The sequence below is a fragment of the Rhinoraja longicauda genome, chromosome 9 (assembly GCF_053455715.1).
Source record: "Rhinoraja longicauda isolate Sanriku21f chromosome 9, sRhiLon1.1, whole genome shotgun sequence".
NCBI classification, from domain to species: domain Eukaryota; kingdom Metazoa; phylum Chordata; class Chondrichthyes; order Rajiformes; family Arhynchobatidae; genus Rhinoraja; species Rhinoraja longicauda.
The window spans coordinates 59,190,703-59,334,881 of record NC_135961.1 but is presented as its reverse complement, the minus strand read 5'-3'; the positions used below and the strand labels follow the sequence as shown (position 1 = coordinate 59,334,881).

Genomic DNA, 144,179 nt, shown 5'->3' with positions numbered 1-144,179 from the left:
TAAAACATGTCACTAGCCCACACAGGTTTTAATAGTTTGCCAGAGGTTCCTGTTCTCATCTAGCAAACAGTTAACAATAGCCTGTTTCCTTTATCGTCGTTACTTTTTGGTACCTTTTTCATTCATTTGTGTCTATATCTCGACGTCATTTTCTATACCTCTTGTTTCCTTTTCCCCTGACTAGTGTGAAGAAAGGTCTCGACCCGAAACATCACTCATTCCTTCTCTCCAGAAATGCTGCCTGTCCCGCTGAGTTACTGCAGCAGTTTGTGTCTATCTATTGCCAGAGGTGAAGTTTATTGTGTTAAATAAAAGTGTTTAATACCTGAAAGGTGAGTAAAAAAACTCTTCATGCAGAAAGCATTTAGAATGCAGAATAGATGAGGCCTCTTCGAAAGGTGTTTTATAACCACATTCTCTAATAATAGTCCAATCAATTTTTAATTTAGATATCCATAATGCAAAGCTGGAAAACTGTAACACTTCCATCTTATCCTAAGGCAGCTACCCAGAGTTTTAGTAAAAACCCAGGGAGTGGGTCACCAAAGACACTACGTTTAAAAAAAATGTTTTCTTTTGATTTGTTCCAGATTTGGGGATAGTGGGTGAGGGGGGTGGAAGGGGAAAGGGGCCTTGAGGGGGGATGGAGTGGGTGAGTGGGGTGAGTGGAGGGGGGGATGGGAAGGGGGGAGTGGGGGAGGGGCTACACCAATGCAGGAGAGCTTTGGGCCCAACGGATGGCCATCGGATCCGCACGTGCACGGTTCGGGGAGGGTTGCCATTTTGTGTTCCGCTCCGACCACACGCTTGACGCCCGATTGCTCCAGGTCCAACGTGGCCGCTGGCGTTCCCCGCTCCGATTGGTCACCAGCACGTCCTGATTTGCCCCTGCTGCTCAACCCCACTTGGGGTCCATTGATTGGCTACAACCTCCCGCTCGATGCCCGATTGGCCCAGGCCTCCACGTGGAGGGAGCGCCAATGTTCCGCACTATGATTGGTCACCGGCGCGTCCTCATTTGCCCCTCCCACGTGGGGTCCATTGATTAGCTCCGACCTCCCGCTCGACGCCCGATTGGTCCGGATACCCAAGTGAGGGGAGCACCAACACTACCAGCTCTGATTGGTCGCTGGCAAGTCCTGATTTGCTCCTGCTGATCACCCCCAAATGGGGTCCATTGATTGGCTACGACCTCCCGCTCGACGCCCGATTGGTTCGGGTCCCACGTAGGGGGTGCGGTTTCTTCCCGGTCAAAGCTGACGTGCTGCTGAATGAGGGCACAGTCTTGAGGATCTCCAAGAGAGGATTTTAACCATAAAAAGCCAAAATATTCCAAATAATATTTATTTTATGTTTAAGAAAAAAATGCCATTTATTTTAAAGAACAAACGCGATTTTCCCACGTCACGATGGGAACCCAATGAGGAATGGGCCCAATGGGTCCACTTGATGTAGTATACCTTAAAACCTATATTCCATGCCTGAGGTGCATGGGTTGAGGGTCGGGGAAGAGAAGGGGTGGGGTGAAATTTCCAATCATCCATTAATCCCAAAAAATTCTATCCATCAACACATGATGTTGATATTGTAGTAATATTACAATATAATTGAGTCTGAAGAAGGGTTTCAACCCAAAACGCCACCCATTCCTTCTCTCCAGAGATGCGGCCTGTCTCGCTGCCTTACTCCAGCGCTTTGTGTCTATCTTCAATGTAAAGCAGCTTTTGCAGTTTCTTCCTACACAATATAATTACTGGTGGAATCAAGTTATAAAGCAAAGTGACTATAAGGATTGTCGAAACAAGGACTGCAGATGCTGGTTTGTACAAAAGGACACAAGTGCTGGAGTAACTCTGCAGATCAGGCAGCATCTCTGGAGAACATGGTGATGCTTCAGGTCTGGACCCTGCTTCAACCCCGAAGAAGGGTCCACACTCGTAAAGTCTCCTGTCCATGTTCTCCAGATATGCCGCCTGGCTTGCTGAGTTGCTCCAGTGGCAGCCAGTCTAGTCTCCCCTGTCAATTAAGCCTGGTTCACATTGCTTCCAAACTCTCTGACTCATTTTATACACGAGGAACCTGAGGGACAACTTTTTTATACAAAGGGTGTAGGCAGATGGAACAAGCTGCTGGAGGAGGTAGTTGAGGCAACTACTCTCACAACATTTCCAAAAACATTTGGACAGGTACATGGATAGCATTCGTTACGAGGGATATGGGCCAGATGCACGCAGGTGGGACCAGTGTAGATATGGCATATTTGTCGGCATAGGAAGTTGGGCCATGACTCGATGACTCTTTGACTCTTAGTGCATCCTGACCAAGGCAAATACCTGCCTTTATTATAATTATAAAGTTATTGTAGTGTCTATTATTTAGTAGTTTTCCTGCATTCTGCAAGCGCGGTCTGGTTTCTGCATAAACTGAGCTTAAATGTTATTACAGTCAACTTTACACCGTGAGGCTAAACGTATTTCCCACCTGACTCCAATCATTGTTGGAAACAGTGGTGCAAATGAATATCAGCTTGCAAGGTTGGGGAAGGAGGAGATGGGGAGGAGATGGGTGGGACAGTGCGATGCGAGACAGGGTATTGGTGGGGAATAGGATAGAGACAATGGATCTGGAAAGCAATGAAGTGAGCATGGATACCTCAATACCTTTGCCAATCACCGTATATTAATTAGCAACAGTTGCCAAAGGTAGCCAAAAATAAGAGGCCTCAAATCTATAAAATGGCTGCCAGGGATACCTAAAACATAGCCCAATGTAATGTCAGATAAGACATCTTTCAGGCACATGCTGGGCAATGGGTATCTTGTACCTTTCCCTTCTCCACGCCATTCAGATAGGATTTGAAAGGAACTCTAATTTTATACCCCTGGTTTGTGCAATAATCTGCTTCGTTATCAGATAAGGTTAATGGAGATGTTCAGGGCAAGTAGTGGGTGTCTGAAACATGCTGCCAGGGGTGGTAGTGGAGGCAGACACAACAGTGACATCTAAGAGGCTTTTGGGCAACCCACATGGATATACAGAGAATGAAGGGATATGGATCACGTGCAACAAAAGGAGACTGGTATATCTTGACATCATGTTCAGCACAAACATTGTGGGCAAAGGGCCTGTTCTTGTGCTGTACTGTTCTATGTTCTATCTTCTATCATACAAGAATATAAGACGTGCAAAACCGTTTTTCAGATACTGCTACAGAAAGTACTCAGAAGAAACATCTTAGGACTACAGTGGTACTGCCACAAATCCAGACTGTTTTTTCCATCATACTTTGACAACATATTAGATCTTATCATTCATGTATTTTGTTGCACTTTCGTTGCTGAGTTTAAGTGATATGCACCGCTAATGTAGGTCCATTTTGAATTTTTGACACAGACTCTTTAGCCTTAATCATCCATACAATATAGAGCAACATCACAATTTAGTTAAGACTGACACAAAAAGCTGGGGTAACTCAGCGGGTCAGACAGCATCTCTGGAGAAAAGGAATAGGTGGCGTTTTGGGTCAATAGTCAATAGTCAATAGTCAATAGTCAATAGTCAATAGTCAATTTATTTATCACATACACATAAATGTGCAGTGAAATGAAAAATTACCCGCAGTTCAACAATAAGACCAATAAAAATAAGCAATAAAAATATGCAATAACACATACAATCATAAACCAACACCAAACAAAAGAAACATCCACCACAGTGAGTCTCCTCCAGTCACCTCCTCACTGTGATGGAAGGCCAGAATGTCTTTTTTCTTCCCTTGCCGTCTTCGCCCGCGAGACCCTTCCTCAGACTTCATGCGCAATGGATATCACTAACACAGAGAACAAAGAGGAACCCGGCGGGGGGGGGGGGCACTGAGAACAAAGAGGAACCTTTGCGGGGCCTTCCATCGCCCGGTACGGCTCGGCCGCGGGACTTAACAACGCCCGGTGCGGCTCGGCCGCGGGGCCTTCCATCGCCCGGCGCGGCTCGGCCACGGGGCCTTCCATCGCCCGGTACGGCCGTAGGACTTTCCAGCGCAACGCGGCTCGGCCGTGGGGCCTTCCATCGCCCGGTGCGGCTCGGCCGCGAGACTTACCATCGCCCTGTACGGCTCGGCCACGGGGCCTTCCATCGCCCGGTACGGCTCGGCCACGGGGCCTTCCATTGCCCGGTACGGCTCAGCCGCGGGGCCTTCCATCGCCCGGTACGGCCGCGGGACTTAACAGCGCCGGTGCGGCTCGGCCGCGGGACTTTCCATCTCCTTGCGGGGGCTGCGCGGGTCGGTCGCCTCGGTAGGGGTCGAGCTGTCTGTCCGTGGGAGGGGCATGGGGGAAGAGAGAGGAAGTTTTTTTGCCTCCATCACAGTGAGGGGGTGTTTGGAGTCACTATGATGGATGTTTGTGTTGGGGTTGTGTGTCTTGTGTTTTTTGATTTTTTGCTCTGTGACTGCTGGCAAATTAATTTCGTTCGGTAAAACGAATGACAATAAAGCTATTCTGTATTCTGGTGTGGCGGGCTCATCGAGAACTAAGAGGGACCATTGGGGACAATAATGTATACGTTGTAACTTTGTCGGCACCCTATACGTGGCGACTCTTTGCATACTTTGTGTATGGTATGCAAAACATGTCATGTGAGATAATAAAGTATCATTCACTCATTCACATTTGCTGCATAGGATAAACCATTGCGAATTGAACCAAATCAAAAATTTCAGCTAAAAATGAAAGTGCCACAGCAGAGATGTATCCGCTCCAGTGTATCCAATGATTTTCCTTTGTCCCTATCTTCAGCCTCATTAGATGCCTTTTCCACCGGGTCTTTTAAGGAGCAGCTACTTTGAATGCTGAAGACTTTCTTTTCACCGCTCTCAACTGCGCCACAATGGAAAATACTGACACGGCATTTTGTTAATGCAAATCCCTTTTCACAAAATGGTATCATTTTCTATCGTAACCGTTCATTGCTGTCTTTATGATATTTCCAATCGTTACACAAGATTTACCGTTTAAACACTGAAGCTGTGAGCAATGGAGGTATAAGCAAAGGAACAAAACAACTTTGAAATTATGCATGATTTATTTGGAAAATGCGATAAAATAGTCATAAAACTGTCATGTATTGATGGAAAATAATGCAGTTACGGCAATTTTAGTGTTCACACTGCAATAAATGAACCAGAAACAAAAATATAACAGAATTATTGTATTACCAGCAACGAAAAAGCAAAGGAAACAAGGCTGGTAATTTTTTTTATTTTTTTTTCGAGTTCCATTTTTCGAGTTCCATTTTTTCACTCCATTTTAAAGTTTGTATCTCAGCTTTTTCAAACTAACAGGAAAAATGCATTTCAGAGCAAATTTTAATCCTATATTTTATAGCATTTGGTTGGCCATCTCGAACGATACAAGGTGCAATGATACAATTACTCATTAATTAACAAAATTAATTCTGAAGGTTTCAGCTTCACCTTACATCCAGGTTTTAATCAAAACAACAAGTGCTGGAGGAACTCAGTAGGGCAGGCAGCATCTGTGGAGGGACAGGCAGCGTCTCTGAGGAGAAAGAGGAGGTGATGTTTCGGGTCGGAAGAAGGGTTCCAACCCGAAACGTCACCTATTCGTTTTCTCCAGAGATGCTGCCTGCCCTACTGAGTTCCTCCAGCACTTGTTGTTTTGATTAAAACCTGGATGTAAGGTGAAGCTGAAACCTTCAGAATTAATTTTGTTAATTAATGAGTAATTGTATCATTGCACCTTGTATCGTTCGAGATGGCCAACCAAATGCTATAAAATATAGGATTAAAATTTGCTCTGAAATGCATTTTTCCTGTTAGTTTGAAAAAGCTGAGATACAAACTTTAAAATGGAGTGAAAAAATGGAACTCGAAAAATGGAACTCGAAAAAAAAATAAAAAAAATTACCAGCCTTGTTTCCTTTGCTTTTTCGTTGCTGGTAATACAATAATTCTGTTATATTTTTGTTTCTGGTTCAGTTACCCCAGCCTTTTGCGCCTATCTTCGGTATAAACCAGAATCTACAGTTCCTTTCCTGTGGAGTGAACGGGACAGACATTTTTTTGGGGTTCGGGACCCTTCTTCAGACTGGTCCACTCAATCCTGACCTGCTGAGATCTTCCAGCACTTTGCATTTTGCTCAAGGTTGCAGCATCTGCAGTTCCTTGTGTAGCCACTTTCTAATGCTATTTATAGTACATTGTTTTAAACCTTATAACTTCTGCAATCATGATCGTGCATTATTTGTAAAATAATAATTTACTAATTTTTTTTTTTAAATGCGAAACAGAATTAATTTGTGCTAAAAATATTTGAAATTACATTTAAATTAGATTTTCAGATTATTCTGAGAAGTTAAATGTGAACCAGAGAGTATAGGTTTAAGGTGAGGGAGGGGAATATCTGAGGGGGAACCTTTTTACACAAAGGGTGGTAGGTATATGGAACAAGCTGCCAGAGGAGGTAGTTGATGTAGGTAGAAACACCATACTTAAAAAACATTTAGACGGGTACATAGATTAGATAGGTTTGGAGAATATGAGCCAACCGCAGATGGGCATGTTGGTTGGCATGGGCAAATTGGGCTGATGTACGACTCTGAATTTACAGCAATGCACGCAACAAGCCAGACTTTATAGAAAAGATGAAGGAATGGATCCTGCATTTCATTAGACTTATCTGTACAATGTGCAACAGTGAGGTAGTGTTCGTGGTGACTGAATGGTACTGCTCCCTCTATAGGCTGTCCAACCCAGTGCTCATCAGTTTAACCTATCAAAGAATTGTCAATCGGTTCACAGGCTCCAAACTAGTACATTTAACATCACATCAGATAAAATAAATCAAAATCAAGTGAAACAAAGATTTAGTCCAAAGCAAAATATACAAAGTGAAGGCTAAGAATGGCAAGTGATAAGGAAGACGCAAAGTACAGGAGTAACTCCCTCCCCCAAAGGGTGGCGCAGCGGTAGAGTTGCTGCCTTACAGCGCTTGCAGTGCCGGATACCTGGGTTCGATCCCGACTAGGGGCGCTATCTGTACGGAGTTTGTACGTTCCCCCCATGACCTGCGTGGGTTTTCCTCGAGATCTTCGGTTTCCTCCCACACTCCAAAGACGTACAGGTCTAGTCAATGAACTTTATTATTCAAGGGAGTATGTGGGACGGTATTGTCCATGCGAGAGGTTGGTGGATGACCTTTGTTTGCCAATGTTGAGGCCCTTCCTCTCATGAATGTCGACAATGATTTGGAAAACACAATAGAGCCTCTGAGAGCAAGCACAAATACAAGCATCTACAGATGCGAGGAGTAAGCTAGTAGGAGAGGTACTGCCTCCAGCACCTTCAAAGTCGGCTGCAGGAGGTTCCCTCCTGGGTCACAGAGGTGACCAGGCAAGGATGAGGGACGTCGGATCGCGGGGCCTGCAGCAGCCTGGGGCTCACCTGGGCTTACCTGGGTTTACCTGGATCGGGGGTGCTCCAGTACTTCCAACATGTGGATCAGACGTAGATTTCGGACTTTTTCTTTGTAAACGGCGTAAAAATATGCCGACTGTGCATTTCACAGCGTTGTGCATATGTGACAATAAATAATAATAATAATAATAATACATTTTATTTATATAGCGCTTTTCATATACTCAAAGACGCTTTACAGAGATTTTGAGAACATAGGGAAATTAATAAATAGATAAATAAGTAAATAAATAAATGAACAGAGAAAGGAGACAGTAGGTGAGGTGACCTTCAGTGGTTGAAGGCAGTACTGAACAGGTGAGACTTCAGCGATGTTTTGAATGTGGTGAGTGTGGGGGAGTCTCTAACGGTTTGGGGTAGTGAGTTCCATAGGGTGGGAGCAGCGATGGAGAAAGCCCTGTCCCCCCAGGATCTGAGTTTAGTCCGGATGTGGGGGGATAGGAGATTGGCAGCGGCAGAGCGGAGGGTGCAGGTGGGAGTGTGCCTGTGGAGGAGGTCGGTCAGGTAGGATGAGATAAAGAACCAATAAAGAACCATTCAACCATCGGTGGTGCAGTGGTAGAGTTTCTGCCTTACAGCGGCAGGTTCTATCCTGACTACGGGTGCTGCCTGTACAGAGTTTGTACTTTCTCGCCGTGACCTGCATGGGTTTTCTCCGGGATCTCCGGTTTTCCTCTCACATTCCAAAGACGTACAGGTTTGTAGGCTAATTGGCTTGGTATAATCGTAATTTGGCCCTAGTGCGTGTAGGATAGTGTAAGTGGGTGGGGATCGCTGGTCGGCGCTGCAGACCCGGTGGGGCCGAAGGGCCTGTTTCCATGCTCTGTCTCTAAACTAATTTAAACATTGAACCGTTGAGCCATAAATCATGGAGCTCAACTGTTGCTGAGAAGTTTGAAGATTAGCTCCACACCTGTGGGAAGCTTGTTGGGCATGAGACACAACATTGTAACAAGTGCACATGCAAGCATCCGTCAGTACAGTGCTTAAGTGCCAGTCTATTATTTTGTGCACATAACTCGAGAGTAAGACTTGAACTCACAACCTCCTGACTCGGATACAAGAGTGCAACCATTGTTACAAAATGGCAGCAGAAATTAGGAAGAATTTAAGCTTGCATTTTGATTTCTTTTCACAAATTCAAAACTAAACGGCGAATCTCATTTGAAATAAGATTCTTAAAAGCCCAAGGCCAAGTGGGAAATTGCGTTGTGAAGACTTGTGAAAGATACAAGGATCTTTAAGTACTAAACAACAAGGACATCTTCTATTGTAAAAGGAATCTTAAAAAGGAAATTAGAAAAGCGAAAAAAAGATATGAGGCTGCTTTGGCAAGTAATGTAAAAGTAAACCCCAAGGGGTTCTACAGATATGTCAATAGCAAAAGGATAGTGAGGGATAAAATTGGTCCATTAGAGAGTCAGAGTGGACAGCTATGTGCTGAGCCGGAAGAAATGGGGGAGATATTAAACAATTTCTTTTCTTCGGTATTTACCGAGGAGAAGGATATTGAATTATGTGAGGTAAGCGAAACAAGTAGAGTAGTGATGGAAATTAGGATGATTAAAGAAGAGGAGGTACGGACACTTTTGAAGAATATAAAAGTGGATAAGTCTCCAGGTCCTGATAGGATATTCCCTAGGACATTGAGGGAAGTTAGTGCAGAAATAGCAGGGGCTATGACGGAAATATTTCAAACGTCATTAGAAACAGGGATGGTGCCGGAAGATTGGCGCATTGCGCATGTTGTGCCTTTGTTTAAAAAAGGTTCTAAAAGTAAACCTAGCAATTATAGACCTATTAGTTTGACGTCTGTGGTGGGAAAATTAATGGAAAAGATACTTAGGGACAATATATATAATTATTTGGATAATCAAGGCCTGATTAGAAACAGTCAACATGGATTTGTGCCTGGAAGGTCATGTTTGACTAATCTTCTTGAATTTTTTGAAGAGGTTACCAGGGAAATTGATAAGGGCAAGGCTGTGGATGTTGTCTATATGGACTTCAGTAAGGCATTTGACAAGGTTCCACATGGAAGGTTGATTAAGAAGGTTAAATCGTTGGGTATTAATAGTGAGGTTGCAAGATGGATTCAACAATGGCTGAATGGGAGATACCAGAGGGTAACGGTTGACAATTGTATGTCAGGTTGGAGGCCAGTGTCTAGTGGAGTGCCCCAAGGATCTGTGTTGGGTCCACTGTTGTTTGTCATTTACATTAATGATCTGGATGATGGTGTGGCAAATTGGATTAGTAAATATGCAGATGATACTAAGATAGGTGGAGTAGTTGATAGTGAGGTAGATTTTCAAAGTCTACAGAGAGACTTGGGCCTTTTGGAAGGGTGGGCTGAAAGATGGCAGATGGAGTTTAATGCTGATAAGTGTGAGGTGCTGCATTTTGGTAGGACAAATCAAAATAGGACGTACAGGGTAAATGGTAGGGAATTGAGGAATGCAGTGGAACAGAGGGATCTGGGAATAACTGTGCATTGTTCCCTGAAGGTGGAATCTCATGTGGATAGGGTGGTGAAGAAGGCGTTTGGTATGCTTGCCTTTATAAATCAGAGCATCGAGTATAGAAGTTGGGATGTAATGTTGAAATTGTACAGGGCATTGGTGAGGCCGAATCTGGAGTATGGTGTGCAGTTCTGGTCGCCAAATTATAGGAAGGATGTCGACAAAATGGAGAGGGTACAGAGGAGATTTACTAGAATGTTGCCTGGGTTTCAGCACTTAGGCTACAGAGAGAGGTTGAACAGGTTGGGTCTTTATTCTTTGGAGCGTAGAAGGTTGAGGGGGGACTTGATAGAGGTTTTTAAAATTATGAGAGGGACGGACAGAGTTGACGTGGGTAGGCTTTTCCCTTTGAGAGTGGGGAAGATTCCAACAAGGGGACATAGCTTCAGAATTGAGGGACAAAGGTTTAGGGGTAACATGAGGGGGAACTTCTTTACTCAGAGGGTTGTGGCTGTATGGAATGGGCTTCCGGTGGAAGTGGTGGAGGCTGGCTCGATTTTATTATTTAAGAGTAAATTGGATAGGTATATGGATGGGAGGGGATTGGAGGGTTATGGTCTGAGTGCAGGTAGATGAGACTAGGTCAGGGAGAATGGTCGGCGTGGACTGGTAGGGCCGGACAGGCCTGTTTCCATGCTGTAGTTGTTATATGTTATATATGTTATTGAAGGACCAGACAATTCTGAAGCCATAACTAGAGTCAAATCAAATAAGCTTTCAAGATGTCAAGCCACAATAGAGCTGAATGAAGCCTTCACTTGATCTAGCCTGGGTTACAGCAGAGAATTCAGATAATTCAGTGAAATAGTCCACATGAAAAGAAATTACTCTTGAGATTAGCAATTGAGCTGTAATTATAAAAGTACAAATTGAAGAACGAACGAGTCGATATGGACAATTTTTTTAAACAGTCAGTAAAGGTTGGGAGAGCAGGATCAAGGACGGCCGTTGGCTGAAAGAAAGTAAGTGTTAATTGCAGTTAAAAGCCCGTTTAAAAAGAGCGCCAAAGGGACGCTAGCAGTCAGTCAGTCAGTCAGTCAGTCAGTGAGTCAGTGAGTGAGTGAGTCAGTCAGTCAGTCAGTGAGTCAGTCAGTCAGTGAAGAGCATACCTCCAAGTTCGTCAGAGGAAGGCGGGATAGGAGTGAGCACGTGGATTGGCTGATCAATTAAATTAGAAGCTTGCTAAATTGGCCAATTAGTCAATTTAGTGACTGATATAAACAAGGCTTGCACAAAGGGTGCGGCCCTGTTATACCAGCAGGTGCGAGTCTATGGCTGCGAATCAAAGTCCCCTGTGAGAAAAGTGCGAGTCTTTGGCTGCGAGTCTTCGGCAAAATTAGAGCACATGGTATTGGGGGTAGGGTACTGACATGGATAGAAAATTGGTTGACAGACAGAAAGCAAAGAGTGGGGATAAATGGGTCCCTTTCAGAATGGCAGGCAGTGACTAGTGGGGTACCGCAAGGCTCGTTGCTGGGACCGCAGCTATTTACAATATACATTAATGACTTGGATGAAGGGATTAAAAGTACCATTAGCAAATTTGCAGATGATACAAAGCTGGGAGGTAGTGTGAACTGTGAGGAAGATGCTATGAGGTTGCAGGGTGACTTGGACAGGTTGTGTGAGTGGGCGGATGCATGGCAGATGCAGTTTAATGTGGATAAGTGTGAGGTTATCCACTTTTGTGGTGAGAATAGGAAGGCAGAGTTTTATCTGAATGGTGTCAAGTTAGGAAAAGGGGACATACAACGGGATCTGGGTGTCCTAATGCATCAGTCACTGAAAGGAAGCATGCAGGTACAGCAGGCAGTGAAGAAAGCCAATGGAATGTTGGCCTTCATAACAAGAGGAGTATAGGAGCAAAGAGGTCCTTCTGCAGTTGTACGGGCCCCTAGTGAAACCGCACCTGGAGTGCAGTTTTGGTCTCCAAATTTGAGGACGGATATTCTTGCTGTTGAGGGCGTGCAGCGTAGGTTTACTAGGTTAATTCCCGGAATGTCGGGACTGTCATATGTTGAAAGGCTGGAGCGGCTAGGCTTGTTTACACTGGAAGGATGAGAGGAGATCTTATCGAAACATATAAGATTATTAAGGGGTTGGACACGTTAGAGGCAGGAAACATGTTCCCAATGTTGGGGGAGTCCAGAACCGGGGGCCACAGTTTAAGAATAAGGAGTAGGCCATTTAGAACGACTTTTTCAGTCAGAGAATTGTAAATCTGTGGAATTATCTGCCTCAAAAGGCAGTGGAGGCCAATTCTCTGAATGCATTCAAGAGAGAGCGAGATAGACTCTTAAGGATAGCGGAGTCAGGGGGTATGGGGAGAAGGCAGGAATGGGATATTGATTGAGAATGATCAGCCATGAACACATTGAATGGTGGTGCTGGCTCGAAGGGCCAAATGGCCTCCTCCTGCCTTTTATAGACAATATTGTCTATTGTCCATAAAAATATTGTGTGAATTCAATAAACACTGATGACAGTATAAGGTCTATATATATTCTCCATCTGAGTACTGCACATTCCTCATTGCACTCCAAACCCTTAAACATTATGCTGAATAAATCAATTTCACATACTTGGCAGACTTCAAGCATTACAGAGACATCCAAAACCCATTGTTAGGCAATGAGCAGTATCTTTAATTAACAATAACAATATTTGCTATTAGCACTGTGCTTCTAAAGTGTTCAGTGTTTATCCTGGTAAGTAGTGCTTTCATTGAATACTTAGACTAACTGTTAAATCTCTGGCACAACTGCTGTCCATTGCTGCCAATTCTGGAATGTGTTGTTACTGAGAAACTGTTTGCCAGGGAATTGGTGAATAGGCCCACTATTCTAACAAAGCGCAGAATGCTGGAAGAACTCAGCAGGTCAAGCAGCGTCTGTGGAGACAAAGGGTGTTTTGGGTCAAGGTCCAGCATTAATTATTCTTGGACAGTCTGAATAAGGGCCTCGACCCGAAATGTCACCCATTCCTTCTATCCAGAGATGCGGCCTGTCCCTTTGAGTTACAGCAGCATTTTATGTCAATCTTCAGTTATTTCTCTTGGCTGAAGAAGAGTCTCGATCTGAAACGTCGCCCATTCCTTCTATCCAGAGATGCTGCCTGCCCCGCTGGGTTACTACAGCATTTTATGTCTATCTTCGGTTGTTTTTTCTTGGCTGAAGAAGAGTCTCGGTCCGAAATGTCACCCATTTTTTCTATCCAGAGATGCTGCCTGTCCCGCTGAGGGCGTGCAGCGTAGGTTTACTAGGTTAATTCCCGAAATGGCGGGACTATCATATGTTGAAAGACTGGAGCGACTAGGCTTGTATACACTGGAATTTAGAAGGATGAGAGGAGATCTTATCGAAACGTATAAGATTATTAAGGGGTTGGACATGTTAGAGGCAGGAAACATGTTCCCAATGTTGGGGGAGTCCAGAACAAGGGGCCACAGTTTAAGAATAAGGGGTAGGCCATTTAGAACTGAGATGAGAAAAAACTTTTTCAGTCAGAGAGTTGTGAATCTGTGGAATTCTCTGCCTCAGAAGGCAGTGGAGGCCAATTCTCTGAATGCATTCAAGAGAGAGCTGGATAGAGCTCTTAATGATAGCAGAGTCAGGGGGTATGGGGAGAAGGCAGGAACGGGGTACTGATTGAGAATGATCAGCCATGATCACATTGAATGGCGTTGCTGGCTCGAAGGGCCGAATGGCCTCCTCCTGCGTCTATTGTCTATTGTCTATTGTTACTCCAGCATTCTGTGTCTATCTTCAGTGTAAACCAGCATCTGCAGTTCCTTCCTACACATTATTTTTTCTTTGTTCCAGATTCCATCATCTACAGTCTCGTAAAACGCTTTGAAATTCTAAATGGCAACTTTTTGTATTACTTATCTGATCAAAGACTTGAATCCATTCTTTGTTTTCCTTTTCTCATTTGATCCATGCTTTGCTAGTACAATGTCTTCAAAGCTGTGCTGAGGAGATATATGCTGTTGATTCACCATCATGAGATAAGCTGTAAAATTAGTTTATGCATGCTCCTGGCATGGAAAATGCAGAAACATTTCAGAATTTCTGCTGTTAAAGATAATTTTGCCTGCTGGTATAACTTAAATGAATTGTTAATCTCTTATCTGAATGCACTCCTAAACAAAAACACCCTTGGGCTATTTTGCCACGTTAGAGCACAATATGAATGTATGATGTTTCATTAATACTAGGATCCGGAAAGTTGTTGGAGTATTACCCAGCACAGAATCAGTTCAATGCTGCAGGCCCATTGTTACACCTGAATTAATTGGTTTAAAGCACTGAGAAGACCCACCCTTGATCCTTCTGAAGGTTGAAACTGACCGAGTGGTTGAGATTGTCTCATATGAGCAATAGGATTAGGCAGGTCTTAATCATGGGAGGAATATGTTATGTATCTTCCCCCAAGAATCACATATTTTTTGTCTTGCTGCCCCATAAAAAAAATTAAAGATGCCAAGAACTACTTTGTTTTGGCAAACGTTATGGATAGGAAGGGTTTGGAGGGATATGAGCTAAATGCAGGCAAATGAAGGCAATGCTGTACAGCTCCATGACTCTATGACGCAAAATCCTGATCTTCCTTCTTATGCCTTTATTAGCTATTCACTTATGTTTAGGTTTGAAGTTGTGAGAATATATGCCAATTCACCTTCAAAATTAGTAGCAGTAAAAAAAGAACTGCAAATGCTAGTTTATACCAGAGATAGACACAAAATGCTGGAGTAATTCAGTGGGTCAGGCAGCATCTCCGGAGAAAATGGAATAAGGTGACATTTCGGGTCGGGATCAGTTTGAAGCTGGGTCCCAACCCGAAACCTCACCTGTCCATTCTCTCCAGAGATGCTGCCTGACCCGCTGAGTTACTCCAGCACTTTGCGTCTATCTTCAGAATTAGTTGGTTCATCTGAAATGACTCACTGCAGTCCAATTGGATTTTGTACACAATAATTGGATAAGCAGTTGATTGCCGAGAATACCCCTTTGTCCACAGAAAGCATGCTACTCCCAGATGATGGCATAAAGATGAATAATTATTCAGGGTAACTTTTTAAAAAAATCTATGTAATGAAGAAATATAAACACTCTTAAATGGGTGTAAAATTATATGTTGAATTTTTAATGCAATTCTTTCATGACTATATTTAACAGTTCCGCTGAGTTACTCCAGGATTTTGTGACTATCTTCGGTGTAAACCAGCATCTGCAGTTCCTTCCTTATTCATGATTTTATTATTTATTACGTTCCGCATGGTAGGCTATCTCTGGAAGGTTAGATGACATGGGCTCCAAGGAGAGATAGCTGGATGGATAGCTCCATGGAAAGAAGCAGAGGGTGATGGTGGAAGGTTGCTTCTTGGACTGGAGGCCTGTGACTAATGGTGTGCCTCAGGGTTCGGTGCTGGGCCCATTACTGTTTATCATCTACATCAATGATTTGGATGAGACACAAACAGGGCAAGATTAGCAAGTTTGGCGATGATACAAAAGTGGGTGGTTTTGCAGATAGTGAAGATGGTTGTGAAAGATTGCAGCAGGATCTGGATCGATTGGCCAGGTGGGCTGAGGAATGGTTGATGGAATTTAATACAGAGAAGTGTGAGGTATTACATTTTGGGACATCTAACAAGGACAGGACCTACACAGCGAATGGTAGGCCTCTGGGGAGTGTTGTAGAGCAGAGGGATCTAGGAGTGCAGGTGCATGGTTCCTTGAAGGTCGAGTCACAGGTAGATAAGGTGGTCAAAAAGGCTTTTGGCATATTGGCCTTCATCAGTCAGAGTACTGAGGTTGGGAGGTCATGTTGCAGTTATATAAGACATTGGTGAGACCGCATTTAGAATATTGTGTTCAGTTCTGGGCACCATGTTATAGGAAAGATATTGTCAAGCTTGAAAGGGTTCAGAGAAGATTTACGAGGATGTTCCCAGGGCAAGAGGGTGTGAGCTCTAGGGAGAGGTTGAGCAGGCTGAGTCTCTATTCCTCGGAGCGCAGGAGAGTAAAGGGTGATCTTATAGAGGTGTATAAAATCATGAGAGGAGTAGATCGGGTAGATGCACAGATCTTGCCCAGAGTTGGGGAATCGAGAACCGGAGGACATAGGTTCAAGGTGAAGAGGAAAAGATTTAATAGGAATCTGAGGGGTAACGTTTTCACACAAAGGGTGGTGGGTGTATGGAACAAGCCAGATGAGGTAGTTGAGGATGGAACTATGCCAACATTTAAGAAACAGTTAGACAGGTACATGGATAGGACAGGTTTGGAGGGATATGGACCAAGCGCAGGCAAGTAGGACTAGTGTAGCTGGGACATGTTGGCCGGTGTGGGCAAGTTGCGCCAAAGGGCCTGTTTGATTAGTACAGGTGTCAGGGGTCATGAGGAGAAGGCGGGAGAATGGGGTCGAGAGGGAAAGATTGATCAGCCATGATTGAATGGTGGAATAGACTTGATGGGCTGAAGGGCCTTATTCTGCTGCTTTAACCTATGAACCTATGAGAAGGCAGGAGAACGGGGCTGAGAGGGAATAATAGATCAGCCATGATAGGCTCAATGAACTGAATGGCCTAATTCTATGGTCTTATTTTCGAAACTAACAGACTGACAGCAGCCACAATCTCAGGTTCTGGTCTTAATATCATTGTTGTTTCAGATCATTCCCTCATCCGATTGCATAATAACTGATCAACATAGCAGGCGTTATATACTTAAATATCTTATTCCTTCTCATGAAAATATCTACAATTTTTTAAAATTTCATATCTCATTAAGCCTCACTAAGAAAACAGCTTATCAAATACAATAGTTCCTTTAGGGACCAGAAAGAAGTAATGGTTCACATTCTCTTAAACAGCTTTTCTTAAAATGAAGCGGGGGTTTTTTTTGCTCTACTGAAAGCTGCCTTTGAACTTCTTATAAGTGGAGTCCAAATTCATATTTTCAACGAGCTCATAGAATCATGGAACAAATAGAGGAAAGCATTCAACCTATCATGCTCTGTTACTGAGAGAGCTAGGCAATTAGTTTCAGTCCCCTGCTCTTTCTCCACTATTCTGTTAATTCTTACCTTTTCAAGTATTTTTATAATTCGCTTTTAATGGTCACAATTGAACCTGCTTCCCCCACTTCAAACAAATGCATTCCTGGTCATAGCATCGCACTCCTCTCTGCTAACTCAACACACTCTTCCCTTGCAATGCAGTAAATATAAAAGGCACTGAATTAAATGTCAAGGCCCGGTGATGATCGGCAATATTTGCTTTGCTCTCTTGATTAATGGCTCCATAAGAACGTTGCCATTAAATTACGGAGGCTTTGAAATTATAATGCGTGAATAACAATGAACTTTTAATGCATTTGTGTGAAGTTCCTTTGGCCAGCATTTTAATGGAGTATAAATTTGTTTCTTTTAAAGAGATTAATGTGTCCCCTAAAATGGAGGGCGCAAGAATTTAACTCTAACATATCAGGCATTAATTGTTTCTTTTTTTTTTCTAATATCGTTGTTGCAGATCATTTGTTTTATTTCACTTACTAAAGTTTCGTGCCTTAAGGAATATTTATAAAATATACATAGCATTTGACTATAATAGACTATAATAGATTCACTTGTTAAAGAAGCATGCAGTTATTTGCAAGGAAGATAGTGTTTCTTGTTAATACCACTCCCTTAAGATTAGTTTAGTTTAGTTTAGTTTGGTTTAGAGAAACAGCATGAAAATAGGCCCTTCGGCCCACCAATTCCACGCTGACAATTGATCACCCATTCACACCTCTTCTTTTGTATGCATTCTTTCGAATTCAATCTCTGAATGCATTCAAGAGAGAGCTAGATAGAGCTCTTAAGGATAGCGGAGTCAGGGGGTAAGGGGAGAAGGCAGGAACGGGGTACCGATTGAGAATGATCAGCCATGATCACATTGAATGGCGGTGCTGGCTCGAAGGGCCGAATGGCCTCCTCCTGCACCTATTGTCTATTGTCTATTGTCTATAACAGTCAAAAAGTGGCAATTGGTGCTTCAGAGTACCATAGTTGACGCCTTGCTGCAAGTTTTGCCAGTTGCGTAGAACTACCCAGAGGATGTAAAGCAGCTGCCCCCCCGCCCATTCACACTAGTTCCACGTTATCCCACATTCTCATCCACTCCCCACCACAAAGGGAGCAATTTAGACACCAATTAACTTACAAACCTGCACGTCTTTGGATGCCAGAAGATAGCAGAGCACCCAAAAAAATCCATCAAAGGGAGAACATGCAGACCTCTACCCCATGGGTGAGTGGAGCGAGAATGAACAGGATGTGAGTGAGTCCTTTATAATGTTGGCTGTTTGCTTGAAGCATCTCAATAGGATGCTGTCTATGCTGCTAGTGTCATTGCTGTGTCAATAGACAATAGGTGCAGGAGGAGGCCATTCGGCCCATTCAATATGATCATGGCTGATCATTCTCAATCAGTACCCCGTTCCTGCCTTCTTCCCATACCCCCTGACTCTGCTATCATTAAGAGCTCTATCCAGCTCTCTCTTGAATGCATTCAGAGAATTGGCCTCCACTGCCTTCTGAGGCAGAGAATTCCACAGATTCACAACTCTCTGACTGAAAAAGTTTTTCCTCATCTCAGTTCTAAATGGCCTACCCCTTATTCTTAAACTGTGGCCTCTTGTTCTGGACTCCCCCAACATTGGGAACATGTTTCCTGCCTCTAACGTGTCCAACCCCTTAATAATCTTATACGTTTCGATAAAATCTCCTCTCATCCTTCTAAATTCCAGTGTAGCACTCTTGGATACATCAGCAATTTCTGGGTAAGTGTCACTTTGCTAAAATTCAATCCCTTTCCCGAGACTTCAGCACAAATTTAAGGCCTGTTCTCCATCAGTGAAGCCATCTGTCAGTTGAGATGGCGAACTGAGGCCCTATCTGCTCCTGCATGGGAGATGTCAACATTCCTGTGACCACATTTGAATAATGACGGAGTTACCCTTGGTGTCACTTCTAAAGGTGATTATCTGGTCAATATTATAGCATTGCTTGTCGGAGATTGCTGCCTGTAAATTTCAAGATTCAAGAGATTCAAGATAGCTTTATTTGTCATCCAATATTGGACGAAATTCAGTCACCCACAGTCCAACAATAAAAGCATTAAATAGGCATTAAAATTACACAACCCCAAAAACACACAAAAAAAGAAACATCCATCAAATAAACATCCATCACAGTGAGTCTCCTCCAGTCCTCTCCTCACTGTGATGGAAGGCCACAATGTCTTTCCCTTCTCCTGCTGTCTTCTCCCGCGGTCAGGTTGTTGTGGTTGCAGGCCGCGCCGGACGGTCCGCAGCGGGCCGAGCCTAAGGCGAGTCGCAGCCGCTCCCGCAGCCTCCGAGGACGGCCGGCTCCGGTGATGGTAAGTCCGATCCGTGGGCTCTGCAAACCAGAGCCCTGGAGGCCGCCAGCTCCAGGAGTTGGGCCGATGGTAGGCCGCAGCAGGAACGGAGACACCACCCAGAAAACAAAGGTCGGGTCGCCGTTCGGAAGGGACACATATTTACAATTTTACAGTTCCCCCCTCCCCCCCACATACACACATAGTACACAAACACAAAAACACCACATCACAACTACAATTAAGACAAAAAAAACAACAAAAACACAAACACAAATGGACCGCAGGTAAGCCGCAGCTGCTAGGGCAGTGCCGCTGACTGTGTGTCTGGCACAATTCAAGAGTGGTGGCACTTCAAAAGTATTTCATTATCTGTAAAACACTTCGAGACCTTCTGAAAGGAATGTGAAAATTGACATTTCCATTTTATTATTTCCATTTTATTATTTCCTTGATTTTTAGGCCATAAGACCATAAGTCATAGGAGCAGAGTTAGGCCATTTGGCCCATCGAGTCTGCTCTGCCATTCAATCACGGCTGATCTATTTTCCCCTCTCAACCCCATTCTCCTGCATTCTCCCCATAACCTTTGACAGACTTACAAATCTAAAAACCTAATGACTTGACTTCCACTGCTGGCTGTGGCAATGAATTCCATAGATTCAGCACCCTCTGTCTAAAGAAATTCCTCCTCATCTCCATTCGAAAGGTACATCCTTTTATTCTGAGGCTGTACCCTTTGGTGCTAGACTCTCCCACTACTGGAAACATCCTCTCCACATCCACTCTATGTAGGCCTTTCATTATTCAGCCGTCCAGTTATCCAACGCATTCTTTTTTCGAGCTTCCACTATGTTGGGTGAATTACTAACAAAAACCATACAGAAAATTTGTTTGTAGAAATCCCTCAATGTTATATAAAAAAATCCAGGCCTCAGTCTGAAGAAGGGTCTCGACCCAAAACATCACCCATTCATCCCGTCCAGAGATGCTGCCTGTCCCACTGAGTTAATCCAGCATTTTGTGTCTATCTTCAGTGTAAACCAGCTTCTGCAGTTCCTTCCTACACATTTTGTCTAGTCCAATGTGAAATCTCCTCAAGGTAGGCCTACTTTGAAGAAGTTCTCCTCCTCTCTCCGACAAGAGTTCTGTAATATCCTCTCTTGCTGCTACATTTTACATTTCCTTATCTCTGTGTCTCTCTCTCCCATGACTCTCAGTCTGAAGAAGGGTCTCGACCTGAAACGTCACCCATTCCTTCTATCCAGAGATGCTGCCTGTCCCATTGAGTAACTCCACCATTTTGTGTCTGTCTCTTCCATTATATTCTCTCTGAGAAAATAAAACCAATATCATTTAAACAATCACTTGTACCACTGCCATGAAGTGGTCTGTCTCTCTTCTTCAATTAAAACTTCAGCAACTAACACTCAGAATGAGTTATGTTCCTTGCATTGTCCCACTGTGCTGATTTACACAGTACTATTAGGGCAGGGAAGTATTCAGATCCTAGACCTAAAACACTCATGTCTAACGCTGCCCTAAGATACTGCAAAATGAATAATAAATCTACACTTTAAAGACTATCTTTATTAACCATGGTTTTTCTTGTTTAACCAAAAACATTGACAGTTCAGTTTTTAATTCCGGAACAATATCACTGATAATACTGAGCAAGCCAACGTCAACAATAAGATAAATGCCACCAGTAGTTCTGCATTGTTCTCACAGCATGGTCACTCGATCCAAACCTGAGGAGATCTGACTGTGTGTCTTGGGTTCACCAGATTGATCCCTGGGATGGCAGGACTTTCATATGAAGAAAGACTGGATAGACTCGGCTTGTACTCGCTGGAATTTAGAAGATTGAGGGGGGATCTTATAGAAACTTACAAAATTCTTAAGGGGTTGGACAGGCTAGATGCAGGAAGATTGTTCCCGATGTTGGGGAAGTCCAGAACAAAGGGTCACAGTTTAAGGATAAGGGGGAAGTCTTTTAGGACCGAGATGAGAACATTTTTTTTCACACAGAGAGTGGTGAATCCGTGGAATTCTCTGCCACAGAAGATAGTTGAGGCCAGTTCATTGGCTATATTTAAGAGGGAGTTAGATGTGGTCCTTGTGGCTAAAGGGATCAGGGGGTATGGAGAGAAGGCAGGTACGGGATACTGAGTTGGATGATCAGCCATGATCATATTGAATGGCAGTGCAGGCTCGAAGGGCCGAATGGTCTACTCCTGCAGCTATTTTCTATGTTTCTATGTTTATGGAGAAAGATTGAACTGCAGATGCTAGTTTACAGAGGAAGGCACAGAGTGCTGGAGTAGCTCAGCGGGTCATGCAGCATCTCAGGTTAGGCCATGTTTTGGATCGGGACCCATGTTCAGACGTTCTCCTTCTGTCTGAAGAATGGTCCCAACCCCAAACGTCGCCTATCCACGTTCTCCTGAGATGCTGCCCGACCTGCCGAGCTGCTGTATCTTATCTTGAGTTTATGTTGGTTGAATATGAGAGTCATAGAATCATAGAACTTTACAGCATGGATACAACAACTGATTCAGCTCAGATCAGGTCCAGCCACGCGGGTCCGCCTTTGTACCTTACACAGGCCCCTTAGTGTGGTTTGGTATTACCACATTACCATTACCACATTACCACATATGTATTATGGTCCTAATCAATAACGACACATTTCCACCCTTCTGCAAATGCCTCCATGTTGCTTTGGTTGTAGCGAAAATCCAAAAAAAATTGTCAGCACTTGTTTCAGATTTGGTTTGGCCATTGTCGGGTGGGGATTAGACATTTGTCAAGTGAGGAGTAAACCAGATTTTAACAATATATCCAATATCATCACAGGCAAACAAACTGTATGTACGTGCACATGGATACTGACCAATTTTCAAATCAGGTGACGAACGTCTTGGTCTTTGCTAACGTTTTAGAGTTATGGACACTCTAAGGATTCCTTTAAAGTTTAAAGAACCATTTTCTTGTCAATATTTTCACACATGATTAGGAAACACAAACTATTATCTCCTCAACGGAGATGCGACCTTTACCGTGTTGTGTCTCCGTTCGTGCTACGGCCTAACACCGTGGAGTTGGCGGCCTCCAGCTGGGATCGACCTTGAAGACTCCGGTCGCAGGCCCTGGACTTACCATCTTGGAGGCTTCGGCCGTGGGCCCTGCAGACCGCAACATCGGGAGCTCGCAGGTCCCTGGCTGGCGACCGGCTTTCGGGAGCTCCAGCCGTAGCAGCTTCGACCACACCGGAGCGCGAGGTTTGATTGACCCGCTCGCAGGCCCATCATCGCCCTGCGTGGCTCGGCTGCGGCACTTTCCATCGCCCGGTGGGGGCTCAGGACCTTCATCGGCCTGCTCGGCTCGGCCCTGGGACTTTCCATCGCCCGGTGGGGGCTTCAAAAGTCGGGAGCCTCGATCGCCTCGTGGCACCACGGGAGAAGAATGAGGTGGAGATAAGACTTTTCTTTGCCTTCCATCACAGTGAGGGTGTGCCTGGAGCAATCACTGTGATGGCTGTTTGTGTTAAAAATTGTAATTGTGTGTCTTGTGTTCTTTATTGTCTACTGCCGGACCCTGACGTGAGAGGACGCTGGCGCTATTTGTTCGCCGCTTCTCCGTCAGGATAGTTTGTCTGTTTGTTTTTATGTCTTGACTGTTTTTGTAAAACGTCTTTGAGCATTTGGAAAAGCGCTATAAAAAATAAATGTTTATTATTATTATTATTATTATTATTATCAGGGCGGCACAGTGGTGCAGCAATAGAATTGCTTCCGTACATCGCCAGAGACCCGGGTTTGATCCTGACAGGGGTGCTGTGTGTACGGTGTTTGAATGTTCTCCCTGTGAACGCATATGTTTTCCCCGGATGCTCCGGTTTCGTCCCACATTCCAAAGACGTACCGGTTTGTAGGTTAATTGGCTTTTGTAAAATTCTCCCTATTATGTTGGGTAGTGCTAATGTAAGGGGTGATTGTTGGTCAGTGTGGACTCGGTGGGCTGAAGGGTCTGTTTCCACACTGCATCTCTAAAGTCTAAGGTCTATTCGAGACACAGGCAACTGCAGATACTGTACTTGACTGTCACCTATCCATGTTGTCCAGAGATGCTACCAGACCTGCTGAGTAACTCCAGCACTTCAACACAAGCTATTAGACCTTTAGCACCATATTTTTTTTAGTCTCGTTTAGAGATACAGTGCGGAAACAGGCCCTTCGGCCCACCGAGTCCGCGCCGACCAGTGATCCCCGCGCACTAACACTATCCTACACACCAGGGACAATTTACAATTTTACAAAGCCAATTAGCTCACAAACCTGTACGTCTTTGGAGTGTGGGAGGAAACTGGAGCACCCGGAAGAAGCACATGTGGAACACGGGGAGAACGTACAAACACCATACAGATTCCACCCATTGTCAGGATTGAACCTGGGCCTCTGGCGCTGTAAGGTAGCAGCACTACTATCAATTATCCTGAGATTTTACACCATCACAACATCAAAGCAATGGTGTCCACTTGCACGATTGTGTCACATAAGATAGCAATAGTTTCATGCTGAACTGTCATACTGTATGATGATGGATCTACCATGTTTTAGAAGGCTGCATCCACTTCCACTTGATTTGCTCTGAGACCGTCGTAAATAAGACTTCAGTACTTTAAGGGCAGTAAGAAGGTGTATGTTGTGCATTAGTGTTGAGGACTATCACAATTGCAACAAATGCCAAAATAAGCTCATTCACAATAAACTCTGTAGTTCACAGTTGCCATGGATTATCCTCTGTTCAAAGAGAAAGCTCTTCGTTCCCTTCAGCCTTCTCAACAATGAAATATAAAAATAATGACAAGGAGGAAAATACCATTATTAGCTGTTTATCGGGTTTCATGTTGATAGATTTTTTTTTTTGCACAGAAATCAATTAGAATGGGTTGGGTATGGGAACCTGATTTAATATGGAATGACTTGCGCGATTATACGCATGTGCAAAGAAGACTTAAGATGGCGCTAACATGAATACAGGGACGTTTGAATACTTGTGTGTGTCCGAGATTTAATCATAGTCCAAATACAGCACAAATACACAACAATTTGGCGACGAGGACGGGGTTCCTCCAACAGGAACAGATTGCGGTCATTTTGAAGCTTTCGCACGACCGAACATGAAGTAAATGGCGCGGTATGTAATTGGAAAATATGGAACGCACGTTCACGAGTGCAAGTCAGCCTATCGATGCAATCTACCGTACAAGCAGTGCTATAGCCGTGTAGCGCAGCAATTAGAGGCAGCCATAGCCAGCAGAACATCAATCGTCTTCGCTTGCCAGTAATAGCTAAACCACCCTACGTAGGTGCCGTGCAGCCCAAGGCCCAAGTTCAGCCGCCGTCATTTTGTCCCCAGCAACCGCCACCGACGGCGAGTATCCGAGAGCAGAGCAGCGACGGTGATAACAGTTCAATAGTGTTGTTGTGAACCGAGTATTAACAGTGTAACCATGGCTAATCCAATTGTTGGGAATGTGCCCCAGTTAGAATCTGGTTGTACTTTTGAGGAATGGACTGAAGTCTTGGAGGCGTGGTTCACTTCAAACGATATCACGTCGGAAGTGAAGAAAAGAGCATTGTTCCTTACAGGTTTAGGAAGCAAGGGTTACCACACCCAACGAGCATTGCTGCAGCCAGCAAAGCCTGTAAGTAAAACGTATCACGGATGTAAGGATGCTTTAATTGCTCATTTCTCGCCAAAACCAACAGAAATAGTGCAAAGGTGTCGATTCTATACCTGCATCCAAGCAAATGAATCAATCCCTCAGTTCATAGCAAAGCTTCGACAGTTAAGTGAGGGGTGTAATTTCAAGGAACTGGAGAATATGTTGAGAGACAGATTGGTGATAGGGTGTGCAGATGTGAACTGTTGGTGGTAGGGTGTGCAGATCCAGCGGAAACTGTTGGGTACACAAAAATTAACCTTTGAGAACGCAGTCAATATGGCGACAGCGATGGAGGTTGCCAAACAAGATGTAGAGCAGATCCAGAAGATCGGAAGGCCTCCAGAGAATACAACCTCCGTCAATCAGCTTCAAAGGACGGCGCCTGAACTACAATAGACAATAGACAATAGGTGCAGGAGTAGGCCATTCAGCCCTTCGAGCCAGCACCACCATTCAATGCGATCATGGCTGATCACTCTCAATCAGTACCCCGTTCCTGCCTTCTCCCCATACCCCCTCACTCCGCTATCCCTAAGAGCTCTATCCAGCTCTCTCTTGAAAGCATCCAACGAACTGGCCTCCACTGCCTTCTGAGGCAGAGAATTCCACACCTTCACCACTCTCTGACTGAAAAAGTTCTTCCTCATCTTCCTCAGAAGACAAGGAGTCAACCAAGGACACCCAAAGATGAGGGTCACTACTCTAAGAAATGCTGGAGATGTGGTGGCAGCCACGAGCCAGCGAGGTTCAAATTTTGAGAGGGTAGATGCTTCAGGTGCTTTGGAATGGGTCACACCAAGAGTCAGTGTGAGGCTGTTAGAGCCGACCAGTGGAGGAGAGGACAATCTCAGAAAAAAGCAAACCACTTGGAGGAGGCAGCTTCGAATTCATCATCAGAGGAAACCATGAGCCACTTGGACGATGAATCAATCAACAAGTTGTCAAACTCTGAACCGTATAAAGCCACTTTGATAGTGAACGGCAGGGAGGTACAACTAGAAGTTGACACGGGAAGTCCATGGACTATCATACCAGAAGAAATCTTCAACAAAGTCGGTAAAGACCCTAGGCTAGATCCCAGTAGCATCAAGCTGAAATCCTACACTGGAGAGAGGGTTGAGATCTACGGACAAGCAGCGGTACAGGTACAGCTCGAACCTCACCGTAAGCCCGAAACGCTGACCCTAGTGGTAGTAAAGAAAGGTGCAAGCCTAAGGGGAAGAGACTGGTTAAGGAAGTACCCTGGATTGTTGTCAAAGCTAGTCAGCCAGAACACGCCAGATTCAAGATTAAGTCCACCGAGTAGTATGCACAGTTTGCAAGATGCCATGGACACAGTAATCAACAGACACGCCAAACTGTTTGATAACAGCAGCCATGGAGTACTGAAGGGATACCAAGCCAAGGTATATCCACAAGACGAAAACAGTGGAGCACAGTTTTACAAGGCAGCTCCTGTTTCATATGCTGCTAGAAAGCAGATTGATGCCGCATTGGATGACTTGGTGCAGGATGGCATTATCAAGCCTGTGAAGACAGCAGATTTTGCATGCCCGATCATAGCTGTTCTGAAACCAGATGGGAGAATGAGAGTCTGCGGCAACTACAAGCTCACAGCAAATAAGGTGCTGAAAGTCGAACAGTATCCCCTTCCAACTTTGGAGGATCTACTGCAGGAACTTGAAGGAGGAGAAAAGTTCTCTAAACTAGACCTCTCCCATGCCTATCATCAGATAGAGTTAGACCCTGGAGCTCGAAAGTTCACCACGATAAACACACACAAAGGTCTCTTTGAGTATACCAGACTGCCCTTTGGGACATCCAGCGCACCAGCCATGTTCCAGAGGACAATGGAGAGTCTGCTAGCCGATATTCCCATGTGCAAGCCATACATTGATGATATCATCATCAGCGGAAAGACTGACGAAGAGCACCTCAGGAACCTGGAAGCGGTCCTGTCATGACTAGAGACCAATAGGTTACGTTTGAAGAAGGAGAAGTGTGCACTGATGCAAGAGTCAGTCGACTATCTCGGACAACGACTGGACAAGAATGGTCTTCGTCCTCTTCAAGACAAAGTTGATGCGGTGCGGGAAGCAAAGCGGCCTGTGAACCAAAGCCAACTCCAGGCATACCTCGGCTTACTGGGGTATTACAGGAAGTTTATACCCAACCTGTCACAGGAGATTGCACCATTGACTCAGATGCTGAAGCCAGAGTACGGATCAGCAGATTCAAAGAGTGGGAGGAGAAGCAGCAAGCCTGATCCCAAGTTCAAATGGGGAAAGGAACAAGAGCAGGCATTCCAGAGATCCAAGCGTCTTCTTCAGTGTGACAGTGTGCTGACGCATTACGATCCAGCCAAACCCATCCTGTTCCAAACGGATGCAAGCCCCTATGGCTTAGGTGCTGTGATAAGCCATGTTGAATCAGATGGACAAGAACGCCCGATAGCTTTCACTTCACGCACTCTCAAGCCCAGCGAAATGAACTACGCACCAATATGAAAAGGAGGGTTCATCGATAATCTTCGGACTGAAGAAGTTCCACAAGCATTTGCATGGCAGGTCTTTCACCATTGTGACTGATCACAAGTCTCTGATGGGACTGTTTGGAGACCACAAGCCTGCCAGCCCGATGGCCTCTGTTCGCGTAGCAAGATGGCATATGATCCTGTCTGCCTTCAGATACCAGATAGTCCATCGAGAAGGCAAGAAACACCAGAATGCAGATGCGTTGTTGCGCTTGCCGATCCATGAAGAGGACTCTTCATGGAATCATCCGGAAGCCGCCGAGCTTGATGAAGCACCAGAGACACGCATCAACATGCTCACCGATCTGGACACACGCCCTGTTGATGCACAGGAAGTGAAGAGAGCCACCAAGAAGACAGAGTTCTCTCCAAGGTAAAGAACCACATCATGGAAGGGTGGCCAGGTGCAAGGAATCTTCCAGAAGAAGTGAAGCCCTTTGCCAGCAAGAAAGCTGTCAGTGGAGGTTGACATAATCCTGTGGGGACCACGAGTGGTCATCCCAGATAATCTGGGGATAAGGACTAGAATCCTTGAAGAACTTTATAGCACGCACCCTGGCATTGTGAAAATGAAGACATTGGCAAGATCATACCTCTGGTGGCCAGGAATCAACAACGAGTTGGAACAACAAGTGAGAAGTTGTCCAAGCTGTCAGCAGTGTCAGCATAGTCCTGTTGCAGCCCCAATCCATCCATGGGAGTTCCCTGAGAGACCGTGGAGTAGAATTCACTGTGACTATGCCAGCCTCGACAATGAGAATGTGCTGATTGTGGTCGATGCTCACAGCAAATGGACTGAAGCCATGCGGGTGAAACACGCAACAGCAACAGCAACAGTGATTGCCCTGAGGCGGTTGTTTGCAACTCATGGGTTACCAGAAACGGTGGTCACAGACAACGGTACAGTTTGTGTCTGAAGAATTTGCCAAGTTCCTCAGCAGCAACAACATCTGCCACATTCAAACATCACCCAAGCACCCGTCCAGCAACAGACTAGCAGAAAGAGGGGTACAGACGGTGAAAGCAGTTGTGAGTAAAGGAAAAGGAACAGACCTGGAACTAATGATCCAGAAGTTATCGTTGACGTACCGAGTCACACCTCAAGGAACGACTGGAAAGTCACCCAGTGAACTGATGTTCAGAAGAAAGATCCGCACTAAACTTGACAGTCAGCGACCCGATCTCAGCAGAACTGTTGGAAGGAAGCAAGCCTCAATGAAACAGGCAGCAGATCGAGGAAGCAAGAAGCCAGTCTTGGATGTGAATGATCATGTCATGGTCAAGAACTTTACATCAGGTCCCACTTGGCTTTACGGAAAGATAGCAGAAGTCATCAGTGAAGTCCTGTACAATGTAAAGTTGAGTAAGGGAAGAGTCGTTCGTCGTCATGTCGGTCAAATGAGAGCGTACTTGCCAAAAGGTGACGAACACACCCACTTCCAACAAAGAGAAGTGGTTCAACCAAACTATCCACTGATAGTTAGGCCAACTACAACCGTAGGTGTAGATCCTGAAAGCACTTCAGAGAGGTACGAACATTTAATCCACAGTGATAACGAAACATCACAACCACAGCTGGATATTGACGAACATTTAATCCATTGTAATAACACAACATCACAACCGGAGCCTGATATGGATGAACATTTAATCCACAAAATGCTGGAGTAACTCAGCAGGTCAGGCAGCATCTCAGGAGAGAAGGAATGGGTAACGTTTCGGGTCGAGACCCTTCTTCAGACCCGACCCGAAACGTCACCCATTCCTTCTCTCCTGAGATTCTGCCTGACCTGCTGAGTTACTCCAGCATTTTGTGAATAAATACCTTCGATTTGTACCAGCATCTACAGTTATTTTCTTACACAACATTTAATCCACCGTGATAACACAACCGGAGCCGGATATTTCGGAACAAATGAAAAATCCAACACAGACAGATAGACGCAGGTCTAATAGAATTACAAGGACACCTAAACGATTTGAGGATTATGTTCTGTATTTGTGAACCTACGTATATACTAACAATGTATTGTGTATTTTGTTTGACACATGTTCGTACGATCTGCAGGTCTGTTGGTTGATATTATGTGACGTTCGAAATGAAATTGTGTTACCTACCTCCATGTTAAAGGGGGAGGAATGTTGGGCATGGGAACCTGATTTAATATGAAATGACTTTTAATATGAAATGACTTGCGCGATTGTTCGCATGCGCAAAGAAGACTTAAGATGGCGCTAAGATGAATACAGGCACGTTTGAATACTTGTGTGTGTCCGAGATTTATTCATAGTCCAATTACAGCACAAATAGACAACAGAATGGCATTGCGTATAAGAAAGATAATGTCAGGGAGTCATAGTTACACTGCACAGAAACAAGCTCATTGGCTCCAAATCGTCCATGCCAGCCAACTTGTCAATCGAAGCTGTTTCCATGTCCCTGCATTTCGCCCATAATGCTTTTTTAGTTTTCGTTTTAGAGACACTGCGCGGAAACAGGCCCTTCGGCCCACCAAGTCTGCACCGACCAGCGATCCCCGCACATTAACACTACCCTTCACACACTAGGGACAATTTACTCTTGTACCAAGCCAATCAAGCTACAAACTTGTATGTCTTTGGAGTGTGAGAGGGACCCGAAGGTCTCGAAGAAAACCCACACAAGTTACGGGGAGAACGTACAAACTCCGTACAGACAGCACCCGTAGTTGAGATCTAACCCGGCTCTCTGGCGCTGCAAGCACTGTAAGGCAGCAACTATTTCACTGCACCACCGTGTCTCATAACCTTTTCTATCCATGTACCCATATGTATGTCTTACAAATGCTGTCAATGCTTATGTATATCTTATAAATGCTTCCTCTGCCAGTTGTTCCATGTACCCACATGGACCTTTTTAAATCTCAGGTCCTTTTTAAATCTTTCCCCTCTCAATTTAAACCTATGCCCTCTAGTTTTAGACAACCTCTAACCTGAGAAAAAAAGACCTGTGCATTCACATAACCTATGCTCTTCCCGACTTTACATAAGATTGCCCCTCCACCTGTTACACATCAAAACAAAGTTCCAGTCCATCCAGCCTCTGCTGTAACTCAAGCCCATCTAACCCGGTAACACCCTAGCAAATCTTTTCAATACAATACAATACAATATATCTTTATTGTCATTGTACAGGGGTACAACGAGATTGGGAATGCGCCTCCCATACGATGCAATAAATTAATTAGCTAGTCAGTATTAATTTAAACAACCCAATGAAACAAATTAGAACAGTTTTAAAACAGTATAAAGTGCAAGTCGATCTGTGCCGGTTCACTGTGCGATGTGACCATCCGGCTCAGCAGGATCGGTTCATAGCAGCTATGGCCCTGGGGATGAAGCTGTTCCTGAGTCTGGAGGTGCGGGCGTAGAAGGCCTTGTATCGTCAGCCCGATGGTAGAAGTTCGAACATACTGTTGCAGGGGTGTGAAGAGTCTTTGTGGATGCTGGTGGCTTTTCTGAGGCATCGTGTGTTGTAGATGCCCTCCAAGGCTGGTAGCAGTGTTCCGATGGTCCTCTGAGCTCTATGGACTACCCGCTGAAGAGCTTTCCTCTCTGCCTCCGTGCAGCTGAGATACCACACAGGGATGCCATGTGTTAGGATGCTCTCTATGGTGCACCTTTTCCCACTTAATGACTTCCTTCCTACAGTCAGGCAACCAGAACTGCACATTACTAGAATCATAGTCATAGGGTCATACAACGAAACTGGCCCTTCAACCCAACCTGCCCACGCCAACTAAAATGATACATCTACACTAGTCCCACCTGCCTGCATTCAGTCCATATCCCTCCAAATCTGTCCTATCCATCTATCTATGTACCTGTCTAAATGCTTCTTAATGTTGCAAGAGTACCTGCCTCAACTACCTCCTTTGGCAACTCATTTCATAAACCCACCACCCTTTGTGTAAAAAAGTTACCCCTCAGACTCCTATTAAATCTTTCCCCCCTCACCTTACACTTATGTCCTCTGGTTCTCAAATACCCTACTCTGGGCAAGAGACTCTGTGCGTCTACCTGATCTATTCCTCTCATGATTTTGTACACTTCTATAGCATCACCCCTCATCCTTCTGCTCTCCAAGGAATGACATCCTAGCCTGCTCAACTTCTCCCACTAGCGCAGGCCCTCGAGTCCTGACAACATCCTCATGAATCTTCTCTGCACCCTTTCCAGCTTGACAACATCTTTCCTATAACATGGTGACCACGACTGAACACAATACTCTAAATGTGGCCTCATCAACGTCTTACATAACTGCAGCATGACCTTACAACGTCTATCCTCAACACTCTGACTGATGATGACCAATGTGCCAAAAGCCTTTTTGACCACCCTAACTACCTGTGAAGCCACTTTCAAGAAAATATAGTACTGATTGCTGTACAGGCTTGAAATTGAGGCGGAACATTTACAAAGGTTAGTGAATATGCATTAAGGACAAAATTTGTGGATGTCACGAATTTTAGGTGTATTTGCAAATGATGACCTAACATCTCCTCTTGAACACTTTAGCCAGTGTGATTACAGATGTTATCTGCATGTACATTGTGGTTATGATATTTCAATTAATGTGAGCAATGTGTTCAAATAATGTGAGCAAAATATCCAGGGAAAATGCCAGGGAGAATTGGGAATCTTTTTGATTAACAAACGTAATTAATTCATAAAGAACCTCAATGAAACTCACCGAATAATGAAAGGCCTGGATAGAGTGGATGCAGAGAGGATGTTTCCACTAGTGAGAGGGTCAAGGACCAGAGGTCGTAGCCTCAGAATAAAAGGACGCACCTTTAGAAAGGAGATGAGGAGGAAGGGTGGTGAATCTGTGGAATTCATTGCCATAGATGGCTGTGGAGGCCAAGTCAATGGGATTTTTTAGGTGGAGATTGATAGGTTGTTGATTTTTATGGGTGTCAGAGGTTATGGGGAGAAGGCAGGAGAATGGGGTTGAGAGGGAAAGATAAATTTGCCAAATCTTCTCTGCCAATGCCAAACAGCTTATTCTGCTGTTGCTATTGACTCTTGTTTTGAGCTTCTGGTACCCCCAGGTGCTGACAATCAGGTCCCTGATTGGCACCTGATTGGCAGCACCTGTGAGCATGGGCCCTGCTACAGTGGTCAGTAGGTGTCTGCTCCACGAATCGGCATGCTATGTTTGACTGATCTGGATAGGGCCCGTGCTATAGGGCAACTTCAAGCTGGTGTTCCGCAAAACCAAGTTGCGGCATTATTTGGAGTGAGCCCTAGTACCATCTCCAAAGTGAAGGCCAAGTTCCATATAACGGGGGATGTCAGAGACAGGCCGCGAAGTGGGCATCCCAAGAAGACGACACCCGAAGAAGACCGTTTCCTCACCCTGTCAGCACTTAGGAACCGTAGGCTGTCTTCTACAGATTTGCAGTCAAGGTTTGCAGGATGATATGGCCAACGGCTCTCTGCCCAGACAATTCGGAACAGACTGCACGCAGCCGATCTCCGGTCTCATAGGGCTGCCAGGAGGCCTGCCATGACTGCCCTTCACCGTCAGGCCCGTTTGCGCTGGTGTCGGCAACACGTGCACTGGAACCTGAACATGTGGAGGAACTTTATGTTCAGCGATGAGTCCAGATTCTGCCTACGGATCATAGGATCAAAGTGTGGAGAAGACGCGGAGAACGCTATGCTGATTGCTGCACCGATAGAGTAACATCTTTTGGTGGAGGCAGTGTGATGGTGTGGGGCGGCATCTCCCTCACTGGAAAAACGAGGCTTGTCATCATTGGAGGCAATCTCAATGCAGAGAGATATCGAGATGAGATTCTGCAACCAGTGGCAATCCCATATCTCCACAGTCTGGGACCGAACTCTATCCTCCAAGATGACAATGCTCGCCCCCACAGAGCAGGGTTTCTCAGAGACTACCTCCAGAATTTGGGAGTGGAGAGGATGGAATGGCCTGCCAGCAGTCCTGACCTCAACCCCATTGAACACTTGTGGGATCAGCTTGGGCGTGCTGTTCGTGCCAGAGTGACCAACACAACCACGTTGGCTGACTTGCGACAAATGCTGGTTGAAGAATGGGATGCCATCCCACAACAGTGTGTGGCCAGGCTGGTGACCAGCATGAGGAGGAGGTGCCAGGCTGTTGTGGCTGTGTATGGTTCTTCCACACGCTACTGAGGCTCCTGTTTATTAAATGAATAAATTGTTAAATTGCCAATATGTCTTGTTTCTTCAGACTTCAATCATCCAATCCACCAAACAACACCGAACAAGAGTCAATGGCAGAATAAGCTGTTTGGCATTGGCAGAGAAGATTTGGCAGATTTTTCATGGGCGCAACCCACATACTCAGCTCTGCTGCTCATCCCACAAATGCATGTTCCTTACAAATGTGGCACCATTTAAAAGGGAAATAAACAGGCTTTCCAACGGTATAAGATTTATTGCCAAGAAGCATTGTTACAACAAAGAAATAATCTACCAAACACAAATTTCCTTACTTTTTGTGCTATGTAGACTTGATGGGCCGAACGGTCTAATCCTGCTCCTATGACTTATGAACTTGTGAACTTATGAAGAGGAAGATATCAGAGATCGTGTCCATCTGTCCTGAGGTCAGAAAGAAACAAGAAGAAGGAAAATCCCAGGTTTCTACATAAAACTCTGCATGGTACAATTCCATACCCACAGTTTAAAAGCAAAGATGCACAGCCTTTCAATTACAAAATTTGTCCAGAAAATAGACAAGGCACTTAAACGAGCTACTCATAGCTCCTTTAACTTTGTTGAAAACTAAATGTATAAGAATTAGCTTAGCTTCCAATTTATTCTCTGTGTTTAATCGGTGTCTATTAAATGAATCAGCTTAACAATATGTACCTGCTTCACCAGGGACTTCATTCCTATATTTAACAACATCAGAGAGTCCATCATGAAGACCGTGAAATCCAGATCTAATTCTGCTGGTATATTTTTGGGTTAAACAATTATGTAGTTATGGATCAGATAGTATGGCGCCATACATAGATAATCAGACCCAATTTACAGTAGCCAGCTCTAATTTCAATTGGATCCAATTTATGGGAGGCATATTAGCGCAGTGGTAGAGTTGCTGCCTTACAGCCCCAGAGACCCGGGTTCAATCCCGACTACGGGTGCTGCCTGTACGAAGTTTGTACATTCCTCCTGTGACCACGTGGTTTATCTCCAGGTGCTCCAGATTCCTCCCACACACCAAAGACATACAGGTTTGTAGGTTAATTGGCTCCAGTAAAAAATGTACGGGGTGATCGCTGGTCGACATGGACTCGGTGGACTGATGGGCCTGTGTCTCTAAAGTCTAAAGTCTAGAATGTTTCATACTATTTACAAGGAAATTACAAGAGTATACGTGGAGGTTAGTGAAAATATATCTCCCATTCAGATTAATTCAACTATTCAAGATGGGTTTTATTTATATTCATCATTTTTTCTTCTCATTTTATAACACCGTTCCAAAATTACTCTGATTTCAGTAGAATTAATATAATTGCATCTAATAAGATGCAAACATAAAGAGGAAGCCTTGCCATCGATATGATTAAAGATAAAAATACCTTGAAAAGCAGCAATTAATTATAACCTTTTTGCTTTACTGCAGGTTTAACAGTCATCGCTGAAAACACTGTTAACAAATCTGGCTGAGCCCCAGAACATTAAAAACCAAAAATTAACAAAAGCAGCTTAAGTGGCATTGTGTGCTAGTTAAGTGAATTCACATTTTAGTTTAATTTAGAGATTCAACATGAAATAGGCCCTTCGGCCCAACGAGTCCACGCTAACCAGCGATCCTCGTATACTAACACTATTCTACACACACTAGGGACAATTTACAATTTTAACAAGCTAATTAACCTACAAACCCGTACATTTTTGGAGTGTGTGAGGAAACCGGAGCACCCAGAGAAAACCCACGCAGGTCATGGGGCGAACATGCAAACTCCATACAGACAGCACCTATAGTTTGAATCGAATTCTGGGCTCTGACTCTGTAAGGCTGCAACTTTACCGCTGCACCACTGTGACACATACTGAAGATAGTTCAGCTTTTCACCCCATTAGACCGAGCAACTCATCCAAGATCATCCATTGATGGGTCATTCCTTCAAGAGTATTAAAAAATATTGAAATAATTTGGGGATTTGATTAGGGTGGTTGAGACCAGAACAAATATGATCTACCGTTCGAAGATCAAATGGTTTGCTCTAAGGTACTTCTGTGAAAATTAACCACCCACAATTATATGGTAAACATTACATGAAGTGATTGTCAAATTGGAACAAATATGAATTTATAATGAAGCTGAGCTAAGGGCAGTAGCTGAGGTATTGGGTAATAGGCACAAAATTGACTACTGTGCTTTCAGACAGAAAGTCAGGCTAACATTAGAACTCAAAAACCAAACTGCTGGAGGAACTCAATTTATCAGACAGCAACTGTGAACGGTAATGGATAGACGATGTTTCAGATTGAAGAAGGGTCCCGACCTAAAATGTTATCAGTCTGAAGAAGGGTCCTGATCGGAAAACATTGTCTGTCCATTTCCCTCCACTGATTCTCTGTCTGGCCCAATGAGTTGCCTGACCCCTCTGAGTTCCATCAGCAGTTTATTTTCAGCTCAGGATTCCATCTTTCATCAGACCGGACTTTGAACTTTTGCAAATGGCGCTAAAATATGGCGACTTATTCATGTGCGAGCTATGCAAAAAGAATTTCAACGTGCAGTGCACACGTGACAACAAAGCACCATTGAACCATTGTCTACAGTCTCTTGCGTCTAACATTGGAATTCAACAGACTTCATGCGATAGGTTACACCTATTCTTGACCTGACCATTAAATGAACCATTGCACATCAGTGGATGCCCATTCCTTGCTTTGGGAAGGTTGAAGAAGTAATCCAGTAAGGTCACGCTGAAATAAAGAGAACATATAATATAATTATTTTTTCATTAGTTCCAGAGTTTTTGGGTATGTTTTTGGTCAGATGGGGAATAACTGAATTAATGTTAGTCATTCTTGACTTAACTACAATTATTTGATTTGTGCCACTTTTAAACCTTACCATATTCCTTGGCCTATATAAAGCACCATGTATCTTCTTGTGTGCATGATAAAACACTCCACCCTTCTTCTGAAGGCAGGGATTGAATAGATTGTTTCCGAAGGAACTGGTGTGAAGATATTGGGCTGAAATGTCCTACTTCTACACTAACAATTTTATGATCCCATGCTTAAGTTGCTAAAATTAAAATTTTCAATTATCTAAAAAGCAAGAGTGTCTTACTTAAATACCATTTTAATGATTGCAAGTCGTTTCTTCAACATTCTGATTGTGAACGATTGCTTGTATTTTCTGCTGGTAAATTTGACCTGATTGAAGGAAGATTGAGTAAAGGAGCAGTCAGTGCACAAGGTCAATACCAGTTCAGTCTTGTATTCTTTGCATGACTTTTGCAACTCCTTTCCTGCAGTATTTAACTTTTATTCAGTTCGACTCCCACTTCTACCTTCCATCCGACACAGACTAACACAGTAGCTGATAAGACAATGAAGTCAACATTGATCATTCTCACAACTAATTTCCATGCTCCATAGCTTCCAGCAGAGGTGAATGGGCAGCAGTTGGAAGTGGGAAGTTTGGGTCATTTTTTTTCCCTCCTCCCTAGTGCATTGATGCTAAAATTAATTGCAACTACCCAGCTGAAATCAAGCAACTCACCCTAGGTTAGGATGCAGTATTTTGGGTAAAGCGTGCAGTTTCTGGTCTTACACGATAAGATATAGACTGCATTCGAGAGATTGCAAAGAAGGTTCATTTGAATATTACCAAGATGGGAAGAGATTGGATAGGCAGGCCTTGTTTTTCCTGGTGTGAAGAAGGTTGAGGGTGAACTGGGAGAAGTACTTATGATTATTAGCAGCATGGTCAAATAGTCAAAATATTTTTCTCATGGTAGAGGTATCAACAAGCAGGCATAGGTCTAAGGCATAGCTCGCAGGAATGAGTAGGTTAACATATGATGAGCATTTGACAGTACTGGGCCTGTAATCACTGGAGTTTAGAAGAATGAGGAGGGACCTCATTGAAACGTACAGAATAGTGAAAGACTTGGATAGAGTGGAAGTCAAGAGGATGTTTCCACTAGTGGGAGAGTCTAGGACTAGAGGTCATAGCCTCAGAATTAAAGGACATTTTTTTAGGAAGGAGATGAGGAGGAATTTCTTTAGTCAGAGGTTGGTGAATCTGTGGAATTCTTTGCCACAGAAGGCTGTGGAGGCCAAGTCAGTGAATATTTTTAAGGCAGAGATAGATAGATTTTTGATTAGTACGGGTATCAGAGGTTGTGGGGAGAAGGCAGGAGAATGGGGTTAGGAGGGAGAGATAGATCAGCCATGATTGAATGGGGGAGTAGACTTGATGGTCCAAATGGCCTAATTCTGCTCCAATCACTTATGATCTTATAAAGGTAAGAGGTAAGTGTTTTAAAGGGGATCCGAGGAGTAAGATTTTTTACACAGAAGCTGTCTTATATTTGGAACATGTAGCCAGAGGAGGTTGTAGAATCAAATGTATTTACTATATTCAGGAGAATATTGTACAAACACATAGAGGCAAGGAATAGGAGGTGAGGATTAGAAGGATACGGCCCTAATGTGGGAACATGGGGTCAGCAAGATGGGCAAACAGTTCGGCGTGGACCTATCGGGCGAATGGCTTGTTTCTACGCTGTACTGTACAACTCCAGAACTCTACAGCACCATGTGGCTTGAAAGAAGAAATGGAGAAGGAATAATGGCTTTACAATTAGACTACAACACCAAACATCTCAGGATCCAGCAGGAGATGTCCCATTGAAGAAATAGAGTGCTGAAAGAACTCGTGCAATTCCTATACCTCATGCTCAAGTGAAGTGAATACCTAACTTGTCTTTTGATTCCTTAAGCTCAATACTCAAGGCCAATAACATAGGCAATTTTGATCATAAATGGTAGTGTGCCCACACTTAAAAATTCAATCTAAACCACATTGTTCAATTCAATAAAGTCAAGAAACGTAAGCACTGAAGGTCATCAATAAACTCTGAAGAGAGTAAATAAGATTTACTAGACACATCACATGTGTCTATTGTTAAAAGCTCCACTTCACCCTTTAAACCTGCTGCATTGACGGTCTGAAGAGGGGTCCGGACCCAAAATGTCACCTCTCCATGTTCTCCAGAGATGCTGCCTGACCCGCTGAGTTACCTCTGCACTTTGTGTCCTTTGGTATTGATAATCTACATCTTTTGATGCTTTTGATTAGACAGGTGAAAAGCAAGAACGTTTTTTGTAGATGGGCTTTAAATATTCTAGGGCACTATTTTGCAGCAGACCTCAGGCGATGTACCCAGTTCACAAGTTCACAAGTTATAGGAGTAGAATTAGGCCATTCAGCCCATCAAGTCTACTCCGCCATTCAATCATATCTGATCTCTGGCTACTAATCCCATTTTCCTGCCTTCTTCCCATAACCCTTGACATCCGTTCTAATCAATAATCTGTCTATCTCTGCCATAAAAATGTCCACTGAACTATCCAGTTCCATGGCTAATATTCATCCCACAATGTTATCACACCAACAATTGTTCACCATTGCCATCTTACTGTTGGTGGAAATTTGCTCTGCACTAATTAACAATAGTTACACTGTAAAAGCATTTCATTGCAATGTCATGAGACACCCTGATAGAGATGGGAAAGATGCTGTGTGAATCTAAGGAGACCAAGGTCTGTGAACCTCATTCTAGAAGAATATTATTGCTTCAGTGATGGAAACTGGGAAAATCCACCAACATTGAACAGCAGGGAATTTTTCCAACCCTGAAATCTTTCTATTGCCATGAGAAAGTGGATGACTCTCCTCATGCTGAAATATAGCCACGGGAGGCAACAGAGGTCCTCTGCTGCATTCATATAGATGTACAGAAAGCTTATTTTTGATGAACCAGGAGGTATGGTAGGAATCGTTTTATGTGGTTAGCTATCTAAGTACAGCAATCAATTCTGAGACTGGTTGCTGAAGTGGCTTTAAACCAAACTAGTCAAAAGCAGCAAAGAGGTATTTGACTTTCATTGTTCAAGGGTACAAAATTAAAAACATTAGTTGGGAATTATATTCTTGGACGAAAAAGTAAGTGGAAAACAGGTATAAACAGGCCCTATACTGGCCAATGTATAGATTTAGTTTTATAAGAAAATAACTGCAGATGCTGGTACAAATCGATTTATTCACAAAATGCTGGAGTAACTTAGCAGGTCGGGCAGCATCTCGGGAGAGAAGGAATGGGTGACGTTTCGGGTCGAGTCCCTTCTTCTGAAGAAGGGTCTCGACCCGAAACGTCACCCATTCCTTCTCTCCCGAGATGCTGCCCGACCTGCTGAGTTACTCCAGCATTTTGTGAATATATAGATTTAGTTTTATTTCGTTTATTGTCACGTGTACTGAGATACAGTGAAAAGCTTGTGTTGTATGCTAACCAGTCAGTGGAAAGACAATACATGTTACAATCAAGCCATCCATGGTGTACGAATACATGATAAAGTGAATAACATGAATAGCGTTCAGTACAAGATAAAGTCCGATCAAAGATAGTCCGAGGGTCTCCAGTGGGATTGACAGTAGCTCAGGGCTGCTCTCCAGTTGTTGGTTGGATGGTTCAGTTGCCTGATAATAGCTGGGAAGAAACTGTCCCTGAATCTGGAGATGTGTGAATCTGGAGGTGTGCGATTTCGGTCTAAGATTAGATCTTAGACTCTTAGAACATAGAACAGTACAGCACAGGATAGGGCTTTCGGCCCACAATATCTGTGCCGAACATGAATGCCAAGTGTACCTGAGGAAAAGTTAAATCCTTCAGGAAAGAAGTTGCAAAAGTTTTGCAAAGAATACAACACTGAATTAGTATTGATCTTGTGCACAGACACCTTCTTTCCTCGTTTTTCCTTCAATCAGGTCAAATTTATCAGCAAAAAATAAGAGCAGTCATGCACAGTCATAATGTTATAGAAATGATTTGCAATCCTTACAATAGTATTTCAATTAGATACACTTGTTTAACGTGATGCCAAAGCCAACTCTTATCTGACTGCACAGAATCCGCTATTCCTTGCATATCCATGTGCCTATCCAAAAGCCTCTTAAATGCCACGTTTGTATCTGCCTCCAGTACCACTCCTGGCAGCAGGTGCCAAACACTCCCCACCCTCTGTGTAAAAAGACTTGCCCCACACATCTCCTTTAAAGTTTACCCCCTCACCTCTATTATTTGACACGTCCCATCCTGGGCAAACAGTTCTGAACGTCTACACTATCAATGCCTCCCATAATTTTATATACTCTTTGTCTGTACTTTGTTAATTGGGGGACGAAAAGTTATATAGTATTTCACAAATATATCAATATATGAGGATGGTTAAATGTGAGGTGGGATACCTGAGAGCAGACAGTGACCAAGTGAATGTTATTAGCAAAGATCAATAATATTTTGCTTTGGTGCAGACTAAAGACAAGGAAGTCGAGGAACGATAAAATCCTGAATTGGATCAAACCACGATCAAACCAATTTTTCATCCAGAGAGTTGTGAATTTGTGGAATTTTCTGCCACAGATGGCAGTGGAGGTCAATTCACTGGATGAATTTAAAAGAGAGTTAGATAGAGCTCTCGGGGCTAGCGGAATCAAGGGATATGGGGAGAAGGCAGGCACTGGTTAGTGATTGTGGATGATCAGCCATGATCACAATGAATGGCGGTGCTGGCTCGAAGGGCCAAATGGCCTCCTCCTGCACCTATTTTCTATGTTTCCATGTAAGATCATAGATATAGTAATAAATAAATGTGATAGAAAGGTTTCAGCTTTGATTTATACTGCATGACTAGCATCGAATAACAAAGCTGAATATTTCAAAAAAGTCATTTAGGTGCTGGGTAACGGAGCCTCCATGAAGTATGAGAATGTGGACTTACTGTAGTGTTTCAACACAAGATACACCAAAAGGCATTTGAAATAATAAACTTTTAGCAAAATTAAAACTAGATGAACTATGATAAAAATCTGTACAAAGTGATCTGTTCATTTGATTAATATGGGTGTTGGGGTTATGGGGAGAAAGCAAGAGAACAGGATTGAGAGCCATGATTGAATGGCGGAGTAGACTTGATGGGCCGAATGGCCTAATTTTGCTCCTATAACTGATGAACTTATGATCAATCGCACTTAGCTTGGCTCATACTCTAATAATGTTTACATCACACTCTTTACACCAGTAGGCTATTAATGCTGAGTTTCATTCTCTTTGCTACTGGGGTGATATTGGCAAATTTTCCAATCTGACGGAGAGCTCCTGACTGGAGAGAGAGTTTGTAAAGATCCTCAAGTGGTTCATATTTACACACTGGGCCACAATACATTGAACCAGGGAAATGTGTCTACATTTACTCTTCGACAAGGAAGATATTAAGGCAATAAAAAAAAGGTACAACTCAGATAGGATACCGTCTGAAGAAAGATTTTAAATGTTGTGGCTGTTTTTATAAGAACATGGTGATTGATGTTAAAATAAATTATACATGGTTTATACATATAATGGAGATGAGTCATTTGCCGCAATAAATTTGTTGGTCTACATTGCAAGTAAGCAGTAATCATTATCTTATGCCCATCTTCTTTTTCTGCGGATTCTGAACTCTTTCTTTAAACCAGCGATTTAAATATATTCATATGCACTGACCTGATGCAATGTGTATGGAAAAACACTGTGGAGTGTTTGGCAGGATCTAGAGTTGGAATAAATTGATGATAGAATAATGACAAGAGATTGTGGGCAGTTGTGAAGATGAGGAACACACCACTCAAGCTGGTGCTCGGGAGAGATATAAATGAACACAGGGTGGAGGGAACATGTGGATTTAGCATTGCAGCCCAAATGGAGAAAAAAAAAACCCTCGTCCTCATCACAGTGTGATTTCTGTGCAATTCTATGCATCTCGTTCGATAAATCGAGATACCAGAATGATCCGTGACAGGTATCAGTAACTATGGGCCAGGAAGACTGAAAACTCCCATTCTAATCACCAGCTAGTGAATCAGCTCGGCCCCTAGATAGGAGACTTCAAGCGGCTGAACTATTTGTTAATCTTTTGTGCTGTTTATCTTTAGTAAGTTATTTGCATCCTTGATAGTGCTAGGGTTTTCATTTGAGATTTCATTGAGCCACAGAGGTATTGCGCCACCTTATAGAGTTGCCAAACGCATCATGTATAAGGTTTAGTTTTTTTTTAACCCGAGTATAACATTTTCCTTTATCACCGTGTTTCTGTGTATCCTGTTTCCTTTATCATGGTTACTTATTTTGCATATCTTCCATTCATTGTTCTTTATCTCTGTACATCACTATATCTCTCTCCCTTATCCCTAACCAGACTGAAGAAGGGTCTCGACCCGAAACGTCACCCATTCCTTCTCTCCAGAGATGCTGCCTGTCCCGCTGAGTTACTCCAGCTTTTTGTGTCCATATTCGGTTTAAACCAGCATCTGCGGTTCTTTCTTACATATAACATTTCGCGTTGACTTTGCATTCACGTAACACGGACAAGATGCGGTCGCAAATCTACACAAACTCCAGATTAATGCATTCTACCCTTTACAAGAGCAACAGATGGTGAAATAGCCGCAGTGGAACTGAATTTCTCTTCTCCGAAATCAGACCAAAATAAAGAGTAAATTGCATAGTTTAAAAACCATGATCATTGTGCGCACATATTGAAATGTTCTGTTAGACCAACAAGTAAATGTATAAGAATATTCAGGGCATTCAACACAAATATGTAAATACTCGTGTGTATGTTGTTATCATAAACACACTTCTCTACATTATATGATACCTGTACGGTCAGGTTCTATGTGACAGGGCAGAATTAGTTGCGGTATATTTGAAGACAGGCACCAAATGGCTAAATGGTGATAAAGCGGGTTTATAATAAACAGTGAGCTTCGTTGGCCAATTTCCACATTTTAACGGAGTGTTAATACTAGACAAAACATTGATGGGTTGAGAAACAAGCGCCTAACGCTGAACTTGAATGTTAAGAAAACACTTTACTTTGGAATCGTCGATTGAATCAAACTGTGAACGACATTTTAGGAACAATTGTATTAGTGGGTTCCCTCGCCACTTTCACCGTCCGTCGGTAACAGAGGTTCCCCGTTCGGTTCCTCTGTAAACGTTGTCAACAGTTTCATTTTGGCCTTCCTACTGAGGAGAGGAAAGAGCGTTACTTGAGTTTGCAGTCCAGACATAGTTGGTGTTTGAGCTGCTCTCGCTCACTAATAAATGCAAAATTCATGCAATTTGGAGAAATTGCTTAAAGAGCATTATCCCAACCTTGTACTTTATGAATGCGAGGGAGATTTCATGGTGGAGCAACAGCTGATTTAAACGAGCTCCATTGTCCCATTGACTGAGACAGGTTACTCCTAAGTCTAAACTAATCTGTACGAACATTTTTTCTCCGGATCCCATAGTTTATTTCGCCATTTTTCAACCATTATTCCATTTAGTACGCACGGTCTAGTTTTACACATTGCCCCATATATAGGTGCTTAAAAACAAGTAATTCAGCCAACGTACATTCAGGTTAAAAATTAAATGACAAATTATTTCATTAACCACATGTTCATTCCAAAAGTTTATAGTGATCCATATTTGTTAAGAAAACGCTCAATGCAACAGTGGCGTCTGGAGATACCTTTATGCTGAACATAGATTATTTATAAGAACAGTTTATTATTACATAAAGTTACTCTTTATCCGCTTTTCCTTTAACCCCGTTTCCACTGAAGAGCGGCGCAATCCCCAGAGTGAAGGGGACTACTAGCTAGAAGTCTATAGTATCTTTTATTTATTCCCCATGTTACCCGCCGATGTTATATTGCAACGGAAATTCTTTCAGAAATGAAATAAAAACGCCGATTTATGTTTCAGCCCGAATTATGTATCAAAAACAGAGTTCCAGAAATGCAAATCATTTACATTCACGAAACTCAAAATTCTGATCGTTTGTCCAGAAGTGGTTTAAACCAAGCGCACTGTTATTAAATAAACCTATGCAAGAGTAAATATTTATTTGCTTGCTCCAAAATGAAATCCCAAATTAATGGAATACGCCCAATCATTTTCTAAAAATGTAGTGCCGTTTAGCTTGGGGTTTGATTTGGAGAATTGGTTGTAATTTCAACAATTGGCCTTGCCGTTCAAAGTTACTTATTTCTCGTCCTTTGAAAACATCTTACAAATTTCAGCTTTGAGGTGGTGATTGTTTTCGAGTCGTGCGTTTCCACTGTATACATTGGTAACAAAACTACCCATTGATTATTAATGACGTTTGTTTTAAACTATCGAGCGGTGCTGCCTACATTGGCAATGGAAAGCTTTTGTTTTGCCTCTTTGTTTTGGGAGATCACGTACCTGGAAAAGTGGGTACGTTTCGAATGGGACCTGTCTTATAATAACTAGAACTTACCACGGGCAATATCCCTGACAATTCGGCGCTTAGACAGACTATGGGCGTCCTAGACACAATCTCGGTCATACCAACCAGTTGGGGATTATTAGCTAGCTGTCCATTCATTTTCCCCAAACTCCCATTCACCGTGGAAACATGATGTGCTTATTACTACACCGCAAGTTCCAACGTGAGGCCCGCTGAGTTAGTAGGGGTTTTTGTTCCCCTCAGCTCCTCTCTTCGGCCGGCAAAGCTTGGCGCTATTTGAGAACAGTCCCATATGCACTAGTCTGGTCGGCACCGCTTGCACTAAACTCGAGGTGCATAGTTCCAGGATTAGTGGCAACTTTTATTGACAAAGTCTCCTTTTTCTTAACCTCTCGAGTGGCAGCAAAGTCGTTGAGTCTGAACGGTCTCCTCATCTAAACCCATAGTCTGGTGGGATGAAGGATCACACAGTACCTAAGCAAAATTAAAAGTACTTCACCCTGCAACTTGGCTAATAAAGCAGAAAGAGTCTCTTAGTGGAAAAGTGTATAATTATTAAACACTAATCCAGGAAAGGATAGTAAAAATAATGATCTGCTGCGACAAATGTATGAACTTAGTGCCGACAAATATTTAGCAAGCCACACTTCCAAAACAGTGGATTGATGTAGAAACGCGATTGTTTTATTTTTGTTCTGAGCGGCGTTTAAATGCCCGAACTTTAAAAATAAATGTTTTGAAAGAAAAAAATATGTTGGACTTATATCCTGGAGCGTTTTCAATATATATATGAATCCGAAAATTGTCAAAACAGGCTATAAGGAAAGCAGGAAATCAAGGGATGTCATTGTTGATACCTCAGTTCGCAAAAGAAAAACAGGCGGCCAAGCAGTTGTAATATTTTACATGAGTGACCACTAAAACTAGAAAGCTTTATCATGATGCCTTGTTTTGCTTTACTTACAATCTTTAAGAATGCAAAATTGCATTACAAAGATTTACAGAACGTCCAATATTAAATCTGTGGTGGCAAAATGATTTATGTTGCAAAATACTGTGAGCATTGCAAATAACGGTATTTTGCAAAAAAAGACTTGCTTTTTGCAATGTATCTGCACTTTACATTGGACCTCGTGGCCTTCGTTGAGAGGCAACAATGCGGCAACCAGCTTGGGGATTTCTTTCATTTTAACACTGCATTGTTAAATCTTCCATCTATTAAAGCTCGGTAAAATATGCTTCAATTATCAACTCCGAATTTTCCCTGTGTAGAGAGGTTCACGTCTGACCTTCCGGCAGCTTACGTGTTTCCTTCGGTGCTTTGGAACACAGGGAACAACGAGCAACGATATCTTACATGATCCCCGAGCGAGTTGAGTATTTGCAAACAAAAAAAAAAGCACGATTTATGCAAACCAAAGCAATGTATATTTTTCAGGTGGAATTTCCTAATTAGATTCTAAGGATTTGCAGCTGACATTACACTGTAGTGTTTCCCTCACTTTATCCCAATCAAATTAAAATAGGGAGACGCAGCGATCACCTTAACATTGATTTGAATTTAATCGGCCGGTGATTTGGTAGAAGGCTCGCTCTTTCTTTTCGCTTCCCAATCAATCCTCAATTTGGTTCGTTAGGTCGAAAGAATACTTCAACACCGATACAATAATCTCACAGGTGTAAAACACACCAAAAAACGTTGTGGTGGGGGAGGGGGGGCAGGATAGTTTCTCGGCCATTATTTCCAATGTGTGGGGAGGTGGGTTGAGCACAATAAAACAGTCACAAAAATACTTACAACTTCAGGGTCTGAATATTCGAACCATTCTTTCGACGCATGGGATCTACTTACTTTTGGGCTGGTTTATAAGTGCCCCCCTTTGCCGCAACAAAATGATGCTTAAGTTGCATAAATTAGGTTGTTGTACAAAAGAGAACAACCTCCACTCTCGCTCGCTTTGACTGTGCGCCCTGGCGCCTTTTCTTTCGTGGGGCGAGGAGTCCTTTAGGCAGAATTCAGCATTCAGCCTCTGAGTGCAGGCCAGAAGAAGAACTGATGGGAGACATCAAACTCCCGTGTTTTTTTTTCTTTCACCCCCGAGGAAAATTGGGATAGGTATTAATGAGTAAAAGCTCAATTATTGCATGTGAAAGTTCGCAAGTTCATGTTGCTCAGAGAAATATCATGATTGTGTAAATCTGATTTCTATCAAAAGGTCTTGCATGAGAGCCAAGAAGCGCTCGGAAAGTATTTAATCAAGTTGGTTTTTTTTGTTGGCATCACGTTTATCTTAACATGGACCTATCTACATTTGCCCTAATTGTCTTGGTGAAGATGTCAAACGCTATTGTTTGCTGGTTTGGAGCGACGCTCCTCCCCCATGGCTCTGTCGTAAACCTGGCGCCTGGCTAAAGTAAATCAAAGATAAGAGGATAGAATCGGGGCTTGCCTCTTCCAAACCGATCAATCGCATCTCAGGCGGACTCCAAACCCCCCTCTTACATCATCAGCCACAAGAGGAGCGAGAGAGGGAGAGCGCACACAGTTGGTGCTCTCGACAATTTTACCTGCATTGCTCGCTCGCTCAATCATGTCGTTGAGCCCAAAGCACACAACGCCTTTTTCAGTGACAGACATCCTGAGCCCGATCGAGGAGACCTACAAGAAGTTTGGTGGCATGGACGGCGCTGGCAACATGGCACCTCCTCTGGGAGGTTACCGCCAGCCGCAGGTCTCTCAGGCTGCGATGCAGCAGCACAACATGGGTCACAACGCCACGGTACCGGCCACCTATCACATGCCGCACGGCGTGTCCCAGTTCTCTCACGGTGCCATGGGAGGCTACTGTAACGGGGGCATTGGCAACATGGGGGATCTCCCGTCCTACCAAGACACCATGAGGAATAGCGCCGCGGCGTCCGGCTGGTACGGCTCAAACCCCGATCCTCGATACTCAACAAGTAAGATTGTCTCCAATCCAAGTTCTTGTGCAAATGTAGCGACGATTTTTTAAAAAAAATCTTAATTCCGTGGCAGAGTTTTCAAAGTATTTAGTTAAACCACGGAGAACCAATAAGAAAAATGTACACATTGGAGGTGTTTCGGTGCAAGGCATCCATTGTGGCCGGTTAACTTTCGCGTAAGACACAAGACTATATTCCTATCAAATATTCAAGTCTTAGTTACCAAACTACAATCAAACTGGTCATTTGAGAAATGTCTTGAAAGGCTTTGTGGCCGTAATTTGGCCAAACCTGGGCAAAGTCAGTAGAGAGTGATTGTATAGTGGACAAGAGTAGATTTGGTGTTCTTTGTCTAATGATAAGAATCATAGCATCTTTGTTAATAGTGCTGAAGTGTTAGATTCCGTCTAAAATTCTGCCACTCGAGTCAGTTGGTTGTCGCTCAATATTTACCGTTCTGCCCTTTGTAATTTAAGTAGTAAAGAAATATTATAGAAATACATAGTGTATGAATCATAGTTCCCCGCATTGATCCGCGACAGTGCCATGTAACTTAAGGGGGTTCTTTAGTCGCTTTGTAAAATTCCTGCATTTTATAACCAGAACATTTTCATTGTAAACGTTTGTCTAGTATCCCGCTTCATGGGGACGTCCTCTGGGATGAACATGGCGGGAATGGGGGTTCTGACTGGAATGGCAGACGCCAGCAAACCAATGGCACCTTTACACGCTACACCCAGGAGGAAAAGAAGGGTGCTGTTCTCCCAGGCTCAGGTCTACGAGTTGGAACGGCGCTTCAAGCAGCAGAAGTACCTGTCCGCTCCGGAAAGGGAACACCTGGCCAGCATGATCCACCTGACGCCGACCCAAGTGAAGATCTGGTTTCAGAACCACCGGTACAAGATGAAGCGCCAGGCCAAGGACAAGGCGACACAGCAGATGCAGCAGGAAAACAACCTGTGCCAACAGCAACAGTCTCCCAGGAGAGTGGCCGTGCCGGTCCTGGTTAAAGACGGTAAGCCGTGTCAGAACGGCTCCAGTACCCCGACGGCCAACCAAGCAAGCAACCAACAGCAGCAACAAGGCTCCAACGGGATCCTCCCAGTCGCCAGCGCCGCCATTTCGCAACAGCAGAGTCAACAAGTGAACTCCCTCGCTCAACCTCAAGACTTAGGCCAGGTGTCGCCAAACCCGACGCCCCTCCACAGTTCGGTGACCAACATGTCTCAGATGGACTCGGCTACTGCGGACTACACGGGGAGGATGGTGAATCCTAACCTGCTCTACGGCAGGACCTGGTAAACCCACCACCGCCACCGGTACAAAACACAGGCAGCTGCAGGAGACAGGTGAGACATTGCTTATAATGTTTGAACTGGCAAACTTTGCCGCAAGTCCTCCTAACTTTTATTCCCGGATGTACGGACCTGTATCTGGGCTTTAAAACAAAAAAAAACCCCGGAGGACAAGTGGACTGAGGACATCACTGGAAACTGGTGGCTGTAAAACAAAAAGCCAGTTAATTTCAAACACTATCTGTGATCTCTCGGATTGCTTGGTCAACTTGCAATCGCAGATTGTTAAAACGGACTGTGAACTTTGCTCCATTTTCGGGTGAATCGGGCTTCGGAGAAGCAGCGAGATTGCAGGTAGAAAGATCAGAACAGACACCCACCAGGCCGGCGCTACAAGAAGACTAATGTGTTTGAGAATATGTGGTAAATTAACTATTCATTCTTGTAAATCAACCTCTGGAGTTTGCAGTCCGTTCAAAGTAGTAGTTTCAGGACTGAATATCGACCCCTCTGTATTTAAATGCCGGTGACGCTTGGAGTTTCGCGAATTTTAACATAAAGAAGTCTGGTGTATGTTTTTTTTTTAAATATTCAGCGTTAACTCTTTCACGTATAAATTACAAATAAATTTAATGGATGTGCTTGAGGCCGATTTCATTCGGTTTTTATTGATAGCAAATTGAGCTGCAATTTACGATAGGTGTGATATAGCAACAGTGACCCATCTAAAAGTGACAATGTTAGTGTGTATTCTGGCGGGGTGAGAGGAGACCAGGATTAAATGGCATGGAAAAACAAAGGATCCTTTGCATTAATTTTCCCACACTGTCGCCTTGGCCGCAAACAGAATATGGACGAAGTGATTACACATAAACCTGGCGGGGAGTTTTTAATCTACAATGGCGTGGATAGGAAGTTCGTGCTTATCTCCAGTTCGCCTACAGGCTTATCTGACTAACCATCTTCTTTAACTGTTACATTAACTATCCGGAATCTTGGTAGATACCAGTCACAAGCTAAACGTTTAGGAAGGAACTGGCCAAACGCAAGCTGGAGGAACAGCGCCTCATATTTCGCTTGGGTAGCTTACAACCCAGCGGTATGAACATTGATTTCCCTCATTTCGAGTAACTCTTGCATCCTCTCTCCCCGTCCCTCCTCTACCCTAGTCGTCGCACTAGTTTCATTGTCGTCCTGTTTGTGTTTCACTGTCTCTACAACTCGTCATCGCCCAGCCCACAGCCAACAATGGCTCGTTACTTTCTGCATACCTTTCATTCATTTCTTCTGTTTATTCACAAAATGCTGGAGTAACTCAGCAGGTCAGGCAGGTTCTCTCGGGAGAGAAGGAATGGGCGACGTTTCGGGTCGAGACCCTTCTTCAGACCTGACCTGCTGAGTTACTCCAGCATTTTGTGAATAAATACCTTCGATTTGTACCACCATCTGCAGTTATTTTCTTATACCATTCATTTGTTCTATATCTCTCTATATCGCCGTCTATATCTCTTGTTTATCTTTCTCCGGACTCTCAGTCTGAAGAATGGTCTCGACCCGAAATGTCACCCATTCCTTCTCTCCTGAGATGCTGCCTGTCCCGCGGAGTTACTCCAGCATTCTGTGTCTATCTTCGAGAAAACATAGGCGAAGGTACATATTTCTTCTCTCTATATATATATATATATATCTTGATATATGGTCAATATATCAATAGCTAAACATTGTTCTTCTAAGTATGGATCATAACACTATCGCCGGCATCGCTTTACTGCCAACGAGTTCTAATGCGATTTCCATGGGCCTTTCATTAACTATTTTGAAACACACATCTGACACTGGAATGTCAATTTTCGTAAAACGATCCTAAAAGACCCCACGAATAACAATGTTTAAAGCGCTGATATTTGTTTGTTTCCATTTCAGGGTGAGAAATGGTTGTCCACGGAAAAAAAAAATGATGGTCTTGTTTGATTCATTTGTTATTTATAATTCCGAGAGCTTTAAAAAAAAACAACGGATGTAAAATCTCTACCTTATTATCACCTTTTCACATCGCGATGTAATGACTTTGTAATTTCAATGGAAAATGTCGAATAATTTTGTTTTATTATTTATTATAATAGGGGTTTATTCAATTTAAAATATCGTATGCATCGTTGGCTAAAGACATACTGGTAAAAATCGTGACAATGAAAGTAAATTACTGTATAAATTGTAAAAGATCTGAGAGAAATCGCTAACAGCATACAGTTATATCGCGTCAGAAACATTTTGTTGCAATATTGAATCTATAGAACTAAATTAAAAACATTGTTGTAATGATCCCTACGTTCAATGAGATTGTATTCCAATGTAACTAACACAGGAATCGTCATTTAACTGGGGAATCAACAGTTTATCCTGCAACATTAATTGACAACACCGGCGCTGGGTCTTAATGTGCATGTATTAATACTGTAACCCATCTCGTGGTGGGGAGTGTAAATTCCAATTTCCACAGGGGACTGACTATAACTCGAGAAACGAGTGCTGTCTCTTTAGATTCAACAAGGGTTCAATAATAACATCTCTAGTTGTTGACCTGCGGTTCTCAAAGCCTTCTGCCGCCTCTTTCATTGGATTCAGCCTGTAACTCTGAAGCTGGGCGAGTTTGAGGTTGTTCACAAAGATGGCTAATAGGTATTAAAAAGGGGCTTGGGGTGTGGAGGGAGGGAGGGAGGGAAGGGGGGGGGGTGGAGGGGGAGGCGGTGTGGTAGCTGCGGTGGGAAGTCTTTCAGCACTGAAAAAAAATCAACAGCAAATGAAACGAATCGGTATTCTTTATTATTTGTCCCTAAATTATTCTGCCAGATTTTTTTAAGTTATCGAACTTACACAAAAGTAATAATACTTTCAAGTAAACAAATGGCACAAATACAAGTTATTGCGCTTCACGGTTATTGGTGTGGACTTCTGCTCAGAATGATTACACTGCAAAAGCAACTGCTCTCCATTTAAATTCTAAGGTACAGATATATTTAGCGCATTTATGGACAGTTTCTGGATCAAAGGCGTGCGTGGCGTTTAACAATATGTCCCTTTGCTTCTAATAATGTTTTCCCACTATCTATGTGGGTGACAAGTCTAGGTGATTTTCACCGACTAATATTTATTTTCTTGGATTTAGTTATCCCAGTTCGTTCCACAATCCTTGAATAGTTCTTTGCATTACTTAAAACATCAATTCATTGCCACGTTAGAATGAGATTATTATCCCGATTGAGTGATTTGATAGTTTTTATTTCTATGCGGTTTATATTTTATCCATGCACCATTTGACCAACGTTTTCTGCAAATTTACTAATTTGCTTACTAATTATAATCCCACTCCTTGTGGGAAAGGCATCTATTACACGTAGGGTTGGTAGTTTGGAACAATAATCCTTGCTTCCAAAGAAGGGTGATCCCTGTTTCCTGCTCGAATTCATTACATTCAAATTAAATTCCCAACGCTTTTGTGTTTGAAGGCAAAATAGACAGTCCCGATCCTTAACCTTTACATCGGCGGAGAGATTTCGGGGGTACCAATACCCGTGCGAGGTTTTGTACCAGATAGGATGTTAGCGTGAGTGTGTGTGTGTGTGTGTGTGTGTGTCTTTCTGTGTGTGTGTGTGTCTGTCTGTGTGTGTGTCTGTCTGTGTGTGTGTGTGTGTGTGTGTGTGTGTGTGTGTGTGTGTGTGTGTGTGTGTGTGTGTGTGTGTGTGTGTGTGTGTGTGTGTGTGTGTGCGTGCGTGTGCCCAGCAAATATACGTTTGGGCAAATGTGCCAATTTTCCATGCACTTATGGGCACATGGTATTACAGCTCCGCAGCAGAACATGCACTGGGATTTCAGCCCTCCGTCCACGTCTGTTGAGGCTTGAGAGGATTCTGCATGGGCTGGGGAATCTCTCCTGCTCCCGCGGGTGAAGCATTGGAGGGAAGTTAAGACAGTTGGCCACTCAGTCCCATTTTAATCGAATTACAAATTAATTCACCGTGCTGAGCCCCGATTGGTAAAATGACCAGATTTCAGGTATTGTTTTTGCGACCCTCACTTGAGTCTGAAGAAGGCTCTCGACCTGAAACGTCACTCTTCTCCAGAGACGCTGCCTGTTCCGCTGAGTTACTCCAGCATTTTGTGTCTATCTTCGGTTTAAACCAGCATCTGCAGTTCCTTTCGACAACAAAGTATGGTGTCGTTTTGAATCGGTCAGGGCAATTCTGTACTTGGTTTCGATTGGACTATTCAACTATCAGTTGTGTTATTGTGTGGGAATGAACTGCAGTCGCTGGTTTACACCGAAGATAGACACAAAAAGCTGGTGTCATTCAGCGGGTCAGGCAACATCTCTGGAGAAAAGATTCCACCACCGCGACCCGAGCATTCAGGTATTAACCCTTCCCATCTCATTCATGGTGTTAAATTTAAGATAAATGTTTACAAAAGACTGGGGGAATGATTCTCCGCCCCCCCCCGCCCCCCTCCACCCCCCCCCCCCCCCCCCAACGCACTAGTCATTCCGCGTCTCAGAAACACCAAGTGTGTAGGAAGGAACTATTATTATTAGAGAACGTGGTTATAAAACACCTCCTGAAGACGCCTCGTCTTTTCTGCATTCTAAATGCTTTCTGCATGAAGAGTCTTTGCTCACCTTTCAGGTAATAAACACTTTTTCTTTACACAATAATCTTCACCTCTGACAATGGATGGACATAAAATGCTGAAGTAACTCAGCGGGACAGGCAGCATCTCTGCACAAAAGGAATAGGTGACGTTTCGGGTCGAGGCCCTTCTTCAGACTGAGAGTCAGGGGAAAGGGACAAACGAGAGATGTAGACGGTAAATCAAGTTTTGCAGTGTGGTGTATTCTCACACAATACGCAAATATATGATGTATGTTCAGGACACCGGCCTTATGGAAGGTAGAATGAAGAGACATTCAAGAGAGAGCTAGATAGAGCTCTTAAGGATAGCGGAGTCAGGGGGTATGGGGAGAAAGCAGGAACGGGGTACTGATTGAGAATGATCAGCCATGATCACATTGAATGGCGGTGCTGGCTCGAAGGGCCAAATGGCCTACTCCTACACCTATTGTCTATTGTCTATTGAAGGCAGGCGGGTCAGTCCAGGTACGACGCAACCTTGGATAGACACAAAAAGCTGGAGTAACTCAGCGGGTCAGGCTGGAGAAAAGGAATGGGTGACGTTTCGGGTCGAGACCCTTCTTTAGACCCGAAACTCTCGACCCGAAACGTCACCTATTCCTTATTTCCAGAGATGCTGCCTGACCAGATGAGGTGCTCCAGTTCTTTTTTGTGCCTTTCTTCGGTTTAAACCAGCATCTGCAGTTCCTTCCTACATACGACGCAACCCTACCTCCATTTCCTTACTAAAGTACTGCGGGGTGGTGCAAAGCCAAGCAAATTGTCTTAAAAGCAAAGCGGCGAGTCGCTTTTCATTTCTTCGTTTGGGAACGGCGGGGACGCGCTGCACTGCAAATGGAACAGTAAGGTTGTGTACAGACTGGACGGTCCCAAGGGAAGGTTGTGTTACAGACAGGACGATCCCGAGAGAAGGCTTCCCCGACCGTGTCCCGAGCATTCCGGTCACGGTTGCGTCTGAAGAAGGGTCTCTACCCAAAATGTCACCCATTCCTTCTCTCCAGAGACGCTGTCTTATACATAGCATTGCGTCGTATGTAGGAAGGAACGCTGAGTTACTCCAGCATTTCGTGTCTACCTTCGGTTTAAACCAGCATCTGCAGTTCCTTCTAACCCTTCCCCTCTCATTCACGGTGTTAAATTTAAGATAAATTACTCCTTCCGTGTGCCTATTCCTTTCTTAGACCTATTCCTTTTCTCAAGAGGAGCTGCCTGTCCCGCTGAGTTACTCCAGCATTTCGTGTCTACCTTCGGTGTAAACCAGCATCTGCAGTTCCTTCCTACATATCTGAGATAAATCAATATCAATAGATAAAAATCAATATCCCCCCACCCCCTCCCCCCAGTATAACAGTAATGTTCACCTTAGGAAAACTATGTGCATGTTTTATGTGAACCGTTTCGTATATTAGGAGCAAAGGGCAATGTTTCGGATTGCGGGCGACCGAACTACGACAACGAAGTGAAGGTTCGATAAACAGTTCAAAATGTTTGGGTTTTGGGAACACAACAACAGACGGGCGCTTTCAAGATTGAGCTTTCCCGAGCGCTCATCTATCTGCCTATCCAACGAACTACGTGAACTTTGGAAATAAAATGAAAACACGTTGGGAATTTAAATAAAACTTTAAAAAAATAATAACCTTTTACGCCAGACTGAATCGGCGCTTCCTGCCACCGCCAATAACGCAGCAGTGGTATACCATATTTCTTATTCAACCAGGTGACTTCCTCTGTTTTTTTTGTTGTTAATCGTTGTTTATTAATGATAGAGGTCGATGTTATTGTATAATGGTTTATGCGCTCTGAATTTATGGGAAACTGGTCAAAAGTTCCTCCTTGCAACCTCCTTCGAAATGTGTTACGGAAAAGTTATTGTTAACGGGTCAAGTAAAGGATTCGCTGCAGCGCCTGTTTTACATCGAAGGACAAGGGCTACTGGTTCTGGTCTGGCCGGGAAAATACTGCAATTCACAATTGGTTTCCTTTCCAACAGCTAGATAATTAGAACTTTATTTTTCTATCCAAAACTATACGCTTGTTTCCTAAAATTGCCTCCACAATCCCAAAACAAAAGAGTTTCCATTAAAATTATATAGCATTCCCACTGTGACCTTAACTTCAATTCCATTGACTGTGTTTAAACGTAGGGACTTGAACGTTTCCATTAAGATCGCATATAATTTCCTTCGGATGTGAGCCATCCTTAATTTCTTTATTCCTGTGGGAAAGTAAGTGCGTGGTCCGCCTTTCATAGCCGACTTCTCTTCTTCATTTCCTGAGGCTTGCTTGATAGGCTTTCCGGTAACGAGTACCACTCAAGCAACCTCATTGCAAGCAGAATGATCACTTGACTAAGGCGAAATCTCTCTGATGGATACAATCGTTCTGAACGAAAAAGAGAGTGGGCTTGGCTTGATATACTTGTCCATCCTCTCCCAGTTACTGTGCCTTCCATGTAACCACACCATATCCAATTTCATCGCCAGCGGTATCACTTACTCGGCGAGAAGATAATCGCGAATTGGCCTCATGATCTCAACAACGGGCCAGGCTTTATAATGGAGGGATGATGCCGGGTCTCTACAGCTCTAGCTCGATCTTGTGAACCCCCCAACAATCACAGGTATTCAACCCAAAAACGAGCTGGTTGTCTAATGTCCATAAACGCTAAATCTATTGAGAAATGTACGCGTGTTCTTCTAACTATGAAGCGAAAGTTTAAAAACAAAACTAATTAGAGAACAACTTCAAAAAGCAATGTGGACAAAGCATAGAACTGCAGAATGGGGATTTACTGGGAATGGAATTCAACGGGCACTAGCTAGCCTTCACTCTCAAATACATTTCGCAGCGACCCAAGGCACATCTTCAACCTTTACACTCTTATAAATATTGTGCAAAAGCGTTGCCGCAACGTTGTTAAGATTAGCACAGGAAATACATCTATCCAGCAAACCCATTTACTATCCAGAGATAACATAGTTTCCGCTTTCCACTCAAATTCTTTGCTGATCACATGGAAGATTTAATTGTTTACAAGCCAAAACAACAACAAAAAACACAACCATTTTAATACTCGCTCTGGTCCCCACTGCAAAACGCGTTGCACTTGTTATTTCAAGAGTACCGGTGCAGCCGAACCTAGCGAAAACATGTCTGTGGATTCGGTATCCATCCATTGAATGTTAGCAAGACGAATACTATCTAAGTCATGGAAGGTAGTACATGTTATGAATACAGATGACTGTACCCTTCAAAATAATAATTCGATCGTCTCAATTTTTAAAAAAAATTCTGCGAAAGGTTTAAGCAACATCTAAACGGTTTCTACCAACGGTTTAAACAAAATCTTGAGTATCCCAAAATGCTGGAGTAACTCTGCGGGTCAAGCAGCATCTCAGGGGAGAAGGAATGGGTGACGTTTCAGGTCGTGACCCTTCTTCAGACTGAGTTACTCCAGCATTTTGTGATACCTTCGACGTACCAGCATCTGCAGTTATTTTCCTAAACCATATCTTGAAATGCTTAAGGCTGGTTTGATTTCCCCCTACATCGCTTAATGTATTAATTTTGTAAAAACTGTCAATAGCCAGTGCAATCAATGAATTATCCCATGTGATAGACACAACAAGCTGGAGTAACTCCAATTACCCCCATGTTGTCATGTTAAAAGAAAAAAATAATGCATGGTGGAAAATTGCCAAAATGATACCACGGAGGGGGAAAAAAAAATAAGACCAAATATGAGGCTGTGTAATATAGTGGAGAGGAACTTGAGAGAAAAAGTGTTTAAAAAATCCACAAATGACCCAAAGCCAACCAAGAGCTTACCAGGATGTGTAATTATGACCCAATTTATAAAAGACTATCAAAGGTAGTTGAAAAGAGAAGGTTCATAAATAACAGCATGAAAGAAGGCAAGAACATTTTACATCAAGTCTCTCTCATTCATGGAAACCAATTTTTTCCCCCTAAAAATAAAGTTTATTCAGAATAAAAATATATACAAAACAAGAACAGTGCAAAAACCCTTCTGACATTCTCAGAGTTTATACATTATCTAGTGTTATATTCAGTAATGTTCACAAGCCATCCTTATACAAAGACCCCTGCCACTCATGTAGCCCACTGGGGTGATCATCCCTCCCCTTGTTTGAGGGGTGTCCCCACGAGACCCTGCTCCCCAATGTCCAGCAGCGGAAGGACCCTAGACTGTGGTCCTCCCCACAGAGCCTTGGTGTTGGCTGCACCAAACTTCAGAGAGTCCCATTATCATGTTTAAAGGTTTCCAAACAAAATTAAAGAGACACTCACTGAGGACATTTGTATTACATAGAAACATAGAAAATAGGTGGAGTAGGCCATTCAGCCCTTCGAGCCTGCACCGCCATTCAATATGATCATGGCTGATCATCCAACTCAGTATCCTGTACCTGCCTTCTCTCCATACCCCCTGATCCGTTTAGCCACAAGGGCCACATCTAACTCCCTCTTAAATATTGCCCCTGCAATTCCCAGCCACACCTTGAGCTAAATCCCAGGACAGTGATTTGGAAAGCTATGGAATATTGCTAATCTCATGTATAATTAAATCTGCCATTTGGATCTAAACTTCCATCAGTAGACATATGGTCATAGAGAGTGTAAGAAAATAACTGCAGATGCAGGTACAAATTGAAGGAATTTATTTCACAAAATGCTGGAGTAACTCAGCGGGTCAGGCAGCATCTCAGGAGAGAAGGAATGGGTGACGTTTCGGGTCGAGACCCTTCTTCAGGCTGAAGAAGGGTCCCGACCCGAAACGTCACCGATTCCTTCTCTCCTGAGATGCTGCCTGATCCGCTGAGTTACTCCAGCATTTTGTAGAATAAAGATGGTCATAGGTAAACATATGAATGCTGATATAAGGCATATGGTCATTATATCCTGCACAAAACATAGTGCATTGAAACACAATCAGGCCAATACACTGAAAACATCACCAACAGTGAAAACGAAGATTTAAAACTGCCAAGTAGCATTTCATTATTGGTGTTAAACATATTAGGTGCACTGATGAGCCAAAACATTATGACCACCTGCCTAATATGCTGTTGGTCCTCCGTGTGCCGCCAAAACATGGACTCTACAAGACCCCTGAAGGTGTCCTGGGGTATCTGGCACCAAAACATTAGCAGTAGATCCTTTCGTAGCACCTCACAAGCCTTGCTGTTTCAGAGATGCTCTGACCCAGTCGTCTGGCCATTACAATTTGGCCCTTGTCAAAGTCACTCAGGTCTTTACTCCTGCCCATTTCTACTGCATCCAACACATCAACTTCAAGAACTGACTGTTCACTTGCTGCCTAATATATCCCACCCCATGACAGGTGCCATTGTAATAAGATAACCAATGTTATTCATGTCGCCTCTCAGTGGTCATAATGTTTTGGCTGATCGGTGTATATGCATAATACACAAGTCTGAAGGAGGGTCTCGACCCGAAACGTCACCCATTCCTTCCCTCTTGAGATGCTGCCTGTCCAGCATTTTGTGAAATAAATACCTTCGATTTGTACCAGCGTCTGCAGTTATTTTCTTACATTACTCAGACAATCCTCTACTCAGTTGTAAACTTCATGGTTTATTCTTAAAGAGAGTAGAGTAGTTTTGGCCATGTATAAGTCAAAAGAAAGACCCAAAGTAAAACCCGCCCCTTTAGCTGAGCCCAAATATTTGATCTCTTTGCACAAACATTGTTCCATTAAGTTAGAATTCATTTCAAGCAATCTGACAAGGGAAGATATCAAGAATTAGTGGAGATACCATTAATCAACAAAAACAATGTAGGATGAAGTGGTGCAAAAAAAACAAAGTGTTCGAGTGACTCAGTGGGTTAGGCAGCAAACATGGAGAAAATGGGCAGATGACGTTTCAGACCGAAGAAGAGTCCCAACCTGAACCATTGTCTATCATTCCCTACCTGACCTCCTGCAGTTTAAAAAAAATTTAGAGATTGGTGAGCAGGATGATTTGAAGCCCAGTCAACAATTATAGAAATTTGCTCAAATAATTGATTTATTATTCCTGAAAAAAAAACCAGCAGAAAAAGAAACATTAGGTAAAGATTCAAAAGAGTGACATTTGTAAATGAGTTTGAAGCTATTTAATCAAGACCTACTCTTAATTGCCTCCACATAATCCACATCCCTCAATTTCCTGTATATCCATGTGCCTTTCCAAAAAGTCTCTTTAAATCCACTATTGTATCTGCCTTAACCACCATCCCTGACTGTGCATTCCAGGCAAGCACCACCCTTTGTGTAAAAAAAGTTGCCCTGCATGTCTCCTTTAAACTTTGTCCCTCTCAACTTAACGCTATGCCCTCTAGTATTGAATATTTCCACCCTGGGGGAAAAAAAGCATCTGATTGTTTATACTCTCTATGGTTCCCATAATTTTATTTACTTATATCCAATTCCCAAATCATTCATATATCAGAATGAAAATAGGTTCCCACCCTTAACCTTGTGGTGCTCCACTGGTCATGGATGTCCAATCAGAAAACCATCCTCCTGTCACCACCCTCTGCTTGTTATGACTGAGCTAATTTTGCATCCGATCAGGCAGCTCGCTTGGGATCCCATGTGCTTTAACCTTTCAGATCAGCTTGTAATGCAGCACCTTGTCAAATGGCTGACTGCAGTCCAAATGGACAGCAACCAAAACCCTGTCCTTACCATCCTTCTTAGTTAGCTTCTCCTCATTAGCTTCAAACAAAATAGTGCGGCAGCTAATTTCTATTTTCCCACTACAATGAGGTGTGCAGTGTTATGAGACATATTTTGTGTTCAGACAGCTTTGTCCTTGGATAATATATCCAATTTAATTATTAACTGCAGATTTACAAAAAAGGACTCAGAATGCCAGTGCCAGAATTCCTTACTCACCAGAGATTTAAACATTCAGCTAAAAGGTGAGAATTATCTGCTGCTTTGAATGGTTTATTTAATCTAACTTTCCATTTCAATTTACAGTGAAGCTAAATTAGATCAAACCGTCAGCTGCTAAAATTTATTAGGTGAATCATTCAGCTTCTCCTTACGACATAACTAAAAATCTTCTGTCATTTGACATAAGACGATTCTTCTGATGATTTTGCTCAATTCTGCAATCTCTTCATACGCATATCAATTTCAAAGTGATAGTTTAATCTTCCAAATGTTATAAATTTGAAAATCAAGAAATGTGTTCCTCCCCAGACTGTGATATTAATCATGTTCAAAATTTGAAAGACCTGAATTTGTATCTAGTTATTTGCCCACAAGTGTTAATTTTCTTTGAACTATCTGTGATTTTAGCACTTGGCAAAGGAGCCTTATTACTTTTAAAAATGGCACCAAGCATATGGTAAGAAAACAAATGGTAATCTCCATAAATCAACAGGAGATGGAAGCATTTGCAAATTACTGTGGTTCCCCCCTTATTTAAATCACCTCAAAGTTTATGGGCATTAAAAATGACAGCATTTTTTGTGGGTCTAACATGTGAATTATGAAGATACAAGACTGCAGATGCTAGAATACGAAAGGTCCAAGGTGGACAATGAAGTAAGTTGGAAGATTGGGACCACACACTATCATATTGAAGGACCCTTCAATGGTATGAAAACAATGGGGAACAAGCTGTTCTAGAATTTGGTGGTGCGCGCTTTCAAGCTTTTGTATCTTCTGCTTGATGGGAGAGGGGAGAAGAGTAAGTGACTAGGGGGAGGAGAAAGGCATTTAGAACCTAGAACCTTCTGCCCACAACGTCTGTGCTGAATCTAATGCAAAGACCAACTCTTGTCTGTCTGCATGCAATCCATATCCCTCCATTCCCTGAACCTCAATTTTCTCTACTTCTATAAACCTTCAGCATTCCAGAGAAAATAATCCAATTCTGCGTAACCTCTCCCTGTAGCTAATGCCCTCTAATTCATGGATCATTCTGGTAAAGTACCAGTGCAAAGCCTTATTCTTCCTGTATTTGGGCGACCAGAACTACACACAGTACTCCAATGCAGCCTAACCAAAGTTGTACAGAACTACATTGCCTTCAGTGACTCTTATACTCAATGCCTCGACACATGAAGTCCTCTACCACTCTTTCTCAAGGCAGTGTGAAGTGTTGACGGTGGCAAAGCTGGTTTGTTTAATGGACAGTTAGATGCACAACTCTGCAATTTCTTGCTGTCTTGGGCAAAGCAGGTACCAACCCAGCCTGTCCCGCTGAGTTAATCCAGCTTTTTGTGTTTATCTTTGGTACCAAACCAAGGTGTGATAGTATGCTTTCTGCAGTGCATCTGTAGAAGTTAGCAAGGTATATTTTAGACATGCCAAACCTCCTTTGTCTTTTGAGGAAGTAGAGGTACTGGTGTCCTTTCTTGGCCACTGTTTCAATGCAGTTGGTTCAGAACAAATTGGTGTTGAGATTTACACCGGGGAACTTGAAGCTCTTGATCACTTCCACTTCAGCACCATTGATGCTGCTTGGGACATGTACCCCACCTTGCTTCCTGAAGTTAATAATTAGCTTATTTATCTTGCTGTCATTGAGGGAGAGGTTGTTGTCTTGACACCTTATTACTAAACTCTCTGTATCTCCTTTCTGTACTCCATCTTGTCTTTGTTCAAGATTTAGCCCACTACAGTGGTGTCATATGCAAACATGTTAATAGTGTTAAAACAGAAATTGGCCTCCTATTTGTGACTGTTTAGAGTATAAGGGGCTGAGAAAGCACCGCAATAAGGCTTTATCTACAAAGAACCACATTAATCAGTCACAAATGCAAAAGGACCAAATGCAAGACTTTGCCCTTCATTGTAAAGTCTTAAGCACTTTACCAATTTATTTAAATTTTTTGGACTGACCTTTAAATCAATCTATTATATTTCCTGACAGGAAAATGCACGTCTTTAAATTAATATTTTCAAAGGACATGAAAATTGCCACTGTAAACTGAACACAAGCTGCCATTATTTCTTCCTTGATCTTAACTTTTCCCTGTTCTAATAAAAGGTCATCACCGTGAAATATTAACTTGGCTTCTCTCCACAGACATTGCCTTGCCTATTGCACTCAAAACATATCAGCAATATTTGAAATCTCCAGCATCTTCTATATTTGCTTTTCTTCAATCCATCAGTTTTGTACAGCACCACACACAAGGAATAGGTTATCCTTTCACATTCACTTGGATGTATGGCCGTCTTCGTGATCCTTAGCATCTTGGATCCTAACAGCATCAAGAGCACCTTGCAGGCCTTTTCTCCAAATTTCCAACTGGAGAGTTGTCATGAGCTACTATCTACGCCATTGGAGTCCCTCAGTCTATCTTTGATCAGACTTTATTTTGCACTAAACATTATCCACGTTATTCCCTTTATCATGTACTTGTACACTGTGGATGGCTCGATTGCAATCATGTATTATCTTTCCGCTGACTGGTTAGCACGCAAGAAATGCTTTTCACCGTCGGTACACGTGACAAGAAATTCAACTCAACATTTCTTTATGGTATTTGACTTTTAAATGCCTGACATGCAAAGACATTTAATATCTATTGATATAAAATTATTGAAGATTTGTTAAGAGTTAAAATAGATTAAGATATCCTTTCCTTCGGATTCATTTGGCCTACAGCTTCCAGTGAAACCAATGGAATTTTGGATGCCCCATCAGGTCTGACCTAGCCTAGGATTCAAATGCCAAGACCCCAGCAAACTTTGAATTCCAGCAAGACGTGTCCATCACTGGTGGTGTGAAGTAACAGGTTCAGCTTTCTGAATCTGGCATTAATTCCTAGGTTAGTGCGTCTCATAGGGCATGCTAGCCTTATCCTAAATTCAATGATTGAGTGCGAGCTGTTCGTCAGAACCAAAAATTATGGCCAATGCGATCTGTTCCAAACTACAAAAAAAAGCTTAAGACAACTTCAACACCCATCATGGTGGTGAAAGACCAGCCACATGTCCATATTAATAAAAAATCAATTAAAAATTGCATGAATAGCAGGATCAATAGCTTCCATTGAGGATATGATGGGACTAAAGGCAGGCCAGAAGTAGTTCACCAGGATGTTGCTTAGAGTGGAGGACTTTAGATATGGGAACCGAACGGAGAAGCCAAGCTTGTTTGCCCTGGAGTGACAGAGACCAAGGGGTGACTTATACAATTATGAGAATCTTAGGTAGGGAAAATAGTCATCTATTTTTCTCATGGAGAGGATATTAAAAACAAGAGGGCATCAGTTTTCAATTGTGAGTTTCAAGGGTTTGTTTTATCCCCCATGCAAAGTGGTTGATATCTAGAATTTGCTGTCAGATACAATGGGCAGCTTTGAGAGGCATTTAGACAGGCAGTACAATAGGCGAGGCATAAAAGGATGCATACTCAATACAAGCAAATAGGATTAGTGTATATGGGCAAAAAGGTCAGCATGGACATAGTGGGCTGATGTACCCATTTCTGTGCAGCATTATTCCATGAGAGCCATTATTACTGGTTTCCCTTAGAATCCACAAATCTCCTCATTCCCTTCAGAATGTACAAATCTCCTTGTTCACATTCACTATCTCAACACCAACTCCACTCTAATTACAATATTTGATGGCAGTTCTGCAGTGAATATAGGTTTCAACAGTGATTGTTGTGGATTATCGACCCAGAATGTAGCTCAATCAATTCTCTTTTAATTTACAATAGAGTCAATCATTTAAGATTTCACACCTTTTCACCATCAGATGATTGATTGTCCACTGTGGAAGTAAGGAAAATCCATTGGGATATGTTCTGGGTAGATAATCCCTAACCAACAATGGTGGTGAAACTTAAAATCCACCCTATCAGTTTAACATTTCTTCATGCCAAGGTACGACGCTCATCTACTGCAAGCCATCCCGAGGATGGGCAATGGTACTTAAAAAACAAAGATAAGCAAAGAAATAAAATTCAAACATTAACAACAACAAAAATGATATTTCTGTGCTAGAAACTGAAGCAGATTTACAATAATCTCAGTTTCAAATATTTTTAACTATCAAAGTCTTAAATACATTCCTTCAACTATTCATGGTGTGATGAAAGTTTTCAGGAATCAGCACTAGTGTTCAAAGCTTGAAAAAAATTTGCATTTGAAAAAAAGCCACCTGAAAACTTCTATTGTAACCAATACAAATATATTAATGTAATTACATTTGATTCCCTGCACATTAATTGGCTTCATGAAAATTGAAGGGGAATAAATGAAACAAAGAGGGAAGTAAACCAAAATTGGTAAAACATTTTATTAAAGACCACTCCTGATGTACACAAAATAAAAGCTCAATTTGGTTTTCCAATTTTGGTAGAAATTACAATTACAATGTCTATTACTATTACAATGTCAACAATAAGGCTTGCCTGTATCTGTTCTGCAATCTATTTATCACACCCTCTTCAGAGTGTTTCCAAAAAAAAAAAGAGTAGACTGCAGAATCTATATTGCAGCAAGTGAAAACTGAAGCACAAAAATACATAGAAACAAGTATTATAGTTTCACATTAAAAATCAAGTCAGGACTCTTTACAGGTACGTTGGATAAATTTCAGCTTTGTGCTCGCTGATTAATTAAATGGGCCCTGTAAGGCTCAGCTTCTATTGTAGAGCTGATGGAGCTTTTAATTCCAGCTGAATCTTCCAGAATCTGGTGGCAATGGGTAAGGTCTCCCAGGAAATCCCTGAAAAATAAAATGTACCCAATATTTTACACAACAATATAACCAATGCCAGTAACCAAAGAGTACTTAGAAGCATGTCCAGAATAATAATCAATGCAAAACCATATATGCAGGATTGACAATGTCATGAAAAACTTGCCCATTCTTTCCATAGGAATAACCTGAATATGTTTAACTAATATTTAAAATTAATGTATAGGAAGGAATTGCAGATGCTGTTTTAAACCAAAGATGGACACAAAAAGCTGGAGCAACTCAGCGGGTCAGGCAGCATCTCTGGAGAAAAGGAATGTGAGGTTTTAGGTCGAGACGTGTCGTGTTTGAAGAAGGGTCACCTATTCCTTTTCTCCAGAAATGCTGCCTGACCCTCCGAGTTACTCCAACATTCTGTGTCTATCAACCAGATTCTGAAATTTTAAAATCGTAGGCTGCAGTGCTGCCACAAAGAGTTAATCATGAGTCCATTATTCTTTGTTTTACAAAATGACTTGAGAAATATGCGTTTGGCCAGTCGGTATCTTGGGGTACCCATCATCGGGAGGCAGCTAAGTCAGTTTGATTGACGGGATTATCCGCAAATTCCTCAATGAGGCAGTAACATTAAAATGGGGTGATATGGCAGACTCCCCCCCTCTCTTCCTCAGAATGCAATGCAAGTAAAGCAAAGAGGTGAACAGGAGCAGGTCCAGGCGAGGCTGTTCAGAAAACATTTAATGATTGCAATCCAATCATCTGGCTATCAAATAAAAAGCCCGTACATATATCACCAGGCAGGCTTTGTCCTGCCCCTCCTCTCTTCCAGCTTTCTCACCCCTCCTACCACAATGAGTCAGAAGAAGGGTGCCAGCTCAAAACGTCACCTATCCATGTACTCCAGAGATGCTGCCTGACCCACTGAGTTACTCAGCACTGTCTTTTTATGTAAACCAGCACCTGCAGTTCCTTGTTTCTTTCTGCATTTTGATTATAATTGTCACTCCGCAACTGTCATACGTTGGCTGGCAAGTGAAGCTGCTTCATGACTGGGATCTGGGCTTGCCTCACCACCACCTTGTTTTGTGTACCTGCTGACAGATTACTCAACTGCACGTGTGAAAGGCACAATCTGAATAAGGTTTTGCAAATTACAAGTCACCATCCTGGTCCATTTTTGCATGATTAGACAATAGTTGGAACAGCATTTCATGCAACTTAATTAACAACTAATAAAGATCATAGAAGATCCAAGGAAGATGCAGAATGTGTAATAATTGCATCGAGGCTTGCACTTATACAGTGCCTTTCGCCTCAGGCATCCCACAGCACTTTATAGCCAAAGAGCGCTGCTGAAATGTAACCTTTTATCATGTCACAGCTAATTAGCTCACAGTATGCTCTGACAAACTATAATGGAAGAGGGATCAGACACTGATATGATGGATTTTGGTGGTGCAATGAATGTGAATATACACCCAAGACTAAATTGACAGAGATGGTGGGACTCTTGCCTGTGTGTATTTTAATACAAAAAAAAGTGAAAATTAAGTGCCATAACCAGCTGCATCATTTGCAGCCTTTTCTTTCCACTGTGAAAAGGGGAAGTAACCAGAACTGATATAATTTCAGGTGTATATAAAGTGATTGTATTCAAGAAAGAAGAAAAAACACCAGATTTTTGGATATTGAAAAATCATGGGATAAATCTATAGTGCAGGAAAAAGGCATTAAGGTAAAGATCAGCCTAACGAATCATTGAGCAAGCAAGATGGACTGAATGCAACACTCTTTAAATACTCCAAGATCACACTACAATATCTGAAAAGCCTTCCTCTTAGGAATAATGTCAGAGTTTCAATTGTACATTAAGCACTAATTATTGCTAAGCAAATTATCAGATCTTCAAATGGTTGTTTGCTGTAATTTCTCTGCAGAAATATTTGAAAAGAAAGGTTTATATATATTTATTAAACTTAATTTGTAACTTCAACTCAAAAATCACATATGTTCCAATTTTTATTAGCATGATGAGGATGATATGGGGACTGGATGGCTTGAATAAGGAGAGAATCAAATCATGAGGGGCACTCTGAGGAGCGAGTCTTTTTCCCCATGGTAGGAGAGTCTGAAACTAGAGTATAGCTTTACATTGAGAGGGAAAAGATTTAAAGCAGACCTGAGGGACAACTTTTTCAAACAGACAGTGTATGTGGAAGGAGCTACCAGTTGGAAGTTGCAGAGGCAGGTACAATTATAATGTTTTATGATATTTGGACAGAATATGGAGGGATATAGGCCAAAGGCAGGGAGATGGGACTAGCTCAGGTAAGCATGGACAAGTTGGATCAAAGGGGATGTTTCCAGGCTGACAATGAAATCATTTAAAAAAACGATGTTCTCTTAAAATTCTTTAGTGAGATTGGCAATGCTGTCACCTTGATGACACCACAGCTGTTGAGCAATAGAGAATCCCTTTAGTTATGCTGGACAGAAGTCCTCACGCATGGCCAAAATTCACTAGATCCCTGCGAGAGGCTTTTTCAAGATCAATGGGAACTTTCATTGCTCTGCTGCTGACTGCAAACCTTAGGCCAAATCTAGGCTTGTGGTATGACTGGAGGATATATATTTGCCAGGATACTAAGAATGGCGTGTCTATTCATCGATTACAATGGCACAGGGTCCTTTACATTTGGGACTTGAACCAATAAGGTTCCGACTCAAATGCACGTGCTGTAAAATAACTAAGTTCAGTCCATTATTGTAAATTTTCAGTCATCCAAGATTAAGATTTACAAGGCCTAACAACCAGTAAAATGATTGCCCTCATCAGCCAGTGATAGCAGGCAGAGATAAAAGTTTGGATAGATCCTAATTGTTCCAATGTTGCATATTTTCAGATGCCCTATATCATTCCTTTTTTAAATTGTTTTGACGAACTCGTATGGCCTGAATAGCGTAGAGATGAATCAAACAGTACTATAGTTTGTGGAAGGATCCTTCAGAAGCCTGATAAAGGAGGGGAAGAAACTGTTCCACTCTTTTTGTTTAAATTGCAGCTTCAATTATGCAATATAGTTCAACTTGTCAATATAGTTGCAATAAAGCAACTTGTCAACATTATTATCCACATCGTTACCTGGCGCCCTCTACGATCATCTTGCCTCTGCTGAAAATAACCTGGCACTCCTGTTCCAAGTCTGAGCTGATTCTGCTGGAACAAACCACCTTGAGACTGAATGATCCGATTCCATGCCATCTGCTGCTCAACCCCCTGGTTTCTATGAAGTAGAAAAGTTAAGTTTGCTGTTAGTAACTGGACTACATTTAAGCACAATGTCTCACCAAGAAAAAAATATTAAAAAAAACTATGGACATTACTGAAACCTAAAAAAAAATTCAGGAGAGTGATGCATGTGCAACACAGAACATTCGCTGCAGATGTATAGAGTAGATTGGAGAACAGGTTATTAATTCGCTGCCCCGTTAACAACTTAATGCTTAAATATCATATGATCGTTTTTTCTAAAAATAGCCATTTGGCTCCCCAATTCAATGGAGTTGCAGTTTTGTGGCTCAACATTTTAGCTGCTTGGAGATCTACAAAGTACAGACTAAAATTGCCAAACTTGTTTTCTGTTTAAGAGTTAGCATTCTGTTGAATTCTTCAAATAAACACATCCTTAACACAGGGGAAAACTAAAATTACACACGCAAGTTTCAAACTTTTTCCTACACATTACATTAGCAGTTGAGTGGATTTGCTTTTCAAATTTACGATGCCATTTATATATACTTCAGCCCTTCTCATTTGCTGCAGTAATAGGTTTTTTTTTGTTGAATGATTTAAATAGACCTTGTGAAATACCATACAGGAAAACTCTTCAGCAGCAATTCAGGAGATTCCAAATAGATGCTGCAATCACGTCAGATTTTGTTATTAAAAATCTTTATTTGCTGAACTAGGTAGGACACCCTACTTAAACCATGCTTTTAAAAGCTAACCTTAAACAAGGATGCTTTTTGGCACTCAAAATCAACCAAGTTGTATGGTGATATGTATATCAACTGTGTATCATGAATAGTTTTCCAAATGCCCATGCAACCCTGTTTAAAAGCTTATAAAAATCACAAAATATTTTAAAACTCTAACCATGCAATCAGGCCAAACCACTGCAGACTAAAATTGGAGGACAGAAATTCTAGTTTTAAGATTTATTTGCCATAATAGTCTGGCGTAAGCAGTAAATCTCCTCCTAATAAGTTTTGGGTGTGATTACATTTGATTTTGTCCAGTAACTTTCCATAAAACCCCCCAGATTAACATGTCAACAACATAGATTCCAGCTCTTTTCTGCTATTCCAAGGGAAAAAGCCGATTTGGCCAAATCAAGAAAGGAAGACAATCCACAGAAGTAGTAAACAAATCCACCCGCAGAAGGGGGCTTTACTTTATAAATAGCTAGACACTTTAATGAAGCCCATTCTTTTGAGATAATTGCAGGTTGTAAATGAATTCTTACTGCTAAGTATTTTGAATCTAGGGTAGGGCAATGGCTGTAGTTTCCCATCCATTATGCTACTCAATATGTCAGAAGGTCCGATCGGGAAGAAACCTTTTCAAGTCCTATTGATGCAGTTTCAATTGACCACGGTGACCTAGCAACACAAGCATTAATTGGCACAGACTGGCCGACTTTCGATGTACAGTTGATATGGGAACAAGAACCTGCATCAATTATAACACAGCTTCTGTGCTTGTGTTACCAACTGGAAGAAATATTGAACTGTCATATTATCCTTAAAATTAACACATAGGCACAGGTAGAAAAAACACAGGAAGAATCCTAAGTAGCCGAATGACATTAATCTGAACCCAAAATAGCTACACATGAAATTAAGCATTACATTTACTTTGCAAAACTTGCACTGAAAGTTCAAAATCCTTAAACTGTTGTTTTTAAGAACAAGCAATTGAAGTTCACAAATCAAAACAGTACTCATACCTTATTATTTTCACATTATTCAGCCATTTAGTTATGCATAAATGAATGAATAACCATAATCACCACGTACAATTTAATGTTACTTAAGGAAACGTATTCTCCTCGTCAGAGTCCCTCTTTCAGAATATGCAATCCCCAGATTCGAGGTAGGTGCTGTGCAGACTACCCTCCCCCGCCACTTTACTGAGTTCCTAAGGAACCTCCCTTGTTCTCACTTGACGTACAATCATTAATAGACAAGTACTTCCTTTGAGAGAACTGCAAACACAATTTAAAAGCTATTTTTGCAGTAAATAAAAGAAATGGAGAAAGTACAATTTGCTCCACGATACTGCACCAGTATACCCACTTAAAAGGCAGGATGCAAGTAGTACAGCAATCTTCTTAGTTCGATAAATTCAAGTTGGCCATGTACAGAATGTATGCCCAAAGTATTATTGTGTGAGCTGTTACTTAAGTAGCTCCAAAACACACCCAATATAAATTGCATGGTTTAGTTTATAAATTACTCAATGGTTATAAAGTTTGTAAATTACGCCAAAAAAAGGCCAAGGCAAGTTCAACATTAATGGCCTTAGACCAGTACAATTAAAGTTAGATACATAGTTGAGTCACTTGTGTTGATGTGGTGCAGAAGTAAATTAATTAAACATGCAGGGATTATGGAACCTATCTTTCTACTTAAGGATCAATGACAGAACTTGTTAATATTCAAGTTACAGCACAAGAAAGAAATTCAAGCAACCTTCACCCCGAAGACCATTATTCTACATCAAAATATAGTTAAAAATCAGTAACTTTAAAATTCATTTATGTGCCCTTGACTATAGGAACTGAAATTACTCTTCGAAATATTTTCAGATAAACCGATGAAATTAAAAACAATTGCTAGTACAAAAATTTCACATTCACACAAAATCCCTAACAAAATCCTTTATTACAAAAACATGTCACATTCATTCTACTGCACAGTGCTATTGAACTTTACAAATTCGGTAATCCGCCTTCAGGTTTCTTCTGCATTTAATTCAGTTCAATCTTAAGTAGTTAAAGAAACTGTTTTCGGTTGCCACTAATAACTACTGACCTACAGTGACACTGCTTCACAATAGGCTTGTCAGGCCTGAAAAGTTGTACCAAAGAAGCTGATTAGTACTTGAAGTGGTTTGTAGCAAGAATCAATGGTTTGTCTGTACTAATACAGTGGATCCAGCACAAAATGATAACACTGGAACACATTAGTTATGCCTCATTAAGCTCCATGATCCTTAAAAGAAATTTGTTTGTTCAACACAAAAATCTAATCCAAATTTAAGCTTCCAATCCCAAATTTTATAATTACACAAACATAAAATAAAGTTGTGGCCAATGGACCTTAAAAGAAATAGTAATTTTGCTAAAATTCCAGAAAATATTCTTTAAATGTCCCAAACGCAATGTTTGTGTATTTTATCAACACAAAAGACAGCTGCCTGCCTACAAACTCGCTTTCAGACATGTTACATTTAGCTCGAATGTTAAATCCTGTGCCCACTAAATTTTTTTTTTTTGTTGCAAAACTCAAATAAAATCCAAAATGAGGGCAATTTATACCCAGAAAAAAAAGCGCCAAAAATGGACTCTCTCACATGGCAGGCCATTCAGCCAATGGAATTGTTGCTGCCTCTCTGAGCAGTCCTGAACCCTCACTTATTTTATAGAAACCTATTCTCTCACATGCCCATTAACTCCCCTACTACCTTTGTTTACAATAATCCACAGTCAACAAACTATCCAGCACGAATTGGGAAGGCGGGTGGAACCAGGGCATTCGAGGAAATCTACGCAATAAAAAAGAGAACAGGCAAACTCCACTAAAGGGAGATTGGTGATCAATGAAGCAAGTTCACACATTTTAAAGAAGTGTCGTACAGATGCAGAATAAAGTTCCATTAACAAGTGGTCAGTGATCAATTAAGCTGCTTTTGTTGCTGCTGATTAAGGAAAACTGTTGAGACAACAAGTCAAGTCTACTTTATTTGTCACATACACATACAAGATGTGCAGTGAAATGAAAGTGGTAATGCCTGCGGATTGTGCTAAAACTACAAAACAGAATAGATTTTTTTTTTAAAAGACACAACACAAAAAATAAATTAATACAGTAAATTAGTCCCTGGTGATATAAGAGTTAACAGTCCTGATGGCCTGTGGGAAGAAACTCTGTCTCATCCTCTCTGTTTTCACAGCGTGACAGCGGAGGCGTTTGCCTGACCGGAGCAGCTGGAACAGTCCGTTGCTGGGGTGGTAGGGGTCCCCCATAATGTTGCTGGCTCTGGATATGCACCTCCAGATGTATAGGTCCTGCAGGGGGGGGGGGAGTGTAGTTCCCATAGTGTGTTCAGCCGAACGCACTACTCTCCGCAGAGCCTTCCTGTCCTGGGCAGAGTTGTTCTCAAACCAGATTGAGATGTTGCCGGACAAGATGCTTTCTACAGCCCCAGAGTAGAAGCACTGAAGGATCCTCAGAGAGACTCTGAATTTCCTCAGCTGTCTGAGGTGGTAAAGGCGCTGCCTTGCCTTACTCACCAGTGCGGCAATGTGTGTTGTCCATGTCAGATCCTCTGTGATGTGGACTCCCAGGTATTTAAAGCTGCCCACAATAGTCAATAGTCGTTTATTTGTCAAATACACATAAATGTGTAGTGAAATGAAACATTACCCGCAGTTGAAACACTAAGACCAATAAGAATAATCAATAAAAATGCAATAACACATACAATCATACACTAACACCAAACAAAAGAAACATCCATCATAGTGAGTCTCCTCCAGTCCCTTCTCACTGTGATGGAAGGCCAGAATGTCTTTTCTCTTCCCTGCCGTCTTCTCCCGAGGTCAGGCTGTTGAACTTGCCACGTGGCTCCCGACATTGGAGCGCCGCGCCGGACGGTGAAAGGTCCACGGCCTATTCCAGGCCGCGCCGGACGGTGAAAGGTCTGCAGCGGGCCGACCCAAGCACCGCGATTCGGGGCGGGCGAACACGCTGCCTCTGCCGCTGCCGGTGCTCCCGATGTCGGCCCCCATCCAGGGGCCTGCGGGCTTCCGACGTCTACACGGCCCTCGCCGGAGCCTCCGGAGACGAGTCGCAGCCGCTCCCGCAGCATCCGCAGGCAGCCAGCGCCGCAGGTGGTGAGTCCGGGCCACGGGCTCTGCGAACCAGAGCCCCAGGTGGTCCCAGGTGCATGGCCGCTGGTAGGCCGCAACGGGAACGGAGACACGACACAGAAACAAAGTTCGTGTCTCCGTTCCACCCTATCCACAGTAATCCCATTTATCTCCAGTGGCGTGTACGTCCTCGGATGTTGAGCCCTTCTAAAGTCCACATTCAGCTCCTTAGTTTTTGTGACATTCAAGAGGAGGCTGCTGAACTGACACCAGAGTGCCAGATCAGCCACCTCCTCCCAGTAGGCCTTCTCATCGTTATCGGAGATCAGGCCCACCACCACAGTGTCGTCAGCAAACCTGATGATGGAGTTGGAGCTGAACCTGGCCACACAGTCATGTGTGTATAGGGAGTACAGTAGGGGGCTAAGGACGCAACCCTGGGGGGGATCCTGTGTTCAGGATGAGGGGGTTAGAAGTATGTCTCCCCATCTTGACCACTTGGGGCTGGCGGTGAGAAAGTCCAGGACCCAGGGACACAGGGGAGTGTTAAGCCCCAGTTTCAGCAGCTTCTCAGCAAGTCTGGTGGGGACTATTGTATTGAAAGCTGAACTAAAATCAATGAACAGCAACCTCACATTGCCCCCCCCCTTCTAGCTGTCAAGATGAAAGAGAGCGGTGTGCAGAACCTGGGAGACCGCATAATCCGTGGATCTGTTCGGACGGTATGCGAACTGCAGTGGGTCCATATTGCGAGGGAGGAAGGCACAGATGTGGTTCTTGATCAGCCTCTAAGCATTTCATGACCTCCGAGGTGAGGGCCACCGGTCGGTAGCCATTCAAACAAGCTGGAGAGGCATTCTTTGGCACTGGTACGATGATGGATCTTTTGAAGCATGCAGGGACCACGGACTTGGCCAAGGAGAGGTTGAATATTGTGGTGAGCACTGGAGCAAACTGAGTAGCACAAGACTTTGTTACTCGCCCAGATATACCATCTGGGCCTACAGCTTTCCTGGTGTTCACACGCGTCAGAGCCCTCCTCACGTCATGCTAGGACACCGAGAATGTGTGCACATCTCCAGCGGTGGATTCCCCCTCCAGCCCCGCTAGCCAGCACACTGGCGGTATTGTTTTTAGACGGTAATAGATTGCATTAATACAAAGTAATAGATTGCATTAATACATTGGTGCTCCTAATAGGATGAATAAAACAGGTATAAAAGTGCATTACAGGTCTTACCGCTGAGGAATAAGCTGCTGAAAGAGTGGTTGTGGACTTCGCCATGAGTCTTGTGGTCTCAAACCTGCAATGGATAGAACTACATTAGTCGGTAATAACTATTCTCAAAACCCATCCATAATTTATGCACTACAAATAAACCACAAGCAGTAATCAGACTTCTTAATAAAAAAGATCTTTACATCTGTTTCAAGCAAACCACTTTTTGCAGAACATCACATATCCAAGGGCCAAGCAAACATTTAGGAAACTACAAAGTAATTTTTAGTTCTTTCAATTAGCTCTTCTGCTGATTAAATAACTGTTTACATCTCATTCACAGCAAGTGCGGGTGCAGCCAGCATTTAATGCTAACTTGGTGATGCGCTAGGCCATTTGAGTGGTTACTTAAGAGTCAACCACTTTGCTGCGGAGTCCACAGTTTGCTTGTGAGCAATCCTGTATTGTGTAGAACTTCCCATATCTGAAAGGAAATTTGAGCGACTTGAATACCTTTCATATAGGAATATTGAAATCCTCAGTCCTGTGGCACAGCGAGTGTGGCTGCCTTTCAGCTCAGAGACCCAGCTAAGTATTTCCAGTTTTTTCTGTTCTTATTTCTAATGTCCAACATCTGGAGTTCTTTTAAACTTTTAAACTAAGGAGTACATCCAACTTTGACTTGGAGCAGCAGGAAATGCTTGCCGTTCAATAGTCAACAGCTAGCAGTTTTATAAAAACATCTCAGCTAGAACTAGTGGGAATGGGTGACCATTGGTCGGCGTGGACTCGGTGGACTTCCCTTCTGTATCTTTCAATCAATCAATGGTCTGATTGCAGAAACTGGAAGATGCTTCTAATTTAGTTAATGTCATTTATCACAATGCCCATGGTCACAGGAGATATTTTGACTATTAGACAGTGCAGCTCGTGATTTTCTGGAATGCAGTGACACCTATAATCCATCTATCCCTTAGTGCTCTTGCAACCCTGTTAAAAAAATTCAAAAAAGCGTATCTGGGAAGGATTTTCTTCTTTAATTAAAATTTAAGAATAAGATATTTTAATAGTATTTTAGAGAATTTAGATTGATTTACTTAAAATTGAAAGGGTGTTTTTTTTGGAGTCGCCACCTTTGTGAAGACTTTTTTCAAATTGAGTTCAAATCTTGCTCTATGAGATAATCTGTCAAAGTGAGTATTGGAGTCGTTTCACTCTAATTAAAAAAAAATACAATATGACATTGGGTGAGGACGCTAGTTATTCACAAAATGAATCCAAAACCATTAGCTCTTCTGTGTAGGAGTTGGAAAGATTTGTAGCGATTCACGTGCATATTCCCTGGGTTAGGGCTGATTCACAATGTTGAAATACTTCCTGTTTTGCAACTTGCTGTTATAATGACTGGAAAGTACTTGATGCTGGTACTAGGTGTCCAAAATGGCAAATGTTCAACTAACAAATCAATCATCTCTCACCTTGATGAGGTGAGATGAGGCACACAAATTCAAACAAAAGGGTGGAATTTGCTTTTAATTATTTTTTGTGTTATACTTGATTTGAGACATATTCAACACATCATTCAATTTCGCCTGACCTTGCCCACGAGAAAAGGAGAAATAGCAGATTTAACTCAACATGCATAATATTCAAAGTTATTTGTCTGAAGTTAGTTCAGTCGGTTAAGCATTTAACAGTCTTGACATTTACAAACTGCTATAACAAGAGGAGATTGTGGACCATTCATACAAATGATTTGAAATCTCAAGTTATTCATCAGATCTTTTCCTATGCCTTGCGACAATGGAAATCAGTAGTCAGGTACATTCCTAGATACAAATATGGTGTAATGCTTCCTTATTCTACATTGCTTTCTCTCCTGTGTATTATGATATCAAACCTGGAGTTTATATTAGCAGCAGGGTCAGATAATATTTCAACAATTTTTTCTACAATGGAGGTATCTGTTTTCCACATAGCACTTGCTCACCAAAGTATTTGGAAAAACAACTTCATTAAATACAAGTAGCGCTGACCAATTGCTTGATGTAACATTTTACTTCATAACAAGCCTTATGAACCAAAGTAAACTAGTGCAATGAAGGAGACTTTTCATTCAGATATGATTATTAGAAAGAAACCATAAAAGTTGACAGTAGGGGAAGTTATAGTTTTGGAAAGTATAGACTAAATCATCATTAAAGACAGCAATTGGGAGCGTTAAGAACAAATTTGAACATTTTCATTAATACAAACACAATCATGTCTCATATCACTTTTTTTTCTAGAATATAATGTTTAAATTGTGGAAAGGTTGAGCGAAATCTTATTGGATAATATTTTCTAATGGAATGTGCCTTTGTTATAGTGGATGGAAGCCTACCTCAGATTATAGACCTCAAATCCCACTTCAGTTTAACTCTAGGCTAATACGCATCTGTCCAGGTGACCAAATTCATCACACTTTCGTGGACACACAAAATTTTCACTGGTAAAAAGTATACCAGATTATGAACTGTTAACCAGCATGAGTTGATGTGAAATTACCACAAATTTTCAAATTAAACAAACTATTCCCTCCCTTTCTATTGAAATTCAGAGACACCTCTTAAAATGGTGAGTGTGTTAAAGGAAAGATCCCAGTTACCTACTTTTACATCTGCTTCGTGCCACTTTTACATCTGCTTAGTGCCAAATGTATTGTCATACAAGAAATTCCACGAAAACAATGGATGGACCTCAAATAACTGAACATTAAAAGAATGTCACATAAATTGTTCTATTACCATTCCACAATTCTGAACAATCAATCCAGAGTCAAAAATGCTGTCTTCTTTGTTTGACAAGTATGATTTCTAATCAGGAACATGTGTTGGTTCTATAGACTGAAAGAAAATCTTCACACTATTCTGCAGATGGCTGTAGCTCCAGAAGAAAAAAAAATCTTCTGTTCAACAAATACTGCTTTGTCATACATAAAACTAAAAGCTTTAAATCAATTCTTGTACAATTACCATGCTGTAAGAATTGTCAGCATATTTGATAAGACAGTTATTGCTACTGTATTTCCCTTTGGGCCATCTGTTTCCACTTCTGCCACAGCTACACCATGGTTCCTTATCCTAAATATATTTACTGAGGCTGAAACTACTTAAGTCACCTTCTGGTTTTGCTCACTCCATCTTCTGCTCACACCTTGTACTGCATAAGAAATTAAGTCACCGCTCATCAAATAACTTTTCGGTGGCTTATGTAATTAATGAATGATAACAAGATCAATAACAAGAATCTTCTTTCCCACAAAATGGTTGCATGGACCTGGTAGATTGTAAGTTTTTGCAAGGCTCCATCTGATGATAGTTTGCGCCAACGGACTAAAGTGTGGGTCACCCTGAGCACACCTTAGCTTCTCTGTCAGTCCTGTCATCTTTCCATGGGCCCTTCATCTAGCTATATACTTAAGGATCTACATCACTTTACAACAGTCCCAAGCTTCATCCAGACACAGCCCTCATCTACTCGCCTTCAATTTCTGTTTCCTCTACATTTTTCTCTGCAAAAATGATATTCACCAATATTCACAATCACAGTTTATCATATGACGCATACTCCCATGGTCTTCAACATTACATATGTCCACTTTCCTTTATCCTCAAGACTGTTATCCCCTCCAACCGTAATATATTCCTGCATTCAGAAAAACTTTTGCAGCTTCCATCGACCATCCCTGACACAATAGAATTACAATTTCAAATTTCCAACCGAGCCTTCAGTTTCGAGTAATAGAAGCCATTGATTTTCTCCAACACTTCCTTATTTTGGAAAGTTGTGCCTTCAGTCTAGGCAAAGGTTTTGCTGCCTCTCATCCTAGTCTCCAACCACTGAAATTCACGATATGCAAACTTGAGCATGTTTTGGTTCCACCATCCATCATCAGACCAAGATGTGCCGTTAGGTTTTTCTAAATGTCGTTCATAAGCCGCTAAAGCAGCCCATATCAGAAGAATCAAACAGAACTTCAGAGATTAAATGAAGTTTCTCTGAGACGAACCATGATCTTAAAACCTTGCACATACATATCTCATAAAATGTACAAGCATCATGAGAACTAACATCAAGCGCAAAAGGATTTTAACCAGTTATCTTTGTCCTGAACCAGGTCACCAGTTTTCCTGCATCTGTGCCCCATGTCCTGTCAGAGCTTATTTTTCCTGTAGAATTTACCTCCTGCTCTCTTCGCCCAATTCCCACCTACAACAATAATCAAGCCATCGGACAATGGCCAGCAAGCCAAGACAAATTGGGCATACATTGGGCACACAGCAAAGCACTGTAATCCAGATGCTGAATATTTAAAAGAAAAAAGAAAATGCTGGAGATCGTTACGTCAGACAGAATCAGTGCTGGGAGACAAAGAGATAATGTTTCAGTTTGATGACCTTTCGTCTGATAAAAGCTCATCAACCTGAAACTCGGTTTCGCTTTCCACAGGTGTTGCCTCTGTCTTGCTGAAACTGTTAGCATTTTCTGTTTATATTACACTTCGGACATTCCTGGTACATGTACCGGTAAAAGTCATATTCAACAATAATGACTGAAGGTGTTCACTGAACTATCTAAAGGCCATCTCCCTCTCTCCCAAACAGAAGTTGGGGTGAGTATATTAACCAGGGATATAAATATCATTTGAAATTGCATTGTTCAGTGGCGAATCTTTCAGAATGCATCTGTGTGGTTGAATTTCACATAAAATCTATGTTTAAGGAAAACATACCATCAATGGTTGTATTGGCAGACTAATGTCAACCCCACTTCATTTATCCCTTCAAAATGAAATGCAAATGAACTAGATTTTGAAAGCTCAAATCAGCATGTGTGGAGTTGGCAGCCAGCAACCAGAATACTCATATTATAGCTTTTAGGAATTGATGAGACAGATGAAAGCAGAGAGAAAAAAGGGAGCAGACTGGAGTGGATGAGGAATGTGTCTTTGACAGCTACTGATTGCGCACGATTAATAATTTCAACGGCGCGTGGACTGTGTACCACATAATCGGAAACTGGATAGGATTCATTTTGCCCATTTGCCCGATTCTTCAGAATCAGTTAAAAAGCCTTTGTCTATAACATTTAAAATTTTAAATTAAACAATTATTTTGTTGAGACAGTAATTTGGGAAGAGCGAGAAGAGTTTTTTTATAAGAATAAAAAATTGGGATTAATGGAGGATTAGTACAAATAAGTAGTGGATGGTTGGCATGGACCCGGCGCTCTGAAGGGTTTGGTCCATGCTGTGCCTCTCCAGGTGCATTATGTTTTGGGGAATGTTTGGATGTTTCTAAGCCATGACTACCGTCATTGCGTGCTTCAGTGCCACCGATGAATATGAGCAAAGTAATCAGCAATCGCATTTGTTATCGAACTAACTGCACTTCAGAACCAATCATTCCCTCTTCCCGGAGGTACTGCAACATACTCCTAACTCTACCTGAGTCAGTTATTCTGTTATATTACTTACTTTGTTTAGTTTACTTTGGTGTCAAATGTACCAGAGCTACAGTGAAAAGCTTTTTGTTGCATGTTAACCAGTCAGAGGAAAGATTATACATGATCACAAACAAGTTGTCCAGTGTTCAGAAAGGGTACAGATTTCACATACAATCTAGCACAATTCTGCTGTTTCGTATATCATTGGATTTATCTAAAGCCCGAAGAAGAGCCCAGGCCCGAAATATCACTTATCCACATACACCAGGGAAGCTTCCTGACCTGCTGAGTTACTCCAGTGCTTTGTGTCTTCTGAATGTGCTTACTGTTGTATTTATCATTATTTTATCTAAGGTTTACTCTAAGCTACATACAAACAAGGAATATCATTCCTCCCTGTTATATAAAACAATAAACTAAGCTAATCCAATTTATATTTGCCATAACGTTTTAATGTATAGGTGACAGATTGGTTCATATTCTGAAGAAGCAAACAATCCAACTTCAGCAAAGAAATACATTGCGATTTTGTAATGGTTACTGGCCCTGACATCCTGAAAGGTGTTGTACAAAGACTGCACTGCATGGCACGGAGGGAATAAATATACCTCGATATATCTGATAGTAGTTCTAAAGTATAAAAAGATCATTTCTGGCAAGCTAATACAATAGGAACTGATTAAATAGCAACGACAATAATTATTAGAGATAGGGACCTTGAACACGTTTAAGTAAGTTTAATGCTATTATAAAAATTGGAATTACTATATTAAAAGATGACAATGAACTAAATTTCTAACTGCATATCCTATTTGGAAAAATTATAGTCACAATTTTGATCACACTTTAAATGCTTAAGATTCAGATATATTTGAGTGAGAGTTCATAGGTTTTAATGAAAACTGATTAGGTCATGGCTTGTGAGAATCACTGCATGTTTCTTGAACAATTTGCACAATCTTTGCAGATGTCAAGAGAGAGGAATCAAGCTATCAAGCTGCAAAATTAATATGTTGATATAACTGGATCAGATCATGATACATTGCAAGAAAATATGACGACATACCCAAAAGCAGATTTTTTTTCAATTAAAAAAAAAGATGTTTGCTTAAAAAATGGAAGATAAAATTGCAGAGGGGAAAGTTCATTATTTTTCAACACCATCAGGCCATACTTTTAGATGCTTATTAATATTTCCACTGTGAACTGAAGTGAGAACACTTCTAATCAGTGTGACAATCAGGAAAGGCCTTGGTGTTTACTGATTGCACTAATCAAAACCAATTTTCAAATGCAGTTAATTGGTGAGCTTACAATGAAATGGAAAGCACATCATAAATCAGATTCAGCTTTCACTCAATGTGAAAACCAAATATGCTATTCACATTGAGTGCTTGCAGACTGCACTTGACTCCCACAAGTTATCAACATTCAGGCAATTCATCAGCAGTACGTAGACTAAAATATCCCAATCAAATCAGAGACTGCTGATGGAAACACCTACAACATATATTTTTGGGGTAGAAGGGGAAGAAAGCAGTAACATTCTGATTGACTGGCCTGACCTTCCTCTATCTATGACCAATTCTCAGCGCCACTAACCTTTGACATAATTTTCTACAGACAAAACGAAACCGTGGGTCGGTGGCGTGGATATCAGTGGAATAAATACAATTATATTATTGCGCTATTAATTCAAATTTAAAATGTTTTATAACAGCAAAACGGGATCTAAATGTGGTGCTTTTCTGATCCTCCAATTTCATAAAGAATTAAGAAAATTAAGAACTGGAAATGAAAAGATACATCAATTCTACAAACCGCAAAATAGAAGGAATGAGTTGAGGTCATGAAATGAGACCAATATACATATTCAAAAGGAAATCCATGAAAAGACTGCATGATCATATATTCCAAACTGCACCTACAAAACACAAGTGTTTTAAACTCTATCTTCTGCAATGGGTGCAATGTAAGACAATAGGATGCTGGTTTATGATAACACAATTTCCTCCGAGTGCCTAAATCAGAAAAACCATTTATCTCAAGTGTTAAATATCCCCAATGGTGGAAGCATTGAATGCTCTCCTACCCCAACAGACATTTTCCGTAGATACAATATTCTGAGCTGCATCCAAATCAAACGCGTGCGTGTAGGTTTGGAAATGTAGTTTGTAGAGATCTGCTAGTTTACGACTCAATTATTTTGTTTAATATACCCGTAACATTCAGAATCCATTCCTTTCCTTAAAATAATAATAAAACCTCCTACATCAAATTGACAAAAAAGTTTGACATAATTCTAAAAAAAATTAAAATCGATTTAATTGGATAATGAGTGCTGAGAAACATCAGTACATAGAAGTCAGATATTAAATAATGGTACCAATGAGTTCTGATCGGACACACCTGGATTAAAAAATATCTAATTGAAAATATACACAAAAAGCTGGAGTAACTCAGTGGGACAGGCAGCATCTCTACAGAAGGAATGGGTGACGTTTCGGGTTGAGACCCTTCTTCAGACCGGTTAGGGATAAGGAAAAGGAGAGATATAGATGGTGATGTGGAGAGATAAAGAACAATGAATGAAAGATATGCAAAAGAAGTAACAATGTTAAAGGAAACAGGCTGTTTGTAGGGTGAAAATAAGAAGCTAGTGTGACTTGGGTGGGGGATAGAGTTGAAAAGCCTGCTTACTGTTTTGAATTCATAACATGCCAATAATAACCAGAGGTATCCAACATTAAAAACGGGCTTCTGATTCTCAACTAACCAAAATCCAAAAGCAAAGCTAGCAATTAGAATTCAGTGTTAGTTGAGGTGGGAATATGGCATTTTCTAGCACAACTGGATGAGCAAAACAGCTTGATGCATTTATGAGGATGCAAGACAGGTACATGAGGGAGAAAGAAACAGAAAGGTGGATTTAAATGGTTAGCCAAAGTAGGGAGTTAGAACTTTGCGAAAGTTCAACGATGGCATACATCTGTTAGACAAGGGGCCTCTTTTTACCCTTTAAAAAAAACTCTATTGTGTTTTCCACTTCCAGTGACAAATAGAAAACAGTTAACAATTAAAATTTAAATAGAGTAGTGGAACTAGATGCATTAACATCTGTAAACAGAAAGGAGGGAGAGAAAACAGAGAATTATAGACCAGTTAGCCTGACATCGGTGGTAGGGAAGATGCTGGAGTCAATTATTTGGATAGCAGTAACAGGATTGGTCCAAGTCAGCATGGATTTATGAAGGGGAAATCTTGCTTGACTAATCTTCTGGAATTTTTTGAGGATGCAACAAGTAAAATGGATAAGGGAGAGCCACAGGGTGCAGTGTAACTGGACTTTCAGAAAGCCTTTGATAAGGTCCCACACAGATTAGTGGGCAAAATTAGAGCACATGGTATTGGGGGTAGGGTATTGACATGGATAGAAAATTGGTTGACAGACACGAAACAAATAGTAGGAATTAACTGGCAGGCAGTGACTAGTCGGATGCCGCAAGGCTCGGTGTTGGGACCGTAGCTATTTACAATATATATTAATGATTTAGATGAAGGAATTAAAAGTAACATTAGCAAATTTGCAGATGACACAAAGCTGGGTGGCAGTGTGTACTGTGAAGAGGATGCAGAGTGACTTGGATAGGTTGGGTGAGTGGGCAGATGCAGTATAATGTGGATGAATATGAGGTTATCCATCTTGGTGGCAAGAACAAGGCGGCAGATTATTATCTGAATGATGTTAGATTAGAAAAAGGGGAAGTGCAACGAGACCTGGGGTGTCCTTGTACATCAGTCACTGAAAGTACGCCTGCAGGTTCAGCAGGCAGTGAAGAAAGCTAATGGCAAGTGGGCTTTCATTGTGAGAGGATTTGAGTTTAGAAGCAAGGAGGTCCTGCTGCAGTTGTACTGAGAGTCCTACTGTGAGACCACACCTGGAATATTGTGTGCAGTTTTGGTCTCCTAATTTGGGGAAGGACATTCTTGCTGTTGAGGGAGTGCAGCGTAGGTTCACCAGGTTAATTCCCGGGATGGCGGGACTGTCAAGACGAAAGAATGGAACTACTGGGCTTGTATTCACTGGAATTTAGAAGGATGGGAGGAGATCTTATAGAAACATATAAAATTCTTCAGGGATTGGACAAGCTAGATGCAGGAAACAGGTTCCCGATGTTGGGGGAGTCCAGAACCAGGGGCCACAGTTTAAGATTAAGGGGTAGGCCATTTAGAACTGAGACGAGGAAAAACCTTGTCACCCAGAGAGTTGTGAATTTGTGGAATTCCCTGCCTCAGAAGGCAGTGGAGGCCAATTCACTAGATGCATTCAAAAGAGTTAGAAAGAGCTCTTAGGGCTAGAGGAATCCAGGGATATAGGGAGAAGGCAGGAACGGGGTACTGATTATGGATAATCAGCCATGATCACATTGAATCCTGGCCTACTCCTGCACTTATTTTCCATGTTTCTGTGTAACAAACCTCTGAGTATTTTGGCCAGCTGCACACCAGATTTCTGGCTGACCAGCAATCCCTGCACACTAACACTATCCTACTCACACAAGGGACAATTTACATTCATACCAAGACAATTAGCCTACAAACCTGTGCATCTTTTGATTATGGGAGGAAACCGGAGCTTCCCAGAGAAAACCTACACAGGTTACAGGGAGAAGGTACAAACACCGTTTAGATAAGCACCCCGTAATCAGGATCAAACCCAGGTCTCCTGCACTGTGAGGCAGCAACTCTACCACTGCACCACCCCAATGTACTCTCAGAGCACATACAAGGGAGCATGGGCAGAAAAACCAGGATCCATCAGCAAGTGAAGACAGGTGAGAGGGTGGAAACTGCTAAAGGACACATGTTTACACGCGTTCCATCTTTCTATTCCAGTATTCCCTCGACTCTTTACCTCCCCATTAAAATTGTTATTTTTCTCCTTGTTTATAATAGGCTGCCTGCAATTATCACTTTCTTGATTTTCAGCATACCACATGGAACACATGGGATTTTGGGGGCGAGGGAAGAGGCTTGTGGGACGGTTTAAGGTGACGAGAAGAGGGACAGACAATTTCATCTGAAGCGGTAGCAAACACCAGGCTTTTGACCATGCATTCATGCTGATTTTGAAAACAGTGTGAGAACGTAAGCCAGGAGACCTCTCCCGTTCAACATGAATATCATCCTACAGGTATTTTTAAAGAATTAAAGTGCCCAGATGGCAAGCCATGTGGTAATCCAACATTGGTTTAGCTCCTGAGAAGGCAGCTACTCTTGTTTTAAACACCAAACATCCAAGGGAAGTTCACCACATCATCTCGACAGCAGGTGCGCAAATACCATTAAGAGACAAATATGTAGCATGGAGGGACCATGAGCTTGCAGTGCATGAGATATGAACGCTTTAAAACGTTCTAACTTTCCCATTAATGTACAGTGCCCTCCATAATGTTTGGGACAAAGACCCATCATTTATTTATTTGCCTCTGTACTCCACAATTTTAGATTTGTAATATAAAAAATTCACATGTGGTTAAAGTGCACATTGTCAGATTTTATTAAAGGGTATTTTTATACATTTTGGTTTCACCATGTAGAAATTACAGCTCTGTTTATACATAGTCGTCCCTCCCCCCCCCACCATTTCAGGGCACCATAATGTTTGGGACACATGGCTTCACAGGTGTTTGTAATTGCTCAGGTGTGTTTAATTGTCTCCGTAATGCAGGTATAAGAGAGCTCTCAGCACCTAGTCTTTCCTCCAGTCTTTCCATCACCTTTGGAAACTTTTATTGCTGTTTATCAACATAAGGACCAAAGTTGTGCCAATGAAAGTCAAATAAGCCATTATGAGACTGAGAAACGAGAATAAAACTGTTAGAGACATCAGCCAAACCGTAGGCTTATCAAAATCAAATGTTTGGAACATCATTAAGAAAACAGAGAGCACTGGTGAGCTTACTAATAGCAATGGGACTGGCAGGCCAAGGAAGACCTCCACAGCTGATGACCGAAGAATTCTCTCTAGAATAAAGAAAAATCCTCAAACACCTGTCCAACAGATCAGAAACACTCTTCAGGAGTCAGGTGTGGATTTGTCAATGACCACTGTCCAAAGAAGACTTCATGAACAGAAATACAGAGGCTACACTGCAAACTACTCGTTAGCCGCAAAAATAGGATGGCCAGGTTACAGTTTGCCAAGAAGTACTTAAAAGAGCAACCACAGTTCTGGAAAAATGTGACGAATATTAACTTATATCAGAGTGATGGCAAGAGTAAAGTATAGAGGAGAGAAGGAACTGCACAAGATCCAAAGCATACCACCTCATCTGTGAAACAGTGGTGGTGGGGGTGTTATGGCCTGGGCATGTATGGCTGCTGAAGGTACTGGCTCACTTATCTTAATTGATGACACAACTGCTGATGGTAGTAGCATAATGAATTCTGAAGTGTATAGACACATCCTATCTGCTCAAGTTCAAACAAATGCCTCAAAACTCATTGGCCGGCGGTTCACTCTACAGCAAGACATGATCCCAAACGTACTGCTAATGCAACAAAGGAGTTTATCAAAGCTAAAAAAATGGTCAACTCTTGAGTGGCCAAGTCACCCGCTCTGAACCTAATTGAGCATTCCTTTTATATGCTGACGAGAAAACTGGACTGGACTAGCCCCCAAAACAAGCACAAGCTAAAGGTGGCTGCAATACAGGCCTGGCAGAGCATCACCAGAGAAGACACCCAGCAACGGGTGATGTCCAGGAATCACAGACTTCAAGCAGTTATTGCATGCAAAGGATATGCACCAAAATACTAAACATGGCTACTTTCATTTACATGACATTGCTGTGTCCCCAACATTATGGTGCCCTGAAATGGGGGGGGGGGGGGGGGGGGGGACTATGTATAAACATTGCTGTATTTTCTTTTTACATGGTGAACTCAAAATGTATAAAAATGGCCTTTATTAAAATCTGACAATGTGCACTTTAACCACATGTGATTTTTTCCTATTACAAATCCCAAATTGTGGAGTAGAGAGGCAAATAAATAAATGTTTTTGTCCCAAACATTATGGAGGGCACTGTACCATTAAAAGGAAAGTTGTGTCCTTGACAAAGCTGAACTATTGAAAGACAGGATTTTTCAAAATATCAATGGCCCCATCATAGTTGTTGCACCTTAAATTCCCTTTCCATTATGTAGTGCAAATCTTTTCTACTCTTGAAAATATATTTATCAATTTGGAGAAGAGCTACTTCATGTTTTCAAATGATATTTCCAAGAGGTGGTGTAGGAAAATAACTGCAGATGCTGGTCCAAGAAGTGGAATGAACACGAGGATTATCAGACAGCCAGATACCTCCCCCTCCTTTACAAGGTTTTCTGAGACTAGGGAAAAAAATATTGACTCTTCAGCTCTTACTTGTTGGGATGATGTGGATGAAAACAAGAGGGAGCCACCATATTTGAAGACTTTTCAAAAGGAAAGTGTACTGGGTACTAATTTGCATGAACAATGTATCAAATATGGGGGTTGGGATGGGGTGGGGTGAAAAAACATTTATATGCCAGCAAGCAGAAAGTCAGGAAGGGAAATTAAAATCTTTTCAGTTTTGAAATTAGTTTTCTTAATGGCCAGTGATCAAATACAGCAACTCGACCATTGCTTTGCAACTTGTAACTCAACTACTCGCGTTTTATTTTCATTTGTAAAATAGAAACCTATTTCTGCAAATTTGGCAAATCAGGTCTTAGTTTATGACAAGTTTACTACTTACTCTGTCAATCATGTTCATCAGAAAACTTACTTGGCAGTGGGACAGTTAGAGATGGTGGTGCTCTCATCAGTGGGGGACGAGAATTTTTCGCTTGTTGATAACTAGGCGGAGGAGTGTAACTGTACACACCCTGAGTGCGCTCTTTTGACATAACATGGCTAAAATAAAATTAAAGAGACAATATGTACACTTGTGCATATAATACAAATCAGGTTATTTTTACTTTAACTAACTAAATGTGTTTTGATTTGAGTGGTGGGAATTTAAGTCAAAAGCCTTCACAATGGTCTAAATCCTATAACTATCATCTGTAACAATTCTAAATTGAACATTAACAACCCAGGGACCAAGATTACCAAATCAAAATCATATTATTTTCACAGACACAAAGCAGTTAGTAGACACATCTTTTCTGATGCATAATTGAGAACTTAACTAAGACAACACTGTCAGGGCCTGTTACGATGACTTAATGCTGTCACGATTGGGAGATGATGACCTGGCAGTTTTTAAGATTATGGAAAATTTTGATGCTACAGAACTAGAAAAGTTTCACCAATTACAGGGAAGGCCTGAAGTGGGCGCCGTAAATATCAGATAACCACATACAAATTCTGGAGCGGCTTCAGAGGCAAGCTCTCGACATGCAGAGCAAAACACGCCATCACAAGACATACTCAGTAAGAGGCTCAATACATAAACAAGGGATTAAAGAATAGAAGGTGTATTAGTGAAGTTAGAAGAGAGGGAAGAAACTTATCTGGACCATATACTATGGCATGTCCTTATGCAAAAGCTTTGTGGTGACATTAGGTGATGTTCCCTCGAAGTACTGGCATATAGATTGACCATGCAGAGTAGCAGAGATTCCATGTAAAGTATAAACAACACACCAAACAATTTTAGAAGCTAGTGTGCTACTTCAGTCTGTGCTAAAATCTGTATCAACAGTAATTATCTGAATGACAATAATGATTTATATGCTCTACTTCTGTGGTCAAAATGGAAATGGACCAACAATGTGACTAATTCATGTTCAATGACAGGCATGATTATGTGGAAATGGCGCCATGCCCAAGTCTTTACAAATTCAATTTTGCAAATAGTCTCTACTTGCATTCTAATTTCTGCACAAGCTGGCATGAGAGGATCAAATCCAAAATCTAATAAACACGCTGAAGGCACTGTTTCCACCCACCAACAATTATATCAAGCCCTTGAATGGAATCCAGAATAGGCTTCATTGCAGCAGTTGTGTAATGATGGAAGAAAACCAGGACACACATCACCAAAGTCGAAAGGCAAGAACGACAGTCCTCTTGCGTGGAAAAAGGCCGATCTTAACTTCAAATGGACTCTTAGGAATCAGAGAAAGGTAGTCACATTCCACTACCTTAAAAAAGAATCCCTGTTTCAGTCCTCTCAAGTACATAAACAGGCTTGAGAGTCTTGGAGGTGTCGAAATTATCTTTTTGATCAAAGCATATTTCACCGGACTTTTACTCTGACGATCTGATATGACACTTACCCTAATGTCCTGAATGCTGACTGATCCAGGTGGACCTGTTGCCGATTTGGATTAAAGCCAAGTCTAGGCCTCCAAGGCTGTTTTGAATTAGACTGCTCCCAATCACCTGGTTTTAGCGTTTTTGGAAGCTTTCTGAAAAAGAAACGAGGCACCAAACAATTTAATGAACATTACATCTTTCAAGCCAGACGACCATTTTGCCGGTTCAGTGTACAATAACAGGGGTGATTATGTCAAAATCATAATCTTCCCCGCCCAATTTAGTTCCACATTCCAGGTTTTTCCTTTGGACACAATTTCCATTTAATATATCCACGCTGGCTGCTCTTTAGTAACTTTTGTATCTCCAAGTGAGAACTAAGTGAGAAGTGGGGACAACACTTAAACAGATGAGTATTGGGATACATTTTGTGAATGCTACAATAAAATAAAAATGCATTTTGGAAGGTATTACTCACATTGCTGTTGGTATTAAAGTAGCTTTGAATATATAGTCATCTTCAAACTGAGGGTCCTTGAATAGTATACTGTAAGTGGATAGGGAAAAATTTAGATTAGGAAGATACCTCTTTTTAACACACATCAACAAAACAAAATAAATTTTATGAAGTACGACTAATACATTTTCACGCACCTGCATGCATTATTCTCAACAATATCGTTCAATGCTGGAATGGGAGAAACAACTGGCCTAAGGGAAAAAAAATTGTGCAATCAAATATCAAACAAGTGTCTTGCAAAGCCATCTTAGCATTTTTAAAGCAACTAATTACCCTGAATTCGCATTTAATCAACACACCTCAAGTTACTGATCATGTATGTCATTGTGTACATGGCAAATCCCTTATCCTACAAATAAACACACACCATTTCCTTTCAAATTAGGATTCAGAGCAGCGCACAATGAATAATTGGGAAACCGGTTTTATCTGTTGACAAGTTTGGACCTCAACCTTCCAGCCCACAAAGGAGCACTTGACTACCTTGAAAAATGAAGTGCATTTTCACAATATGAATTACATTCATCTTTCTAGTACTCCCCCTGCACAGATGAGTTCTTTTTGACAGAAACAAAATATTACACTTATTAACGGAATCCTGCAAAAATCTGTGGGACACAGCTTTTCTGCCACTCAAATTTACAATTAGATCTACATAATATGATCACAGTATTTACTATATTATAAATATTTTGATAGAATAAGCACTTACTTTCCTGGCTTTATTACATCAATAGCCAATGTTAGAAGACCTTTTATACCATGGCAAAGTTCAGGAGGCATCTCTACAGCCTTTAACGACAAGTTTCATTTTGTAAGGATAGGTAAAAATACATTGAGGAAAATACTCAGCAAGCAGCAATATAAATTAAATGTTTCAAACTTGCCTCAGTATCACCATTTTGCAACTCAGCAATAAAGTCGAATACTTTGTGGTGCTTTCCAACAAATATCACATCGCTCCCAAGGCTATTACGTCGAACTGCAATTAAGATACTCGATTTTAATCCAATATAACCATTTCTAGCATCTTTTCTTCTAAATTCAATGATGACATCTATCATTAAGGATCCCTACTATCCAGTCCAAACCTTCACGGCTACCATTAAGCAGGAGTTAGAGTTTTCCCAATTGTGTTTTTGCATTGCTATCCTTTTTTTTGGTTGCATTTTCTTCCTTTCTCCGTCTTGTAGAATGTGTGTAATTTATGTATAATTTATGGTTTTGTGTGGTGTCTAAGTCTATATTCCTGTGATGGTGTAACAAGATCTTCACTGTACCTGTCCCTCACCACACGGGCGCATGACAAAGTAAACGTGACTTAAAAATTGTACCGAAAGAGAAATCTTAAACTTAAGTTTATGAAAATAATCTATATTCGTAACGTGCAATAATTTTTTTAAAATGACTCGCCTTATGTGAAATGATTAAACCAAATCAATTGTTCACCGTCACTATTTTTGCCGTTTTGTGTTTTAGATACTAAAAACCGAATGGACATACTTACTTTCATCGGTGCCGAGATCAGGGTAAACCTTTTCTAGAGCGGCTCTAAGCCGCCGTTCATCAACAAATGGTAGAAGTGCAACACCTAAAGAGGCAGACAAGACTCCTATTAGTGCAGGAAATAACTAGGCAATACACATCGATTGGGCTTGCATAGCAATTGAAAATTTCTTGTTACTCATCCAGTGGCAATCCAAGTACGATCCAAAGTGCCTCTTAAATACTCTGGTATTTATCCTACTCTATATTTAACCATTCAGAATATAAATTCCAAATCTCAATAGTGATGCTGCACCATTTTATATGCACAGAGAGTAGGTATCAGGGATGTATTGTGGTTCGCACAGATACTCCCAACATTATTCCAAAAGTTGCACACAAAAACCCATTTTTTGTAGTTTACTATGTAGCCTGATGCAATATGGTCAACTTTCAATAGTTTTAAATGATTGAGCAATTTCAATCATGACTGACATAACCCAACAACATCACCTGCTTCTCAAAATAACTCTGACCACAGGACAATGCTGGGCTAAGCACAATTCTTCATGCAATCTGGACAAATGCTTCAAAGGAAACAGTGTAGAGACATTCCATCCCCATCTGAAACTTTTCAAACAGGTATTGCTATATTGGAAGACTGCAGAAGACATTAACGGCAATGGGGGACGAGCTTTTGGCAAGTAATGTTCTTACACAACGTTTAACTGCCAGAGAACTCAATGTTAACTGCGATCCAGAAAATGGAAGAGCTGTGTCTCATTTGCCTCTGAAAATGACTGCTCTGGCCAGAGGAAATAAGCATATGGGAGAAGAGACAAAACTAAAACTTTGACTTACTTTAGAAGCCCTGTAAAAGATGCATTTAATTGGACAGACATGATAAAAAGCAGACGAAACATCCTTCGCTGCCATGAACACCTCAAATATCAGTGCATCAGATTAAGAAGTAGAATAAATGAAATGCATCAATGATAATGCAGGTCTGGAATGTTTTTCCATGCACACATTTGAATTGATGGTACATTGGAAAAAGTAAAATGTTTATCTATGGTTGACTCTTCTCCTGGATTGAGTGCTGCTTCAATCCTAAAGAACCTCAACCGTCAGTCTGTCTGTCTGTCTATCTATCTAAAACTATCTGTCCGTATGTATGTGTGTTTGACCACAACATACCTTTTATGGTTCGCACAGCCAAAACGGTACACCATAGTGCCACGATTTTTGCACCACCTTACTCACCATTATCCTGGCCATAATATGTAACAACTCTCATTCAAATTGAAGCGACATTTTTAAAGCTAGAGATTTTAAAGTTTAAGAATTCACTTAATAACCCATTTCCTCAAACTACTCAGCGTGTGACGTCACAATGCTCCACCTTCCACTTCATTTGCTCCTCACTCGCCAAAACAAGATGGCCGCCACCCGCCTGCGCTCAGTCGTTCCCTATCCCTTCTCGCCCGGCCTCAGTCCTTCCCTCGCCTCTCGCCCGGCCTCAGTCCTTCCCTCTCCCCTCGCCTCTCGCCCGGCCTCAGTCCTTCCCTCTCCCCTCGCCCGGCCTCAGTCCTTCCCTCGCCCCTCCCCGCCAGAGAGGGACAAACAGCGTCAGCAAACAGCGTTGAACGCACGGGCACTGGTAAGTGCTTTTCGCAGCCAACGGCTCCACGGAGGGGAGTGGGCGTAGCGGCCGAGTGGGTGGAGGGGAGGGTGGGGGAAGGGGGGGACAGTAGAGAGTGGGGGTGGGGAGGAGGGGAAAGTGGGGGTGGGGGGAGGAAGGGAGGTGAGGGTCAGGAGAGGGGGAGGGGGGGATAGGGCTCACTCAGTCACGACACCCTCTCCCCTTCCCTGTCCCCCCTCTACGAGGAATGGGCCCAACGGGCCAACTTGGTCTAGTCTTCAATAAAGCTGCCTTCCTGATCACCACCACAGCCACCAATGAACATTCATTCTCTCCACCACTGTGGCTGCAATGTGTGCTGTCAGCAAAGTAAATTGTAGTTATTCATCTTGACCACACCAAAATCCGTTGCCTCTAATTTCCAATCTGTTTCAAAGGTTAGCTGCCCTTTCCTGCCGAGGCATTGATTTTTAAAAAAAGATCATTCTCAAAATTCTTTGGAGTTTTAGTCCAACAACAAATCGTTGTTTGTGGCGAGTCTGCAGGAAAGCTTACTTAACACACAAAAGCCAATAAGGGCTATTATGACTGTTTAGATTGACATTCCATTCACTGCTATTATGACCTTGTATTCATAGCCTCTCATTGTGGTCTTGCCTGCTAGTAATAATATTTTCTCTGCACCTACCTTTCCATAACCCTGAAGACCTCCATTAATCCTCCTTTTAGGTGCAATCTCCAGTTCTGACACCATACTGGAAATCATTTTTGACCTTCTCCTGTGCCTCCATTTTATAATATGGAGATCTAAATTGTTCACTGTCCTCGTTAAATAATACCTATTTTCCTTATTAACTTTGAAACATAAAAAATCTAGCTCTGTACTCAGGAGTTCAATATTTCTTTCTAACCTGAATATTAATAGAAAATAAAAAATACAATCTGATTATAACACAAGATAGAAATAACAGGAATCCTACCATCTGACTCATACTTATTCATGTTACTAATGACAGCCAAAATTACCCACTCATTGTTGATCCTTGTTCAGCTCCTGAATCATAATGTAGTCAAATTGCTTCCTGCACAAGACATCCTTTTTCACATCTACTTCCACTTTTAATTTGTACACTGGGTTTTACATATCCTACTGCTTGTACATATAAATTCCTGAAAAAATACAATTGTCTACAATCCTGATTTAAAACTAATAACAGGAGAAACACATTAGGATTTGAGGGAATATTCATGGAAAGTCAAAAATCATACCTTGCCAAGCAAATTTCTTTCCATTTAAATCAAGTGCAAAATCATCAGGATAGAAGTCAATGATTGAAGAGTCCTGTAAAATAAAATGTGCATTTTCAGCTGTATTCTGGGCAATCTCAGTCCATACAAAAACAACCAGACATTTATCTCCAAAAAGCTGGATTTGTGCTTTATGTAGGTTACCACAAACAACTCCAAAGTTCAGTTTGTAAAGAATTACAACATATATATTCTTATTAATTTCCATCCATTTTTCAAGTAGTAAACAAAGATAGGCATTTGAAAAGGCTATTTATATTCAACTCCATTCTCATTAATGTGCATTAACTCCAGCTTTACCATTTGTGTGAAAATTAAGTGACTAAGAAATGGAAATTAAAATTAGTCACATTTTGTATTTAAAAATTAACAGTTCCACTAACATAGAAAATAGGTGCAGGAGTAGGCCATTCAGCCATTCGAGCCTGCACCGCCATTCAATATGATCATGGCTGATCATCCAGCTCAGTAGCCTGTACCTGCCTTCTCTCCATACCCCCTGATCCCTCTAGCCATAAGGGCCACATCTAACTCCCTCTTAAATATAGCCAATGAACTGGCCTCAACTACCTTCTGTGGCAGAGAATTCCACAGACTCACCACTCTCTGTGTAAAGAAATGTTTTCTCATCTCGGTCCTAAAAGACTTCCCCCTTATCCTTAAGCTGTGACCCCTGGTTCTGGACTTCCCCAACATCGGGAACAATCTACACTTCCATCTACACTCTACACTTCCATCCCCCACAAGGATGGTCTCGAAGCCCTCCGTTTCTTCCTCGACCGTAGAACCAGCCAATCCCCATCGACCAACACTCTCCTCCGCCTAGCAGAGCTGGTTCTTACCCTCAACAACTTCTCCTTTGACTCCTCCCACTTCCTCCAAACCAGAGGCGTAGCTATGGGCACTCGCATGGGCCCTAGCTACGCCTGCCTCTTTGTCGGGTACGTCGAACAATCCCTGTTCCAGACGTACACTGGCCCCATCCCCGAACTCTACCTCCGCTACATCGACGACTGCATTGGTGCTACCTCTTGCACCCATGCAGAACTCACTGACTTTATACACTTCACCTCCAATTTCCATCCTGCCCTTAAATATACCTGGACTATCTCTGACATCTCCCTCCCGTTTCTGGACCTCACCATCTCCATCACAGGAGAAAAATTAGTGACGGACATTTATTACAAGCCCACCGACTCGCACAGCTATCTGGACTACACTTCTTCCCACCCGGTCCCCTGCAAAAAGTCTATCCCCTACTCCCAATTCCTCCGTCTACGCCGCATCTGTGCCCGGGATGAGGTGTTTCAGACTAGGGCTTCCGAGATGTCCTCGTTTTTCAGAAAACGGGGCTTCCCCTCCTCCATTATAGATGAGGCTCTCACTAGGGTCTCTTCTACATCCCGCAGCTCCGCTCTTGCTCCCCATCCCCCCACTCGCAACAAGGACAGGATCCCCCTCGTTCTCACCTTCCACCCCACCAGCCAGCGGATCCAACATATCATCCACCAACATTTCCGTCACCTACAACAGGACCCCACCACTGGCCATATCTTCCCATCCCCTCCCCTCTCTGCATTCCGCAGAGACCGTTCCCTCCGCAACTCCCTGGTCCACTCGTCCCTTCCTACCCAAACCACCCTAACCCCGGGCACTTTCCCTTGCAACCGCACGAGATGCAACACCTGTCCCTTTACCTCCCCCCTCAACTCCATCAAAGGACCCAAACATTCTTTCCAGGTGAGACAGAGGTTCACCTGCACCTCCTCCAACCTCATCTATTGCATCCGCTGCTCTAGATGTCAACTCATCTATATCGGCGAAACCAAGCGCAGGCTCGGCGATCGCTTCGCTGAACACCTGCGCTCGGTCCGCATTAACGCCACTGATCTCCCGGTGGCCCAGCACTTCAACTCCCCCTCCCATTCCCAGTCTGACCTCTCTGTCATGGGCCTCCTCCAGTGCCATAGTGAGGCCCGCCGGAAATTGGAGGAGCAGCACCTCATATTTCGCCTGGGCAGTTTGCGGCCCGGTGGTATGAACGTTGACTTCTCCAACTTCAGATAGCTCCTCTGTCCCTCCCTTCCCCTCCTCCTTCCCAGATCTCCCTCTATCTTCCTGTCTCCACCTATATCCTTCCTTTGTCCCACCCCCGACATCAGTCTGAAGAAGGGTCTCGACCCGAAACGTCACCCATTCCTTCTCTCCCGAGATGCTGCCTGACCTGCTGAGTTACTCCAGCATTTTGTGAATAAATCGATTTGTACCAGCATCTGCAGCTATTTTCTTATACTCGGGAACAATCTTCCCGCATCTAGCCTCTCCAACCCCTTAAGAATTTTATATGTTTCAATAAGATCCCCCCTCAGTCTTCTAAATTCCAGCGAGTATAAGCCTAGTCTATCCAGTCTTTCTTCATATGAAAGTCATGCCATCCCAGGGATCAATCTGGTGAACCTTCTCTGTACTCCCTCTAAGGCTAGAATGTCTTTCCTCAGATTAGGAGACCAAAACTGTACACAATACTCCAGGTGCGGTCTCACCAAGGCCCTGTACAACTGCAGCAGAACCTCCCTGCTCCTATACTCAAATCCTCTTGCTATGAATGCTAACATTGTGAGATAGGAAATTATCTGAATTATTACATTAAACACACTAGGTTTTAAACTTTTGAAGCAGGCATATCTATACAGTTAGATGCTAAGTGGTATGGATAGTCCATAGAAATGATGGGAAGATGTTTTATTTTGTACATGATTTAAATTTTCTTAAACATTGAATTCTTTATCAAATCAATTTCAAATCTTTTAATACCTTGGTTAAATGCAGTAACTCATCAAAACCTGATTTCAACATTCGTCTGAGAGTACTGACACAATAAATATATTAACATATGTGTTACCTAAACTCTTCTCACAATGTACTAGTTATCCTATTTCTGGCTGACTTAAATAATTACTACATTACCATCCATGCGGAGGTAAGTTACTGAACTAATAAACCACAGACCAGGATTGACAATTCAACTCGAGCAGGGATTGGCAAAGGACTCTAGAAGCACCAGACAATAATTTAAATCTCAAAGCAGTAAGGGAGTTTAATTTAAGCACAATTTAAAAATCTAGAATAAACAGCTTATATTAATAATGGCAACCATGTGAGTACCAAATTGTCAGAAACTTGTCATTGTCATTCAGGAAGGAAAATCTGCAGACTTCCTGCAGCCTGATACAGCCTGTGTGTGACCCTAAACTTTGAAGCAAGGTGTGTGTTCACTGAGATGACCCACTAAACCAAGAAAGTGTCAACACAAGGTTTATCACTGCCAACTCGAGCAGGATTCTTGATTAGTACGGGTGTCGGGGGTTATGGGGAGAAGGCAGGAGGATAGGGTTGAGAGGGGAAGATAGATTAGCCATGATTGAATGGCAGGGCAGACGATGTGTCAAATGGCCTAATTCTGCTCCTAGAACTTATGAGCTTATGATTGGCAAAGGACTCCAGAAGCACCAGCCACATCCTGTAAAGTTAAAAAAATAACATAACTGACGGAGAACAAAAATTGGCCACAGAATTGAAAGATTAGTCATTGAAAATGGATATTTAGGAAATTGTTGAAAGATATTCAATATTAGAAATAATTGAAATGATAAATGGATGGAAACTTTAAAATAATTTCCATCAACACTAAATGAAGTGGCGTTAATTTTATGACAATAACTTGCAGATCAGATGTTTTTAACACCAGTCTTCCACAAAGGTTAACATTTTTTATATAACTCACTGGATCTTCCATCAGGACCCGCCAGGTCTTTGGGAGGAAGTTACCACTTGCAGCAGGAAAGACTCCCATTAATTGTTCCAGCGGTTTGAACTGCAAACAAAATTTCAAATATGTTCACATTATTCAAAATTAAGAATAAAACTTCTACTGTCACTGACAAAAAAGCAGAAGTATGCAAAGAAGTGAGCTTACATGACCAAAAATGGTTCTATTATCTATTTGGTAAACACGCAAATAGCTTGCAGTTTGAAAGGTTGCACCGTCAGATTAACAATAGTTTACTTTGAGTTTGGCTGAACACCATCTGTCCTATGTAGAGTATTTTCAATAAGTCACGAGGAACAAAGTAAGCATCTATTTCTTGCATCCAAATGCTCAAGACCATTTCAGCCTGCTGTGGTAGACCATTAGGCCTGGCTAGTAATGGGAATTCTGGATTCACAGACAACAAACACCAGAAATCGTCATTGCAGTTTGCACTGGGAATTGTACAACCTAAACCTGCCCTATTTTTTAAAATATCAATGCAAAAAAATGCCCTCAAGTCACATAATGGATTATCCACATACCTATAGTTTTCATTAACTTTTACACCAAGGGTGCAAAGTCACCAAGAGGCAACACGCTATTTTATGTTACAGAAAAGCAATCCAAGTGCAGTATGTTTGTGCCGAATGTTAATTATACGGCAGATTCTCACCGGCCGTGATCCTTTTTCAAACGTGGAAGGCAAATCCTTAATGTCTGAGAAGTCTGAAGCAAATGGCGCATAGTGGAACGGGTAGAACCATTTCCAGGAAGCACATCCCTGCAAATCGAATGCACCTTTATGTTAATTCCCTTTCGTTTAATGATCTTAAAAATTAGAGGCAATTTACCTCAGGTACAAAGATATTTGTATTTAGATTTTTAATCACAAGGATGGACATTCTGAGCTACTCATGCAATACACATAGCAGACAAAATGGACGGTTCTTCTGCAAGCTCTAATCTATACCTCCAACAAAAAACTAGTAAACTCTTAATGACTACTAATGCATTTTCATCTGGCTGAATAACTCTCAGGATGCTTTGAAATGTCTTCTTCGCCTCCACCTGCTATTTGCAAGAGGGTGCTGCACAGCATGCCTTTTCTTAAATAAAAACTTGGGCTCACGGATTCTTGATTGTGAATTTCAGTAAAATGGGAAATATTTCAAAATACACTCACTTAAAAAAGACATTTGGAATCTGCTGTAATATTACTTCAATAAATAGATCAGAAGCAAAAAATCGTACATACCTGATAATAATATTGAAGAACCCAACACAAACCTTCAACATACGACTCTACAACTTTTCTGCGGAATATTTCATCAGAAGCATCAACATCAAACTTTCTTTTATAGTAACGTTGCTTCCAACCCTCTTCCCACAACCTGCAAAATAAAATTTAAAATTGTTATTATTACTAGCAAAAGTGTGATATAACTGAACTGCTTGCTTAGACTCTTTGTAAGGCCCTTAAGAGTGAACTATATTGGTGCAACATTGGAGTCATATTTAGAAGAGAATGAATAAGATAAGCATGCTTCTTGAACTTGCATCGGAAACATGAGATTAATCATAACTTTTCCTTGGATTTTTAAACAAATATAATTTCATAAACAAAATTCAAATTCACAAACTGGCTTGGTAGGATATCAAAATGCACTTTAAAAACCATACTAAATAAAAAGGAAAATGAAGGCATACTCAAGCCTGTTCCATCATTCAAGACTTTAGATGAACTTTTACATCATTACTTTCCTGACATTGAGTCCAAGAAATTGTATTAGCCTTTCTGCAGCACAGAATTTAAGAAATCTATGACATGAATCTGTATATTGGCAAATCCTCACTTGTTTGGTCAATTCGGCCATTACTCCTCCAGCAATACCCACCATGGTATGTACAGTAGTATTGGTAGGTTAAAGCAAAGCCCTGCAATAATTTCTTGTTTAGCTAAAGCAGTTAAAGCTAAAGGTAGAACTTAAAAACATGACTGAAAAAAACCACAGACTTATGAAAAGGCAAGATTTTGAATGAAATATCAACGCACTGAATCTCTTGGGTACTTTCAAGATTGAGGTGAATTTAATGAAAACAAATTTAATACGAGTCAGAAAGTCAGAATGCAAGTCAAAACTAAATCTATGTAAAGTTTCATCTTGCTTCCGCAGAGCTCTGAGCAAGACTTCAGTCATCATTCCAAAATTCCAGTTATGCAGTGCTAATGGCCGTTTCCTACAATTCTAAGATTTTTTTGTTCATGCAGCAAAAATACTGAAGGAAGCAAAAAATGTTTTCCCCTCGTCAAAAATATGAAGCCTGCTTCAAAGCAGAATTTTCCCCACCCACATGGGAAATTCCTCATTACCTGGAGTGCCCATATTATTTGCTATCAAGCTCTCTTTATTTTTAGGCACAGGCATATGAATCCAACTCATTGAACACCTAAAGAAAAAGACCAAGCATAAGCAAAACAAACCCAGTTCTAAAAGCACTGAACAAAATGGAATTATCTTCAAACCAACATATTTAATACCTAACAAAAACACTAAAAGCTTGATGCAGTACAAAATCTTGGCATTTTAATTGGTACCACACCACTGCCCTAACCCTAGTAATGCTAAACAAATCACTCATTGTTCTGCCAGGCAGGGTTTGGGTGGCCATTTGTAAACTAACCAATTATTGAAGTTTTTGTTAAATGCACTGAAATAATACAAAGTGATATATGGATACATAATTCTTCTAGCATTGACAATCTAGAAAGCCAGAGACGAAATTCAGGTCATGGAAGTTAAGAGACAATATAGACAATGTTTCCTGAATAATTGTCATCCAATTTATTTTGACATCTACACCGGGTTTAAGAGTAGATATAGAAGCTCAAAGCTCACCATTGGAACTGGATAACAAGCATGACAGCTTGCTTTGAACAACAGAACACCTTCATTCCACAGCAGTGCGCCTTTAATCGCATGCATTATCATGATTTTATGAGGATGCACACGGCTTGGATGTGCAGTGTATAAAGAGTTGACATGACACAGAATTACAATTACTACAGATGCTAGAATCCAAATGTAAAGTAAGACTTCAGTATAAATTGACACTATTTTCTATCTACTAATGCTTTGAGAAAATTAGTTTATTCTAAAAACACTCTTATTCCCAAGGGCCAATCTTAGACAAACATTCAACTTTAAAAAGTATTTCTCACATCACAACCGCCATTATAGATTTTACAGTATTAAGCTGACATAATACAATGTTAAGCACTGCAAATGAACAGAACTACTTGGTATCCACACATGCTTTCAGTTTATATAATCACATATTCATAAAATGGTGATATGTCGACCTAATTTGTAGTTTGATCTCTGTGGGAGAAAGAACTTTTAATTGAACAACTACTTGCATACTAATTTCACTGCACAGAATCAATAGCTCCAACGTCTCAAAGTACTTTGCTCTGCATTCCCATCCTTTCCATATTAATTAGTGCTCAACAAATGGAAAAGCAGTGATGGAGAGATTATGGCATTAGCTACTTCAAATTAAGCGGTACTAATTAGTGTCTATTTTGGGAATATATTGAATGGTTAAACAAGGCAACCACAGGATAAACTAACCTGATATTATCTGCTGGTTCATCATCATCGTCCTCATTATCGCCATTTTTCCTCTTCATTCCTAGTGGAACTGGGCTCCCATCCGAATTTGAACTGCTTTGCGTTGAAGTCTAGAAAATTAAAATGGAACAGATTTTAATAATGGTTTTGCAAAAGTTAATATCCGAGTCAAACAAATTTAACTTAGCATAGGATTTGCTGCAATGATACAGGAGTTCTACGTAATTCTCAATAGTGGTGGGGGAACACCTCAGGTCAAAAAGAGGACCCGAGACAGTTTTGGCAAATAAGATGAAAAGGAGAATCGAAAGGGATGCTTCAACTATACAATGGGCAATAGAGTACCAAGGGAGAGGAAAAACGCCCTTTAAAAATCAATGAGATCATGTATGTATGGAACCACAGGAGATCAGCTTGATCACTAAACAAATATTTAGTCACAAAATGCTGGAGTAACTCAGCAGGTCAGGCAGCATCTCGGGAGAGAAGGAATGGGTGACGTTTCGGGTCGAGACCCTTCTTAGTGTTTGAATTTATCTTGGAGACATGGATGCTTGGGAAGTCAGTGAATTTGATAGCAATATCTTAAAGAGTCCACATAATGTGGTGCTGGAGGTCTTAACACAGAGATTGATAAATGCCCAAGACCTGATCAAGTATATCCTTGGACATTGTGAGCAGCAAGGGAAGAAATTACAGGGACGCTGGCAGAGATATTTATATCATTAATAGCCGAGAGTGAGGTGCCGGATGTTGGGAGGGTGCTTTTTAAATATAAAGGCTCTAAAGAAAAAGGGCTAGTGAGCTAACATTAGTGGTGGAAACACTATTTTTGTTAAACAGCCCCAGAGCAGAGGATTTACATGAGAGCACAGCTTTAAGGTGAGAGTTAACAGATTTAAAGGCGATCAGAGGGCAAACCTTTTCCAAACAAAGGGTTCATATGTAATGAGCTGCCAGAGATGGCTACAATTACAATAATATTTAAAAAACACTTGGGACAGGTACGTGGATAGGAAAGGTTTGAAGGGATATGGGCCAGGCACAAGAAGGACGAGTTCTCTTAAGGGTCTTGTTTGCCACATACAAGTTGGGCACAAGGGCTCGTTTCTATGCTGTAGACCTCTTATGACGAATGAAGAGCCATTATCATGGTGACAGACAACCATTCTGAAATGCAAGGGAAATTCACAGACTTGAACTGTGCTGAACAAAACTGGAAATTATTATGCTGAGGACTTGTGTTCCTCTCATTTCAATAGTCATTTATTTGTCACATACACATAAATGTGCAGTGAAATAAAAAATTACCCGCAGTAGACATCCAGGAACACAACAAAAGCCCCCTGAGGCAAGTTACTACACAGGGAGATGGAAAGCAAGTCTACCTCTACTTAGTTCTTTACTTCTGCAAAGGAAAATGTCAAATCAAATTAATATTAATTGTGTACTGCTAGCCTGTATTATAGAATATCAATTTGCCTGGCCTTTAGGGCCAGCATATAGAACAAAATCTACATTCAGGTAGAACACCCTAAGCCCTGCAAATTAAGACAACTTTAGTAGATTAAGAACAAAGTTGAAGACAACACTGTCTAATCAATGTTCAGTTAACAGCAGTTCTCCCCATTTTATGGTCAAGATAGGAGTGAAGAGCACATGCAGTTTATCTATATGAATGGAGAACAAAGCAATGAAAGTACCCAAGATACACACAAAATGCTGGAGTAACTCAGCAGGTCAGACAGCATCTCTGGAGAAAAGGAAAATGTTTCGGGTCGAGACTCTTCTTCAGTCTGAAGGGTCTCGACCCGTAAAGTCACCTATTCCTTTTCTCCAGAGTTGACCCGCTGAGTTGCTCCTGCATTTTGTGTCTATATTCAGTATAAAGCATCAGCTGCAGTTTTTTCCTACAACATTAAAGTACCCAAATGTATATAAAATTCCCCTTTCCATTATGATTTCCCAAAGGTTTGAGAGAGATTAATACAAAATAAATCTCTGAATTTCTTGTAATAGGTATCTGTTATAAGATGTGCTTCCAAAGATATCCACATTTTATCAATAACCAAGAATGACTTTTCACGCTCAATCGACCCCCCCCCCCAGCAGAATCCCAATCAGATTTCAGGAAGGGAAGCAAAATACGGAAGTGCAACAAAGGGAGTGTTCAAAACAGGACATAGGCTATTTCAGTACTCATTATCTGGGCTGACCCATTTTTAATCTCTCTCGTTTTATTTTTTACACAGTGCACGACAATAATACTTTGAATGTTTCAACTGTCATGACAACATCCCACAATGAAACTCAAAAATTACTGTTGCCAGGTTTAAATACACCTGACTTAATCTCTCTCGAGATTATAGCAATCCTAAAAGTGTTATTTTTTTCCTTTAAGCAATGAATATTCAAATAACCATGTCTCTTTAATTTCACCCAAAAAATAAACTATTGGAGGAACTCAGCAGTCGGACAGCATCTGTGGAGTGAAATCAATAGACATTTCAAGGGGTTGTTGAAGAAGGGTCCTAATCCAAAACACTGCATGTCCATTTTCTTCCTGACCTGCTGATTTCCTCCAGCAGTTTATTTCCAGCATCTGTAGTCTCTTTTGTCTTCTTGATCTCTCTCCTTGTGATTATCCTCGTATCAGTTTGATTCTCTCATACACTGCCCTGACATGCTCATTAGGGTATAGCACCTAGAATTCAATGCTTTATCAACTGTGGCTATTGTTCTGTCACAAATTGATAAGACTGGTTCATTCAAGAATGGCTAATCTTTAGTTTTAGAGATACAGCGTGGAAACAAGCCCTTTGGCCCACCAGGTTCGCGCCAACCTGCGATCACCAAAGTTTATCCTACACACTAGGGCTAATTTACAGAAGCCAATTAACCTACAAAGGTGCAGGTCTTTGGAGTGGGACAGGAAGCCAGAGCATCCAGAGAAAACTCTTGTGGTCACAGGGAGAACATACAAACTCCACACAGACAGCATCCGTGGTCAGGATCGAACCCGGGTCTCTGGTGTTGTAAGAGATCAATTCCACCGCCACGTTACTGTACCACTCCTATTAGACAATAGGTGCAGGAGTAGGCCATTCGAGCCAGCACCACCATTCAATATGATCATGGCTGATCATTCTCAATCAGTACCCCGTTCCTGCCTTTTCCCCATACCCTCTGACTCCGCTATCCTTAAGAGCTCTATCCAGCTCTCTCTTGAATGCATTCAGAGAATTGGCCTCCACTGCCTTCTGAGGCAGTGAATTCTACAGATTTACAACTCTCTGACTGAAAAAGTTTTTCCTCATCTCCGTTCTAAATGGCCTACCCCTTATTCTTAAACTGTGGCCCCTGGTTCTGGACTCCCCCAACATTGGGAACATGTTTCCTGCCTCTAACGTGTCCAACCCCTTAATAATCTTATATGTTTCGATAAGATCCCCTCTCATCCTTCTAAATTCAAGTGTATACAAGCCTAGCCGTTCCAGTCTTTCAACATATGACAGTCCCGCCATTCTGGGAATTAACCTATTAAACCTTCGCTGCACGCCCTCAATAGCAAGAATATCCTTCCTCAAATTTGGGGACCAAAACTGCACACAGTACTCCAGGTGCAGTCTCACTAGGGCCCTATACAACTGCAGAAGGACCTCTTTGCTCCTATACTCAGCTCCTCTTGTTATGAAGGCCAACATTCCATTGGCTTTCTTCACTGCCTGCTGTACCTGCTTGCTTCCTTTCAGTGACTGATGCACTAGGACACCCAGATCTCGTTGTACGTCCCCTTTTCCTAACTTGACACCATTCAGATAATAATCTGCCTTCTTATTCTTACCACCAAAGTGGATAACCTCACACTTATCCACATTAAACTGCATCTGCCATGCATCCGCCCACTCACACAACCTGTCCAAGTCACCCTGCAACCTCATAGCATCTTTCTCACAGCTCACACTACCACCCAGCTTTGTATCATCTGCAAATTTGCTAATGGTACTTTTAATCCCTTCATCCAAGTCATTAATGTATATTGTAAATAGCTGCGGTCCCAGTACAGAGCCTTGCAGTACCCCACTGGCCACTTCCTGCCATTCCGAAAGGGACCCGTATATAGCCACTCTTTGCTTTCTGTCTGTCAACCAATTTTCTCTCCATGTCAGTACCCTACCCCCAATACCATGTGCTCTAATTTTGCCCACTAATCTCCTATGTGGGACCTTGTCGAAGGCTTTCTGAAAGTCGAGGTACACCACATCCACCGGCTCTCCCCTGTCAATTTTCCTAGTTACATCCTCAAAAAATTCCAGAAGATTAGTCAAGCATGATTTCCCCTTCGTAAATCCATGCTGACTCGGAACGATCCTGTTACTGCTATCCAAATGCTCTGCAATTTCGTCTTTTACCTCTACCTAACCATTTTTAAGAGGGAAGAAAAACAACACAAAAGAAAAAATTGCAAAAGGAAGTAAATTCTAGCTCATAAATTAGTGAAAATGTTAACTTTGGGCTCATTAGTAACATTTTTTTCCAAATGGAAAAAGCTATAAAACAAAACCAACTCATTATGTTATTGCCAAGATTATCAAGATACCGTATCAAAAATCTTTTGAAGGGCATAAATTCCATTTTCTCCTCATCTACCAATCATTGTATCCAGTAAGAATTCCAACAGAATTGCAAAGCATTTTCTTCCAAAGCTAAACCAATGCAAACTTGATTTTCAAAGCAATTTTCTTGAGTCTCAAATCGTTTCCTTTTCCATGGAAAATGTCAAGATAATGCCTTTTCAGGCAACCATTTGAAAACTGGGAATCAATAGTCAATAAGTTTCACCATTTTTTCCCACCCTTCTTTCATGTTCTTGAATTCCTTTCAGATGGGTCTGTAGCTTTTTATATTTGTTCATTGTCATTTTACCAAAGCTCATTCTTCTCTCCATAAATCCAGATGAATCTAACACATGAGAATCTAGTCTTTTAGAGCCACTGCTTCATACGCATTTGCTTCTCATGATCATTTGAGCAGCAAGCCATGAGGAAGCTACTGAATTTTCAATGCAACTGCTGTAGCAACCCATGTCTCTCGAGTGTTTGATAAAAAAAACCCATTCAGATCAATTTCAAAACTGCTTGGACAGACAGGCCGATTCTCTCACTTAATCATCTGACACTGGAAAACATGGATGTAGCCAAAGAATGGACAGACATCAGTTAATCCAGATCTCACCCAAGTCAACAAACCCACAAAGCTGAGAGTGCACTTGTCACAAAAACACAAAATAATCTTTCTAGAATGTTTTTTATTAAATAACAGTGGGCAGTGAACTAAAGCGACAAATTCAAGAACATAAATATAAGTCTCCACTAAACAATACCCCCAGTTGAGGCCACAAAATATGTTCAAGAACTGCAGCATCTTAGTTAATAGTGCAGCAAATAGTTAAAATCATTCTTTTGATATAAAGGCTATTACTTTAATAGGTGATAAAACTCTATTTGAACATCCGATCACCATTCAAAATATTTGCTTTTGTTCCTAATGCCTATCATAATCTCACCCTATTTTGTTGATCTCTACTCTGTACTCTCATTTCATAGGCCGTCTGTCTTGGACTCTGAACGGCCTGAGGTTTACTTCCGCCACTTCGCTGGCCCAAAGGTTGTGGAGCAAGCTGTCCACCTGGAATAAAGGATGGTGCATCGGTCTGATGAAAGAAAAAAGTAATAGATAGAGCATTGATTAAAAAAAAGTAAAAAACTACAACAAACCAGCAATCAACACAATTTCAAGATAAGCAGAATGCAACAGAATCACAAAGCACACCCAAATTCCCATAAGACTGCAAAAGGTCGATCAGCAGGTTCAGTTCCCCCAAAGAAAAGACAATCATGCAAGAAGCACATTCAGAGGGGCAGACAGATCAGACCAATATCAACCAACTTTAAGAAGCAATCTTGTACCATAACCTGTAACAAATCTATAATGGAATGCACATTTTCCCAGATATTACATAGAAAATAGGTGCAGGAGTGGGCCATTCGGCCCTTCGAGCCAGCACCACCATTCAACATGCCCATGGACTGATCATCCAAAATCAGTACCCCGTTCCTGCGTTCTCCCCATATCCCTTGTTGCCGTTAGCCCCAAGAGCTATATCCAACTCTCTCTTAAATACATCCAGTGAATTAGCCTCCACTGCCCTCTGTGGCAGAGAATTTCACAAATTCACAACTCTCTGGGTGAAAATGTTTTTCCTCATTTCAGTCCTAAATGACCTATCCCTTATTCTTAAACTGTGACCCCTGGTTCTGGGCTCCCCCAACATCGGGATCATTTTTTCCTGCATCTAGCCTGTCCAATCCCTGAATAATTTAATATGTTTCTGTAAGATCCCATCTCATCCTTCTATATTCCAGTGAATATAAGCCCAGTCGATCCATTCTTTCATTATATATCAGTCCCGCCATCCCGGGAATTAACCTGGTGAACCTAAGCTGCACTCCCTCAATAGCAAGAATTTCCTTCCTCAAATTAGGAGGCCAAAACTGCACACAATACTCCAGGTGTGGTCTCACCACCCTGTGCAACTACAGTTGGACCTCTTTGCTCCTACACACAAATCCTATCGCAATGAATTCTGCATTCACAGTAAATTTATGGAAACCAAGGTATTCCAAGGACTTTCATAAGCCACTGGTAGCCTGAAAAAACATATATTGATCAAAAGTGACAGAGAAGGGGTTCCCAGAACTTGACACCATTTCATAATTTTTGAAATATTGCCCAGGCTTTCAGAAACGTACAAAAATGTGTTCGGTCTTCTTAAATACACGAAATTTAAGAAAATATTTTCATGGAGTTAATAAGTTCAAGAAATACAAAGAGGTGCAAATAAAAGGAAGAAGGGAAAGAGTTTGAAGAAATGCAGCAACATGGTAAGTAAACTATATAAAATTAGAATTCAGAGGATTAAGACCAACACAGATCAACTGGGATGAGCTGCACATTCTCATACTGTTCCATTTATCTCTCAAACATAAAACAGAAAATTCTGAATAGGTATCCCAAAGGTAAACAGCATGTCCAAACCCCCAAAAAGCTATTAGCTAACCCAACTGCCACGAGAGGAAATCAGCTCATCTGAAAAGATGACCGTTTCTGAACCACTCATGCTCAATAAAATTGCAAATACTCAATATAGCTATTAACTTCTGATTTAGCTCAATGTACATTATACCAATATTCATCAATGTAAATTAACCAATAATTGTAGACCATATTTCTGAAAATGTTATATGTTTTACTAGCTCCCAAACAAAGCTCAAGCAATAAGGCAATTATCCTTCTCTTATATTCCTGTAATATATAGGAAGCTTTTAGCCCTTACACACATAATATAAAAAATCGAGCCCTGGAGAACTTGGCAACAAATGTTTACACCCATTAAGAAATACAAGGCATGAAAAACCAAATCAAGCAATCTAGGTGCAAATAAACCCTCAACCTAGCCTCAGCTTAACAAAATGCTGACTCCTGCAATACTTTTTGAAAAGGTGTCTTTCCCAAATTTAATTGCTCCCAAGCATAAACATCTGGACTCTGGATAATCCGATCAAATTAAAATTTTAAAACCTTTGCATCTCTACCAATATTATCACCCTAGAAGAAAACTTTTCATACATATGCACTGCTAAATTGCATCTGTGTATACAGGAAACTATATGAAGCAGTCAGCAGATTACTTTCATTTTGTTTTTAAAACATAAAATATTTGAGGAATATTATTGAGCAAAATAAGAAAATAGCAGAGAAGCTGATCAAATGCTTAGTCAAAGAGTTGGGAATCTAAGGAGCATCATAAAGGAGGAGATGGGAGACATGGCTGGGTTCAGGTATTGTACCAGACCTATGTATAACTTGATGTACATTACCCCTGCAAAAGTCTAGTTGGAGCAAGACATGGAAAGTACACTCAGTCAGGAAGACAACATTTAGGGAGTGGGGGGGGGGAGGCCAGGCAGTCTTTATTCATCAGTCATAATGCCAATGATGGCAATATAGCCATCCACGATAACCACATATATTTCATTAGCCTTGTTCATAAGCGAGGCAGAAAAAAGAGGCAATTGGCATTGAATTGGATGAGTAATGGATAAATATTTCAACTGACTGCCTGAGAGTTTTAAAGACCCTCTGAAAAAACCCCACCTCAAATCCAACTTTTGTGGGCGGCCCAGTGGATCAAAATTCTCCCACAAGACAAAACATTTTCTAACTCGTTCAGGATGAACATTATAAGTTTCAATCTAATCTTTCTGAATTCAATGAATACAAGCCTTGGCTACGCGCAACCTTTCCTACAAAGCAACCTGCCCAATCCAGGCTAGTAAAACCTCCAAAATACTTCCATGCCATAAGAAAATCAATTCTGCATGAAGTACTTAAATGAGCCTGCATGTGATTGAGGGAATGTCTCACTAAAGTCCCATATAACCGAAGTATAAGTATACAGGAATACAGGGGTTAACTATTTTCTAAATGGGGAGAGAATCCAGAAATCAGAGGTGCAAGGGGATTTGGGATTACTGGTTCAGGATTCCCAAAAAGTTAATTTGCAAGTCAAACCGGTAGCAAGGATGGGAAATGCAATGTTAGCATCTATTTCAAGAGGGCTAGAATACAAAAACAGGGATGTACTGCTGAGGCTCTGTAAGGCGCTGGTCAGGCTGCATTTGGAATATTCTGAGCAATTTTTGGTTAAATATCTGGGGAAGGATGTACTGGCTCTGGAGAGGGGCGAGAGGTTTGCAGGCATGATCTCAGGAGTGATAGGGTTAACGTATGATGAGCATTTGATGGGCCTGTACTCGCTGGGGACCTCATTGCAACTTACCAAACAGTGAAAGGCTTGGGTAGAGTGGATGTGGAGGGGATATTTCTGTGCCGACTCTGATTATTATCAACCAACTGACCGGGAACGCGAACTCGACATTTCCACTAGTGGGAGAGTCTAGGACTAGAGGTCATAGCCCCAGAATTAAAGGACGTTCCTTTAGGAAGGAGGTGAGGAGTCATTTCTTTAGTCAGAGTGGTGAATCTGTGGGATTCTTTGCCACAGAAGGATGTGGAGGCCAAGTCAAAGGATATTTTTAAAGCAGAGACAGATAGGTATCTGGGGTTATGGGGAAAAGGCAAGAGAATAGGGTTGGGAGGAAGAGATAGATCAGCCACAATTGAATAGCGGAGTAGACTTGATGGGCTGAATGGCCTAATTCTACTCCTATCATTTAGGACCTTACAATCTCCCAACATTTGTATTCGAATTGCTCAGCAGTAGTTCATAACATTTATAACTTTGATATCAAGATTCATGTGCATTGAAGACCTCTTCATTCTCTCACCATTTAGATAACATGCTTCTTTTTACACATTTACAGCCAGTATGGATGATTTCACATTATACTCCATTTCCAGACCTTTGCCGACTAATCTGTCCCTTAGTCGCCCCTTAATGTACTACCCACAACCTTCTTTTCCATCTATCTATTCTTCATCAGCAAATTCAATGTCTATATTAAAGTAATTTATACAAAAATTGTAAAAAGTCAACAATGTAGAATTTGAATATATTGATGTGCTCTTTTCACAACAATCCCAAAATACTTTACAATTAATAAAGAACATTTGAAACAGGATCACAGTTGCATTTTTTAAATGTAGCAGCCAATAATCATACAGAGAGCTCACACAAGCTACTATGCAATAATAATCAAATAATCTGTTCTCAGGAACGCTGACTGAAATAAACAAAAGATTTTTTGATATCCACATGTGAACAAATAACCTGTCAATGTAACATTCCATCTTAAAATAGTTACACCTCCTCATTTCCATTACATTGGAACACAGATTTCTGAAATAGGGATTGAATCTACATTCTTTCAACACTATGCACTTGGACAGGCCTTAGACTTTGTTAACATGAATTCTCTGAAATAGTTAAGTTGAGCATTTTACTATGGGAAAGCAATATCTATTTCAAAGAGCACAGTATTGAAAAACTTGTGAAAATTTCTAGTTTCTAAAACTAAACAAGTGAGGGATATATTTAACCAAAATTAAAATGCACCGATTACCTCAGCAGTTACAATGAGAACATTTTAGCCAATAGAATTATTTTGGGTTAAATTGTTAGCATTCTTAAAAATCCAACAAAAGTTAATATCACTTCTGTGACACAATCAGGAAATGACTTACTTTCATCCTCTTGTTTTTTTCCTTCTGCCTTCTTCTGAATGACACCTGTAAGTAGATTTCAAGTAGATTTGACTTGTAGGTTTGACTGAAAAATATCTATTTACAGAAGCTTAATTCCTTCAAAGCACTTTTGTTCTACAATCTTGAGTATTTGCATTCAAAATGTATGCTCACTCCAGAATTGAGAGCAGAGGATTTAGACCCAGAACACCATTGTTCAACTGTTCCGTTTGTTGAAGCCTTGATACCCATTTTACACCCAAGTTTCATAACAGTGAAGCAGACAGAACCTTTTTTATGCCAACTCACTGTTAAAACATCCCCATTAAAAGATTTTCTGTAGACTTTTACAAACTTGTGCAGTGATTTTTTACTGGTATATTTAATTAGTTATTCAATTTAATGCAAAAATATCTGAATAATTCCTCCATAATTAGATTAAATGTTACTTCCCATTATACTGTAAATACAACTATTGAGTAACATATCTTTAACATAAAATAGACCTAAAACTTGAATCAACCTACATCATCCTCTCTTCTCTTCTTAAAGATATTATCCTCAGCTTCTCCAACTGCAGTCATAATCATCTGAACACGTTCCAAGTTGACAAAACCATTCTCTGTGAGATATCCCTGTAAAGAAGAAGAATGTTTAAATTTCACCTGAATTTAACTTGGGAATGAAATACAGTGAGCGACGCTTTTTAAAATTGTACTTACTCCAGTCTTGTGTACTACATTCTTGTAAATCCCCACTAGTCGATCAATTGCACCTTCCCTAAGAAATAAGTAGAAAGTACCCAGCTCAGTTTCAAGAAAGAGATTAAGATTTCAGCCACCACATCTGAATACTCGTTAAAAACTTTGTCAATTTTACAGAAATGCATTTCAAAAAACACTCTCTCTCTCTCCCCATATCTACATATCCATAGAGGAGAGTCTGAAGAAGGGTCTCGACCCGAATCGTCACACAATCTTTCTCTCCAGAGATGCTGCCTGTCCCGCTGAGTTACTCCACATTTTGTGTCTACCTCCAATATATCTATATGCATATCTATATCTATCTCAATGCAGTTGGGGGCTAACTTATGTTTTGCAGCTGTTTGATATATTCCAGGGTTCATGAAATCTGAAAGTAAAATGGAGGGCAGAAGAATCGTGGCCCTCGCGGGCAGTGCTCTTACTACCACTACTTTGAGGCCATTGGTTTTGATATTCATATTTGATCTTAATGAGACTACATTTTGAGAACATAGTGAAACAATTATGACACTCTTAACAATCGGGAGCATAAGACAGTAAGAGTGAACATGAACAGCAAACCCACGTCCCCAAAATTGATCAGATGCCAACATAAGAGGTGGGGAAGATGCTGGAGTCAATTATAAAAGACGAAATTACGGAGCATTTGGATAGCAGTAACAGGATCGTTCAGTCAGCATGGATTTACGAAGGGGAAATCATGCTTGACTAATCTTCTGGATTTTTTTTGAGGATGTAACTAGGAAAATTGACAGGCGAGAGCCGGTGGATGTAGTGTACCTTGACTTTCAGAAAGCCTTCGACAAGGTCCCACATAGGAGATTAGTGGGCAAAATTAGAGCACATGGAATTGGGGTTAGGGTACCGACATTGATAGAAAATTGGTTGGCAGACAGAAAGCAAAGAGTGGGGATAAATGGGTCCCTTTCATGGCAGGACCAGTGGGGTACTGCAAGGCTCGGTGCTGGGACCACAGCTATTTACAATATACATTAATGACTTGGATGAAAGGATTAAAAGTACCATTAGCAAATTTGCAGATGATACAAAGCTGTGAGGAAGATGCTATGAGGTTGCAGGGTGACTTGGACAGGTTGTGTGAGTGGGCGGATGCATGGCAGATGCAGTTTAATGTGGATAAGTGTGAGGTTATCCACTTTGGTGGTAAGAATAATAAGGCAGATTATTATCTGAATGGTCAAGTTAGGAAAAGGGGACGTACAACGAGATCTGGGTGTCCTAGTGCATCAGTCACTGAAAGGAAGCATGCAGGTACAGCAGGCAGTGAAGAAAGCCAATGGAATGTTGGCCTTCATAACAAGAGGAGTTGAGTATAGAAGCAAAGAGGTCCTTCTGCAGTTGTATCGGGCCCTAGTGAGACTGCACCTGGAGTACTGTGTGCAGCTTTGGTCTCCAAATTTGAGGAAGAATATTCTTGCTATTGAGGGCGTGCAGCGTAGGTTTACTAGGTTAATTCCCGGAATGGCGGGACTGTCATACCTTGAAAGACTGGAGCGACTAGGCTTGTATACACTGGAATTTAGAATGATGAGAGGGGATCTTATCGAAACATAAGATTATTATTAAGATGGACACGTTGGAGGCAGGAAACGTGTTTCCTATGTTGGGGGAGTCCAGAACCAGGGGCCACAGTTTAAGAATAAGGGATAGGCCATTTAGAATGGAGATGGGGAAAAACATTTTCAGTCAGAGTTGTAAATCTGTGGAATTCTCTGCCTCAGAAGGTGGTGGAGGCCAATTCTCTGAATGCATTCAAGAGAGAGCTAGATAGAGCCCTTAAGGATAGCGGAGTCAGGGGGTATGGGGAGAAGGCAGGAAGCCATGATCACATTGAATGGTGGTGCTGGCTCGAAGGGCCGAATGGCCTACTCCTGCACCTATTGTCTATAAAGCTTCTCCTCAAACGGTTTACATAGAAAAAGCAGCAAATACAGTTGGAATTGGATATAAAGATTTTTTTAATTTATTTGATGCAAATTTTGCTCTACCAGCCTTCTTTGTTAATTGCCTCGGCCAACATACCAGACGTTAACAGAATATACTGAGCGATAATATCTTAAAACTGGAGTAAAAAAGATCAAAATTATTTTGATAATGCTCATTTGAGGTACTCCAAATTGCTTGCATGTTGTCAAGTCTCCGGGGGAGAAAAAGCTCCTAATTCAGAAATTACATATCCTCGGTAAATCAATGTCAACAGCAATAGAAATCAAGGGATACTCCCATTTTTAAATCAGCATACCTAATTTCCAGCGAAGGCAGATGAGGCAGGAAATCATTTCCCACAAAGAAACACATGAAAACCCAGTCATCAATGCTCCTCTCAAAATCAAATGTGAAGGGCAGACTTGCCATCGTCAATTCCTTTTCCAGGTACTGGTAATTGAAAAAAAGTATTTCATCATACTCTACAGCAAACATTCAATACTCTTTATCAATTTAAATATTTCTTGAATTGACCTACCTCACGCAGTACAGGTAATCGGATAAATATGAACTCGGTTTCTGAACCACTCGGAGCAGCAAACTGGTCAAACTAAAGAAAAAATAAACCAAAGCATGAATTTGAAACGGAAAATCCATTGGGTCCAATTCAAAATACATTTTCCAACTAAGACCACAATTATTCTTGCAATTGTTACCCCAACCCACTGGAATGCTACAAATCGCTGATCTCCAATTTTCTTCTCTCCATTTTTGGCACCTATGCTGTCTAGATGACAAGCCCTGGGATTTAGCGCATGCTCTATAATCATAAAGCATTCATAAAAGCCCACTTCAACAATTTGGCCATCTATGGAATGTTGGCCTTCGTAACAAGAGGAGTTGAGTATAGGAGCAAAGAGGTCTTTCTACAGTTGTACCGGGCCCTGGTGAGACCGCACCTGGAGTACTGTGTGCAGTTTTGGTCTCCAAATTTGAGGAAGGATATTCTTGCTATGGAGGGCGTGCAGCGTAGGTTCACTAGGTTAATTCCCGGAATGGCGGGGCTGTCGTATGTTGAAAGGCTGGAGCGATTGGGCTTGTATACACTGGAATTTAGAAGGATGAGGGGGGATCTTATTGAAACATATAAGATAATTAGGGGATTGGACACATTAGAGGCAGATAACATGTTCCCAATGTTGGGGGAGTCCAGAACAAGGGGCCACAGTTTAAGAATAAGGGGTAGGCCATTTAGAACGGAGATGAGGAAGAACTTTTTCAGTCAGAGGGTGGTGAAGGTGTGGAATTCTCTGCCTCAGAAGGCAGTGGAGGCCAGTTCGTTGGATGCTTTTAAGAGAGAGCTGGATAGAGCTCTTAAGGATAGCGGAGTGAGGGAGTATGGGGAGAAGGCAGGAACGGGGTACTGATTGAGAGTGATCAGCCATGATCGCATTGAATGACGGTGCTGGCTCGAAGGGCTGAATGGCCTACTCCTGCACCTATTGTCTATTGTCTATAACAGTGTCTCAATGTGCATGAGAGCATTTGATACTGTGTAAATTCCAGTCACAGTTTCATATTTCAACATGATCTTAATGGCCCATCTAGGCATTCCAACCACGCAACAATTTTATTTGTATAATTTGCTGAAGACCTTGAAGTGCCAACTAAATGTGTAAGAAGGAACTACAGGTGCTGGTTTACACCATAGACACAAAATGCTGGAGTAACTCAGCGAGACAAACAGCATCTCTGGAAAGAAGGAATGGGTGACTTTTCGAGTTGAGACCCTTCTTCAGATTGAGTCAGGGGAGAGGGAGACACGGAGATGAGGAAGGGTAAGGTGTGAAAACAAGTCATCAAAAGATATGCGGTTCAAGCAAAATGTAGAATAGATCATTGTTAGCGACAGAAGTCAGGAGGCCAATTCACTGGATGCATTTAAAAGAGAGTTAGATAAGAGCTCTAGGGGCTAGTGGAATCAAGGGATATGGGGAGAAGGCACGCACAGGTTACTGATTGTGGATGATCACAATGAATGGCGGTGCTGGCTCGAAGGGCCAAATGGCCTCCTCCTGCACCTATTTTCTATGTTTCTATGTCTCCCCAAATTCTACAAAGGTCCCAATGGACTGGAGAACAGCAAACATGCAATAATATGCTCCTCAAAAAGGGTAACTATAGCAAAACTATAGCTATTCAATTAATAATTGTGGAGTATATTTAGGAAATTATAACACAGTTTCACTTGATTAGTCAGTCAGGTTGTGCAGTGGTGCAGCTGGTAAAGCTGTTGCCTCACCGCACCGAGACCATCCTGATCACAGGTGCTGTCTGTGTGGAGTTTGCATGTTCTCCCTGTGACCACGTGGGTGCTCTAGTTTCCTCCCACACCCCAAAGCAGTGCAGGTTTGAAGGTTAATTGGTCTCTAAATTGCACCTTGTGTGTAGGGAATGGATGCAAAAATGGTATAACAAAGAACTTGTGCAAACTGTGTAGGAAGGAACTGCAGATGCTGGTTTAAACTGAAGATAAGACACAAAAAGCTGGAGTAACTCAGCGGGACAGGCAGCATCTCTGGAGAAAAGGAATGGATGATGTTTCGGGTTGAGACCCTTTTTCAGACCCGAAACATCACCATTCTTTCTCTCCAGAGATGCTGCCAGTCCCGCTGAGTTATGCCAGCTTTGTGTCTAGCTTGTGTGAACTGATGATCGATCATTAGCGTGGAATCGGTGGGCCAAGGGGCCCATTTCCAAACTATATCTTTCAATTTCAGTTCAACGTGCTTTTACAAAAGGGAAATCAGATTCACCTAATTTATTAAGTTCTTTGCTTTTACATAACGCACGGGGCACATAACAGGGAAGCTAATACGTAAGGGGTGTAACGCATTTGAATTTCCAAAAGGCAAATCATACAATGCCACAGGAAAGGGTTTGTGAAGATGATCGTGGTATACAAACACAAAATGGAAAGCTGGTTAACAGACAAAAAAAATAGTAGGGATAGAAGGATCATTTTTAGATGGGCAAACCATAACAAGTAAAATTTCTAAAGTTCTTACAACTGATATTAGTAACGGATTAAGGGTCCGAACGAAATGCATCCATGTTTCCTAACACAAAGATAGATAGGGGATCTGTGAGAAAAGCAAGAGAATAAAAAGCTCTGATTTTAAGCAGCAGCTGCAAGTCACTTGATCCAGTCGTGGAGAGCGAAAACAAGTCCTTTGGCCCTACCCATCCATGCCAACCAAGGTGCCCCATCTAAGCTAGCTCCATTTACCCATATTTGGCCCAGATCCCTCTCAACCTTTCCTATCCATATCATTTCTTCACTTGCAAGAAATTCAGTTTTCCATACATCACAACAAAGAGAATAAGAGAATGTTATTTAAATAGTGTGAGATTTTCTGAAATGCAAAAGCCTGGGAGCAAGAACAAGTATCTTGACATTTTAATACCAGAGCTGACATTTGTTAATGTTAGTTAATGTTGTTACCCAATTTACAGCATCACAAATAACCCCTTATTTCTTCAATCCAAATCATTCCATATTTTAGAAATGCAGTGAATATCAGCTCCCAGTTATATTGAAAAGTGATTTTTATGAAGCATAAATGGTAACAGTTTATCATTAAAGGAATTTCACTGAATTTACCTCTCCCTGCTTCTCTTTTGGCAAACCCTGGCAATCGTTGATTTCATGACCGACCTGGGCACAAAGAGGACATGGTCTTGGCTGGTTTGGCTTGAACTCTTCTCTGATTATGGTGAAGCTCACTTCATGAGTTGCCAGTCCTAACATGATAAGATCAGCTGTCCAAATAACAACAGGATTAGCATTATTTTATTGGCCATTTGTATCAAGTAATACTGAAAGGTGAACTTGACATTTTAACAGGATTAAATCTACATTGTTCACATGAGGTGAATAAGAACCACTGACCATCAGCTCCACACAAGCAATGCCGAGTGTTTGGATCATGGTTTGGCTGAGCTGCAAGATAAAAATTAACAGTTGTAACAAAATACAATCAATGCTTCTCATGTACCCTGCCCCTCCTCCCAACCACGCGCGCCCCCCTACTCCACCCCACGAAACCACCATCCCCAATAATAAAGCAGCACATGTACCTCGTTGTCTCCTTATATAATCCATGATCTTGTGTTCACCCTCACCAGGAACACTTGCATCCGACAAAAGCACCTAAAAGCAATCCAAATATTAAAACAAACTAATTTCTGTATTGATGGTATTAAGATCATTAGCCCACAGAAGGTTCCTCGCGTTATAGATGCAAAGTTGGTGCTTTTTAAAAATAGAGACACGCATCCATTTTGAATGATGCTTTCACTCTAAAATAGTGCACATTTCGAGACAATGGCAGTATCATACAGTATTTTAAAACGTACACCAAGATGGGCATTAATCAAAATTTGGCATCGCACTTTTGAAAACTAGTCACAATTTAGTACTTGCTGTTTAAATTAGTTAAATCAAAATACTGGGCAAATATCTAAACAGTTCTGATTCATTATAATGCATTTAGGTGCTCTATGGCAGTGGCAGAACATGCAGTCTAGTTAGCCCAATTGTACTGGAAATTATACCACAAGTAGGGAAACTGGCTTATTTAAATATCTATTTGTGGGATCTGCTTGGAAACACAATGCTGCACTTGAAATTCATTGTTGCACTAATAGATTTAAACTATTTGGCTTGTGCATAGTTGGGACCATTGTCTGAGCTGTTCACAAACTGTCAGTATAAACCTGCGCTTCACTTTCTGGTGTGTAATGTGAACCATTTGGCTTAGAAGCAAGTGTGATACCAGTAATGTTCAATAACCAAAGCATCAGGTCAACGTAAATTGTATCTGGAGGTTGTAGCAAAATAGCTGATCACTACAGTCCAAGACAAAATAAGATATAATGATGAATGGTTACAACAATGTAGATCTCATGTTGCAATGGCCAATGGCTTTTTCTGCAGTAGCCATGGGTCAATAAATGCCACCTTATTACAGTTTGCAAAGAAAGATGTTCTTTGGACAACTGAAAAAGATTTTATGTCCTGTGTATATGACTGGCATTCTGGTGGATGCTGGCAGTGCATCTCTAATGTTAACTGGTTTGTAATGCCCGATTTCCAAAAGCAACCCAATTACCATCTTTTTAACTCAATTGCTGACTTTGATGAGATTTTACAGCTTGCTTTCAGATACACCAAGATCCTTTCCAATACCAATTCTTTTTTTGGAAAAGAATGTGCTGGTGAAATCATGTACAAATTGTAACCTTTATTACAAGCTAGATTTTGTTATCATAAAGTTCCAAAGCAACAAATTTAGTTTAATTGTGGAAAATATAGTGACAGTAAGAATGGTAATGATGTGGCGGCTCCCAAGGGTCGGGCCATACCAATACCGACTGGTCTAGGGGGGCGATCCTTTGCTACGGATATAAAGGACGAGGTTTTGGGCGCGATTTTGTTCTGGCAGACTTGCGGTCTAGTAAACGCAATAAAATCAAACCTCCCGAAATACCCGGCTCCTCGCCTTTATTTCGGGCCTTTTTCGACGCGCCACAATGATATCCAATTTGAAAAAAGTGTAGAATGTTGTAAAGATTAGGAGCAGTATACTGAAACAGTATCATCAAAAAGTAAAAAATACAACCGATAGATTGAGAAATAATGCATAAACAAGGACTGCAGATGCTGGTTTACAAAAAGACACAAATTGCTGGAGTAACTAAGCGGGTCAGATAGCATTTGTGGAGAAAATGAATAGGTGACGTTTTGGGTGGGGACTCTTCTTGATTAGTTTTGGAGTAAGGCAAATTAAAAGATTCAAGCATGGTTGATCATCCATTACTATTGAATAGTAAAGCAGACAAGGTCTGAATGGTCCGTTCTTGTTCCCACTTTTTATCATCTTTTTTTACTCCCAATTTAAAGAGCATTATAAATGCAAAATGGTATGGATTGAAGATTTTCATACGACAAAATTTGACCCGCTTAGTTACTCCAGCAATTTGTGTCTTTTTGTAAACCAGCATCTGCAGTCCTTGTTTATGCATTATTTCTGTAATATCCTGTAATTATTCACATTATTAAAATTAAAATGAGCCAACACTCACTGTTAAGTCTTTCCATCCAGGATCGCTATTTAGGCGATCGGCAACATAGTATCGTAGGCACTGTGCCAGGTTGTCCATGAATTCTGTTCCCTAGAATAAAGATTTCAATGATAAAACCGTAATATCATATCTGCACTGAAAATTCATGTCCATTCTCTGATGAATAATACTTACAGGAGTAATGCAGTTGCTGTCAAACCGTTCTTTAGCTTCATCTGAAGGAAGATGTCCACCTGCAAAAATACAACAAAAATCACAAAATGTATTCGAAAACCATCTGCATGATCACTCCCCCAAATGCTGTGAAATTCATGTCTAATTTCATTTTGTTGATAGCAAAAAGGAGAAACAAATGCCATCATCACAAGCAAATTACAAGTTCCAATAAGATCTTTGAAAGGAGAACAGTAAAAGTATGCTAACAAATCCATTGCTGCATTTCACTCCATCCCAAGGACCATTGTAATCTCCCAGTCCTCCCTTTCCTGCATCCATTAAAGCATTCCACACACTGGCAAGGGATCACGAGTTGGAACGTGGGATTAATCTAGTTCATCTTTGACCACCATGGACATGATAAACTAAATGGCTTCCATCTGTAACCAAAGCTTTTTATGATTCCACTAGACTGAGGTGAACCCATTGGGTCCAAATCTCTCCTGCGGGCCTCTCCTGGGGCAACCCTCCCCCAGCTGACGATCCAGCGGGCCCAGCAACCCTTTCCAACTGATGAAGCCTGTTGCCGGGCGGAGAGTGTCTCCCGGGGACGTGGGGGGGGGTTAGGGGGGACAGGGAAGGGGAGAGGGTGCCACTCACCTCGGCCCCATGCCGCCAGCGCTGCAGCCAGTATGAGCTGTAGACCCAAAGCCTCTCCTGCATTGGTCTAGCACCCACCCCTCACCCACTCCACCACCCCCTTAAAACTTCCCAAAACATCTCCTGCATTGGTCTAGCACCTCCCCCCCCATATCTCTCTCCACCCCTCCCCCCCCATATCTCTCTCCACCCCGCCCCCCCCCCCTTTGGCATTGACAAGCTACCTGAAATAGCTACCTGGAATTGCAGAATGGCCAAATAGGTGCCAGGGACAGATCGTACTCCCGATTCTATTTCTCACAACAGAATTATGGCATACCTTTAGAAAGCACTTCTTCCCTCATTCTTTTCTTCTCCTCCACGAGCTCTACTCCTTCTTTCGATGCTCGGAAACGTCTAGATCGCTGTTGGTTCATTTTGGCACGTGGAGCCTAAAACAGTCAGTCTGGCCGTTACAAGTATTCTCATGACTTAAGCTACAGTGCCCTCCATAATATTTGGGACAAAGACACATCATTTATTTATTTGCCTCTGTACTCCACAATTTGAGATTTGTAATAGAGAAACAAAAATCACATGTCGTTAAAGTGCACATTGTCAGATTTTAACAAAAGCCATTTTTATACATTTTGGTTTCACCATGTAGAACTTACAGCAGTGTTTATACATAATCCCCCCCCCCCTTTAAGGGCACCATAACGTTTGGGACACAGCAATGTCATGTAAATGAAAGTAGTCATGCTTAGTATTTTGTTGCATATCCTTTGCATGCAATAACTGCTTGAAGTCTGTAATTCATGGCCATCACCAGTTGCTGGGTGTCTTCTCTGGTGATGCTCTGCCAGGCCTGTATTGCAGCCACCTTTAGCTTGTGCTTGTTGTGGGGGCTAGTCCCCTTCAGTTTTCTCTTCAGCGTATAAAAGGCATGCTCAATTGGGTTCAGAGCGGGTGATTGACTTGGCCACTCAAGAATTGACCATTTTTTAGCTTTGGAAAAACTCCTTTGTTGCTTTAGCAGTATGTTTGGTATCATTGTCTTGCTGTAGAATGAGCCGCCGGCCAATGGGTTTTGAGGCATTTGCTTGAACTTGTGTAGATAGGATGTGTCTATACACTTCAGAATTCATTATACTACTACCATCAGCAGTTATATCATCAATGAAGATAGGTGAGCCAGTACATTCAGCAGCCATACATGCCCAGGCCATAACACCCCCACCACCACTGTGTTACACAGATGAGGTGGTATGCTTTGGATCTTGGGCAGTTCCTTCTCTCCTCCATACTTTGCTCTTGCCATCACTCGGCTATCAGTTAATCTTCGTCTCATCTGTCCACAACACCTTTTTCCAGAACTGTGGTTGCTCTTTTAAGTACTTCTTGGCAAACTGTAACCTGGCCATCCTATTTTTGTGGCTTACCAGTAGTTTGCATTTTGCAGTGTAGCCTCTGTATTTCTGTTCATGAAGTCTTCTGCAGACAGTGATCATGACAAATCCATACCCGACTCCTGAAGAGTGTTTCTGATCTGTCGGACAGGTGTTTGGGGGTTTTTCTTTATTATAGAGAGAATTTTTCTGTCATCAGCTGTGGAGGTCTTCCTTGGCCTACAACAGTTTTATTCTTCTTTCTCAGTCTCATAACACTAGCAAGTTTGCGGATGACACAAAGCTGGGTGGCAGTGTGAACTGCGAAGAAGATGTTAGGAGGTTGCAGGGTGATCTGGACAGGTTGAATGAGTGGGCAAATGTGTGACAGATGCAGTATAATATAGATAAATGTGAGGTTATCCACTTTGGCAGCAAAAACATGGAGACAGATTATTATCTCAATGGTGTCAGGTTAGGTAAGGGGGAAGTGCAGCGAGACCCGAGTGTCCTTGTACACCAGTCACTGAATGTTAGCGTGCAGGTACAGCAGACAGTGAAGAAAGCTAATGACATGTTGGCCTTCATAACGAGAGGATTTGAGTAGAGGAGCAAAGAGGTCCTTCTGCAGTTGTATAGGGCCCTGGTGAGACCACATCTGGAGTATTGTGTACAGTTTTGGTCTCCTAATTTGAGGAAGGACATCCTTGTAATTGAGGCAGTGCAGCGTAGGTTCACGAAATTGATCCCTGGGATGGCGGGACTGTCATATGAGGAAAGATTGAAAAGACTAGGCTTGTATTCACTGGAGTTTAGAAGAATGAGAGGGGATCTTATAGAGACATGTGAAATTATAAAAGGACTGGACAAGCTAGATGCAGGAAAAATGTTCCCAATGTTGGGCGAGTCCAGAACCAGGGGCCACAGTCTTAGAATAAAGGGGAGGCCATTTAAAACTGAGGTGAGAAGGAACCTTTTCACCCAGAGTTGTGAATTTGTGGAATTCTCTGCCACAGATGAATTTGATTGGATGAATTTAACAGAGTTAGATAGAGCTCTTGGGGGCTAGCGGAATCAAGGGATATGGGAAGAAGTTGGGCACAGGTTACTGATTGTGGATGATCAGCCATGATCACAATGAATAGCGGTGCTGCCTCGAAGGGCCAAATGGCGTCCTCCTGCGCCTATTTTCTATGCTTCAATAATGGCTTCTTTGACTTTCATTGGCACAACTTTGGTCCTCTTTTTGATAAACAGCAATAAAGTTTCCAAAGGTGATGGAAAGACTGGAGGCTGAGAGCTCTCTTATACCTGCATTAAGGAGACAATTAAACAAACCTGAGCAATTACAAACGCTTGTGAAACCATGTGTCCCAAACATTATGGTGCCCTGAAATGGGGGGGGGGGGGGGGGGGGGACTATGTATAAACACAGCTGTAATTTCTACATTGTGAAACCAAAATGTATAAAATCACCCTTTAATAAAATCTGACAATGTGCACTTAAACCCACATGTGATTTTTTTTATTTTTATAAATCTCAAATTGTGGAGTACAGAGGCAAATAAATAAATGATGGGTCTTTGTCCCAAACATTATGGAGGGCAATGTATATTCAATTCTACCATGTTCTAACTAGTGGGGGTGGGTGATTAGAGGAGAAAGTAGGATATTTTGTAGGATGTATTGTAATATTTATGCAACTCCACTATATTTATGCAGTTACCTGCAGTTTAAGCCCTAATTATTTATGATTGCTAAATTCAACTTTATAATCTCAAACCCTGGTTACAAGCTGTACCTGTGTGCATGGCTATTCATTGTTTGCATTATTTGTTATATACTATTACTGTAAAGGATAATTTGAGTTGATTATATATACACACAAGATAAGAATATTACAAATATCGAAATTGAGTCAAAATAAAAGATAAATCTGGTGATATTTTTTCTCTGGGAACAATTAATCCCAAACTATGCAGAGGTAATTGATGACAGAAATAATTAAAAAATATACACTCAAGAGGACAATCAATTACCTAATTGCAACGGTGTTCAGCAATTGTTAACATGAATATCTCTTGTACTCGTGTCCACTCAAAAACAGACAACTAAACAATCTGTGCGAGACTACTTTATCACAATTAGATCAAATTAATTAACTTCAGTCATTGTAATCTCAGAATTAAACTATTGTTTCACATAAGAATAAGGTTTAGTGCAAGTCATTAAACTCAATTTATTTAGAATTAACTACACAAGTGATGGGTGCTCAAAACCAAAGAAATCTAAACCAAAGTAAATTGCAGAAAATGTTGTAGACCTCCAGGTTCACCAACATAGATTGAGGTCAAATATGAAGACAATTTCCTTTACTAATTAAAAATTCAGATTTAACAGCAGTTTGAAAAATAAAAGTTTCTCAAAGAAGAATAAAAAAATCTTTGTGATTCGACTTTTCAATTTTGCACTAAATTTATATAACAGGACAGAATATTGTCTCGATTCACAGATACACAGTGGTATTGCAAATATAACTACCACCCTTATTATACGTAACTGCCTGTGTAAAGGCCTAAGTAATTAACAAATAAAAATGCAATTCCAACTATAAAACAATTCAGTATAACAATACAGCTTTTAGCGGTTAATTTTCTTGAATGTTCACCATTGCCTCTGTGCCAGAACATTGTTATTTAGAAGCACTTGAATTGGGCATGTGAAATATTCCTTTTAAAATCAAATTAACTGATCAGTCCAATCACATCCAATAAGCCTACAATACAGCTTATTAGCCTAGAATATTAGCTTAGAATAAGCTTAATGCAAAAAAGCAGTCCCATAGAAATTTGACTCACTAAACGTTCCCTTAGTTGAGAGGCTCTTAATTTGTAAGATAATTCTGAAATTTTCAAATAATAAAATTTCTACTAAAATAAGCCAACTTACAAATAATAGACTGCTACGTTTATTAATTGATACCACTATGCTATTGAATGCATGAAATATTTTTGACTAGAACAAAAAATGCAAGTTTACAAAGTTTGGTTTAGTTTAGTATAGAGATAGTGTGGAAACAGGCCCTTTGGCCGACTAACAATCACCCATACACTAGTTCTATCCTACCCACTAGGGACAATTTTACAGAAGCCAATTAAACTCCAAACTTGCACGTTTTCGTGGTGTGGGAGGAAATCGGAGCACCCGGAGAAAACCCAGTCATAGGAACAACTTACACTATACAGACAGCACCAGTAGTCATGATCAAACCTGGGTCTCAGGCCCTCTGAGGCAGCAAATTAACAACTGCGCTACTGAACCGCCAACATTTATATGTTGAATAGGATTCCCAATTCTTAAAATAATTTAATGACAATTTCACTGTTGTGTATCACTTCCACAGAAATTACTCCAACAATATATCGGTTGGTATGCCAACATTTTCTACAACATGAATAAATCATTTTGATACCATAAATGAAAACGTTTTCTATGCTGAGACTTCAAACTTACTTAAAAAAAAATTACAGTTTAAGACAGAACATATATAATATGTAAAATAACTGTTTCAACAGTCATCCTCCTAACTAAAATTTAACATGATTAAAAATTTATCAAGTGTGTTCCTATATTATTTCTGATGTCACCAGTAACACGTGGAAGAGTCACAGATTGATTATAACACGGAACCATTCGTGTTAAGATTTAATCTTAATATACGGACTATCAAACGAGAGTTAGATCTAGATCAATGGAAATAGATTATAAACCAACTGCATGCAACCAGGCAGTAGAATGTAGAAAGAGATACTTACAACTCCATCTATTGCCATGTAAAGTAGGCGCCTTGGTCTAATAATGTTGAACAATCGATCAATATATTCAAATATGGATACCATCATTTCATCTTCATTCTTGGGAGCTGGCCTGTAAGATGCATTTAAAAATAAAGGTTAGATTTAGTACAAGAGAGAAAAACAGAAAGAGAAATAAAAATTAAAAAGAAATATTACTTGTTTTCAGGATGTGTGCATGGGTGAATAATGCCATTCATGTCCAAATACAGATTATCAAACTCCACATCATTTGGATTAGGTTTACTGCAGTCCACTGGAACTTTGACTCCATTGACTTCCTTAGCCTGCACAAGATTGAAAATAGAAAAGTCATAAATACATAAATGCAAAGTTCTGGAAATAATTTTCTTTCAGTTATCTCTTGAGCATAATAAAGGGAAGAAAATTATTGATGTTAAACTTCCTTTTAATAGCAATTATGTTGCTCCAATGCAAAAGACTAAACAGGTGATTATCCTGAAACCACACAGAGTGTACAGGATGTCTTTCCAGGAATCAGGGTACTAATTTAATCAACTCTAAAAGGAAATATCATATATTCTGCACTCAATGGCCAAGCACCAATGATTTAATATGTTCCAATTGGCCAGGTAAATATGCACAATATGGCCATATTCTGTAATCTATCTGGGTGTACTTAATCAGCTGGGAAGTTGATAGATTAAGGATTTTTTAAAAAAAAATGTAATAGTATTTTTCGTTTAAAAAATTCACTCTATGCCAAAAGTTCTATTATAGATCAGTGCTGAACAGAGTGATGCTAATTGGGGAACCAAATGTGCAAACTACCTTCATCAACATTAGTGCATTATTTGAACATGGTGGAAGCAATTATACAATTACTGTCACGAACAATACACTACAACACAAGGATGAATTTTAACACCATCCAGCTAGCAAGGAAGCATGCTTGGAGTTATTTAAACCCACAGGCCCTTGCAGTTGTACAGGGCCCTAGTGAGACCGCACCTGGAGTACTGTGTGCAGTTTTGGTCTCCAAATTTGAGGAAGGATATTCTTGCTATTGAGGGTGTGCAGCGTATGTTTACTAGGTTAATTCCCGGAATGGCGGGACTATCATATGTTGAAAGACTGGAGCGACTAGGCTTGTTTACACTGGAATTTAGAAGGATGAGAGGAGATCTTATCGAAACGTATAAGATTATTAAGGGGTCTGACACGTTAGAGGCAGGAAACATGTTCCCAATGTTGGGGGAGTCCAGAACAAGGGGCCACAGTTTAAGAATAAGGGGTAGGCCATTTAGAACTGAGATGAGGAAAAACTTTTTTAGTCAGGGAGTTGTGAATCTGTGGAATTCTCTGCCTCAGAAGGCAGTGGAGGCCAATTCTCTGAATGCATTCAAGAGAGAGCTAGATAGAGCTCTTAAGGATAGCGGAGTCAGGGGGTATGGGGAGAAGGCAGGAACGGTGTACTGATTGAGAATGATCAGCCATGCTCACATTGAATGGCGGTGCTGGCTCAAAGGGCCGAATGGCCTCCTCCTGCACCTATTGTTTATTGTCTATTCAGCCCAACTTGCCCATGCCAACCAAGCTGCCCCATTTATGCTAATCCCACCTGTCCACGTTTGGCACATATTCCTCTAAACCTTTCCTGCCTTGCACAATGTATTATAATCTTGAATGTTTAAATATACAGATTGGGCTTGATTACATCGGGTAGCTATTGTGAGACCAAGAGCAGCATAACCATTCCAAGTGGTAAAACTCCATTAAAGGATTTTAGTTTTGTCATTCAATTATTACAAAGAACCTGTGATCTGACCCTGTGCCAGACTTCTTCTTCCTCTCTAAACACATGAATTGTACCAGAGACTGTTCCTTTGGATATTATGAGTGCACCCCACTGCACTCACCTCCCCAACCAACTTCCAAATATTCTCTTCCTTAGCCAGGATGTGCTCTGTGCCAGATTCTACTAAAGCCAATCGTGTGGATCATGCAGTTAAAATCTCAAAATACCTCACTAGAGGGCAGATTTTCCATCCACCTTATCCCTACCACATTTATGCCAGACTTCATCAGAATCATCATGATGTTTTCAAAACATTTAAAAAAAATCTTCTGCACATAAAGTTAAAAGGTTTTCCATCATGACAGCAAGATCATACTACATAATGGTGCTCAGGTGAATGCCATGGCTGTGCTGTGCCACAACATAGTATTTAATTGCTCTTCAAGCTGAACAAGCTAATCAGATGCTGAATAAATGTTTGATTTTTTTTGTCTGAATTATGACCATATTCCCTTTAACTGAAAGAGAGGATAAATTTTCCCTCTGAATATTCTATGCGATAGACTTTTTTCAAGAAGATTATAGCAAACCTCTCCAGGCCCATCATCAGCAAGACAGAATTTTTAAAAATGTGCCGTTAGCCATTCATCAACAGCCAGTAATCATTTGGATGGGGAAGGAGCTGCAATAGATCTTTGTTTGATTAGACAAGTGGGTAAAACAGTGGTGGATGTGACTCCACCATAGGAAGGTGCACGGTCATCAACTGAAACCACACGGGACAGTGCATTCTCTAAATGTGATAAGCAGATGAAAGAATCAGAGGTTAAGGGAGTTATATAAATAATAGTTACTGCGCAGCTACAAAATGTAATCGGAAAAAACCCCAACATCTATTATTTTAAAAGATCTGAAATGCTACGATGTGGAAGTTAGATGACATTTAAAGTTTGAAATAACGTGATGGACAATATGCCTCAAAAGATATTGCCTTTTATGAGCAGCACACAAATTAATAGTGTCTGAAATGTCTGAAGAAGTGTCTCGACCCGAAACGCCACCCATTCCTTCTCTCCCGAGATGCTGCCTGGCCCGATGAGTTACTCCAGCATTTTGTGTCTACAGAAATTAATAGAATGATTCTAGGGTTAAACTATGAGAAAAGATTCATACACTAGACTTGCTTTACTTTCAGCATGATAGCTAAAAGGTTGACCTCATGAGTGCATTTTTAAAAGGAATTGAAGAGGTCATAAGAAATAACTTCCTAGGTTGGGGATATTACCAACAGATTAGGGTTGAAATGTTCAGGGGTCAGGTTGCCAAGCATCTCTTCACACAAAGAATACAGAAACTTGAAACACAGCTCCATTAAAAAAAAAATCTTTTGCCAAAATCGTCCAGCATTTTAGTTAGCCATGGCTAGAAAAAAAGTGAACTAAAATACAGATACTTCATAATTTAATTAAATGTATTCACTGCCAATTCTTGGTATTGATAGTGGTTCATTATAGTCACGTAACAAGACTCAGTGAAAAGCTTGTTTGTGTGATATCCAGTGAAATTAGATCATACTATAAAATTAAGCCATATATTGTACATACTGGCCAATCAAGCCATACGCACGATTCTTACCTAACCTTGAATAATTTGGGAGCTCCTTATCCATAGTATTGGCATCACATCAGGAAAGTCACTCTCACAACATTGCTTGGGCAGTAAGTCAAAAGATTTTGAAAGATTTAAATCAGCTCAAGGATCTGAATGCACCTATTCTGCATTTGAAATGGTGTCTAACACTGCCAGTAATTTTGCCATTCACAAGTCTGAAGGCTAATGATTTTATAACAGATCAGTAACAGATAAAACATGAAGATGAGCACCTTTTGAAGCTCAAATCGAGTGGCATAAAAGCATTCGTAAAATTAAATGGCGCTGACCATGACATCCAGAGGTCACTAAAACTATTGCAGGGATGTAGGAAACACACCACACAATTAATGCATGTAATGGCAACTTCAGTCTTTTCTGGTACTCTTTTCAAATAGCCATTACTCTACGGAGTGATCTTAACGCAAGCCCCAACAGGGAGATCTTCGAGTCGTATTTCCAGTTTAATTAGTTGTTTATTGAAGTAGCTATACAAACAAAGAGATGAACATACCAGGCTGTACTTATTTATCATACAAGTCGTAGCTGGCTGCTCTGTTCCCCCCGTCTGCTCACAGCTCTCATTGCAGGCCAGGTAAAAACTATATACTCCTCTCCCTCCCTGCATCTAACCCCTCCAAGTCCCTTATATTCATCTAACGACAGCCCCAAGTGTCCAAAATAATACTGCAAGATATATCTAGACAAAATAATATACTATGCTAACAGCAGCCATTACAAACACAAATGACTCCTATACACCGGCCCCTAATTGTTCTACGTATATAACGAAACAATTACCAATAAACATTAAAAGGAGCTATAAAAACTTTACACATCATCAAAAAAAAAAGTACTGTGTTGGCATCTAATTTACTTTAGTGATTCTTCAATATTTAAGGCTACCAGTCTTTACTGTACTTGGGTATCAGCTTCAAGGAGTAGACATATCTTTGTTATCAGTCTTTCCAAGATGCTGCTCTTAGTCGGAAGTTGAACCGAGCGCACAAGACCTTGTGCATCTGGTATGGTCTCCAATATTCTGCCCATTAGCCAGGCGCCTCATGGTGCAATGGAATCAGCCACCACGCCAATGGCACCTGGAGCAAAGCTTCTTTTTACCCATGGCCACCGTTGTCGTTCTTGGATTAGAGGCAAGTATTCTTATATCCACCGTTTGTCCTGACGAGTAGGTCAATGCCAGAGTCTATTTCAGGGATCTTGATATCCTTCAAGTAAGGCCATTGTTTCAGATCTTCTTGCCTAGGAATGTTTAGCTGAGAAACAGGCATGGTCTTATGTGTGAACACATCAGATAGTTGAATAGAATCGTCTTTGTCCAGACTAGACATTTCCTAACATGAGATATGACGACTGATCACAGTCTTCACTTGGTTCCAGGTACGCAAGAGAAGTTTGGTCTTTGGTCCTGCAATGTTCAGCCTTCTCAACAAGCTTTCTGTGCAAAAGGTAGATTAACTTCCGTGATCCAAAAATGCATATGTTTGCAACACTGTGCTCCCCTTGTGGCTCTTTACTTGTACTGGTACAATGGAGAAGATGCAGGTTTCATCACCGACCCCAATATGCCCACACATTTGAGATGAGAGAACAGCATCACTCGCAATTGACTTTTCATTCTGTTCTATATGTTCTGGTTGTTCAATGTGAAGTATTTCAGGATGATTTTAGACAATAGGTGCAGGAGTAGGCCATTCGAGCCGGCACCGCCATTCAATGTGATCATGGCTGATCATTCTCAATCAGTACCCCGTTCCTGCCTTCTCCCCGTACCCCCCGACTCCACTATCCTTCAGAGCTCTATCTAGCTCTCTCTTGAATGGATTCAGAGAATTGGCCTCCATTGCCTTCTGAGGCAGTGAATTCCACAGATTCACAACTCTGACTGAAAAAGTTTTTCCTCATCTCCATTCTAAATGGCCTACCCCTTATAATTAAACTGTGCCCCCTGGTTCTGTACTCCCCCAACATTGGGAACATGTTTCCTGCCTCCAACGTGTCCAACCCCTTAATCTTATGTTTCGATAAGATCCCTTCTCATCCTCCTAAATTCCAGTGTATACAGGCCTAGTCGCTCCAGTCTTTCAATATACGACAGTCCCGCCATTCCGGGAATTAACCTAGTAAATCTACGCTGCACGCCCTCAACAGCAAGAATATCCTTCCTCAAATTTGGAGACCAAAACTGCACTTTTCCCACAGTTGCACACATCACAAGCCAAACGACTCTTGCAGTCTTTGCTCATGTGACCTATTTTCAAACATCAAAATCAGACCCTGCTCCTTTAAGAAGTCTATCTTTTCTTTGTGCTCCTTCTTCTTGATCTGTGGACACCGCCCGAATGTATGACCACTTTTGTTACAGAACAAACAAGAACCTTGTGGCCTGGCGGTAGATAGGTCTCTTTTCATTCCCTTTGTCGTCAGATTTTCTTGCACCTGTACTGCTACAGGTTTTGCAGTTGTTGCAAAACTGCTTCCTCTGAGTTGCTGTCTGTTTTGCCTTAGCAAAAGTAGAGTTTTTGACAGTTGCAACTGGCTTGACTTCCTGGATGTTCCCAAAAAGTGGATCTGATAGTATCTTCACTTGTTTCTCTATGAAGGCTACCAGGTCAGAAAAATTAGCGCGATGTCCAAGCTTTTCCTGTAGCTTACATGCCCTATCCGTCCACTTGTCTCTGAGTTTGTAAGGCAGTTTTAGAAGGGTAGTCTTCATATTGGAAGCAACATTAATTTCCTCCATATAGGTGAGATGTTCCATTGCATTGCAACAACCTCTAAGGAATAGAGAATGCTTGCAATGCTTTCACATCTTCTCATCTGATCAATGACCAGGCCAATGCCTTGACCATATATGCAGTGGCAATGTTCATTACTGAAATGCTCTTAAAGCAGATTTTTTTGACTTTGGATAGCCCAGGGCTGGAGATAAGTGTTGAGTGCTGCGGACTAAGTCTTTTGCTTGAACTCTTGTGCATTGCTCTAAAAAATGTAAGCGGTCACTATTATCATTAGTCTTTCTTTCCACTCCTCTCTCAAATGCCATGATGAAAACCTCATACTGCAAAGGATCACCATCATAAACAGGAATGTCTCTTGGTGGTAGAGTAGAAGAAAGATTTTGTTGAGCCAGAACAGTGATATAATTTTGCTTCTGAATTAGGTTATAGACATCAACTTGGTTTCCATCATACTGTACAGGGGGGGGGGGTTAGTGCGAACATGCCCCTGCACACCCTTTTGCTCATCAGTCTTTAACCTTTGCCTTTGAAGCGAGTGTTGAGTTAGATGGATCCTACCATGAGCTCTAACAGACGGTCCCCGAGTTGTTTGTTTTGGTCTAACAGCATGCTGCACTTGATCAGGCAAGTATTCACCTGCATGTGGCTCTAATTTAGCTGATGTTTCCTTTCGAGCAGTTTCTTTTCTCAAATAAGAGTTTGTCGCATCAGATACTCTCGAGCTGCCTCTTGGTTTCATGGCTTCAAGTACATCGAGTCTTACATTGGTTGCTGCCAGTTCAGCATCTAGTTCCAGTTGTTCTTTCTTTCTTCTTAGCTGTTTCTTCTGTCTCTTCTGTTCTTCCTCCATTTCCAATTGTCTGCTCTTCTGTTCTTCCTCCAATTGCTCTTCTTGTGCTCAATTTCATGCCTGCCTTTCATGGCGGTAAGCCGTTCTACGAGAACAGCCATATCTGCCTGAGCTTTCATGCGAGCAGAGCGTTGAAGATGCACATGATGAAGAATGAGATTTGTGGCTCAATTTAGGGTTTAACACTGTCATCAGGCCCAATGTCATCTGAGTTTACATCACTCTGTTGTGTGGCACTCCCAGCAATGGAGTGTGTAGTTTGCTGACCAACCTTAGATAACCTCACCCTAATATCTTGTGCAAACCTGATAAAAGTTTTCATTGTTTAGTGACTCCACTGATCTTGCTTTTCGAGTTCATCTTCAGGCAGTGGTAACTTCACCAAAGCCTCGTAATTTTCTTTGACTTCATCACAGAGCATGATTAATTGAATCTGGTTAGATTGTACTTCCTTCACATTTTTACCTGATTCCATGAGCTCTTTTATCATTTCCATTAACTTGATAGCTTGTTTATATCTTGAGTTTTTTCTTTTCTGGTGCTTCTCAACGAGCGATTCCAAGCCCTTAGCAGTGGGCTTGATAATCCTCTTTTCCTTTTCAGAATCCTTTCTGATATTGCCATCTTGTGGCTGAACATCAGATCTAACCACAGACATACTTATACACTATCCCTTTAAGACGTGGCGACGTAAAACCATATCAGCACAAGTTTTTAAAATAACTGATATTGTGCGATTTTCAAGGTCACCTCTATGTTCTCAATTCTCCATTACAGAAACCGTTTTCCAATACAGCTTCTAGCATATAGCTTCTCCAATAAAGCTTAATAGCAGCCATACTTACTTTCTCTGCGCGTTGGCTTTCGAAGTTTCCAATCTCCGTTAGTTGGATTAGCACATGTGGCGACCTTGTCCAATCTGTGGGATTCCGCGTCAGGCTTGTGAAATAAAACAATCTTTGTTCCGTCCAGTTGATTCATAAGCTCCAGTCTCACTCAGTCAGTTTTTACCTAAAGTGCAACTTCAGTCTTTCCCAGTAAACTCTTTTCAAATTGCCATTACTCTACAGGGAGTCGGCGTGATCTTAACGCAAGCCCCAACAGAGAGATCTTTGGGTCGTTTTTCCAGTTTAATTAGTTGTTTATTGAAGTAGTTATACAAACAAAGAGATGAACATACCAGGCTGTACTTATTTGAATGGATGAATATGTTTATTGGCCAAGTATGCCTATACAAGGAATGTGCCTTGGTGCTCCGCTCACAAATGACAACACAAACATACAGTTAACAATTAAGAATAAAGCATAACCACATCAAAACAATAAGGATACAACATTACAGTCTAAACATGTGGGTGAAAATAAACCAGAGCAAAAAAGAGACTAGACTTTGGTTATTGAATAGAACGATCACCCGTGGAAAAAAGCTGTTTTTATGTCTGGCTGTGGCTGCTTTGACAGTCCGGAGTCGTCTTCCAGAGGGAAGTGCTTTGAAGAGTTTGTGGCCAGGGTGAGAGGGGTCCGAGATGATCTTGCACGCTCGCATCCTGGCCCTTGCAGTGTACAGTTCGTCAATGGGGGGGAAGGTTGCAGCCAACAACCTTCTCAGCTGTGCGAACGATCCACAGCAGCCTCCAGATGTCATGCTGGTGGCTGAGCCAAACCAGACCATGATGGAGAAAGTGAGGAGGGACTCAATGATAGCAGTATAGAATTGGACCACCATTGCCTGTGGCAGATTGTTTCTTCAGTTGCCACAGGAAGTACATCCTCTGTTGGGCCTTTTTGATTGTGGAGTCGATGGTGGCCCCCCATTTAAGGTCCCTGGAGATGATGATTCCAAGGAAATTAAATGACTTCATAGATGTGACTATGGTGTTGTTGATGGTGAGTGGGGGGAGGGGGATCTCTGCATCAAAGTCTACATCTATTTCACATCAAAGTTGTTGCTGGCTGCTCTGTTCCCAGCTCTCGTCGCAAGTCTGGTAAAAACTGTATACTCCTCCCCCTCTCTGCATCTAACCCCTCCCAGTCCCTTTTGCCTATATATATATATTCATATTCATCTAACCACAGCCCCCAGGTGTCCAAAATAATATAGCAAGATATATCTAGACAAAATAATATAATATGCTAACAGCAGTCAGTACAAACATAAATGGCTCCTACAATGCACATGATCCCAAAAACACAACCAGGTAAGCTAATTTACTTGTATTAATTCAAAGGAGGTGGTGTCAAAGGCAAAGCCGTCATTTATTGCCGATTCTCTGTATTGTTCGCAGTTTATTATTGTCACGTAACAAGATCCAGTGAAGAGCTTTTGTTTGTGTGCTATCCAGTAAAATTAAATCACACTGTACAATTAAGCCATATATTGTACATACTGTACAATCATGCTATACGCAAGATTCTTACCCAACCTTGAGAAAAGTGTGAGCTCCTTATCTGCAGTATTGGCACGAGATCAGCAAAGGCATTCTCACATCATTGCTTGGGCATTAAATCAAAAGATTTTGACACCCACTCCTAACTCATTATATTTCTACACCAGGGAGTCAGATGGTGGAAAGTTACTAGAGCTGTACTCAACTGGACAAGTATAGGGCATCTCATTGCACTCCTGCCTTTATCCCCTGTAAATCAAGTAATATTTGCCTGAGGAACTCCTGCAGATCTGTCCGAGGACTGAAATTATTGATTTCCAATACTTACTCCAAACATCTTACTTTGTGCTCAACACTACAATGTTACAACACTACAATGCTAATATCATATTCCCAAACACCCATTACCTCCTATGCTTGCTGACTTACAGTACCTTCAAACAATTACCTTCTTATTTTTTAACCCTCTGAACTCACTGTTCTCTCTGATTACAACAGCCCAACTAAAGTGCAAGCTCTTTGCCTCCCTCCAATCTGGTTTCAAGATTGCCACAAAGTTTAATTCATTCCAAACTGGACAAGGCCTTCAGCACTCCAAGACGTCCCCGAACCTCTCCACTTCTGGGTCAGTAATCCAATTTTAGGCAACGTCGCATATTCATGTTCTGCCATGGTACTGCCTGACCCACTAAGCTACTCCGTCACTTTGTGTCTTCGCTCCACTTATTCCCTCCATTACAACACTTAAAACCTATCTTGTCAGCCAAGCTGTTCACCATCTGCTCTCACATACCTAATATAGCTCAGGGGCATCTTTTGTTTGGAAGTCTTCCAATGAGGTACCTGTGTATGTTTTGTTGTACTGAATTATTTAACTTGATTTTGTCCATCCAGAGGTATCCTCAATTCCTCTGGATTTCCAATTTTTAATCACAGTTTAAAATATACCCATTGTGTATTAATCAGATCTGCCTGGATATTACACAATATTTTCCACTGTAACTCCATACATGTGACAACAATAAACAAATAAAGGATAGTTGACAATCCCTTCCCTAACTCTGCTAAATGAAGTGACTATAGTTGGCAGAATGGGTGTATCCTGCTTCTTTAGGCACACCATCCCTGGCCAATCTTCCATTGTATCATCAATTGCAGCTACACTGAAGTAACATGGCTCGAGGCAGTCAGATCTGCAGCCCAGTTATTCAGTACTTCAGTCAAATTGTTATAGGCCCACACCTTGTCACATCCAAATCACTCAGCCACTTCTTGCTATCATACGGAATTAATCAAATTGGTTGAAAATAGGCTTCTTTGGAGGCAAGGACCTCGAGGATCAACACACACACATCATTACACACCCATCGTATTACGAGGATGTGCATTTTATAGGGGACCGGGCACATTAAGTCTTTTTGGGACAAGAGATTATGCAGCAATAACTATGCCCCAACACATCAATAAAAGATTAAGTCACATCTCAAAATACAAGAATTAATTTTCCCAAGGCAATGTAGTAGTATTTTTTTAACATGAAACTACTGGAAGATTTATTACTCGAGTCTCTACAGTGGGACTACAAAACCAAAATCCTTTGACTCTGAGGTAAGCATGCCTCCAGAGTTCAAGCTAACATTTCTGTTCAAGCTTCAAGTTTAAGTGGGAACTCTGATTATTATGCTACTGGAGCATTTGTAAAATGATTATTTATTTTGTTACAAAATAATTTTTAAATATGCCATTTAAGTTACTTTACAAGTAACAAAAAGTTATCCTATAAAATACTAATATAATTATTGAATAAAAAATTAGCCTCCTAGGCGTTCATTATTTTGCAGCTCATCTTCACCCCTCCACGTTTACCAGACTTGCTTTGGTATTGTTCATCATGAGGACATTTTTGGTTTAAAGTTAGGATGATCCCAAGATATCATGATGAGGAAAGATTTATAGCATCTTATGGGGACTATCTAATTCGCTTGTCTGTAGCTTGAGAAAACTAAAAGGAACAGATCTAGAAATAAAATCACAGGAGCATTTCAATAAATCTGACTAATAATCAGAGATGGATCAGGTGCAACAAAGTGTTCTGTTTAGTGATACAGCCTAGAAACAGGCCCTTCTGACCAACGAGTCCAGGCCAACTATCAATCACCCGCTCATGCTAGTTCTATATAATCCCATTTTCCAATCCACCATGTTGGGGCAATTTTAAAGAGGCCAATTAACCAACAAACGCACATCCTTGGGATGTGGGAGGAAACCCAGTCACAAGGGAAACGTGAAAACTCCACACAGACAGCATCCGATCAGGATAAAACCCAGGTCTCTAGCACGGAGGCAGCAGCTCTACCAGCAGCTACATTGTCCTAATAAAAATACTGTGTGTAATGGGCGAGAACTTTTTCAACGTGACTAATTGGCTGCATCATTCCTGAAGCCCAGCAAGTCTAATCGTCCTCAACCTATTGCTATCCCACAAGATTGCAAGTGACTTGGCTTCAACCACTGGCATCCAAACCACAGCTCATTTCTGACTGCTGCACTGTAACGCATAAACAGAGGTGCCAGGTGCAAATTGACCCACCGGGCACAATTAGCTCATTGTCTGACTCAATATTTTCCATAGCTTAAGATGTTTTGATAGATTTGTTTTCTCTGTGCAATGTCTGTTGAAATAAATATTCTCAATTACATGAGGATTCTGATTATGTTCCAAGTGAGACACAAAATGATAGGAGTAAACAGGCAGCATCTCTGGAGAGAAGGAATGGGTGACGTTTCGGGTCGAGACCCTTCTTCAGACCATGTTCCTAGTGAATTGTTTTTAATTTAAACCCGTCGCCATGTTTTACTGCAGTATTAGTGATAACATCACTTCTCCAATTATGAGATGCGAGTCCATGCCTTGCCTAAGAACCAAATATTTTAAAAAGAGAAGGAAAAGATATGTCTCATGTTAGCAACAAACTAGAAGTTCCAGACCGTCCTTACTCCTGCAGCTTGTGTCATATTTGAATGGAAATAGATGGGGTAGAAGTCAAAGGCAAGTGAAACCTATTTGTTTCTCAGGAAGTGAAAGAGATTGGAGGAACTAGAGCAGATACTGTAAAATCCCATAAACCTCATTGGAATACCAAAATGAGGAAAGGAATACTTCAGAAGCACTGGCCTGGGGGGTGGTAGTCAGAGCAAGATGTGACAAAACCAGAGATAATGAATGGATTAGTCTTCAGAAAATTGAGTGGAAGGAAGTCAGACAAGAAAACTGTGGTGTGTAGGAAGGAACTGCAGATGCTGCTTTAAACCAAAGATATACAAAAAACTGGGGTAACTTAGCGAGTCAGGCAGCATCCCTGGAGAAAAGGAATAGGTGACATTTTGGGTCGAGAACCTTCTTCAGACTGTGTAGTCAGTGGACTTTAATAGCTATTGGCTGATAGCACAAAAGTTGTGTGCTCTGCGTTTCAGGTGCCAATTTTTCTTTTAGATCACTCATTTTTCCCTAGTTCTCTAATGGTACCCTTCTATGTTACAAGTCTTTAACTAGTCAGCTACAGGTCCATGTAAAACAGAGTTTGGTCTTCAACATCTGTTCAGGCATTGATTTACAAGTCCTCAATGAGCAAAAACCTGTTCTCCCAAAAAACCTCCTAACTCTTCTCTCCACTAACTTGCATTTTACATGTTCTAATTTTTGTCCCTTTTGCCAAAATAAATCCCTCCAGTTTATTCATAGTAGACTTCCCTACAATCCTTTTAAAAGCTCCAATATTTCTATTCCAAATAAACCAATACCAACCTTCTTAATTTCTCCTCAGAACAGTAATTCTTCAACCCCAAATCACTGCACTCTTTCCAGTGCCATTATATTTTTGTTTCACTAAAGTAATGAGAAATGGAACCGGTATTGCATTTGTGGTTGAATCAGTGTTTCAAACAATTCCACCAGCACTTCCTTGTGCTTTCAAGGCATCCCTCAATGGAGCGATTGGGCTTGTATACACTGGAATTTAGAAGGATGGGGGGGGATCTTATTGAAACATATAAGATAATTAGGGGATTGGACACATTAGAGGCAGATAACATGTTCCCAATGTTGGGGGAGTCCAGAACAAGGGGCCACAGTTTAAGAATAAGGGGTAGGACATTTAGAACGGAGATGAGGAAGAACTTTTTCAGTCAGAGGGTGGTGAAGGTGTGGAATTCTCTGCCTCAGAAGGCAGTGGAGGCCAGTTCGTTGGATGCTTTCAAGAGAGAGCTGGATAGAGCTCTTAAGGATAGTGGAGTGAGGGGGTATGGGGAAAAGGCAGGAACGGGGTACTGATTGAGAGTGATCAGCCATGATCGCATTGAATGGCGGTGCTGGCTCGAAGGGCTGAATGGCCTACTCCTGCACCTATTGTCTATTGTCTATTGTCTATAACGATAAGTATCGCACTTGCGTTATTAAACACCTTCACTATCAGGCCTATTCCTTTCACTTTTTCGTGATATCCGCACCGATCTTTCCAATGCTTAATATCTCATTGCCTCAGCTGAGTTGCACCAACAGATTGGTTTTTGCTCAAGATCAGTTTAGTTTATTGTCACATGTACCGAGGTACAGTGAAAAGCTTTTATGTGCTATCCAGTCAGCAGAAAGACAAAACATGATTGTACTTCAGTCTCTTGCAGTCAACATCTGCAGTTTCTTGTATCATCACTGAAAGGGATTAGTTTAACTAAAAGTGAGCAATGAAGAGAAAAGTTTAGGGAATAAAAGACAAAGTGCTGGAGTAACTCCACGAGTCAGGCAGTATCCCTGGAGAACACGGATAGATGATGTTTTGGGTCAGGGCCCTTTAATCTGCCCTAATTTCTTTTTTCCTTTCTGCCATTTCAACTGTTGAGAACACCTTGCATATTTAAACACCTTAGTTGGGAATCCAGACAGCAAAACAGCCTACTTTTACTTTGATCACTGCATTGAGAGATAGTATTTGTGCAAATACCCTTGTCTTGATTTGAAGACTAGTACTTGTTTGAATTAGTGGAAACAAGGAATTAGATGCTCATTGACAAAAAAAAGATAAAAGTGCTGGATTAACTCAGGTCAGGCAGCATCTGCAGAGATCACAGATAGGTGATGTTTATCATCAGGACCTTTTTTCAGACTGAAGGGTACCAACCTGAAATGCAGTGATGCAGCATGACCCACTGAGTTGTTCTACCACTTTGTGTCTTTTTTTTGTAAACCAACATCTGCAGTTCCTTGTTCCTACAGAAACATTTGAGACTCCAGGCAGTAAAACAAGGGAGTGGCCCTCATTTGAAGTCTGAAGAAGGGTCCCGACCAAATGTCACTAATCCATGTTCTCCAGGTTAATTGGAGACCCTCAGACCTCACCTTGCACTAAATGTTATATCCCTTTTATCATGTATCTGTGCATTATGGGTGGCTTGATTACAATTATGTATTGTCTTTCCGCTGACTGATTAGCACACAACAAAAACTTTTCACTGTATACCCCGGTACGTGAGATAAATAAAACTAAACAGAGATGTTGTGTGGGAAGGAACTGCAGATGCTGGTTTAAACCAAAGATAGACACAAAAAGCTGGAGTAACTCAGCTGGCCAGTCAGCATATCTGGAGAAAAGGAATAGGTGATATTTCAGCTTGAGACCTTTCTTCAGACTGAGAGTCAGGGAAAAGTTTTAAACTCCCGTTGAGTTACTCCAACTCTTGGTGTCTATAAACAGAAATGTTGCCCAATCCGCTGAGTTACTCCAGCACTTTGTGTCTATAGACAGAGATGCTGCCCGACCCGCTGAGTTTCGCCAGCACTATGTGTCTATAGACAGAGATGCTGCCCGACCCGCTGAGTTACTCCAGCACTTTGTGTCTATAGACAGAGATGCTGCCCGACCCGCTGAGTTTCGCCAGCACTATGTGTCTATAGACAGAGATGCTGTGTTACTCCAGCACTTTGTGCGTCCATCTTTGGAGGGAGGAGCCCCATCGATTCCTCATCACGTGATATTTTTTTAAATCATCGACAATAAGACAATCCCAAGCACGAAAAAGAAAACCCTGCGGATTTCATCTCTCTTCCCTCCCCTCCCTTCCTCACACACGCAGTAAGGGAGAGGAGTGAGTGCGGGCCGGGGGGGTGGTGCAGCAGCAGCGGCGGGGAAAGCGAAATAAAGAGCGGGGCTTGCGGCCTAGTGCGGTGAGCGAGGCCTGCAGGATCACATACGCACCTTCTCCTCCACGCAGTGCACCACGATGGACGGGTACTTGCGGCTCAGCCAGCGGAAAAACGCCGGCACTCCCATCGCTTCGAGGGCTGGGGTGGGGACGCGGGTGGATCGGGTAGCAGGGAGGCGGTGGTCGGGGGCTGTGGTCGGGGACGAGTTGGATCCGCAGCTGCCGTCGCTCACTCGCTTCTTCCGTCCGTCCGGCGCGCCAGGAATTGTGGGGCCCCGGACCTCGGCTCCACCAATGGCGAAGAGCGACTTCCCCCAGCGCTGTCCGCATAGAGCCCTTTCCGCATGACGTCACAACCACCTCCGCTCGGCGGCCATTGAAAGGAGAAGTGACCAAACTGCCTGAAGAAGGGTCTCGACCCCCCAGACGTCACCCATCCCTTCTCTGCATAGATGATGCCTGTCCCGTTGAGTTACTCCAGCATTTCGTGTGATGTATACATGCAACAATATGGTAAAGCTGCTATGTGATGTATACATGCAACAATATGGTAAAGCTGTGCCTGCGCATTTGCTAAAATACACAGGGAGTTTAAAATGTCTATCTTCAGCAAGCAACTGCATTTGCAGGAAGGAACTGCAGACGCGGAATAATGGTCTGAAGAAGGGTCTCGACCCGAAACGCCACCTATTCCTTCTCTCCAGAGATGCTGTCTGACTTGCTGAGTTACTCCAGCATTTTGTGTCTATCTTTGGTGTAAACCAGCATCTGCAGTCCCTTCCTATATATTTTGTCTGAATAATTAGGGCTGGCTATGAAATCGAATGCAAGCCACTGAGGTCAGGAAATGCCAAGGGTTTGCCTGAGTTGTGATCATAAGTTATGTGTAAAAAGGATTTGCAGATGCTGGTTTATACCGAA

General features: G+C 41.5%; 2 protein-coding genes across 3 annotated transcripts; one reads left to right on the top strand and one right to left on the bottom strand.

Annotated features, from left to right (window-relative positions):
* Positions 1-47,876: 47,876 nt before the first annotated feature.
* On the top strand, positions 47,877-49,551 carry nkx2.4b (NK2 homeobox 4b). The gene is made up of 3 exons (XM_078405928.1): positions 47,877-48,246; positions 48,881-49,308; positions 49,381-49,551. The coding sequence occupies exons 1-3, from the start codon at positions 47,877-47,879 to the stop codon at positions 49,549-49,551; spliced, it is 969 nt and encodes a 322-aa protein (XP_078262054.1).
* A 15,953-nt stretch (positions 49,552-65,504) lies between these two features.
* On the bottom strand, positions 65,505-143,529 carry xrn2 (5'-3' exoribonuclease 2). Of its 2 annotated transcripts, none has more exons than XM_078405600.1 (30): positions 143,312-143,529; positions 127,815-127,942; positions 127,617-127,728; positions 122,754-122,865; positions 121,793-121,851; positions 121,619-121,708; positions 119,612-119,684; positions 119,424-119,474; positions 119,136-119,293; positions 116,010-116,081; positions 115,788-115,921; positions 113,483-113,540; positions 113,288-113,395; positions 112,761-112,805; positions 108,061-108,207; positions 102,495-102,604; positions 100,118-100,253; positions 99,536-99,643; positions 98,836-98,925; positions 95,013-95,085; positions 92,124-92,207; positions 91,504-91,598; positions 91,329-91,408; positions 90,751-90,807; positions 90,575-90,643; positions 90,117-90,248; positions 88,619-88,746; positions 75,336-75,414; positions 69,082-69,223; positions 65,505-65,966 (listed from the first exon to the last, which is right to left on the bottom strand). In XM_078405600.1, the coding sequence occupies exons 1-30, from the start codon at positions 143,384-143,386 to the stop codon at positions 65,907-65,909; spliced, it is 2,865 nt and encodes a 954-aa protein (XP_078261726.1). In that variant the 5' UTR covers positions 143,387-143,529; the 3' UTR covers positions 65,505-65,906. The 2 variants fall into 2 exon arrangements, with proteins under 2 accessions (XP_078261726.1, XP_078261727.1); XM_078405601.1 differs by having other exon boundaries at positions 75,336-75,399.
* Between the last annotated feature and the right edge of the window lie 650 nt (positions 143,530-144,179).

Excerpts from the sequence above, each read along its gene's own strand:
- nkx2.4b (XM_078405928.1), top strand. The coding sequence starts at position 47,877 with ATGTCGTTGAGCCCAAAGCACACAACGCCTTTTTCAGTGACAGACATC. Across the intron at positions 48,247-48,880 it reads CGATCCTCGATACTCAACAA|TATCCCGCTTCATGGGGACG; the intron begins GTAAGATTGTCT and ends ACGTTTGTCTAG. Across the intron at positions 49,309-49,380 it reads GTACCCCGACGGCCAACCAA|CAGAGTCAACAAGTGAACTC; the intron begins GCAAGCAACCAA and ends ATTTCGCAACAG.
- xrn2 (XM_078405600.1), bottom strand. The coding sequence starts at position 143,386 with ATGGGAGTGCCGGCGTTTTTCCGCTGGCTGAGCCGCAAGTACCCGTCC. Across the intron at positions 127,729-127,814 it reads TGCACACATCCTGAAAACAA|GCCAGCTCCCAAGAATGAAG; the intron begins GTAATATTTCTT and ends TGCATCTTACAG. Across the intron at positions 88,747-90,116 it reads TCAGCATTCAGGACATTAGG|CCATGTTATGTCAAAAGAGC; the intron begins GTAAGTGTCATA and ends ATTTTATTTTAG.